This window comes from Barbatula barbatula (assembly GCF_947034865.1).
Source record: "Barbatula barbatula genome assembly, chromosome: 9".
Classification (NCBI taxonomy): domain Eukaryota; kingdom Metazoa; phylum Chordata; class Actinopteri; order Cypriniformes; family Nemacheilidae; genus Barbatula; species Barbatula barbatula.
The window spans coordinates 22157023-22301201 of NC_136772.1; the positions used below are offsets into that span (position 1 = coordinate 22157023).

The window sequence follows — 144179 nt, forward strand, 5'->3', positions numbered from 1 at the left end:
GATGCTTTTGACTTCCCTTTGTTATCGAATCATCCGATTTCCTTTCTGTCTGTACAGCTGGTGGGATTCCATAAAGTTCTTTTTCAACTTTTCTTAGCAGAGGTTTACAAACCTCTTCGTTGTCCACAACTTTTTCGTAATCTTCTGATCCAAAAGGTCTTAAAGTGACAGAGAATAGGTTGACATTCCCTGTGGCGTTTGAAACAGCTGCATTTCCCTCTGGCTCAAGTCTCAATTCATGAAGTTTGTTTTTTTCCCTGGACACCTCTGACATCACTTCCACCTTATTTTCATCTTCATCGCTATGAATGTCTGGGGATAGTGTAGTTACACTGAGACGAAGGGCTGGTTTATCCCCTGTGTTACAGATACTGGAGCTATAAAGGAGGGGCAAAGCTGAATCTATGCCGTCCTCTTTACTACTTATACTTTGCAAATCACTGTGTTTAATTATGCAACCCATGTAGGTCCAGTTGCCTTCCTCATCTTCCTCGTCATATTCTTCATCATCCTCTGTGTCTGCCTATTGAGATAAAATAACAATATTTACATTTTAATTCAATATTCAGGAACCTAGCAATCCCATTTTACTATTCAACAATTTGGATAGGTCTATATATCATGGACTATACTGTATATAGTTCACTACTAAAGACTCCCAGTTAACTTACGGTCTGTGTTTGGCTAGTGTTTAAAATAAAACTATTTATATATGGAGAGAATTTTAGCCAAGTAACGGATCTTCTTGGTTTCGTTTGATTGTTGGCCGAAACAATATACAGGCTCTCTACTGTTTGAGGATGTGTAACTGAAGTTCAATCGAGGTCACAAAAGTGCGCATGTGCAGTAACGTTTGTTTATGTTGTTAAGATGAAACCGTCTATACACACCAAATCACATAAGGAAAACAACACAGAACATGCTTTGCTTGCTAACCGGGGGGGGGGGGGGAAGGAGCAGGAAAGCAGTAAAAACTATGCAATGCAATGTGCAAAATTGACTGGACTATGCATTCGAAATTGATTCAGAACTACTTCACACACCAATCTGAAATAAAAATATTTTTATGACATTTTCAGCCTCTACGCCAGCTTCCTCACTTCAATGCATACTTTATTCTCTTATTTCACACATAGATATATAGAACTAGATGCCTCATCAAGAGCTACGGTGTGAAAGCTCCAGTATATAGGATAATGCAATGGTGGGCCCTTTAGTAGTTGATATGCCACTATGCCATCAAAACCCACTCATGCACAAAAAATGGCTGTTTGAAGAACTGTTCCCTACCTATTGACCGATATGCATGAAAACATTCAATCAACAACTTTCAATTTACTCTGGATTCAAGAACAATCCTTGCTGGGGAACCCATCCTCAGTGTTGTAAAATTCACATAATCAAATGTCAGAAAACTGAGAGGTGTTGAATTAGACAAACCTGGTCAAAGCTGTCTTCTTCATGTTGCTTTTTATGTGATTCTTGATCAATATTTTTAGATCTGGTCAGTTGAGCATCAGTCAGAAATACATTCTCGGTCACTGTCCGTTCAGGGTTCAAGTGGTACACTTCTTGAACTTTAAGACTCTGAATGAGACAAAAAAAAAAACAGAGAGAGAGTCCTCAACTGAACAAATATTACATGTAGAAAAAATCTGGTCACACTTCAGTATAGGGGCAATTCTCGCTATTAACTACGACTTTTTTTTCAGTAAATTCTTAATATGTTTTTTATTAATAGTTAGTAAGGTCGTTGTTAGGTTTAGGTATTGGGTAGGATTAGGGATGTAGAATATGGTCATGCAGAATATGTGCTTTATAATAACAGCCAATATCCCAATAATAGACATGCTAATAACAAGTAATAGTGAGAATTGCCCACTTTACTGAAGTGTTACCAAAAATCTGAATTCTGTTTATTAACAGCACTCGGAGAATTTAACTCAATAAGAATCAATAAACCTCAATAAACCTGGGCAGCCTTACAGAGTTAACATCTATTCTGTAAAATAATGTAGTTTCTAAAAAAGGAAATTTGATAAGGTTATGATGCATCTGAAACTTTCTGAAGAAAAAACCTGATGAATTAAACTAATAGCATATACGTGGGGGTCTTACCAGTGATTTAGGCAGAGGAGTCTTCATCCTACCTATGAACCCAGTATAAAACAGGCTGCTTGCCAGCAGCAGCAGAGTCAATCCAAACAAAACAGCTCCCGATGACCAAAGCACTGTGTTAAACACTGAAGAGAGATAATATACACATTCAATTTATATCATGTTTTTTTATAGACTGTTTTACCGGCAACAACATAAACAAACGTTACTGTGCATACATGCTTTTGTGGCCCAAAGTTAACTTCTGGTACACAACCACAAATAATAGCGTACCTGTATTTTTGACAAAAAGCAAAAGACATACGAAATTTGTCCTAGCTAGCAAGTTAAAATGAAGTCTTGCCAATAGTATTTTGGGTTACCAGTGGACGCTTACCAGTTCCTACTATGGTCACCAGTAGAAGTTACCATAGTAGGAAACATTTAAATGGTACTCAAATGTGCTCCAGAACTGTTTGCTACATTCTTTAAAATATAAATACAATATTTATTTTCTAATATGATAGTCGATGGTGCCCCAGAACCGAACATTCTTCCATATATCTTTCTTTGTGTTAGCCAAAACTCCCAGTTCTCCAGACATTGAAATTGCCCCTGGTTCTTCTGCTGGTAGCCCAAAACAGAACAAATAAAACTTTACAAACTATCCCTTAAACACAAAGCATTTTCCAATGTCCAACTCATTTGAAAGTCAAACTGGGGTGAGTGACACCATACAAAGTACACTGCAGAGGGGAGGCATACGTGGCTATAAATCGCAAATACTATTTTACATTTACCTATTTGGCAGACGCATTTATACAAAGCTACTTACAATTTTGTGAACACACAAAACAGTTCCATTAGTTGACAAGGCTATGCTACTAGTAGGATTACAGCTGGAGTGCGCAAGGGAGACTAGATTTGTATTTTATTATCCTTATTTTGTACACAAGACATAGGCAGTTATTGGTTAGTCAAATAAATGCGGAACAGGTATGTTTTCATCTGTTTTTGAAAGTTGTGAAGGATGCTCCAGTTCGGGTGGAGGCTGGCAGTTAATTCCACCACAGGGGAACCGAATGAGTTTTTGCCAGCGATTTGGTGCCTTGCTGTGATCGAACAACCACCCGTCGCAAATTTGCAGACCGAAGATGACGGGAGGAGATGTAGACCTGGAGCAGCAAGTTAGGGTAAAGGGGCAGTGTCAGCATTTAAACTTGATGTGGTCGGCAACTGGCAGTCAGTGAAGTGAAATCAGGAAGTGTGTTACATGGGTTATTTTAGGCTGGTTGCTAACTAGATGTGCAGCTGCATTATGGATCATTTGCAAGGGCTTGACTGCATTGGTTGGAAGGCCGGACAGAAGAGAATTAAAGTATTCTAGTCTTGATATGACCAGACCTTGGACTAGCAGCATGAGAGGCATGCTCCAACAAGAACAGCCTTATTTTCCTGATGTTGTAGAGCGCATACCTGCAAGTTTGATTAGTTGCTGCGATGTGAGAGTTGAATTTCAGCTGGTCATTGAACATCACCCCCCAGGTTTCTCGCGAAATACAAACATTAGTTATTACTTATTCATGTTTCACATTTGTATTTTTACGTGACGTCTAAAAGAAAGCAGGGAAACCACGGCTCGCTCCGCTATTAGCTTTGCTGGGCTTCATTTCGCTGTGGTTTAGACACGCCGGGAAGACAGAGAATGTCACAGTGCAAGTGGTTTGCATGATCGGAATTTAAACGAAAATGTTTAGGAGGGCATTTACACCTGGTCGTACGCGTCTGCATGCTTCGTCATGGGTTCGATCCCAAGGGATTGCACATAGTCAGAAACTACTGTAAAGTACAATGCAATGTAAGTAGCTTTGGATAAAAAATTGTCTGCCAAATGCATTAATGTAAACTCAGAACAAGCAATGTAACTCTGCACACTACCCTGTAGATATTAGAAAAACAAGAGTGTTCAAGTTTCCAATATTGCCCTTATGGATCCCTTCACAGACAGATGCAGGAAAAGAAAAAGTCAATGCAATTCTAATAAAAAACAATGCACACCAATATAAATGATGCCATTCGATGCCATATCAAGTCGATAGGATATGTCTTACCTTGTTCTGACTCTTCTATACTAGTGTATTCACACTGCCAGTCAGAAAGCCGGGCGTTGCGATTGGAACTGGTCTGGGCAAGTACTCTAACGCAGTACTTTTCACGAGGCTTTAGATTCTGTAGAACATACTCATACTCTCCACCTGGTATTATAACCTGGTTGGCCTGTGTATATATTCATGACAACAAGAAAAACAACAGCTGATGTGACAGTATGAATGAATGGAGGCATTTATATAGCCCTTTATTGTGTGCTATACACCCAAAGTGCTTCACAATCATATGAGGGGTGTACAACAAGACAAAACATTTCTACTCGAGCGAGGAATTCATGAGATCTCAATGACACCTACTGTTTGACACGTCTGGACACATGAAAAAATGCATCCTCTTTGCGTCTTGTTCTTCTCGTCACTCGTGTGAAAAAGAAACTAATCTCGCAAGTATTAAAGAGCAAGGAATGCAATGTTTCGCATTTGGTTTGAACTCAACATTTGTGTTCTATTAGAGGCATCTTGACCCTTTTTCCGTGAATAAAAGATTTGATTAAATTATGTTAGTAATAATAATTCATAGTTTAAAACTATGAATGCAAACTTTAATTTAGTAAATAATCATCCTAAAATTCATCACAAACAAAAGCATCATATTTTCATCAATCATTGTATGCTATAAACGGCCAAATACACCTGGGCCGAAGTTAACGGCCAGTCGGTGTTTGTTTATTGGTCTGGCTAGTGGCTAATAATATATTTAGATTTTATTTTGTATAATAAGATGTAATTATATTATTGTATAATAATTGTATTAAATAAACAATTTGTTAAATGGGTCATGTAATCTTGTCACATTTTAAAAAAATGTATGGAACATTGACATCTAGTGGCTGAACTTGCTTTCGCAGTCAAAATATTGTAGAGGCAAGTTTAGCCAAGTAACGGTTGTTATCAGAAATAATCTGCAGGAACTCTTTTCTTTGCAAATTTGTAGCGGAAGTTAACATACCGAAAAAGCGACCAGGGATCAGTTGAGTTCAGTCTAAAATTAACAGCTACAAAAAGAACGAATTATTCACGAACTGGACATCACCAGTCCAGCAAGTTCTCACTTTAGGATTGCATTCTAGCACGCAGATATTTGTTTTTTTGTTTTAAAAATCTATAAACATATATAAAAAACTTGCAATTATCCTGCAGTACAATACACTCCTTCTGCAGCGATTCTTACCTTCTCCTCTCCTGCTTTCTTCCAGCTTAAATTAAAGTACACAGAATTATAAAACCGGTCAAGGTCAATCTTTTTTCCCGATCCTCTGGGTAGTGACACACTGATTTTCAAACAGTCTCCACAACCAGACAGAAATACGGTAGGTGGACCGATAACAGCTGAAAAAAAGCAAAATAAAGATAGAAAAGGAAGTTAAGGATTAGTATAGTATTAATTTACTAAAATGTAAACTATTAAACGGTTCTATTTACTGTAATTAAATAAAATATTGGCCTAAATATGTTTTTCAACATTTTGAAAACTAAACAAAATATCAGGAATTGACTTCCATTGCAGAATAATAATAACAAAACCACCAGATACAGTAGAGAATGTAAACATACAAAAAAAGATTTTCAAGCATGACTTACTGTCTTCATATGGTGTAATACTTTTCTTAACTATGGATGATGTCATGTTGTCAAGTGATGCCCAAAGAAAGAAAGTACATTGTGTGTAGATGTCCTCTAATGATTTGGAGACATCTACTGTTGTATTTCTGATGTTAGGGTGAATAATTGGCTTTGCAGAACCGCACCTGTAGAAATAACAAGATGGAGGCTGGTTAAAGATGATCCAAATAGAAAAAGACAAATTGTGATGTTTGCATTGTGCCGAACTACAGTACATTATAAACCGCTTCAAAACAGTTTGATTATATTGCATAATGATAAATTGTAGTTATATTGTACAATAGACAAAAAGTATTATCTCCTTTGAGTAAAGACTATTGAAAAATGCTTTGTTCTGGACATTTTTGCTTCAACCCGGCCACAATTTGGCTCCTCCAGCAAAATAAAACAGCTTTTGTAAAAAAATAATAAGACCAAACATTAACATTGTCTGATCATTTATTGACTATTATATCATTCCAGCCATATAGCAAAGTAATTAATGATTATCTCATTATCTTTTCAAATATAGTGAATATGGAGCAGGTATAGGAATCTTGTTGCAAAAAGTTGACAGATGGACTGTTTTTACAGTGTTGAAATCCCTTACCTTTGCTTTAGATTGAAAACAGTCTCTTTTGAAGAATTTATTCCAGGGCTCCATTTTAAGATGTGTTTAAAGTTGTGAGACACTATTGTAAATTTAACCGGAGCAGGGATAGCAGTGAGCACTAAATGAAGACAACCGAAACACAAATACAGAATGTTTACATAGGGAAAAACAACAACAAAAGAAGAAGAAAGAGTAGGTCCTATGAAGTAGGAGTCACAAACAACTTCAATATTGTGACATACAGCCGTGGAAAATAATTCAAAGCACAATTTCAGTTCTCTCAGTTTACTATTTATTTGTTAAGGAAAAATTATCTTTTTAGTTTCGTTCTGTGAACCTGTTGTTTCTATTTGCATTTATTTGCATTTAAAAATGCTCTGTATTTATCAAACCACAAACACTGCAAAGAGAAACGGGTTTATATTTACTTTTATGCATTAGTCCAGTAATATTAGCAATTAGGAAAAGTTCAAAAATGATCATTATTTTTTTTATCACAGTTTTCATGTGTCTGGTCATTCTGTCAGTGTTTCGCATTGCTGTCGGATGACTTTGTCACTCCCGAGGTTTGATTTATTGTAATACAACAGACACTAGACTGAAATGCTGATTAAATAAAACATTTGGAATGGTCTCTTTTTCCGGCTGTGCAATATTATTTCCAATATTGAATAAGAAAAATAGATTGAATACTCGTTTTTTTTTGCAAATAGATTGGATCTAGAAAATTCAGAAATTATCTCCACTCCAGAGTAAAAGTACATTTTCAGGTTGTAATTAAGAATTATAAGAGCACATAAAATAAAACTGTGAACCACGTGGACGCCGCAATATTCTATTAAAATAAATAGGAACAATTTACAATAAGGTTGTATTTGTTTTACAATATTAGTGAACTAACAATGGACAATGCTTCCACAGCATTTATTATTAATCTCAGTTCATGTTAATTTCAGCATTTATGAATGAATAAAAAAACATGCTAATGAAATATGCCCCGATCAAGGAACATGAATGATTGTATTGACATTGATAAAAACTTTATTGCACATTTTAATTCATGTATATCCTAATGTTAACAAATACCTTTATAAAAAGCCTTATTGTAAAGTGTTACCAAATAAATAATTAATGTCAAAAATAGTCTGTTTTGATTTCGTGGTGACCTTAGACAAGAAATGTGTGTTTTACATACAGATTCTGTTTTTGACAAACGGTTTAAAAACATACCTGGAAAGCAAAGAAACATGAGCAAACCAAGCCCCAACGCTGTCTTCATATTGAAAGAGAATCATAATTCACGATGAGCAACAAACGTGTACTGAAATCAAAATCAAAAACATAAAAAATGATGAATGTGCACCACACAATGGAAATAAAAGAACAGCAACATAGAATTGACTGTTTGCATACCATTGATAATGTCTTGAGAATATTACACTTATGGTTAGAATGCACACAAAAGTAGGACAGACAAAACCAGATATGCATATTATCATGGTTTGAGAATGTTCCAAATAATGTTTAAGTACATGTGTACGAAGATGTTCAATGGAAGCAAGGAAACATTCTGTAAAGTTAACAAGATCGATGTCACAAATTAACTAAATATAATCTAAATTAATCTAAATATAGGCCTACGGTGAAGTTATAAATTACAAAGTGATTTACTTCTTTTACAAGCATATAACAAAGCTCTGGCTGTATAACTGTCTATCTTTGGTGAATCTAGACATTAGTTTTAAAGTTAAAGTTTACTCTGGCCCCTTTCCCACAAATGTTCATTTACAAGAGAAAAAACTAATTAAATTGAAAATACTACAAATATAATCACTGCAGGCTTGAGACTTAAAAGACTGCCAAAGATTTATTACTTCAGAAGAATACATAGATCAACACATTTCAAACAATACATCGATGACCTTTGGAATTAAATGTAGGCCTAATAATAATCATTTAATAACTGGCCTGTTTGTGAAAATTTCATTAAAATGCAAACCAAGCTAGTAAAATGATGATCCTTATATGATATACGTGTTGTTGTTTACTAACTCTATTCTTTACTGTTTATTTTGTGATTACGGATATCATTTGTATATAAGGCATAAAAGCACGCGCACGCGCACGCGCACATAACGTTACTTTATTTAACGCTGTTTCAAAGCTATGTACGTTGAAGGCTTTATAGATGTAAGTAGATTAAATAGGATCAACATTTCTTTTTTCCTTAAATGCTACGTTTCCGCTGGATACAAACACTGTAAGGCTAGTTAATCGTTTAACTTTAATAGGCTTTAATTTAATAAGTTAAACGTTAAAGTGGTCTTTTCAGTACCTGTAAATCCGTAACAGTCCTCGTATCTCCATTTGTGAGACGATTCACACCATTTAAGAAAAATAAATGTAGGCCTACAGTTAAAAACACGCTAAAGGGAACTTCCTGACTGTCCCAACGTCATTACTCAAAATCACGTGTTTGTTGTTTCGATTTGCCTTTGAGACGTCATCAGGCTCGATTCACTTCTTTGCACTATGGAAGGCCAAAAGTGCCAAAACGTATGGAAGACTATAGGGGCCAAAATGTGTGAATCTAACGCGTTAGACGTTTCAACAGGCATTGTACGTGTTAATATACATTTTCATTTGTCAACTCAATGCATTCATTTAGTAAGTGAGCCCCTTTGATAACACCCCTAAGGGAGCACTTCACTCCAGAAATTGACACCCTTCAGCTGTCCCAGGTGAATATAACCTTGTTATTTAGCGGAGCGGAGTCTGGGTTATGTTGAAGGATATCCTGTCTCTTCTCAGCTTCACAATGGCGGTGAATGATGGCCATTATTCAGCAATTACCAGGTCAAACCATTGATCTATATAAATGACTGGATTGAGCTTAGAATGCTAAACCGATGGCAGGAGGTTTAGCCAACGGAAGTGTTTGCGGTGCCATGTTAGTATGCCCAACCGATAGAGGGCATTGACTTGCGGTCAAAATGTATACATCTTTTATATTTTTGTTCTACTGACTACAAAGGAAGATATTTGGAAGAATGTCAGATCTGATCCACCACACATATCTGATCTTCAATTGACTCCAATAGTGTTTATTTTCCCTATGGCAGTAAATGGGGGACAAGATCTGTTAATCGGTTAATGACATTCTTCCAAATATCTCCCTTTGTATTCAGCAAAACAAAGACATTTATAAAGGTTTGGAACAACCTGAGGGTGAGTAAATGATGACAGAATATTTATTTTTGGGTAAACATATATATTCTGTATTTAGATTTTAGAGTGAGCCCATTTGTTATGTCCGTCTGCTGATCTGATATGTACGCTACTGCAATAAAAATAAATGTAATATCTAAGATAGGGAACTTCATGACTTTAAATAAATAACCATTTACATGCTTATGACAACTGTGTTATAAAAACTTACCGTGAGATTTTTGATATAAAACTAGGCACTGGTAAAGTACCCTTTTATCGTTAAGAGGTGACAGCTCCCAATGAATTTAATCGAATGTTTGGGCATACCAACATTGCGGAACGATGGCTTCAGTGTAATGACTTCATGAGCAATCCAGTCATTTATATAGATCAGTGGGTCAAACCCAACCAGGGCACAAAGGGAAATGCATGTGGTCATGTCTGACCATGGGTTTTTGAAAATCTGATTTAAGGAAAAGAACATAGACTTGTGGGTCTGTCAAATTATCCTACCAGGCATGCGCACATCAATGTTACGTCATTTTTTAATGGATAAAACCATCTGTTTATTTTATGCTGCTACAAATTTCATGCAAATTGTGCAAACTGTCTAGTAGGAGGTCTAAAAAGTATGTTTCCTTACTAAATAGTAAAATCATTTTGACTGTAAGTCAATGCCCTCTGTCGGTTGTTGGTTCGAACCCAGGGGATTGCACATGCCTATGTATAAAAGTATAAGATAATGCAATGTAAGATGCTTTGGATAAAAGTGTCTGCCAAATGTGTAAATGTCAAATGAGTTCTGTAACAGAAGCGTGTCACTGTTGCTTATGGGCAATGACAGTTTTGCCCATTGCGGATAAGATTAAAAGACAGTTATTGGCAAAATTATATTTCATGCCTTAAAGTATGTCCAATTCTTAAATCAGTAACTGGCTAATTTGGTACTTAAACCCGCCTCCTGTGGGCAATTTCTCGATTGCCCCAGATCTGAGTTTAGGACACAAAGACAAGCAGGACATGTAGTAGAAGCATTTATTTCGCACACATGATTTTCCATCAAATATCATTTCATATAAATATAAATTTCTATGAAGTATTTTATTGTTATTTTGTGTGTGTGTGAGACGCAGGAAGGTCGGCAATCGATCGCCCTCTATAGGCCAACCGCCACAGCTCCTATAATCTGTCATCTCAGACCTCATGTGGACTGAGGAGCAACAAACAGCATAATTTTTCACAATAGAACTACATAATACACAATGCATATATTTGTACACATCCATGACACAATAATGCCATCTAAGGCAAAAAAATGCAATACTAAGAAATTCCATTTCAAATCAATAGGTAGGCTAATATAAAAAATTCACAAGAAAACCAGTTCATATAACATATTTACACATTTGTCAAAACAAGGATCGATCAATTAATGCTTATATCTTATTTTTGTAACACTTTTAAACAGAATGATTAAAACACATATATCTCTCGTCTCAGAACTCATGCAGACTGTGGAGAGATCGCGCCAGCGCACTAAATAACATCACAACCGCGAAGCACAAAGGACTCAAAAGAAAATGACAAATACAAAAACACACACCCTTTTCTGTTGTTCCTCAATATATAATATCCTGACAGAATTGTCTAAAGACACTAAACAATGTCATAAGAAATATGTACCACAGGTCTGCAACCAAGTGCAAGGGTAAATGTATTAAGCACTATGAATATGATTAAGATACTTAAGGCCCCATCATAACAAAAATAGGCTAACCGTCTCTATACTGTATTTGTAGAAGGAGGCAATGTACACATACCTACATTTATGTCAAAGAGAGCGCAAATGTTTGGAGCACGAGATTTTCAGTACAGTAATCCCTCTTTCAGTTACAGGCAGCATCAATCAACTTTACATGGTGGCTCGTCTCTTGGTCAACTACTAAAATGGGCCTTTCGTTAAAGTCTGGCCAAGCTATTGCTAAAGCTGTTGAAGCAGAACTAGACAGGCAGAAATGGAATATATTGTCTAGAAATGCTTTTTAATACTGTATAATCACCTGAATCGATTCCCGTGATAAGAAACTCCTTTACTTTCCAATATTAAGGATGGCTTTCCTTTCATTTCTATGTGCCATGGTCAGCTCTGAGATACTTGCAGTCAATCTGGCTCACTGGATTTGGGGATTTTATTTGATTTGAAGCAAGCCAAATGATTAGATTCTCTAGCCGGCGTCTTTCATCCTGCCTGTACCTTGTTTATGCCCATTTTCTCGCTGCCTGCCCAGGTACTACTGTTTGACTTGGTCAACAACGCCTCTCTGATGTAAGATGGCTGCCCTGACGCATTGCCTTTGTTTGGCTGCGAGTTTAAATTGCCTCTATACATCTGTTCGCCCATTGTTGTGTTGTGCCTGTCACACACTGTACACTTAGACATTTCTGGGACATCATTGAGCGCCATAGTAGGTAAAATAAAAATGGTTGTCTAAGGTGCCATTGAACTGTTTGTTTTCCCGAATTCTTCTAAATATCTTATCTATTTCAACAGAACAAAAAAAAGATTTCTTCCTACTATGGTATGATGTCGGTTGATCAAGGGAACAAAGAAACGTATACAGGTTTGGAAAAACTTGAGGATGAGTAAACGATGACAGAATTTTCATTTTTGAGTGGAGTATCTCTTTAATTAATATTATTTATTCAAGCATAAACTTATGCATCTCCAAAATAAGACTTTTTTGTATCATTCAAACAGCCTTTGAATGTTTGCATTGTTTTTTATTTGTTATTGTATTCGTACAGAGATAAAAGGCTTGATTTTGAAGTTCAAAAGCCCCTCAGGACTGTTGATTTTCACCATGAGGAAATAATAAATGTTTTGTGTGTAAACGAACTAGTATTTAAACCTAAAAAATATTAAAACCTGAAACTGCTCAAAAAATAATTTATCCACATGAATGCTATGGTTATTCATTGATATTTCCAAAATCCATAATAAACAAATAAATATATGTTGACCATTCGGTGTACAAAAATAGCGTCCCATAAAAACAATGTCGCTATTACCAACAGCTTCTGATCTAAGAAAAGACTTCGCTGACCTCATAGTGCGTTAAAAAAGCAGTAGTATCAGCACAAAAACAACACGCTTCAACCATGCAACGATGGGAATCAGACATCGAATGCGAAACCTATATTTACCTTAATGTTTGGGGCCAGTAAAGAACAGATAAGGAGTTAATGCTAACAATGTAGATATTAGTTACCAGGGCTTTAAAAATATTTCTAACAGGCTTGACAGCCTTTTGCATCGGTTCTCTGAGAGTACAGTGCTGGGAGCAGTCATTTCGGGATCTCAGAAGAAAGCGGTGGTCTTGAAGTGTGCACCCACCAGCCAATACACATTTTTCCCTTTCCTGTAGCCCGACTAACACTTGACTCTTTGCGACTGGGAGACAGTGTCAGCCTTTTGTCAGCATCATAACTCTTTCATGATGGATGTCAATGTCAATGCAATTCTGAAGCTCTTTGAATAATGACTTAGCCGTCAGAATTGTTTTAATGGTGGGAGGACTGTCAGTGCTCGATTCATAGGAGAGAGTTGCTTTAACCAGTCTGAGTTACAGTGGCCAAATCCTCAAAGTTATTCTAATCTCTTGCTAAATATGCATGTCCACATCAATGCATTCTCTCCCGTAGCCTAATACAAGTTGGTTAAAGTGGTTTTGGGCAGGTTTGGTTACAGCATTAGGAAACAGAATGGTTTAATCCATCTCTAGGTCTATAAGCTTGTTGCGGGGTCTGGGTATGTGCAGTGGGTTTTTGGAGAAACAGCAGTGGGAAACAGCAAGACCCAGCAGCACTGAGATGAGACCAGCGATCACAGCTGCAGCTACACCATAACTCACAGGCATCTTCAAAGAATCCAACACTACAGAAAGAAGAAACACAACCAACAGTATATTAATTATAATGATTAAGTGCTCAAACAAACCAACTTATCTTAAGTTTTTAGTTATGAATTATTTAAAACCTATTCACAATGCTGCTGAGAGCAACTTCACTAAGGAACAGAGAAATCTTAAGCGAAGAGATATATTTTAGAAATATTATCCTGTATGAAACATCGATAATGGTGGTTTTAAAAATCACGATGATTGTGACATTGCTAGTCTGAACGTGGTACATGAAATGGTAAATAACCAAGTTTTTATGACGACTATGAAGTGGTATGTTCAAACTATTAGCATTCTCAGCTTTGGATATTCTTCAGAAGATTTGGAATATAGCACAAATAATATCATATAAACTTAAAGGGATAGTTCACCCAAATGACTCACTGTAGTTGTTCCAAATCTGTATAAAATTTGTTGTTTGATCGAACACAGAGAAAGATATTTGGACGATTGCTTGTAACCAAACAGTTCTTGGACCCTATTGACTATGACTAAAAGTGCCACAAAACTGTTAGCTGTCCTAAATTCTGCTAAATATCTTATATTTTGTTCAACGGAACAAAAAATGTATGAAGTAATTTTTCCTACTATGGTGGTCAAGAACTGTTTGGTTACAAGCATTCTTCCAAATATATTTCTCTACGTTAGTCAGAACAAAAAAATTAAACAGATTGGGAACACATTGAAGCAAGTTTCATTTTTGAGTAAACTGTCCCTTTAAGTTATGGCTCAGGTATATCAGTAATGAATGATTTTACTTTCACAGACAAGGCCCAGACTAGAATTCATGCTTGAGCTGTGTTGAAAGAAAATAACTTATCCTAACATGTCCTTATACATGTCAATGCCAGTGTTAAAAGTAATTTAAATATCCTAATCTAACCAATGCATAGTCCAGGCTTAAACCCAAACTATAGTTGTTTTTGCGCAAGACAGACTCGGACACGGAAAGTAAATTATACCCCGCCCTTTAAGCTAAGCCTTGTCGGTAAAAGCAAGCCTAGAATTTAACACAACATCAATCTACAACATGCTTACATTCTATTTTAATAGAGAGAAAAACAGGGGAAGACTTGAGGTCTTGGCCCTTGGTCCAGACTCCAGTTGCAGGAGACAGGAACCAGGGTGTGGCAGTACAATAGTATTCTCCCACATCCCTGACCTCGGCCTTATAAACATCAAGGACAAATGTCTGCCAGTCAGTACGTTCCAAACTGCACTGAGTTCTGTCACCACCGGTCTTCTTCACAACTCCCCAGCGATCCATGCTGATTAGAGGCGGCACACCTCCATTATCTACAGCTCTTTCTGAACTCTGGAACCAGTGTATTTCAAACGCCACATCACCTACAGGACAGAAAGAGTAAAAATGGACATTATCTTTTTGCTGCAGTGGTACACAGGAAACACATTTAGCTTTTAAAGCCACAATATGTTCATTTGGACCACTAGATGGTGCACAACAACAAGCGAAGCTAAATGATGTATGTAGGAGAGTGAAATTATGGGACATGTCGTTTTCACCATCCAGAGGCGTATGGAGATCGCCAATCATGTTCAAAGGATTTATCGTAGTGAATTAGCTTGCAAGAAATGTGGAATGTAATGCTACGTTAGCCTGTGAATGATAATGGACTTTGTCACTGATTTGATAGCGTAATGCTACACAGTTACATGTTTAAAACAGTCATACAGTCGTCGTTTGAAAAGTAAATTAAATTTATGCTTTTTAGGGGCTTCCTTTACTAAAATCATCTCATGAAATACTTATTTCACTGACTGAAGTGCAAATCAATTTATAACCTTTATATATTTTCCCCCTGATTCTGTCTCTCTCAGTTAACATAAACCGACCATAAAAATGTATTTGTTAGCAGGCACACTTACAAAATCAGTAGGGGATCAAATCATTATTTCCCCCACTGTATACTACATTGTTTGAGTCGGGTTCAGTGGTTTTGTGTGTACGAGGATATTTCTTGAGACGACACCGTGTTTACAGGATTAAAAGGCAAAAAAAGATCGGTAAGTTAAAGGTCTGGCTTCTTGTGGATGTGCTCTATATTTTTTAAGTGAAATGCAACCTTGGCATATTTTGGAGAGATTCGATTAGAAAGTCGTGTAGAAGGGATTTATAGCAGACATTACACAAACGTTACTCACCAGTGTTTGGAGAAGCACTCAATGTGGACATAATGCATTTCATTTTGACCGTGTCCCCAAGTAACACCTTGCTGGTATGTGATTGAACGGATATGTTAAATACTAGACCTGCAAAGGTGAAGAAAGCACTTGTCTGTTTAAACGTCACAGCACACTTTACGTCATAAAAGACTAAACATCATACGTAACAGGACATTTCAACAGTTTCAATTTTTAGGAATATGCTAGTATACGGATACTAGCGATACTACTTTAGAATCTGGTCAAAGGTACTGTATAATTGTGCTGCCCACAATGAAAAATCCCTTGGTTGGGTAACAACACCTCAGCATGCAGTATGCTCATTCTTAACTCAACAGTATGTTATGTCCATATTTTACCCAGCCATGGGTTGCAAACATCCCAGCATGTTTTAGAGCATAGCCAGTAGGTTTAATACAGAAAGAGCACCTTTGTGGGCAGCAAACTCATTGCAAGCCATAGATCTAGGCTAACAAATTAGCATGATTACCTGTGTCTGCAAAAGCAATCTCAATTTTGTTGGACTCATTGACAGCTTTCACTTCTCTCAATTCTTTCCCCTGATCACTTATCGAGGCAGTGACTCTGCAATAGTAGAACCCACGATCCGAGACTTGGGCTCCATACAAACGGAATCGGTACTCCAGCTGCCCGGTCTTCTCCAGAACCACGCTGTCGATCCTGTTTGGCTCACTCCATTCCTCCAACTGTAAGACTGACTCTGAACTAAGTGATAAGACTTTGCGTGACTTTCCACCCAGAGTCTCCTCAAAAAGGATAAGTACAGAGTAAGCCGGATTCTGCAGGTTCTGACCGGTCACATCACAGGTCATCTCAAAAGTGGATCCGCCAGTGGAGGCTTCTCTTACACGTTGTGCTACCACTCGCAAAACTGGCACTGCAAACACAGTATCAATATATTGCATTACACTGCAGAAAAACTACATTTAAATCAATGATTGTTAATTTGTGTGGACGGCCAAAAACTGATCAATAATAAAGAATTTTGACCACTGTTGATCAATGTTGACCCAAAACGCTTTATATATAGTTACAAACTTAAATATTCTCATTTGTGTTCAGCACAACAAAGAAATGTATACAGGTTTGTAACAACTGGAGGGTGAGCAGATGAAGACAAAATGTAAGTTTTTGGGTAAACAATTCCTTGAAGTTTAGTATCACACACACTTGAAGTTAACTCCGTCTCCTCTTGGAGCACTGTTGTCAAAGCAAATCAACGCTCTTCTAACTTAATTTTATCAAAACAAGATGAGCATGAAAAACTAGTAAGAGGCAAAGACTAATATCTGCTTACCCTTTGGTGACCACTGAACAACGACTGAAGTCGACTGGACATCCTTTGCTTTCTCCCATCCACCTTGCCGGCTGGAAGTCCATACAGTTACGGTGCACAAATAAGAGCCCATGTCAGTATCTCTAGTCTGCGGCACTCGCAGAATGAAGATGTTGGGATCCCTCCTGGTCACTGCTATGTCCCCTCTCTCCAGCCTCTCCTTGTACTGCTTGCCTGTTAGTAAATCTCCGTGCTGATTCAGGGAGGCTATCATGACTTCGTTCTGAGATACATCTTTAGTTGTGCTAGAGTAAGACCAGGTCACACCTAGGTGGCCATCTTGGAGATGGAGGAGGTTGGTCACCTGACAGCGCAATTCAGTGGGATCACTGGTGAACTGAGGGGTCAAAGGGGCTTCTAGGGTCACTTTAAACTGTGGCTCTGTGTGAAAAAGAAATCAATAACCAACATAGTCAATTACCCTTATGGTTCCTCTGCTTTAAATTCTCAAATTGAGCCATTTTGGAGCATTTATCAAATATAAATCCAATGTTACCAAAAACAGGAAAAATATCATGACGTGAGCAATACAGGGTCATTTCACATCAAATCAACCAAATTAAGTTACAGGCATGCATATTTTGTCAAAATAAAAGAGCATAAAAGTGCATTTAACTCATTTTTGCATGGTCAACATTGGTATATAATGCGACAAGTATTGCTAAAGTCAACAGATTTTACGAACAGATCTACCACTTTCTGTTAAAAAATAAAATGATGTCTTTTTTATGTCAAATACTTACACAAGTCTCTTTTTATACTGCAGTAGACACCAGGCCAGCTCACTCATGACCGCTGCAAATTACACTTCCCTAATCCTCTATATAACTATAACTAAAATACTGGTGTTCCATGTTTGGGAAGGTTACCTTTCCATCCTTCCCCTAACCTCAAACAGACCCGTATGACACTAGATCAGATCAACACACTTACCCTCTTTAGTCTTCATAACATAATGCTAATGCTTTTAAATGACACCTCTTTCAAAGACAACTTTTAGTATATAATTCCAAGCTTATTCAAATCTTTCTGGGTTTATTTATAAGACATAATACATTAATAGACAGAGCTTTGAATATATTCAGATATTGCTACTCAGAAATTCTCAAGCTGAATCCACAGTGCAGTTAAAATATGTAAAACACTGCACTACCCTATTAACATTTTGAGTCACAGGGGATGCCTTGAAAAATAAACCAAGTGTCCATGAAATCACACAGTAGTTGAAATGTTATAATGTACCCTAACGTAAAAAAATTTAAATAAACATTTTAGGAGAACTAACCCCAGTTCTCTGTTACTAATGTAACCCAGTATCTCATGACCTTTGGAGAAAGCACCAAAGTTACGGCAGACCAATCGCTGCAGTGAAAAAGGGATCTCGGCTGCCTGTATATAAACTGCAGCCACCTGCAGTATCCTCTTTCTCCGCGTATCTCTTCTTTTTTAACAATACAGCTTCAACGTAATGTCATTAATGGGTTCGATAGGGGCTTAAGAGAGTATTCAGGACCACGGACGGATCCCAATGGCTTTGAGTAAAGTATTTCTTTATTTACATATTAAATGGGATGTGCAACGGTGTTTCACGCATTTGACTTCTTTACAATATTAAACGTGCCATCTTCTCATGCTTGACATGGTCAACTTGTCAAAAAACTAGTTGGACGTATGACGTAGTATTTCAGTGCACGATACACTCCCCCAGCGTTCGTATAGGTTTCGGGGAAAAAAATGTGAACATGAAAATCTGTTTCATAACAACTTTTCCTACACTATTGTCCCGGAAAAGCACGCCGGCAGAGCGAGAAGAGCACGCCCGCGCGCCAACCCGCCATAACGGGAAGAAAGAGCACGCCCACGCGTCAACCAGGGAGATCGAGAGAAGGAGCATGTGCACACATCAACCAGCTGGAGCAAGAGAGAGAGAGCACTGCGTTTAGCTGTGTTTGTTTGTTAAATAAACCGTGGATATAAAGCTGGATTTGGAGATCGTTTAAAACTGATAGATGGAGTGGTCCCAGCGCTAAAAGATGCCGGACATGAACCACACGCGGTAACTGAAACAGAGTCATATGTCTGCATTTTGTTGGCAATGGGTGCGTGTTGCTTTAGCTCCGCCTCACTCCTTAAGCCCCCAGCTGGCTCGGTTTGGCCCAAGGTATAGGCCTGGAAGTAACTGTGCAAATGTGACTGGCCCTGGCATGCACTTGAACGCCCGCAGCTGACCCGATAGTTATTGCACCGCAGGCATTGTTGTGCCGAACTTGGCTTTTTGATCAGTTGGGGCATCCAAAAGCTCAAAGTTTTTTTGTCAGAGAGTCCTGATAAACTTAGCCACAGCAATCTCTTTCCCACCACCACTAAGCCTATGTCCTCTGTCTGTAATCTAGTGACACTGCAGTATATTGACACACCATTGTTAAAACTTTCCAGAATTTTCTAATGCAGTTTGAAGTCATTGAAACACAGGCTGCATAGGATAGCAATCAGATGAGAAAGCTTCACCCAATACCGTTGCCAGATAAAGGTTAGGATAAATCAAACAGCTAGACCAGGATAGTAAATGGAAACAAGCGTACAACAATAATAATAATAATAATAATGACAGTTAAAAAGTTACGAAATCAAAGTTTAAACAAGATTCAATCTTACCTAAAAGAGTCACTAGAACTTGCACTGCGTCAGATGTTTTCTCTGCTGCCGGGTACCATGTTCCCCTGCCCCGTTGAAGCCAGGCCTTGACAAGGCAGGAATATAATCCAGAATCAGAGCGGTCAACCTTATGGACAAGCAGTCTAAAGGTTCTTGCATTTACTCTGCTGAATCCCACGGCCTCAGACCCGTTCTGCAAGAGCCCATCACGCCCAATGTGGATAAGAACTCGAGGGCTGCCAGAGCCATCACTCGATCTGACTAGCCACATTAACTCCAGGCTCAGAGAGGGGAGGCCCTTAGCATCCACTGTGCAAGTCAGATTCAATGTGTCCCCCACGTTAAGGTCGGTTTGCTTCTCCACGGCAACCATCAAAGACTGGGCTGAAATGGAGCAAAGGTGCAGCCATTACAATAAGCGAAACCCACAAAAAAGCAGCCTATGGAAAAAGTTTTCAAAATAGAAAACCATCTTCACGGTTGTTTCAACAATACATTGTCAAGGGGTTAAACATAAACATTAAATTCTGCCACGAATTGCTCACCCTCAATTCCTTCGACAAGCCTAGGACATGCGTTCATCTTTGCAAACGCAAGATAAGATACAGTAGTTTTGATGAGGTCCGGGAGCTATGGGCGGGAGTCAGAAATCTCCCGGACCGCTTCAAAACTATCTTCATTTGCGTTGCGAAGATGAACGGATGTCCTAGGCTTAATGAACGATTTGAGGGTAATTCATGGCAGATTATTCATTTTTTGAAGGAGATGAACTCTGAAGATGTGACACAATATTTAACCTGTTTGTTTTTTACACACAAAAAGGTTTCAAAACCAAATTGTTTTGCACATGTGATCACTCTGTCTTAGCGGTACTATACTAGGTCTCTACTGCTAAAATCTATCTTCAGTAAAGCTGCTGTGCAACAATGCAAAATTGTGAAAAGCGTTATTCAAATAAATATGCACAACGGGTAGTTTGTGCATTAAAAGAAAAATTAACCCATTCCAATAAGCTTTTAAAAAGGAGATGCATTCGGGTAACCATTTAGACTGGTATCATTGCTTATAAGTGATTTTCTGAGATCCAAAATAAGGATCATATATATTATACATTATAATCTTTCTGATCTGTTTGTGGCTGCTGTTTATGAAGACTGCCACACTATATTATTTTGAAGGACTTACTGAGTCAGTCTACTTTTGTGACGGGGTCTGTTTTGTCATAATGCAAAAGTCATACAGCATTTGCTATGCTACACTGTCAAAACCATACCAGTGCACACAAACCTTTGTTGGCAAGAAATGACCTAAATGCAAATAAAAACAGCTGTGTGCATCTGTCTTCACGGCAAATGCTGTCATAATGCATTTCACTATATTTCATAAGTTCTCCTGCCTAATAAAGAATTCAAATGACATTTCATGCAGTATGTAATGTTGCTGTGTGAATGTAAGTAGTCGGCGAAGTTGAAAAGACAAAAGTGAATGAAAAATAAAGTGATTGACTTGGGGAAAAAGGAGTCGACTCTGAATCTGTCGTTCTAATTTCAGTTCCGTGTCAGATTTGCGTCACTCTGTGTAATGCCCGCCTACGTCCCATTTGCGACACTGCACGTGGTAGACCAATCACAGCAGACTAGACCACCTGACCAATCAGATCAGAGCGGGCTGACAGAAAGAAGGGGACTAGACAGATGAATCGCCAAACAAATCATTTGAGAGTCAATCGAGAAGTAAGGGAATGACAGCCTATTATTCGAAAATGGAAGTGTTTTTACACCTTGTATGTTTATACTGTAAACTTGTTGTTGGACACTCCATAAACCAAAGCAGGACCTTAAAAATCACAAAATGTGTTTACTCTTTTAAAACCCTGACAAAGATCCATGACAGGCAAAACAAATAAAAGAAAAATTATATTGGCCATTGCATAATAGAAAGCAATGTTAATCCCCCATCAGTGCCCCAATGTTATTGTAACACACAGATTTATGACTTAGGGAACAAAGTAGTAGAATGAAATGTAACTCACCTAAAGGCGTAACTACGACCTTTCCCACGTCTTCAGTCCTCTCCAGTATCTTTCTCCACTTTTCTCCTCCTCCAGCCTGTCTCACCCACTCTCGGGCTGTGCACACGTATACCCCCACTTCCGTGGGCTTTGGTTCTTTCAGGACCAATGCGTAAAAGCCACCACCACGAAGATCCAACTGAAATCCACCATCTGCATAAAGCTGAGTGTAGTTGCTCCCAACATTGATTTTATCATCTGGTCCAAATGTTAAGATGTCCTCTAATGGGTTATTCCCTCTCCTGACAGACCAAGTAACTGAGAGGAAAGTATGCTCTGTGAACCCTCGGGTGATGCTGCATTGAAGCTGCACGGATTCTCCTTCATCCACCACTGATTTTGAAAGGGTTGTCGCCACCTTCAGACTGTCCCCAATCACTGAACAAAATACATTTACAACGCGTTAGACCAGGCAGAAAAGCAGGCTGAAGGTTTAAAGGTGACGTGTGTAAGGCCCAGAAAGCCATATGACCGACATGTAAAGCAAAAAAACAAGGTCAGTATTCTTGTAAATAAAATAAAGTCTTATATCAGGCATGACCCACCTTTAAGCTCAACATCAGCATTGTAGTTCCCACTGACGACCGAATCCGTGCTAGGGGTGGTGCAGCGATACAAGCCACTATCTGTTGCTCTAACCTTCTTGAATCTTAGCTCCACAGAAGAATCCCCAAGCTTTTTAATACTGATTTCACCATTGTTGACCCGATCCTTCATCAAAGGGTCCGCGAATCCGCTGTCAATGGTGGAGATGATGTTGACCTGCCTGTCACCAGCAAGCACCATAGACCAATCAAAATCCTGATCGCTTGGCCCCTCGTAGGCAGACACATCACAGCGAATGGAGACAGCCTGTCCCTCTACATGCATCAGTGGTCCAGTTGGAACCTTAACCACACGGCCGTCACAGAGCACCACTGAGAGGAGAAAAACTTTGTCAGATATAAAGTATGTTCAAAGAAATTACAAGACTGTTCAATGATGTTCAAAGCATATTGAACCATTGATCGTGACGGTGGATATGTTAAAGGCACAATTTGTGACAATATTGCAGCTAAATATCCCAAAACCTCTAGTGTGATATATATGATTTTGTGTGTACTTACTTGTGAAAACAAGTTTCCAACAAAGTTTGAATCGAGAGAAAATCATAGTTACAATGTGTCACGTCACTGTTTATAGGGGGTCAAATGGGCTTTGTCCAGTGTATCCTCGGTTTCCGCTATAAGAATTCATGTGGGTTCGGCTTCATGTTGTTCTGTGCATGCCAAGGAGTACTGTCAAATCGTGTGACACCCCGATTAATCTTTGTAAGGTAAAACAAGTCAAATAAAAACGCAGTAGTAGTTGTTGTACCATGTACAGTACACCACTCTGCGATTATGTAAGCCTAACAATGTCTACATTTTGCTCTAAATGTGATTGTGAACGGATGGTGCCCTTCACAAGATACAACACAGCAAAGGACTCCTTCTTAAAGGAATATTTACCTTCAAAATGAAAATCCTGTCATCATTTACTTTTGCTGATGTCATTTTAAACCTTTTGATTTTTCGTGATTTTCTTTTCTGAAAAACCCAAAAGAAGATATTTCACAAAATGTAACCGATAACCCTCCCCATTTGACAAGGTCCCATTGACTTCTGTTGTATGGACACGAAAGCAATGCAAGTGAATGGGGGTTAATCAGGTCTTGCCTCATAAAAATTGTGACAGTGCCACCTAGTGGTCAAAAGTTATAAGTAATTTCATCCATTGTGCCGTTGAAGGGTTGACCCCGTAATTGCTGCTTGCAGCTATACATCTTGTTATTGTTTTCAGAACTTGAGTATTCCATGCTTTGCCTTTAATTTCCTCAGAGTATACACTACTTTTAAAAGGTTTAGACACACCTACTCGTTCTTTATTATGATGAGGTTTCACGCTTTAGAATAATAGTTAAGTCAAAAGACTAGGAAATAAGACAAATAGAAAAATGAGCAGTGACCAAAATGTACACTAACATAGCAGCCTATTTAATATATATTTAAAGCGATAGTAAATAAAAAGTCTGTCATCATTTACTCAACCTCTTGTCATTTCAAACCTGTATGACGTATCTTCCACTGAACACAAAAGATGATATTTTGAAGAAATATCGCCCATTCAAAAAAATCTAAACATTGAGGAAAAACACCTTTAAAGTTGTTAATCAGAGGGGCTGTAGCAGGACGTTGCTAAGAAGAAACAGTTTTTACGTTTTAACGCTCTTATTGGCTTACTGCTTTAATGATGTTGTGGAGAGTAGAGAAAGCCGAAAGCTGAAACTCTAATCTTTACATAGATACCGAACCTGAGTGTGTTATTCCCAAAGAGCGGTTAGCTGCGAGTGAAGTTTGTAGGCGTGTATCTGGCCATTTTTGTTCACGATTTTACTGCATCCACTCAAGTTTTGATATATATATATATATATATATATATATATATATATATATATATATATAGGAAATTTACTAAATATCTTCATTGAATGTGATCTTTACCAAAAGGTTTGGAGTGGGATTCATAGCGGCCACTAGCGTTGAGTTTGAGAATTGCATCCAATCTCTCAGTCCTCCGCCCACCCTTATATTACATTACATTAAATAAAGGGTCCGTGGATTTGAGTACCAAATCAAAATGTTCTCATGTTTTACTCACCCATCAAGGCATCCTAACTGAATATGTTTTTCTTCTGGAAAAATAATCCAGTCAGAGTTATAATACCACGTATCATTTTGCTTCCAAGCCGTAAAAAATTTTAAAGCTCCAAAAAGTGCTTCCATCCATCCATCCATCAAAGAACTGCTCGACACGGCTCCGTGGTCTCAAAGGTCTTCTGAAGCGAATCGATACGTTAGTTAAAGAGAAACATCCATACTGACAGCGCTATGTCTAGCTTCCATCATCTCTCGATTGTGCGATCACCAGAGGCTTGTCCTTCCGGCAGATGACGCAGGTGTGTCGTAGGTTCCGGTGATGAACGCTGCATTTTTCATTTTCAGCCAATAGGATAGCGTCTACTCAGGCGGGAGATTTCATCTCAGGCATGTCATTTTCAGTTAGGATGCCTCGAGGGTCAGTAAAACATGGGCAAATTTTTATTTGGTAGTGCAATATCCCTCATAAAAAGAAGGATATATGTCAGCATCCACGTTCATTTTATAAAGACTTTCAAGCAGAGACGCGTTAGGACCCGCGACACTAAGGTTTTTAGCTGAGATTATTTGGCTATAGACTGATAGTACTTAAACATATGACAGCAATGTAACAAAATGTAAATAAAATGAAGAGGGATGAATACTTTTTATAGGCACTGTATAATGAAAACGTTCATCTGGTTTTCATTTTCAGCTTTAATATTTTTTTTAATTTGGCAGGAAATCCCTTTTGGTTTGTTAAAAGTTGCAGTTAAAAATACAATAATACAATAAAGTTAACTATTTAAAAACATTTAAAAGGTAATTTGAGCGTTTGTTCTTCGGCCAAGTGCATCTTGAATTTTTAGAAAAGGTTTCAGTGCAGAATTTTTATTTCGTGCAACACCAATTGTCATTGGTTTCCAAAAAAATCGTAGGGGATTTGAAGGACACAGTGGTTGGTACATTTTTTGGGTTTAATGGGGCATGCGGATAACATTCACACAGACATGGGAAAAGACGATAACAAAAAAAAACGTTGTCACTATCCCTAGGTGTTGATTAAAATTCAGCTGAGATCAAACCTGTTATATCAACCAAAAGCAAAACATCTACCTTTTTATGTAAATTAAGTTTTGTGTTTTAAAACAAAGTGTATCAATAACAAGCCAAATAATCAAGGATTTGGAGAGCTATACATGGGGGAAAAAAGAGACTGAAACATAAAAAGCAGAAAGGAAAAGGCAGGACGACATTTTGTGACTTGTAAGAACTTGTCTTTACATGCAGTAATGGTTGTTCAAATGAGCTGGAAAGCTTAACTCAGTAACAAAACTAAGACTGTTGTAGGCTCATATAGTTTCAAACATCAAGATTAAAACAGGAAACAAACAAGCATGACTGAAGATTCGGTCTGATATGCTAATGGTAGTGAAATGATGTGCAAACACAGACAATACAGTTAGGAACTAAGAAAACGGATCATTACATTCCAACAGTCTACGAAGAGGCTTAAATAAACAACATCCTGAATATCCAACCCACATAACATTCACTTTGGTCATATTGCACAATGACTAAAAATGGAGACTTTTTGGCCTTCGTGTCTTATTCAAGGTGGTACTGTGAGTGGTTTTAAAAAAGTTGGGCCTGAGCAAAAAGCAATTCATCATATAACATTTTATATTAGAATGAATAGGTAAATCCAACAACAGGCTATAATAATGAGGACAAAGAAACTCTTGTTTTACTCAAATGGTATTTCGGCACAAATTTATCCGTGAAGTTTGCAAATAATCCAGGTCCTTTAGTTAAAAAGTTATGACCAATAATACATGTTTACTAGAAGTGGGGATTTTTTTATTTGTTCATTTTCGTATTCATACCTTGTGGGCCTATTCTATAGAGTTTATATAGAATTTGACATTGTGGTGTTTGGTTTTTGGGTTATGGCAAGAGCATAGTTGCTTTTTTTACTTTTATTTCCAAACTAGATGTTATGGGTGAGCGTGTTTCAGCAATTTAACCTATTGGCAGAACACGTTTTAAACCAGGGTTACCATTTAGGATAACTTCACATTATAATTAGCCCAAAACTCATGGTTGACAACTATTCTACCTCCTAAAGTCTCGAAAAACAGACAAAAGATTATGATCATTGGCAAGAGTTGCAAATTGTCAAAAATATTTGTATTTACGTTATTTATGACATCTAAAGAGTGTTTAAACGCAGTAATTGACACGTGAAGGACTTGCTATGTCACAATGGAGTAATTCAACTTGTATCATAGGATATTGGCTATAAAACAATCCGAAAACAACCCTCGCAAGTCGACAAGTGCGGAACACGAATTAAGCTTTTGTGTTAAAAATAATACTAATAAAGAAACAACTCACCAAGAGAAATAACAAGCATCAAAGCGGGAATAAGCCCCGTTTCTTTATCCATCTTGGTGGCGCGTGTTTCTACCACGAGATATCTTCTGTCGAGCAACCGGGCAAAGAGTGAAACGATCCTCCAGTGAGATCTGCCGACGCCGACGGTCTACTTACGTTTCACGCATCCAAAAGTTAAATGAAGTTTCGTGACACCCGCACATGTAATGTACTGTTATACATCCTGTTTGAGGTGAGAGGAATCATTAAAGATTCGGACATGATTCATCGTAAGTGTCGATACGTTCGTATCCGGAAGTGTGGCTATTTTCTCAAAGGGGGACGCGTCCACGCAGGTAAAATACCGCCACACCCATGCGAGCTGAATAAACGCGGAGAGCCGTGAATGACACTTATTGTAATATCTGTCGGTGCCGGAATAACTCAGAATGTCTGAAGAAGAGTATTTTTCCAGAATTAATAATGTATGGCAAGGTAAAGGTTCTCATCATCACCACACGTGTCCTTTATATAATAAATGGCGTGAAAAATATCTGCTCGTCTCATGCGTAGGCCTACAACAGGGTGCGATACTGTCCCAATATTACGTACTATGAATATGAACGTACATCAATAGCCACCTGTCGGCCCTCCCTGTAAGAGAACCGAGCGGCTGCTTTAGGGCATCGCCGCCACTAGGGGTCCCCCAAGATTCTGTGATGCATTCACGTCACCTCCGTTTTCTCACCTATGGAGGTGCCTGTCAGTACACGATCCGCTCCACCTACATTTAATGAGTACTTTTTTATTATTATTTGTGTAACTCCCTCTTCCGGTTTTTTTTTGTCTTGTCTGTTTCGAGCCTTGGTAATGTTTTATTTTCTCTCTTTTCATTAATCTAAGTGTTTCTTTATGTTAAGTTTCTGTTGTAACATTGTTTTGTTATAACAAAATGTTCAATAAACCATTTAAGAAAAACAAAAAACAAAAACGATCCGCATGCGCATTCCCCCAGACACCTTTTCTGTCCGTTGTCTACCTTTTTTCAGTATTTTGTTTTTATTGAAGTTATCAAGATGTACAAACAAACATGGCTGCATAACATCCGTTTCTTCATAATACAGAAAAGACATAGTCTGAGGGAGCAGCTGACGTTGTAGAAACCGCTCGTGCGCAAATTATGATTTTGTTTTACGACGATTTACGACACTGCACAATCTGTTCCACGCTTGCGCAGCTTTGTTTTACTTTGTTTATATTTTTTTAGGTGGAACGGATCGTGTACTGACAGTGGCCACTATGGTTTGTGTCGTGGGTCAAAATTTGTCAAATTACTAAACGCAACATGTGTCTTCTGGCTAAAATTCACCTACATAAAGCCAGAGCCACCCATTGCAAACCTAACTTTAGAATGTTTTCATCTGATATAAAGTCCCTTTTTAATTCCTTTAAGAATATGTCAAATCCGTTGAACTCAAAGGCTTCAAAAACTTTTAACATAATTGAGTCTAATGATTGAGTAAGTTATAAAAGATCCTTTCTTTCCCTTTTTTTGTGCATTTTTATTTATCTTTGTATATCTTGTAAATGTGTGTATCTTATTTAACTTCATGTGATGATGTCCGTTTGCCCCGTTACTTCAAGTCTATTGTTATTCTTTCAACTGCAATAAAAAAAACAAAGATGCTAAAGGCAAAAACTGCGAATATATGCTCATGGCGAACTATAAAACTAGCGAAAACCGCAATCGTAACTGTAATAACTTGAGAGAGACAGGACGGCAGATTTAAGATGGTTTAATCCAATCGTGCGGGAAACATACACAGGTTGACAACGACACACCAGAAGACTTCCTCAATGCCTTTTTAAGCATGCACATCTCATAACAATTTCCCCTCCCACTCTATAACAATAACCTTCATTCTTCATAACGAAATCCCACATGGCCACATAATTTATTTAATAACGGTCTCTATTCTGCACATTGACACCTACTTATCTGCCTTAACTGCGCATTAAAATAGTTTGTTAAAGTAACTAAAGTTTATCCTATAAATAAAACATTGCAATGTGAAAACAAATGAGGTGGCCAATCAAATAAAAGGAGGTGGGAGTTACTGGTTACACAGCCAGTACATGTTAACATGTTGAACATCTGACAGAATTCATTGATGCTAGCAACAAAATGCTGATTTAGATTAAAAATATGTAATTTACGTGATTCACATCATTTATAATTATTTGTTAATTCAGCATTTGATTTTGGATAAGGTTAATAATTGTGTGCATATTGTGAATTAATTTAATGCTTATCAATCAAGTAAATACACTAAATAAAAATAAATAAAAAAGATGAAATCATCATCAAGGGCGTTGTGGCTTTAAATGGTGTTTTATAGGTTGTGTTTAAAATAAAATGAAGATAACAATTATTTTAAAATAAAATCAAATTAAATGCATTGAACAATAAATTCCACAAGCTTTGTCTGCGCTCGAAATTTAAAGGGACAGTTCACCTAAAATTGGAAGTCATGAAATTAACAAATGTTTTGACAATAACAATACACTTGTAATGCAAGGTTTATGTGTTCATTCCTACATCCCTAAATCAGCTACAACTAATATAATTGGGTGGGTTAGGATTAAAGTGTGTTGTATTGGGGCACCGGGGACCCCCAAATAAAATTCTGCTTAGGGCCCGGCCACAGCATGCTACATGAAGTAAGGAACAAAAGCTAAGAGACCATATGAAATTTTCTTTGTTCCTTTTTTACTTTAATGAAAGCAATTAGGCTGACATAAACGCCACAATATTGTGTCAAGGCCACTGATCCATATTATCCCACCATGATTTCTTCTAAGGAGCACTTTCCTTACTTAAAAGGCAGCAACAAACTCTTACATTTTGCGTAAATAAATAGATGCAGCAGACTACAGTATATTTAAATCCAAAATACCACTTTAAGAATCTGGGAATTCTTTTATTTAAAAGTGAATAAACAGTTATTCCACGCATTAAGGAACTCTGAACGTTTTATTAACAATTGATAATAATTGAATAATATGTAACAATATCTATATATAGATAAAAATAGAATGCAAAGTGAACATTTTCATCTGTGTTCTTAGACTTGTACACTCAACAGTATACTTTATGCACAAACAAGCAAAGATCAGGTGTTGGATAAAATCACATTCCTTTTCACAACTTCTACAGATCTTCATTCTTCAGCTTTAAGAAACATGACGCACCTTTGAGACCCGCCTATATGACAAAAACCAGTCAGTTCCCAATGAGCAAAACCCAGATGATAATATGCAAACAAACAGTGACATTGGCACAATCATGTACTATAGGGCTACTCCCTATAAGCTACCACAATGACACTGGGCTGATGTGTGACATTCTTAAATAGTCGATTTGTCCATTTTTGCCACTAGGCAAAAGAATAAAATAGCGGAGTAGGCCTACATAATTTAAAGCCAAACATGTGTGCTTGCATAAGCTTGTTCACAAGCAAATATATTGTTGTTACTTGCTGTGATTTCCCAATACAAAACTAAACGACTAACCCGAACCTTAACCTTAGCCTAACGCTTTAACAGCCCTTTAAAGTGGTGTCAGAAAGTGAGGACCGGTCAAAATAAGATGTACGCTACAAGTACACATCACACACTTATAAGATGCCGTACAAAGACTTAACAACAGCTCCATCTAGTGGTTTTCTGCACATTCCTAGCTTGACTAGGTAGAACTTGATTGCAATGTTGATGTAATTGCTTTAGTACAGAAAAAATATTTTTGAATTCACTTGAGATTTCATCCACATACCTTGATTTTATTCTACATGGAACAAGACAGCTTTGAGACGCAGTCAATGTGCAAACATGGTTTACAGGGACACTTCCTGTGCACACGGACATCTGTAAAATCGCTTGTAGAAAATGCAGCCCTAAATGCATTTAGTGGACATGCCATTACTAAAAAGAAAAGAAAACTCGCAAAAATAAAGACGTCACTACTACATTAAATCAGAGAATGTAAAAGCATGTCAAATTTATACCACACAATTGATTTACAAGTTATAATACATACAAATAACTATTACAATACCGGTCGTGAGGTGATGCTTTAAATGTCAACATAACTTTTAAATAACACAAACACACTATGAACAGTATGTACAATATGGACGTTCATTCCAGTATTTTAAGACATTAGTCCAAGACGTTTCTTAATAAAATGGGCCACCAAGCACTGCGGCCTCTGTTGATAATCCAGCAGAACATCATGAGGAGTAGAAATCTGGTCACCCTCAAATCTGTTCAGTAGGGTCACACATACAACTGCAGCTGTAATAAAAAGATTTATTATTAGTGTTACATTTGATGAGTATGTAATTCATTACTTCAAAGTGTTTAATCCAGGGGTGCCCAATCCCGCAATGAGGTTTGCTCCAAAAACACACCTGAAGTAAAGCGATGTCGCTGTAAAGAAACACTACGTGCCTGCACACATACAAATATCCCGTTTTAAAGGGATAGTTCATCCAAAAATAAAAAATATGTCCTCATTTACTCCTATAACGTAATAACGTAAATGCCAATATTTTTGCCAACTTGCAACTCTAAGGTCTTTCGAGACCTTAGTGATAATAATGAGATATTTTGAAGAATTTAGGAAAACAAGAGTTCTCGGGCACTTTTGACTACCATTTAATTCTTCCTTACTCGTACTATGGTAGTGGATGATGTCCAAGAACTGAAAATGACCAACATTCTTCCAGATATCTTTCTCTGTGTTCATAGAACAAAGTAATTTATACAGGTATGAAATGACATGAGCGTTAGTAAATGATGACATAATTTTCATTTTTTTCAAAAGCTAAAAGTGCTTTTAATAGACTCTGTCTGCATGTATGCGTGTTTATAGTTTGTGTATCTATGTCTCCACTGAAAGTATACAGTACTTTCCTACAGTATGCCTACAGTATATGCTTAAATGTGTAAAGCACAGCTCTAATGCCTCTGACATTTTCAGCGCACTTATTTGCCCGGCTGAACAAATTCAGATCAGACTTCAGTCTCGCTCGTAATCTCCCACAGATGAGCATGAATAAAGACCAAGTCTAGCGCAGCCGTAGCCTATATATGATTTCAAGAACACATCCGGGGTTCTTTCATGTGTTCTCTGTTCTTGTGTTCTTTAGTATTGTGTTCTTTAGTAATGTAACTTTTAAGTATTGTAACTTTTAAGTTATGTAACTTTGAAGTATTGTAACTTTGAAGTAATGTAACTTTGAAATATTGTAACTTTGAAATATTGTAACTTTTAAGTAATGTAACTTTGAAGTAATGTAACTTTGAAGTAATGACACTTTGAAATATTGTAACTTTGAAATATTGTAACTTTGAAGTAATGTAACTTTGAAGTATTGTAACTTTGAAGTATTGTAACTTTGAAGTAATGTAACTTTGAAGTATTGTAACTTTGAAGTATTGTAACTTTGAAGTATTGGAATTAACAGTTATTGATGCCGTAGAGCGAAAACACGAAGAACGCATATTGAGAAACGGCCTAAGAGGACAGAGACCAACGCAGATGGCTCTGTAACTTGCTGTCCCACAAGCAGTAACAATACAGAGTAACGTCAAACGTGTGGTGTGGCACCAACTGTGCAGTCCACGATGCGCAGTAACATTTGTTTATGTTGTCTCTTTGAAAGCATCTATATAGCGGTGGGGGGCCCGCACCTTATCGCCATCTTGAACAGCGAGCTTTAGCATAGACATATGCACTAAATTTTCTTTCTGAAATGGGCCTCAGGAGTAGGCCTATATTGGGCAGCCCCTTTTTTTTTCCTGTGCTCTAAATAGCTTGAATATTATGGGTACATAATATATATAGCCCTGCCTGTACTAAATCACACCAGTTACATGTTTCACAGTTTTACAGTAGTAATGACAATGTAAACCTTTGTAATACCTTTAAGATTGCACACACGACACATGGCAGCAAAGACAGTGGATTCCATTTCAATATTCCTGACACCTGTGTCATATGCTTTTCTTAAATATTCAAACTTTTCCTCGGTAGAGAATGAGCACAGGGCACCGTCCAGTCGCCCTTGACCTAGAAAAGGAAGTGATAAAAAACATTTAAAATGGATAGCAATAGATTTTGTTTGCACTAAGTGAAAATGTTATATTTTCTTGGAAATATATGCTGTTTACACCGAGAGAAAATTGTGTACACCAGACGAGAGTGGTACGAAAAACGACAAACATGAGAGCATGACCACAAACTCATTGAGAACAATGCATTTAGTTAAAATGTATGGGCTACTAAATGTATGTTTAAAACAAGGCCCAATACCTTCGTAAAAGTCATGAGTGCACATTGTGTTTCCAATGACTGTTGGTACATCTGGCAGCTCTGTGGAACACTTCAGCAGCTCTTTGGCCACATCTTCATCCAGCTCTGTGCTCCTAACAATCATCTTTCCCAAAACCACCTGGTCAAACTGCGGCCGGAAAAATGAGTCCACAGCTTTTTCTGTAATCACTACAGTACCTGCCGGGAGTCCTGTGTTTTCAAACAACAGACAGAGTTATAGTTGTATTAAGCATTGGTGTAATTATGATCCTCCCCTTCTTGTCTTTCTAGCCTTGTGGACAGGATTGTGATAGTCCCATGTCTTTTGAGCTTGGCGTGTTCTTTGTGGGAGCACATGGCCATTCAACCACCCTTAGCAGCGTAAACGTGAACGTTGCTGTTCTGTTCATGGTTGATCAGACACTTTTTCAGCGGAAGAAAGTCTTTAAGCGATTTTAGTTTAGGAAAATTGCAGCGATACATTTTTTTGGCTTTACTATTTGGATTTTGTGGTAACCATTTTATGAAATCAATAAGGTACTCTGAGTATGTGTCATTCATATTTTTATTGAAAAAAGTCTCTAAAATAGTTATGTTAGCATAAGCTAAATTTGTTATACTGCAAGTCCACTCAAATAATATTTAATAAAGATTAAAGGACCATTGTGTAATTTTTAGTGCCGTCTTTCAAAGCACTACGGAGGCTGATAGAGGATTAAGATGTCGTCACCTTTTCACGACTTTCACTTCAAGAAATGGCAACAACATTCCTGTGCTGTATGTAGAGAGACATAGCTCATTCTAAAGTAATAAAAACATGTCGCTTCATTGAGACTATTCAAAAGTTATACAAATCTTTTGTAATAGCTAAAGGCAAATGGTCTCATTGTTTTGTTCAAAACTTTTATGTTTACCCATGTGTCCATCATATTACTGTATCGGGATCAATGTAAGATAAAGTAGGAATTGCTTACCAACTCCGCCTGAAGTGCCGATGCGGAAGATGATGACATCATGGCACTGTGCATGATACAGCAGTTTAATTAGTTCATTCAACATGATGGAGATCGAGGGCACGCCCATGCCATGCTGTTAGAAACATGTCAAAGAAAATATCAAACATGACGCCAGTCAAACCAAGTGTTCTATTACTTAACAATAAGTTAAAATAAGCTGTGTTTTATTGTGAATATAGTTATGAATAAAGATGGGCCCTGGGAAATTCGGTTTTATTATTCATCCTACAGATATTTTGGCTAGATTATAACTTATTTAAACGGACAGAGACTCACACTGATGGACATGACTGGTCCTACTTTATACATAGAGTATCGGTCCGTTCCCTCACAGATGTCTCTGACATCTGCAGTGTTGCCAGGCAGCTTAAGCTGCTCATATATAAACTGGGCAAAAGATCTCATTCGATTGGGACTTCCTCCAACACATACAAACTACAAAAAGAGACACAGGAAATACAATTATGGCAAAGGGATTTACAGTCAGCAAAAGGAACAAAGAAACATCTGTTTGATGGAGTCCTTGTTTATCGAACAAGTGCAGTAACGAAAGTTAACCGTTGTGTAAGATTGGTAGCTTAAATGTTTGAAAAATTAATGTAATGCTTAAACCAGGACAACTGTCTTCTTATATGCCAGTCTGTCTTTGTGCTGTTCTTTTTTTGACCCCTGCAAGTTACGGCAACTTTCTTACACTATTGTGTGGCCTCCTTAATAGCTTCCGACTTCTGTCTTCTCATTCCACACGTTTTTCCAAAGCAATTTACAAACGAGAGAGCATTCAAGATTTTGATAAGATCCAACAATAAGCACAAAGCTAGTAACCGGAGTCCTATCTGGCCAAGATTTACACACCTTCACATCACCAAACATCTGGGGCAGATTGTGTGTCTTGGTGCTCAGGTTGAAGTGGTACAAGATGTCCTCCTCCATGCTGTCCAAATGAGGGTTCTTCACATACTCCTGTCTAAAACACATTCCATTAATTATATATATATACACACATATGTCCTATAGTGTGACACAGCTAAATTAACAAAAAACAAACTGTTAATATCAAATTGTTAAAAGTTATATTAATCAAATAAAATAGCACTAGAGAGAAATGTTGGCATCATACCAGGACACATTTGCATGTTAATCTGTCAACTCTACATGTACATACACGCACACACACATATATATTCCTTACTTAATGTAATCATTATGTTCCTTCCCCATACTGTTTAGTAAGATAGGTGACATATGGTTGCAATTTTTATTTCGATCTGCAAAAGAAAGAGAAAAATATCCAGAAGCTGTACTGCACCTTTGTAATATAAACAGTATACATATATATATATATATATATATATATCTATATATATATATATATATATATATATATATATATGAAGAGTTTGTTTCCAAAATAGTTATTATGGCTTAAATCAAAACAAACCAACTGCTGTTTGATTGATATAAATTGGAATGCATAATAAAAAGTTATCCAAGTTATCTAATTTTAGAAATAAACTCTTCATATATGTATATAGTAAATATTATATTATCTTAGATACCGATTTAATTTTAATACATACCTTGTGGTATTAACCGTGTCTTTTTAAAGAGAACAGTCTTTTATCCCGTAAATTGGTCCGACTTTACCTTGTGGATTGTTGTGTTGTCTTTTGTTGATCTTTAGCGAGTAACAACATTTCTCTGTGACGCAGGCACTTATATAGACCTCATAGTGCATCTATTGGCTGTGGAGAGAGGTGTAGCACCTATCTCAACCTCCTCCCGAGGTCCCTTTGAACAATTCATGTTCGGCACAAAAATATTTATCATTGTAAAAGAAACACGGTTTGAATAATCAGATGAATATGTTTGCTTATATAAACGACATACAACATCAAGATCTAAAAAGAAACTTTAAATTTGAGCTTCTCGAGTTAGTAGGCTAAGGTTGTTTTCCTGGATTTTAAGATCAAGTTTTCTAAATACATAGTTAAAATGGACATATTTTGAAGAAATGCATGTGGACACAATTGTGTGTCTACAAAACTTCAATTTCTAAGAATTCCAGCATAAGCTAAATAAAAGGTTTAATAACATAATAGATTTGTCCAAGTCTGTACAAACGTTTATGACAATGTTAATGATTGAAAGTGACTACAAACCAATGATAATAGCACATTTCAAGCTATGGATTCTACGCCATTCTAGATGGTGTGTACCAGTGTTGGAACATTTATGTAACATAATCAATAGAGTTGGCAAAGCCCAATGCTATAATAAACATTCTTTAGCTGTGACTGTGTTAACAGACTTAAATAAATTATATTTCTGTTTTAGAAAATCTTTGTTTGCTGCTGTCATCATTTGTTTATTTAATAAAAAATATGCTATCCATCATAACATGAAGTCAAACACACAATATCATAATCCATGTTCAACCAAAACTCTTGATGTCAGTGTTATCTGTGTACAGTTATCTTGCTCTGTTTACAGTACAGGACATGTTCAGTGCTGCAAAAGTACAATGATGAAATCCTGCTTTTTAAAGCCACCCTGTATTCATTGATATAAAAAAACACTTTGTTTCACTTTACAAAATAAGTTAGATGATGTTTTATTTCGAAACGACTGCAAATTTTAAAAGGTGTCATGGGTCTCACAAAATGGATTTTCCATTGATTGCAGCATCATTTTACTGCACTTTATCAACATTTATGACTTAAAGCCTGATTATCATTTTGTCTTTATTGTCGTTTGTCTGCCTGTAAAACTGGAAGTTCAAAATAAACAAATATTATGTACCCTTGAGAATAATACTTTGCCCTGGTGTTGTCAAAACTTAAATCTTTAGAAATACTGTGCAAACAGTGATTTCCTTACAATAAAAGCACAACTTGCTGCAAATCACTGAGACATGGAAACTAGACATTTTGTTTGTGTGCAGTCAAATGTGTGCGTGCTCTCTAGTCCAAAAGTCCAAGTTCACTAACAGATGTTACAGTGACATTAGCAAAACACAAAAAGGCAGTGAAGGCATTCATTTATCTAATGACGCATGAGCAAACAAACAATACATAACTGAGGTAAAAGTTTGTCAATACATTTTCTTCGCATAATAGTGAAAGCATGAAAAATGTCAACATTTATATTTGTAACCAAAGCTACTGTAGTAAAAAAAAAATATTAGGGTATATATATATATATATATCACATTATTTACAATACACAATATGATTTTGAATGATTTTGGGGAAAACCCACAGAAGTTGTGTGTCCTGACCCTTGCGATTTCCGCCTATGGCTGTGTTATACTGTTACAGTCCAGTCTGTGTTTTCTCTTCTCTAGTGGCCTTTTGTTATGTTGTTGTGGACTTTGAGTTTGTAATTTACATCTAGTTCCTTTTTCCTTTCTTGTGCTGTAGTCCTTTATAAAGATGATACTTCTACAGAATATACTTTACATTATGTTGGTTGCAAACCATAGAACCCTGCCCAGAACATTTAATAGATTTAATGGTTATAATGGGAAATTAATAAAAAAACTACATTTATTGAAACTATAATGGTGTTTACTGAATTCTACTGGTGGGAGGGAAATCATTAGCAAACCACAAAATGATGTAGGAATATAAGGCCAAAACATTTTTTCTATTTTTAAATGGAAAGATGTATGGCATGCATAATTCATAGTGGTATTTTAATAGAAACCACTAGAATTTCTGTGATGGTTTAAATTTATTTGAGCAGGATGGGAAATAGTATAAATCACTTTAACTGGGTTTTCACAGACTGGATCACAAATGTGCCAGCTGCTAAAACGTATGCAATAGCTATTTGAGGGAAAAATCCAAAGGCCAATCCACAGGCAGAAAGCCCACAGAACTAAACACTCAAAATAGCAAAGGAGTGAATTCACTTACTAGTTCACTCATTCACTATTCACTATATAGCGAATGCTGAATAGTCCACTATAAGGGGAAGAAATGAATGAAAATTAATGAACGCTTTCGGACACTGAAAAAATATACCCTTCGTCTAAAAATACTGTCACAGACATTTGTATACAATTGTATAAAATACAATTATTTAATATATTTAAAATAAAGCAAGACTGTCTATAACAATCATGTTATATCTATTCCCAAAATGTAGATAACTGTCAAAAAGAACAAACACAAGTGTATAGATGTACATTTGTGGCATTAACAGTCACTCTCCTCCAGTTGATTCTAATCAGGCGGCTGATTTGCACTGTATCATGGGAAATAGTGGGTGAGCCAGTGTAATGCCGTATCTCAATGTGCGTTCTCCAGCGGTCTTGTGTCCTGGCTCTACGTCCTCAATAACTGTTGGAACCAGTGGCGGTTCTACATTGAATTGCACCCCGGGCGAGACCACCTTTGAGCGCCCCCCCCGAAAAATGTATAAATAAAAATAAAACACACACACAAAATTATGAAAAACCGTCGTATTTTATTATAACAACATAAGTGAAAGAGAAAACTATATTACTCAGTTGCACAAATCCGTTTTTTGTGTGCACCTTATGGCTTTGACCTTTTCCTGTCCATCCATCCATCCATCCATCCATTTTCTACCGCTTATCCGGGGCCGGGTCGCGGGGGCAGCAGTCTAAGCAGAGATGCCCAGACATCCCTCACCCTAGACACTTCCTCCAGCTCTTCCGGGGGGACACCGAGGCGTTCCCAGGCCAGCCGGGAGACATAGTCCCACCAGCGTGTCCTAGGTCTTCCCCGGGGTCTCCTCCCGGTCGGACGGGCCCGGAACACCTTCCGGGGAAGGCGTTCAGTAGGCATCCGTAACAGATGCCCAAGCCACCTCAGCTGACCCCTCTCGATGTGGAGGAGCAGCGGCTCTACTCCGAGCTCCTTCCGGGTGACCGAGCTTCTCACCCTATCTCTAAGGGATCGCCCAGCCACCCTGCGGAGGAAGCTCATTTCAGCCGCCTGTATCCGGGATCTTGTCCTTTCGGTCATGACCCAAAGCTCATGACCATAGGTGAGAGTAGGAACGTAGATTGACCGGTAAATTGAGAGCTTCGCCTTGCGGCTCAGCTCTTTCTTCACCATGACGGACCGGTACATCGACCGCATTACTGCAGAAGCTGCACCGATCCGTCTGTCAATCTCCCGTTCCATCCTTCCCTCACTCGTGAACAAGACCCCGAGATACTTAAACTCCTCTACTTGAGGAAGGAACTCTCCACCAACCTGAAGTAGGCAAGCCACCCTTTTCCGACTGAGGACCATGGCCTCGGATTTGGAGGTACTGATTTTCATTCCAGCCGCTTCACACTCTGTAAACCGTCCCAGTGCATGCTGAAGGTCCTGGTTTGAAGGGGCCAACACGACAACATCATCCGCAAATAGCAGAGACGAGATTGTGTCGTCCCCAAACCTGACACCCTCCGGCCCCTGGCTGCGCCTAGAAATTCTGTCCATAAAAATTACGAACAGAACCGGTGACAAAGGGCAGCCCTGCCGGAGTCCGACATGCACTGGGAACAAGTCCGACTTACTGCCGGCAATGCGAACCAAGCTCCTGCTTCGGCCGTACAGGGACCTGACACCCCTTTTCCTGTCCATCTCTGTTTATTTGGCACTCGACAATCAACAGGTTTCTCATCGCTCCCCCCCAACACTGTCACTCACGTCAAAAAACGAGTCACCGCCAGAAAGACTAAACCAATTCACCTTGGTGAGGTGACAGATAATGTTTTGTATTACTTATTTTTTATTAGCCATTTCGCACAATTCAGAAAAACTGGAGGAACTATATTTATTACATTATGAATAAAATGTGTGTTATTTACGGAAGCCGTAAAGTGCCAAACAAAACAACAAATCGCAAAACAAACAACAAATCTAAAAGCCAAAAAACGAATCCCAAATCACAATTACAAATCTGAAAACGCAACACCAAATCTGAAATCACATTAACAAACCATAAAGCGCAACAACAATTCTGGAAAAAAAAATAACAAATCCGAAAACACAACGACAAGTCAGAAAACACAACGACAAATCCGGAAACAAAATAACAAATCAGAAAACACAACGACAAATCCGGAAACAAAATAACAAATCAGAAAACACAACGACAAATCAGAAAACACAACGACAATTCGGTCAAAACGGAAAAGGTAGGTCTTTTGTGTGACCGGGGTAGTTACTGCTGATTGGACGGAACCACTAAGAAAAGGAACACATCAGATTTTTTATCAGAGTGCATTGTGGGTAAAGAGAAGTTAATGAATGTAGGGAATGAGCTATTCGGACAACACTACAAATGGTGTACACCCAATATAGTGCACTACAAAGCTAGAGCCTGAGGCCTACGTACACAGGTATTGTTATAAACTGAGCTTGTCCTTCTTCGCGTCCACACGAAGACGCGTTATGAAGTGCTATCAAGAGCAATCAAAAGCCTGGAATACCGGCGTGCATTCCAATATTATATACCCAAAACTCCGGTTTCATAGTCTATGCGACAACACTGAAATCTGAGTTTCTAAAAATCTTCACCCTGGCAGGAGTCTTATAAAAAGTTGCCTTTTAGTAACCGGGTACTGCGTTTGCATGTGGACGAATGGCCAAAGCTGTATTTTGATGTGTGACAGATACTGGCCACAATGTTGTCTAGCCAACGGCCACATTCACTTCCACTTCCTGTTAGTATTTCTCAGTGTGTGCAATCTATTTTGCCTTATTATTCCAACACAAAAACAGTACCTACTATAAGGGCATAGTATGAGTAAGTGAATTGGAACGCAGGGCATGAGAGCACCTTAATAGTTCACTAATGCAGTTCAGGTGCCAGAGCCAGGTATGTGGGAAATGTAGGAGTTTCAGTCAGCTCCTTTCTTCAGTTGTCAGGGCAGGGATCACAGAGACAGCCATTTTAAGGGCTGACTCATTCGCCAAATCCTTAGAGTGCACTGAAACGTAATTTGTTCCCAAAAAAGTTCCCTTACCGGAGATCCCGTGACCGTTTTTGAAGCCATTTAACTGAAAACGTTTGTGACAATGTTTGTACAGAGAATGTTGTTTACTGGCCCCCATTCACTTGAATTGGTTTTGTAACCAAGGTTCTTACCAGAGCACACGCTGATTCACGATCATGGGAGCTGATAGAGACTGAATTAGAATAAAATATACTGGGGAGAAGAAGCCCTCTGGTGGCTTGTGAGAGGATCTGCACGAGACTCGTTCGTGACAACCTTTTATATGATTATATTCTGGGTTGTTTACCCATGATTTGGAAACAACAACCAAGCATAGATCATAACCCAACAGTTGGTTCTGACTACCCTTTGCCAACCTAGTTTAAAACAGCCCAGCATTTTAAGAGTGCACATTTTGAGCCTCAATAATGATAATACATAAAAACTTACACTCGCAAATCAATCACACAAATTTTCTCAATGTATTTCGAATCCAGAATAAAAATGTCGTGAATCAAAGTCACACAGAATGTGTTGAGAACAGTCCTGTCACTTAAAGGCAGAATATATCATTCGGAATTTGGAATAAGCTAACGTTAACCTGCAAGCAGTGCAATTATATGACAATTATATCTCGCATCATCATCCAAAGCCACGCAGACCAGAAGCTGTTGGACCAGAAGCTGTTGGATCGTTTCCAGTGAAGTAATGTCACATTCACCATTGGGAAAACATTACCGTACAAAGTGAATTACATATTACACAATTTCAATAACTGACATCTCCAGGTACTTGCTCTATGTCCGCCATAGCCCCTTTTCACAATGACGTCAGCCTTTTTCGGAAAGCAGTGCAGTACAACTTCCGTTTTCCCCTCGCACTAGAATTAAACAACAGCGACTGAAAATACAAGTGGTCAAGACATCGGTGAGATTATATTTGTGTTTAGTATCCTGGATGTTAATATTTCGTAACGTTCTTGAGTACTTATACCTTCTCCAACGCAAAAATAAAACAAAACACTTACCTTCATAAGTAGACCTTCATGGAAGGATTTGTATCCTTTATCTAACTTTTGGTCTCGTCGTAAGCGACTTGTCATCTCGCCGTATTTGTGGCAGCTGTGTAAGGGACTTGGTAAACGTAGTAATGGAAGTAATGATACACCGCTTTGCGTCAGAACGGAAGATGCGTGACGTCATGTGAAAAGGGCCTATTGTCCTCCACGGTTATTGGCTTTCAAAGAGGAATTCAGAGTATATTTAGACAGTGAAAAGTCTAATTTGAAATTCGAATAACGTCCTACTTTATTTATTTTATCGTTTGTTTATTTTTTTACACTCTCTTCATTGTACTTACTGACGGGAAAGATATGAATATTGTGGTGTAGTATTTCTATGTAAACTATGAATGCCTTTTTTGTCATTGTTCTACAATATGTTAATAAAAAAATAAAATAAATACATCGCACATGAGCACGCTGATGACGCGTGGTATCTGCGTGAACAGGGTGCGCAGTGGGATGCAAAATGTACCGAGGGCAATAATTGGTCCAACATTGTTTGACCCCACGCATTCCACAGACGATATATAATTATAAAAATACCAATGTTTCGCTTTACTTATTGAATGCTACCAGGATGTTAACAGACTTCCAACCAGTGTCTGGACAGGATTGCCTACACTGCCTTTAAGCTAACATTTGTTTACCTGTTTTCCAGTGTCCGTCCACAACGCTGTACAAAAGCAGTAAAAACAAAATGTTTGCACCATTACAAATTGTTTGATGTAGATTATAAGTTTTGTGAATGAACATCTACATATATTTAGCATATCTTTATTAAATTAATTCAAAAATGTATTACTTTTTATTTGAGATCTCGTTACATATTTCGTTATTTGGAAACGTAACCCCTATAACCCCTTATTGTTCCGCACTAAAAGTTTATAATAGCAACGCACTAGTCTCGAAGTCGCTATGCTGCCGTGGGAACGCGCACAGAGGAGATGATGCGACAATGTGCGCGTTTGAGAGAAAGAGAGCGCTCCTCCTACTACAGGCCTGTCCCAAACACACGACTCTCGCAAAATGCAGGAAAACCGGAAGGACCCATTGCGAGTCTGGTTCAATGGTAAGCGCAATCCACGAGAAGTTGATGTAGTTTATGGATGTGAAAGGAGAATGTTTGCTGATCGGACCTGGACGGCAGTGAGGTCAGAGACTTATGCGTTAAATCTTCCAGCTGTCCGGAGCACGTTGTGAAGGTAAGAACTCGGCGTTGCGTTTAAGATATCGTGCGTAGGCTTTGGGTCAGATGCGGGGCTTTTGTTAAGATCTTGATTTACTTTCCGCGCTTTGTACATGTGGCTTTTCCATACGCGTATTTTAATGCTTGATGCCCACCAGGAGACGCGTCAAATCTGAAATAAACTGCTTTACCAAATGTTTAATTGTTGGTAAAAGAACAGGTTATGTCATTTCAGGATGCTTTCTTTGGGGGAAGGTTTACAGCGGTCGGGTCGGTGACTCGTTGGCGCAAAATTGCGCCCCGGTTGATGCATTGTTTTGTCTTTTGTGATGCAGAAGGACTTAAAGGTTTGACTCGCACCTCTGCTGGAGCCATCGGTTTACGAGCTCTCAGCATGACAAAGCGCAGACAGACAGCACATTAAAACCGCCAGACTGATCACTCTATGCCCATTACTTTCTCAGCGAAACAGCGCTACAGTAAAACTGTTAGGTACACAAATCAATGCACAGCGATCAAGGTGCTCAGTGCATTTCATCTATTAGGAATATATCAAACAATTCCGATGTTCATTTGATTATATTAGAAATTGATCATAAGACTTAATGTATTTTCGCACTGGTATTACTTTAAATTCATCTTGAACCTTATAGTCACGTCTTTGCAGCTGTTATAAGTTAGAATCCTGTAGTGGTTTATATTGTATCGTATATTTCTAAACAATTTAGTATTACCAACACATGTGTTGTGGATGGATGGAAGCTGGCACAACTCACCAAGCCCGGCGGGTTTGTCCAACATGTTTACTAATCACTCAAGTTTTTCTTCTTTAGTTTACTTACAGTTGCTTACAGACATAACATGTAGAGAGTAGGAATGTGACGTCACACTGCTTGTCGGGGCGCTACAGCAAGGAAGTTGCGATGGACACTGCATGGAATTAGATGTTACATTTGTATCATACAGCTAAAATCACATTAAAACGCGCTGCGTATTTAACAGCCATAACCACCATAAGATGCAAATCGGCAGGTAACCTACGAGTATTTGGAACAGAGCCAACGAGGCAATAGTTAAACGATGGATTTATTTCTAACTTGCTTTAAAGTGAAATCGTGGGAAAACACATGTGGGAAGAAGCAGTATGTGGTTTGCTGACATGACGCTGAATATATAATTATCGTTGTTATTATTTAAAATGCAGTGAATGGGTTGAGCGTTTCTTCAGATGAATAATGTTGTCTGGGAAATAGCTCAATTGAAAAACAGGATATGGTGTCACACCAGTTTTTCACTGACAAAAGCTCCTCTACTTTTAGAAATAAAGGGTCGACATTTTTTTTTCTGTGTACTCCATTAGATGCTTTATTAAATGTCATAGGTGAAAAGTTGTGATTTGGTTAACCGAACTTGAGACCGTCAACTTTGTGCCTCAAATATGTAAAAATCAAATGTAGGACAAAGAAATGTTTGACCATTTATTGCACTTTAAATGATGACGAGACTGATTATATTAATTTTAATCTGGTGTGCCATGTATTTTACATTAGCCTGTTAAGCTTTTCTTTATATGATATTTCTGCAGTCGGTCTGTGTGGTGCCGGATGGGGTCGAACAAGCCTTTTGTTTTCCCAGACCCTAGAATCTTTTAATGTAATTTCTTAATAATATAATGGCGAATCTAAACCATTGCACTGGTTAAAACGGATTACACATTTGTCTTTTGTAAACCTGCTTTGAATCAGTGGTTGTGCTATGTAAATAAAAACGCATATGTGTGTGGGGGATGTGTTCAGACGGGTATGGTGACTGGAATGCGGCTCTTTCATAGAGTTGTGTGGTGTGAATTGATGGGAGTGTTTGGAATCAACATACTGGGATCATTGCTGTCCACTGGAGATCGGTAATGCCAGCCCACAGCAGAGGTAACATTAAAGTACATTAAGCAGTTGCTTATTACAGCAGGCGCAAAATCGTTTTGCGTTTAGAATGTGGAAAGCTGTATTAACATGTGCGTTTTTAGCATGTACATATATATGCACAGTGTGCCTTTCTTGTGTCATTTTATGCAGGCCTGAACAATATAGTGTTTTTTACAAACTACTAGTTTTTGCTTTGGTTCGTCTGCTGGCTTTCAGGGACAAAAAGTTTCATCGTGGCCATTTTTGACTTGCCAGCTTAGCTTTTTTCGCATGATGTTTGCACATATTAAAGAAAACGTTCTACTGTATGTGTATGCCAGATGGGATTGTGGTTGTTGCTGGATGTGTTTGAGTTAGTTTGGAAACTGCCGTTATAACGAAGCCATTTTGGGTCACCGTTGACTCCCATAGTAGGACAAAACACTACTATGGCAGTCAACAGTTACTCAAAAACGGCTTAGTTACAAGCTTTCATTAAAATATAATTTGGTTCAACACAACAAAGAAATGTATACAGGTGACAATATCCATTTTTGGATGAGCTATTCCATTCATTTCAGCAGTCGGTAAAGCCAAGGTTCAGTGTTGTCATGAAGGATGGAATGGAGATCGATCACACATCAACTCTTGTTAGCTTACATTACCTAAGACCGAAGTATTTTATTTTGTACGTGATCACTTAGACTAGACCATGTGTAAAAACAACATTGCTTTGTTTTGTTGAAATACATTGGCTCTTACATTAGCTTCGCACAGATTCTACACAGAGAGAATGTGTATAAAATGTTGTATATTGTTTTGGTGAATTATTCCTTTTTTTAAGACAGCGTTCATCCACAGTGTCCACATCTAGCCTTTTTTCTGTCTGCAGCTGGTCTCTCACAGCAGGTTATAATGTGTCATTTGTCCACACAGGTCTGAAAGTAGAAAGGAGGGAGAAGCAATCATTTTCCATGCGTTGTAATTTAGCTGTCAGAAACAGCTGGCGGCGAATAACAATACGAGAGGAGGATAGTAGAAAGAAGAGCGGAATGGAGTTAGGAGAGAGAGAGAAAAAGCTGCTTGGCAGACCTCTGGGGGCAATCAGGTTTCAGAGCCATCATTAAGGGCAGAAAGGGTTCTGGAGAACACATCTGTCTGTCTGCCTCTCTCTCTCTCTCTTTGGCTTGCATGTTAACTGACTATCACTCTGTCACTTTATAAGAAGGGGAAGTTTGACAAGAGGAGATGTTTTAACGGTGTTGTGCGTGTTCTCTGAACGCAACTGGGGGCGGATCCTCAACTTTTCCTAAGATAAATTATAGGACGTTCGTACGAATGTATATTCTCTTAAAAACATATTCTTATTTTTCTCAAGAAGTTTTGTCAATGATCAGACTCACCTGCTTGTGAGGTAACAGTATGTTTATCGTGATGTGTAGCTAGCATGTAATATTAAATATTTTTGGGGGTGGTACCTCGTCATAATATTTGTGACCCTCTTGATGCTTGGTACATCATATATGCATTTTTTAGTTTACCCCACTGCTCCATCTTTCACCCCTCTTTTCTTTATGGGTGCTCCCTTGTGCTATAGAATGAGTTAAATGTTTTCTGTTGGGACTGTGGTGATCTCAATGGAGCTGTTACCAGTATAGATAATATTACCATCAAGGCATTTTATCTGCCCGTGAGTGTCTATTATTAGTATGTGCTTGATGGAAAGGGTCTGAGCAGGAAGAATACAATGGTTTGAGAAGATGTGTATAAGATGAGTGATCATATGATGTATTATGGTGGTAAAATAATATACTTTCTGATAGAAGACAATGATGTTGATTATGAAGTCTTTTCTGTTTTTCATCAGGTCTATAATGTTGAGTGGTGTGATGATTTTGCTGCTGGGGATGGCATTGTCTTCACCTGTTGACCGTATAAAAGGTAAGAGTTGTGTGCAGGTCTTCAAAATATATATTTATATATATATATACTGTATAAGTGGAGAGATGCTGTGCACGTCCTGAGACACCCCATCTTTGGAAGTCCAAACCGTTGCTACATTCAATAAAGAATTCAATACAAAAGAAAGCTAAAAAGTTTTTAGCTTTCTGTTTAGCCATGCCGAACTAAACTCTACTAAAATGCTTATTCTGATAAATTCCACTATTTGTTATGATTTGTAGACTTTTTAGCAGTTCTAAATTTATAATGCAAACATTATTTAAGTGTATGGTCAAGACCAAGGAGACCAATATGGCAGCACAGTGGCTTCAATGATATTACATCAGCAGTTAAAGCAATTCAATTCTTTATATTGTCGATATTTGGTTGTATCTGTTTTTGTTTTGGCCAGTCTCATGTATTTAAATATCAATGTCTCTTTGTTGTGCAGATAGAGGCACCATTGGGGATGTGGAATGTGTATGTGACGGGGTGTCATGTGGTAATGCGCAGCGCTGTTTTGGCCAGCAGTGTTTCTCTTCGTTTTCTGTCCGAAACGGAACTGCTTTTCAGGAGAAGGGGTGCATTGTGGGTAGTGAGGAACCGGCGATACGCTGTGGAACCTCCCTCTCTTTGCTTTCTACGGACACGGTGCAGTGTTGCCAGGGAACATTGTGTAATAAGAATGTTTCCATGGAGATGTCAAGCACAGGTGACTCACAGGCTATAATTGATGTCTCGCACCAAGATTTTTTGTATTTTGTGAAATGACAATAATTGTAATTATTAACGTTTTGCTTTGTGACATTTAATAATTGTAGGAAATTTTAAATAACAGATAATATATTTTTTTGGAGATCAAAATTTATATTCTACGGTTCTTCAGTCTTTGACTTTAATGTATGGCCTGCTAAAGCACATTGTGTGTGTATGTATATGAAGATTTTGGTGCCAAAATGAGATAACTCTAATTAAAATCATGTTTTTATTGTGTGTATTACAATTAATATCAATCAAATTGCAGTTGGTTTGTTTTGATCTACAGTAAAACATAATAACATAAAAAACCATGATATTTAATTTTATTCTGTCATTTACCCTTGAGTCGTTCCATAACCATAAGACCTTTGTTCATCTTTGGAACATTTATTTAGATAGTTTTGATGAAATCTAAGAGCTTTCTGACCCCCCCCCATAGATCCACGTGGTTCAACCTACAATTCTGTCAAAATGACCACGCTCGTATGTTATTATCACGCTGCTGTACGTTCAAGTGTTCGTTTTTCAAATAAGCTTGGTTTTAGTTAGTTATAAGATGTTATGAAAAAGTTCTTCGTTTAAGATCGAGTCATTGGGGATATGCGTGCATCGCTTGCTCTCGGACGCGCATGGACTATTGTAAGGAGTTATACACCTCATAAATGTTCATTTGTGTTCCAAACATGAACAAAGGTTTGACGGTTGTGTAATGACTGGAGGGTGAGTAATCCATGACAGAATTTTCAGTCTCTTGTGAACTATCCCTTTAACCCGTCTGCTATAATAAGCAGCTTCACGTTAAGACCAGAATCTGTGTTATATTTCGATGTAACCATATCATATCATGATTTGTTTTTCTTTAGACATGGCTGTAGTCTCCCGTCCATCTGTGCACCAGTGTGTGTGTGAGGGGTGTGTAAGCGGGACGTGTTGGGGTGAGCAGTGCTTCGCCTCTCTGAGGACGAGAGCGAGCGCTCTGAACTCTCAAAAGGGCTGTTTTAATAAGACCACCTGCGACGCACCTGCCGACAGTGTGATCAGCTGCTGTACGGGACACCTGTGTAATGCCAACATCACTGTAGAGGCCCTTGCTAAAGGTCAGACTTAAAAACGCCCCTGTCTTTGGGAACATTGTTCAGTCCTTTCCTTCTTTTAACTTTCAATATGTAAAAACAATACAATTCCAAAGACAAAATGGCATCATTTACCTTTTCGTGTCAATAAAACTAGGTTCGTTATTAAATGCTTTCGAAATCATGTAATCATACTTAACATAACTAGTACCAGATGGTAAAATGACCCAGACACATTTGTTTTTCTCTTTCCCAGATGAGGAGTTAAAGATGGTCCCTACGGAGTATGAGTGCGTGTGTGAGGGCCGCTCATGTGTCACAGGGGGTCGCTGTATGGGACAGCAGTGTTTTTCCTCTCTGACTCTAAGTGATGGGACACCTGTCTCTCAGAAGGGCTGTTTCAAGGTCTATGAGCAGGGCAGAATGACTTGCAAAACTCCACCATCACCTGACCAGATCGTGGAGTGCTGTCAGGCTCATCTGTGCAACATGAACCTTACTGTGGCACTTCCTGTACGAGGTAACACTGACATACAACACAAGCACAAACCACATGGCTGCTTACATTGAAACCAATCTCAAAGTGAATATTATTTTCCGCTTGTCAATTTGTTTGAAACAGAAAGAACTAAAAAGTAAAGCGTCAGTGTGGTATTTAACACATGTAACTACTATCATCATTTGACCCTTGTGACCCTTGTGGTACTGTCATGAATCTGAGTCCTTTTTGACATAATAATAATAATAATACAATATGCTGGAAATGACATGATCCATGAGTCAAATTGTCTGGTGCCATGCTCTCTCTTTGTTTCTCTCTCTAAGTGTTGGAGGGCCCCAAGTACAGTATGACAACTTTGGTGATTGTGGTTGTGGCTCCAGTTGTTGTTTTAATATTCCTGTCTGCCGTGGCCATCCTGGTCTTCCGTCATATCCACCATCACCAGATGGAGCGTCTGACAGCGCATGATGCAGAATATGGCACCATAGATGGTCTCATTGCGTCTAATGTGGGAGAGAACACACTTGCGGTAAGACAAACTTACACACTCCATTACTGTATAGTTGTACATAAAGGATTCAAGGTTTCTAACTACTATAGTTTATAAGTGTATACTAAAGTATGTTTTGTGTCGGCAAATATATTAGTACAGTATAGTTAAATACGGAAAACACGGAATGCCCAAAAATGAAAAAAATTATTTGGGAAAAAATGAAATGGAATTTTAGATCAAAGAAAACCGATTTCACGAGGTATTTGATCTTTTATCTCTTTCAGATAATAAGATTTGCATGTTGGCCTTTTTTCTGCGATCAGCTGTTCATCATATCAATAAGCTATTGTTGTTAACCATACAGAGTGTTTAATAAATATAAAAAATAATACGCCATGAAACCGTCTAAGCAATATTTCTAAAGAAATGAATACAACTTAATACAACTTACCTTTGAAACAACTTAAGGGTGAGTATAGGATGACATAATTCTTATTTTTAGGTAAGCTATAGCTTTAAGCTCTTAAAGTTGCGTGTTATGTTGTTCATAACGGATTAATAACACGATGTCTTGCTTTCTATTTTATGGATTTTAAAATGCACACAGTTTGTTTGGAATATCTCTGCACGCCTCTATACGATGACTTCACATTGCTACATCTGAAACACTTGAGTGTTCTAGTGAATCCATGAGCATTGTGGCATGTGTTTGCTGAGCTCACCCTTCATTTGATGTTTTTGGATCTTTGTCAAGCTGTTTGCAGAGTTCTTGGCAACCAAAGCAAATGTTAAGCGGTCAAATGTTTGCCCGAGAATAATTAAAACTCCGAGAGGGTGCAGAGAGAGACGCAGATTTTAAGAGCAAGTAAAACATGCTTAATGTGTTGATTTAGGTGTAAAGGGACACCTTGCTTTATATCCGGCCCAAGTTTTGGTTAGTGTGTAAGAACAGTGTCTAAAATTTCCTGTGTTTAGCGTTTCTGCTCCTGAAATCTGTCTCTCCATCAAGCCGACATATGGTTATTTAAGTCTTGTGGTTTGAGACTGTAAATTCCCCATCTTTTTTTGGGATGTTGTGGTAAGGGTTGAGGATGTGTCAGGCTGCTTAGTCCTGTCCTCTTCGGCATATTCGAGTATACTAAAGGGCTCTAGTCTCGTTTTCTTTTTTGTTTGTCTGCCAGGATCTATTGGACCATTCGTGTACATCCGGAAGTGGCTCCGGACTGCCGTTTCTGGTGCAGAGGACAGTAGCTAGACAGATTACCCTAAACGAGTGTGTGGGTATGTGTTGTAATATTTCCACTTTAAAGAGTTTGTTCTGTTGGCCAGTGGCTCCTGTTTTTTGTCTGTGCTCATCTAAAGTGCTCTTTTGTGTTAGGTAAGGGCCGGTATGGAGAGGTATGGAGGGGTCAGTGGCAGGGGGAGAGCGTGGCTGTAAAAATCTTCTCATCGCGAGATGAGAAATCCTGGTTTAGAGAGACAGAAATCTACAACACTGTGCTGCTGCGACATGAGAACATTCTCGGTAAATTAACAATTACACAAACAAAACACATCACAGTTCAATTTTAACCTTTTCATGTGGCAGTAACGTTAATGACTAAAATCAATCAGAATCCAGCAGAATTTTCTTTAAACAAAGTCACATTTTAATTACGAAAGGCAACTTTCAAGTCAGTTTTATTAATGTTGCATTATTTTAATCAGCTTCACAGAACAATATTGCAATACTTTTGTCCTCTAATGCACTGTAAAAACAAAGCAAACCCTCTAGTGGCTTATTGGGGGATCCTTAAGGGTCCCTATAAACGGCAATTTCCCTACACTTTACTCACCCTCAAGGCATCCTGATTGAATATGGTTTTCTTGAAGAATAATGCAAAGTCAAAGTTGACCATGTATCCTTTTACTTCCAAGCGGTAGAAGGGGAGTGAATGTGTTTCGACTTTTTGAAGCTCCAAAAAGTGCCTCCATCGATCAAAGAACTGCTCGACACGGCTGTGTGGTCTAAGAGAAATATCCGCATTGACAGCGCTATTAACGTTGATGCTTCCGTTATCCCACGGCTGCACGCGAACCTGAGGCTTTGTTTTAAGACTGTGACGAAAGCTCCCGCGCAGAGATGATGGTATCCTATTCTACCAAAACGAAAAACGTTCGGCATCGGAACTTATAACACGCCTCCGCCATTTGTTGGCAAAACAAGACTGAGGTTCTTTAATCGACGGATGCACTTTTAGGATCTTCAATAAGTGGATGCCCATTCACTCCCCTTCTACAGCTTGGATGCAAAATGATACGTGGTGGTATTAAAACTTCAACTGCTTTATCTATCATGAAGAAAACCATATTCAGTTGGGATGCCTTGAGGGTGAAACATTAAGAAATTGTTATTTGCCGGTGAAAAAGTCCTTTAAGCCCAGTTTGAAAACCCTTGCTCAAGTACGCTAGAACAAAAAATAACTGTTAGGTTTTCTTCCCTCAGGTTTCATTGCTTCAGATATGACATCACGTAATTCCAGCACACAGTTATGGCTGATCACACACTATCATGAGATGGGCTCGCTCTATGATTACCTGCAAATCAGCACGCTTGATGCTCCTGCTTGCCTGCGGATGGCACTGTCCATTGCCAGTGGCCTTTCCCATCTGCATGTGGAGATCTTTGGCACTCAGGGTAAACCAGCCATTGCCCACAGAGACCTGAAAAGCAAGAACATCTTGGTATACAAGAACGGGCAGTGTTGTATTGCTGACCTCGGTAAGATTGTACACACGACTGATTGATATGGCAGTCAAATTGAAACTTTTATTACCATAAGCCATATATGAAATATATTACTAAATTAATTAATTAAAAATAATGATGAGTAATGTTAATAATCTCCATTAGGGTAAAAATATTAATGAAATATAAATACATCTAATATATTTGAATATATTTTTATATATATATATATATATATACACATACATGTATGTTTTTTTTTATAAATGCAAAATAAACAGTACATATAATGTAGTTTAAAATAAAATAATAAAAGTTTATGTACACAAAATATTATTCTTTCTTGACAAGCCTTCTTTATACAATAACGTCATAGCATTTTCAATACAAATGGTCTGGTATCACAGTTAAAAACAATTTTGTTGTCATCCCTAAAAATTATGTTATTTGTTACAAGACTAATTACTTTACAAATTACAGTTGTTTATTTTAATCTTCTGAACTGAATTTATCTTTTTAAACTGTGAAAAGACTTTCTGAGACATGCAGTTACCTAAAATGAACATAATGTAAAATGTGTGAGAAACATTATAGGAACAAACCACATAACATCGCTGTCCTTCCGAAACGCTTGCATGTCCAAAGTATCTGAAAATCACTTTTTATTTGTTATATATTTACAAAACCCAGTGACAAACATAAACTGTGACTTATAAAAAAGATTTATGGCAAAAAAGAAAATATGGAAATATGGAGATACAAGGTTTCAGATAGACCGTAGTGTCAAGCATTTTTCTTTTCCACAAACATTATAAAGTTCACATTATTTTTGAACCTAAACATTTTCATTTTAAATTATCTATGCGAAGCTGTATTGTGGTTCCGCCTGAGAGGAAAATGAATAGATCGAGCCAAAATGTGTAAACATATTTTGTTCTTTTTTTTTAATAGCTAGTTGCCCCGGTCACTTGTTTTTCCCACAAAATATTTACCATTGGAACATGTTGCCACTTCCACTCAAATGCATGTTGTTTGCCCATGGAGGACAGACACTTTAATTTGTTTCTTTATTAAATCCACTCTGACTCACTCTAAAGCTCCTGGGCACATTTCCTCAACATTAAGCTCTTATTAGGAGAAATCGTCCCCTAAAACCTTAACCAAAAACCCATTAGCTAGCTTTTCGTCTAACACTTATCTGAGAACTCTTTTATAGACAGGAACATGAGAGGTGTTTTTTTATAGAGCACCATAAACCTAAATGGCGTCTCTTTTTACTTCCATTGCGAACATTTTAAGTGTAGTTTCTTTTCTTGATATGATGTCAAAAAGGTTTTTTAAACTACTGAGGTGACTGGTAGGTGGATTAATGTATTGTCTATAAGAGGGCAAGATACAGTAGAGGAGGAGCTCAGGAGCACTCTTAATTCATCTTTATGCCAAGCCTCTACCGATTCCATCAACTTGACCGTTTGTTCGCCATTACACCACCAAAGCGTTTGGCACAGACCATTAGTGGCTTTAAGCTTATAAACAACTTAACTAACTAAACTAAAAGCTACCTGCAGTTAAAAAAAGCGAGACCAGCCCTCGGATGGTTAATGCGTGTTGTGTGAAGGTGTTTTTTTAAGAGCTTCTGGTACATCCTGTTATACTGATAAATGCGCCAACATGTTTGTCTTCTTCAGGTCTGGCTGTGATGCATTTTCAAGATACAAATGAGCTGGACGTGGGCAACAACCCTAAAGTTGGGACCAAGCGCTACATGGCCCCTGAGGTTCTTGACGACTCCATTCAGATGGATTGCTTTGAGTCTTACAAACGAGTTGATATCTGGGCCTTTGGACTTGTGCTGTGGGAGATTTCTAGAAGAACAGTTAGCAATGGTACATTCAGGTTTTTAATGTCTTTGCACTTGATACACGTTGACACCCTTGTGTGCAATTCAACTTTAAGTTATCAGAAATAGCAATTGTTAATAGTAGAAATTTTACTGGTAAAAATGTAATTGTTGATATCCAAAATTCATATCCTGTATATGATTAAAAGCTAATTCAGCTTGCCATACAAGCCAGATGATTACCTCTTATATTGTAATAATCAATTTCTTTGTTCAGAAAGCATGCAACTTGATTGTGGCACTGACATGACCTCTAAGTGGCTTTTTGAGAATTTAACTATTACGTGTCGAGATGACCAGTGTCCAAATTCACAAAACATTTGTAAGAAGAAAATTCTTCTTAGCTGCCATTTATTATTTATAAACTAGAGTAGCTAGATTTGGCATTTTTCAGTGAATGTCATCTGCAAGAATGCAATTACTTGAACAATTTATTTGAACAAATGCAAGTACATTATTATGTATTGCAATTATAATTTAAGAAAAAAGTTAGGAATGTTATGTGTTCCCGAAAAAAAAAAGTTTTCGTGTTCTCAAGATTGATCTTTTAAGAAGCAAAGGTTTTGAAACAAAAGATGTCGTAAATATCATCTTAAAATTAAGATTTTTTTTTCTTAAATCTCAAAAGGTAAGATGTTTAATACATGTATTTTGTTATTTCACATGCAACATGTATTGTATTGAGCAAGAAGCATACTTTTGACGTTGACCATTGAGGAAAATTTACATTGATATTATAACGATGAGGTCTAGCTTCCTTACTTTAGCTTTCGTTATTGAAAACGGAGTACTTTTTACATTATTCTCAGACAAAAAGACTCGATATGGAGAGGGTCACCCTACACCTTTGCCGTACTCCCCCAAAAAAGATAAAAAGTATAACTTATTCACTCAAAGCCACGCAGAACAAGCAGAGGACCTATTTAAATAGTAGAATTGCGCTTTCGTTAATCCTTCTTTGTTTTCCCACAGTGCGCAGATCATAGGACTCGAAGCAGCCGGAAAACAAGTTTTAATTGCGAAAACAAAATGAAATAGTGGTGCGCCATTAGTTGACCCCACATACGGGCAAGCACAACGACAAACGCATTTCACACAAACAAGCGGCTCTGCCGCACGCATGCTACACTTTTCTATTTATTCTTAGCACAGATCAATTTGTGTCACACTGTACAGCCCTGGCAATAGTATAGCCATACCCTGGAATTGGGCAGTGAGCTTGTAAGGGTCAAGAATCGCTTGGAGTTTTCTCCTGTATGCGTGAGCTTAAAAGTAACAAGCAAAAAATATAAAATGCGTAGATAGTTGCATACTTTGTTAGTGTGAGTTTGTATATGTTTCACTTTGCCCCATTATTTAAAAGTGCTCATTACAGTCATGTAATGGGAGCTGGCTGATTCCCCCATATGTCTCATCTGAAATGGACCCCAATTGCTCCATGCAGTGTAAGAGGCACTTTATATAGACAGTGCTGCTAGCAGTCTGGATGAAGCTAACATTTCCTCTGATGACCTGTGTAATCCTCGTATTGATGATTACGGCTAATCACCTTTTCTGGGAATGTTTCTAAAAGTTGTTTTTTTGGCCTGCAGGTATTGTAGAAGAATATAAGCCACCATTCCATGACGTGGTGCCGAGCGACCCCAGCTTTGAAGATATGAAAAAGGTGATTTGCATAGACCAACAGAGACCCAACATCCCAAACAGATGGTTCTCAGATCCTGTAAGTATTAGTTCACACACTTGTCCAGAACTATTTAGCTATATTGACTATACCATATTACATGTAAAAGTATGCAACATTTTTAATGCATATATAGGGTTATGGGATGACCAGAGTGTCAGTGCAAATACATTTTAGGTAACACTTAGGTCCGATTCTCACTTTTTACTAGTTGCCTATTAGCATGTTTATTACTAAGGAATAGGCTCAGTATTAGTGCTTATAAAGCACATATTAAAGCCTTATTCTACATAACTTAATCCTTCCTGATACCTACACCTCACAACTCCCTTTTAAGCAGTTTATTAGTTTGAGGCAAGACTTGTAGTTAATAATGAGAATTTGACCCTAAACTAAAATCTAACATATTTTACATTTATCGATTTTTAACCGGCTCGCAGTGAATTGTTACATACATAATGAAGATTCCACTGGAATGAGTAAGACCGAAAACCATTTTAAAACTGCTTTGTGTTGTGTATCCCAAACATGCCTTTACAACAAGTTATTTTTCACCTTGACTTAGATATTTTGCTTTGAATTGCTCCAGATGTCTCTAGGGCACTTTTGTGTAAATAGCCTCAAAGCCCACGGAAATCTACTGTCTAGATATGTTATACTTAGGCCTACTGAAAAAACACTTTCTCTGTTGCAAAGTATGTACAGTATATCATCAGTGCAGTCAGCTCGGCTCCAATGTCTATTGGCTCATTCTTGACTGGTTGAGATTTCGTTTTTATCTTTCAGACCCTCACATCAATTTCTAAACTTATGAAGGAGTGTTGGTACCAGAGCCCATCAGCCAGACTCACAGCATTACGCATCAAAAAGACTCTGTCAAAAATGGAAAACTCCCTGGAAAAAATAAAAGCGGACATTTGAACGGGGAAGATACTAAAGGCCTTTACACCGCTCAGCCGACATCATTTTCGGAAAGACGGCTGGAAAAAAGGACCGTCTAAGCTTTGGGCTCTTATAGAGGCACAGTGTATTTATTTTGATATTGCAGTGGAGCATATTTTGGCATCCAAAGATGTTATAGTGGGCATTTAAAAGGCTTTAGTCTTTGATATGAGAGTCCTCTCTTGTAAGACATAAGAGCTTTCATCTAACAATGAATGTGCATTTGAACAATATGCATTTGTGTTACAGTTTACTTTTAAAACTGCTTGAGTGTTTTAGAGATATCAGTTTATTAGCAATATGCACTTTTTGTGCATTCCGTACTTGCATTCTTACAGATGACATTCACTGAATAAATGCCAAATCTAGCTACTCTAGTTTATAACATATCTATAACATATCTGAACTCCGAGACCGAAAGGATGAGGTTTGCAATGTCTGTTTCATTCACAGTTACAGTAAACCACTACTATAATGTAGACAGAGAAGTAAAGTATGTGAATTAATTACGAACACAGAAGGTTTTAAGTTTGTCCCTCGTGATGTCTAATGTATTCAGTCTCACACATTTTGTATATTACAGAGCATTTAGCATAATGCATTATGTATTTGTTTTTTGTTCATTTATATACTTCATTGAAAACATACACTAAAAGAGTATAAACAACTTAAATAAACGTCTGAAAGATTCTGAAAGAAGCATTCCTCTTATGTGTTGTGAGATCGTATTGCGTTTTGTTGTCAAAGTATGAGCCACACCTCTCTCTCTCTCACCTCTTAATCACTCTCCACAAACCTTTATTGAAGTTATTAAAGTTGTTAATAAAGGATAATGTATACAACAACACATGTAACTAATCATAATGCTTTTTATCAGCTTCATAGGGCACTTTCCTCGGATAAGGTGGAAACTTTTTAGCAAATGGTTTGGAGATGCTCTTTGTCACAAGGATAAACCAACTATGAATTGGTTAAGAGTTTGTAATAAACGTATATTTCCCATAAATTAAAGACCCACAGCATTTGACAATTATGAAATAAATATGTAAAAGTTTTGTTTCCTGTTACCATAATTTCTTCATGCCTTTAAATGATTTGAATGTGACTCTTAACCCTTACCTCATTGGTACAATACGCAGATTCATGAATTTGGGAATTGGTCCCTGCCTTCAATCATTCGCACTGGCTTTGACTATGGATATACGTACACCGAGACCGCATTCATTACATTTACATTTAGTTATTTAGCAGACGCTTTTATAGTTTAAAAAACGAGTTGGACGTATTACGTAGTATTCCTGTGCTCGATACACTCCCCCAGTGTTTGCACAGGGTTCGGAAAGTTTTTTTCTAACATGAAAAGTTGTTACATAACAACCTTTCTTAGTCCCTTATTGGACGATTCTCCGGAAAAGCACGCACGGAGAGCGGGAGAAGGAGCATGCGCACAAGTCACTTTCACTTGTCACTGCTCTTGTTTGCTGTGTTGCGACCACAAAAACACGAGAGAAAACACACAAAACTGTTCTGCGCATGTGCGCCCACTCTTGTCCTCGTTGCCACAACACATCAGGTTATGGTAAGATGAGTGCGATAAAGCAAAACATTTACGAGGGAAACTAATTACAGTTCCAAATGATGCAGGGAAAGCTCCACGCTTGGAAAGCTCCAATCTGCTCTTGTCGTTTCAACTAACAAAGACCCTAGCGGTTATGTATGTATCTGTAATGGCCGGGTCGGGTTAAACAATCTCGGGTACGGGCCGGGGTTCAGGCTTTCTTTTAAAGACCCCTCCTTGGCCACTCCAGAGTGTAAGTCTGTCCCATGTCTTAAAAATGCCAAAGTGCAGTGTCCTTAACGGACACTACACCCACACTATCTAGAATATTGCTTCGGAGCAGTATTCAGGGCTAAATGTATCCCATCATTAGACCTTTTGCCTGGGTCTCGCAAGATGTTGCGGAAAGCTTTCCAGTGTAAGTTATTCTACTACTTTTTATGGTTATATCTTTATTTATTGTTTTTTCTCTTTTTTGGGGTACAGCTGCATTAATGCAATACAAAAAAACGCTATAAGAAAAGCTCATTTGGGAAGTCCACACCCACTAGAACACTTGGGCCAAGTCTATTTTAAGCAAGACTTGACCACGGGTAAGTGGGGGTATTTGGACTCAGCCGTTGTCCCAAATGAGATAACGTAGTTACAGAAAGTTTAGGGCTAGAAACAACCTCTTGGATTTGGGGACCTGCAGTGTAGATAGAATAAGCTCATTCTAAGGTAATAAAAACAGAACGCTTCATTATGCAAGGTCTTTATTTACCTCACATAGTTATTTATATTTTATTGCATTTCTGTCAATAGATATAAGAAATAACACACTGGTCCTTCAAGAGGTTAGAGCTTATTTGGACAGCACAAAGTGAGAGGCCAAATGAAAAGCATGAAAGGCACAATTATTTTCTTATAGACATAAAACATAGAGCTTGACAGTTATTGGTTAGTCGTTGTAATAGAACATATATTCAGAATATATTATATTCTACATTCTAAAATATTATAAGCTTCTTTTCTATTAATACCATTTCAATACCAACCACATACTGTATCTGTTTCTTGACTGTCAGATGGAAAGACATTTATTCTCTCGTCTCTACGGATGTATCTGAATGTAAAGTATGTGCAACAGCCTTGAGGAGGTAAAAATATTTATTTTAATCGCTTCTGATAAAGCTTTTTATGAAAGGAATCTGTAAATGGAATAATTGAATATATAATAACATGATTTTGACCAACCCCTCTGATCTGGGCTTTTTATAATAGCTCCCCAATTTTTTTTTATTTTTTAATAGTCTTGTTGTCAGGATACTAATGCCGCGATGCAATAAACCTTAAAGTGATAGATGTTCAGTAAAAAAATAACATGTTCTCATTGTTTACCTACCCTCAACCTGTATAAATAACGTTGCTCTGCTGAACACAGAGAGAGATATTTGGAAGAGAGTTGGCAATTTTCAGTTCTGGGACATCATTGACCACCATAGCAGGAAATAATAAAATGGTCGTCAAAGGTGCCCCAGGACAGTTTGCTTCTCTAAATTCTTCAAAATACCCCATTTTGTGTTTAACAGAATAAAATATGCATTTTTTTAATGTGATATAGTCAATGATGTCCCAGAACTAAAACGTTCTAACATTCTTCCAAATATCGTCCTTTGTGTTCATCAGAACAAACACATTTATACAGGTTCGGAACAATTTGCGGGTGAGTAAATGATTACAAAATTGACATTTTTGGGTGAACTGTCCCTTTAAAAGTCTTAAAATAGACTTGATTTGTTTGTGCAATATCTCAGAGGTTCACCTATATACTGTTTCAACGGATGCACACTGTCATGAATCACAGGGAGAGAACCCAAGTGCAGGCAGACACGGGGATGACGGGGAGAACAGAGATTTTATTATACAATAAACACAAAACAAAAAACCCACAAAGGGGTAAAACAAGACAAGATAAGATAAGAAATAATCTGGACACGGACTAACTAAACTGAGAAAACAAACACTAAGGACAAGACTAGACTAACTCACCAAGACAAGAACTAGAGACAGGATGCATAGCTAATCAATACAAGGGTTACAGACGATGACCGCATACAAGGTACAATATACAGGTCCAAGTACAATGAACGAGCACAGGACAATGAACACAAGGATGTTTTATAGGGGAACAAACACAGGAGATAACAATGGGCAGGTGCGGGTACTAAAACACTCAGGGAAGGTTAACGAGACAAAAGGGCGGGAAACACTGACGGGACACGAGAAAGCACATGGCAAGTTAGAATCAAAACAAAGCCATGTCTTTCTCACGCAAAACCTAAGGCTATGCCATGACTCCGCTGCAAGACCAAGAATAAACATGACATGATAGCGGAATCATGACAGCACACGCCTGGCCGAAGTTAACTTCTGGTGGCTAGTAATGTAACTATTTAGATTTTATTTCATTATATTTAATAAACATGTTGGTTTTATTGTATACTCATTTTATAAGTAAACAATTTGTAGAATGGGTCGCGTAACTTTGGCGCATTTAAGTTTAGCCAAGTAACGTTTCTTCTACTGATAACCCAAAATAATACTGTCTAGACATACTTTTAACTTGCTAGCTGATTTAATTGACTTGCTATTTCATTTGCCTGTTTTCAGAAATAATCTACAGGGACTCTATTCTTCACAGATGGGTAGCGGAAGTTACATTTGGGCCACAAGCCTGCATGCATTGCGCTGTAACAGAATCAGAATCAGAATCAGAACAAGCTTTATTGCCAGGTGTGCTTACACACACGAGGAATTTGTCTTGGTTACAGAAGCTTCCAGTACACAAATAAGGTTACAAGACAAGTAACAATCAACAAAGGCAACGAAAGTACAGAATAAAAATAAAAGTTAAGCACACAAAGGTGAAAGTGCAGTGTGACATATTAAAATATACAAGTTATGAGTTTATATATGTGAAATGTCTGAGGGAAATTATTGCACACATTTATTGCACTGTAGGGTGTATGATATGTATATACAGATTATATGAGATATCTACAGGTGTTTAAAATATACACATTTTAAGGTGCTATATACGAAAAATCTGGCACAAAAATATTGCACTCATTTATTGCAAAAGGTGAACATTTAACTGTTCATGAGGTAGATGGCCTGAGGAAAGAAGCTCTTCCTGTGTCTGGATGTTTTAGTGTAACGTAATGTTGTTACTTTGGACTAAAGTCAATTTCATTTGTACAGCATTTTTCTCAAGGTGCATTGTAGCAGAGCAGCTTTACAGGAATAAAAGTAAAAAACTAAATATTTTAGAACCCAGATTATTTTTTTTATAAAATATTAATTATGAATATGACTTCAAAATGTGACAAAAAACATTAAATAGTTCAGCCTCAACCAGCGGACAGTTATCCCATTTTAATTTTTTTTTAGGGACAGTGTTTTCAGCAATAAAGCTAACTGCATCATTATTAACTTTCTTAATACTTTTTTTGTTTACTGGTGCTCTCTCTCTCTCTCTCTCTCTCTCTCTCTCTCTCTCTCTCTCTCTCTCAGTCTCTCTCTGTCTCTCTCTGTCTCTCTCTGTCTCTCTCTCTCTCTCTCTCTCTCTCTCTCTCTCTCTCTCTCTCTCTCTCTCTCTCTCTCAGTCTCTCTCTGTCTCTCTCTGTCTCTCTCTGTCTCTCTCTCTCTCTCTCTCTCTCTCAGTCTCTCTCTGTCTCTCTCTGTCTCTCTCTGTCTCTCTCTCTCTCTCTCTCTCTCTCTCTCTCTCTAATCCTCTTACATTGAGCCTCAGGAGGTGGGGCGAGTCTCTGTCTGCATATTTAGTAGCTCTGGGGTTTATTTAGAGTGAAGCCGTGCATTCAGTCCGCGTGAAAAGACAGCAGAACAACCGTGATGTTTTTGGGAATACAGGTGGATGTGTTGGTCTGTGGAGAGTGACAGATGTCATGTCTCATCTCAGGTACTCGGACCCTGTGATTCTACTCATCATCTTTGCGCAACTCTCTGCAGGTACAGTTCTTGTCTTCCTATATTTAAATATGTTTTCTAACCCAACTGTATTTTAACCGTGTTCTGTATGAGTAAAGTCGGGTGCGTTGTGATAAGTTATAGTGTTACATCTTACAAGTCTGCGAACATTTTGACCGCCTCATAACCACTTGTTATCCACCTTATTTTTGTAGTATACGGTGTGACATACTTCCTTTTTGTGTTAAGACTTCCGTATTATTGGCTGGCCGGTTCAAAACGCTTTTAAAAAAGCTCTGAAGAATATTTTTCACGCCCGCCATGAAGTGGCTTGATATACCATATGAGGATTTATTCCATTGCTTTATATTTTCTCTCGGAATTGACTGGTCTTCGATGCGCAACCATAAAAGCACAGACGTAAAATCAAATATGTACATGACAGACCACAAATTCGTGTTTTTAAAAGCAGATGTGAATACCAGTCAAAGAGGAGCAAACATTCCTGGATCCTTACAACTTATAACGGAAGAATGGAGACGGCTGGTTGCTCTTGTATCGCAGGTGTCCACAGAGTTGCTGCATCCATCACAAATTTCTAAAAACATCTCCAAACACCAATAACTGTGTGTTCTTATGTCTATTAAATAAAGATAATATTTCATGTTGTTCTCTCCCTTGCTTGCTTTGATCCTCCTAGTAACATGGCCTTGAAAAGACTAGCAGCAGCCTACGTGTTGACATAATGTTAAATGTGCTTTGGATAAAAGCATCTGCCAAATAAATTTTAATGTAATGTAATGACAGGGCAAGTCCTGTAACTGTAAGTCATGCAGCTGCGATCCACTGGCAGGTAGGTTTGCTTTAGCCTATTAAGTTTTTAACTGCTAAATATATATAAAAATGCTAACAGCTTTATTTTAACTGCTGCTAACATTATTATACCCCTATTGGCATGTTTTAGTTGTCCTTAAATGTTTTATATGTAATCTTATATTTAACATTTAGTGTCTCTCTCCCTGTAAACTCCTGCCTTTGAACGTTTGCTATTAAACGTTAGTAACAGCTCAAAGATGGCGGCACTCACATTTACGCCCAAATAAGGTGGATAGATGGATAATTGATGTAATGAAATGGATAGTCAAAAGGTCAGCAGAGATTGTTAAAGACAAATATGTCTTCACTTTAAAGCACATAATGTTTGCTTACAAAAATTGTCTCCAAGAAGTAATCTTTATACAAGAGTTGAACAGCTGATAAATAGCTTAAATATCTCAATGCAGTATTTAAAAACTTTTAATAGGAGAAGAAATCTATGCAATGATGCAGATCTCTTTTTTTATGAACATCAACATACAGTGAGTCAACTAGAGATAACAACTGTGTGTGTATTTCATTTTGAGTTCATTTGGCACAACATAACACATTGTCAAAAGCCCTGCAGTCACAGTACCTACATTTTCTTTAATGGAAGCATGTGACCTTAAAGGGGGTCATATGGACGTGTTAATACGTGTTTTTCTGTGTCTTTGCGGTGTTGTAAGTTGCCCATGCATGTATTAGACTTAAAATTGCAAAAATTAAAGTGTCAGATCTAAAGATGCATTCTATCTAAAAGCGAATGCTCACCAGACCTGCCTGAAACGCCTCGTGTAACCACACCCCCACAAATCTACGTCATTTCGTGGTATGATTCGACTAAGACCGCCCAAATCTATACGCAAGTAAGGTGGGCGTACCTGTCAGTACAATCAAAGAGGAACCTGATGTTCCAAATATGGTAAGAGGCATTAAATATCCGTCACGTGACTGCAGTATTCGACCAATCACTGCGTACTGGTTAACTGGCTAATCATAGCACACCTCGCTTTTCAGAGCGATGACCTTTGTCAAAAATCTGCACGTTTTAAAGAGGCAGAGCAAAGATGAAATACAATTTTTTTTATTCTAAAATCGTGTATACACATTGCATTACATATAAAACAAATTATTATATTTTATTATTGTCATATGACCCCTGTAAAGTCTTAAAGCCCATATACAATGTATACCTTGTATATTGTTCATTTTCCACAGTTTTTTCTTTATACATGCAAAGTGGTCTAATGTGTTCTAACTCTTGTGTTAGACAGTAAGGGGCTGCAGCACTGTCTGTGTTGATATGGCCAGCTTTAATTTCCAGGATAATAGTTCCAGGGCCTCGTCGGTTTCAGATTTTATAAAACCATGCGTATGCCAGAACCTAGGCAAGATTCTGTTTATTTATTCCAATGCAGCAGAAGACTTTGCGTACATGTATCTCCACCCCATCTCTTCTGAGAAATAACCTTATACGAAGGTTACAATGGCCAGTTTATATGCACGATATCTACAATACATACCATTTCCAATTGCATATTGTGCATACAAAAAAGACTTTTCTGTACAGTATCATAGAGTCAGATTATACAAGTCTTAGTTGCGTGACATGCTATATATTTGATATTTCTTTCTGTGATTTCTTCATTTCCCTGTGAAGTTGCTTAGGGCAGTCATGTCCCAATATTGAAAGAGTTGGACTTGTGACCCAAAGGTTGCATGTTTAATTTCTCGGAAATGAAGGACATGACTGAGGTGCTCTTGAGCAAGGGCAACTTTCTCCCAGTTACTCGCCGGGTGTTCAAGACTTGCAGTGCGTTTGTCCACTACTCACTGGATGGGCTAAATGCAGAAGACCCATTTCGAATACCGGTTGTCAAAATGATAGACAAATAGCTTCATTTCACGTTGAAACATTGTAAAAATGCATTTCATAAATGACTTTTAATTAAATTGAATAGTGTAGGCACGTGTGCGTGTGGGGTCCTGGAAAACTCTAGTGGTACTTTAATGCTATACATTACAGTGACATGGCGTTGGCAGTGGTTCAAGTTGGACAACATTTCTACCCAGCATGCACTGCTTCAAGTAAGCACACATTGCTGTTTACAACCTAAATCATAAAAAAATTACTCATTCAAAAAAGAAATACACATTCAGGGAAGGTAAATAAATGTCTTCAAAAGTGAAATGATAGCGTTGTATATTCCAAGGATGGAATGAGGGTAAGTCAATTATGAGTTGACAACTGTCCCTTCGAAAATATCCTTTTCATTTATTACAAATGATAAAATGTGTTCACTGCATGGGGATGTTAAACGGCATCATGCATAAAAGTAATTATCAGGGAACATGTTATTAATAAAGTTTGAACAAGTTGTCAGAGGCTTGGTGATAGTCACGTTGATGTCGAGCGCCCGCAGTGTAGTCTGTTTATAGCTTCATGCTTTTTACTTCTGTGGATTATATTTACGCTTAAGAAATAATAAATGTTGTGTTAATTTCTAAAGGTTATTTTCATAATTTGTAAGTATCATAAACCTCTAAGAGACTAAAATCTTTAGGCTTTTTGTCGAGGGGAACCAGTGTGGTGCTAACTTCCGGGATGGGCTACAAAAATACATCATCCACACAATTTATTCACTCCTTGTTTTTAGAATATCCTGACAGTAGTTTTTAACATCAACAGAGGCGTTTGCTCTGGTAAAAGCTGTTTTTGCAAATATTGCCTCTAGTTTTGAGTATATATACAGTAGGTGAACTTTGATTTTGGAATTTCTGAATTATAAACCAAATTAGACCATTTTGCCAGTTTGTTTGGCATGATTTAACCTTTATTTAAAATAACAGACTTGGAATTATTTGCTCGTTTTCATGGTTCAGATTAAATTTAAAACATGATATTACTGAAATATTGTCAAAAATATTAGATGGTGAAAATATTTGGGAAAAGTCTTGTGAAACCTCACCTCTTGCTCTGACAGCATATTTTAGATAGCATCATCAAATTTACGAGCTTGTTTTTTAGAGTGTGTGTGAGTTTTTTGGAGAAAGAATAGTTTAAGCCATATGTAGAGTTTTCCTTTTAAAAAATACCAAGTTTTTCCTACAGTTACTCTAGATAAACTGTTAAAATATTTAAAGCAAAAGCACCATTACCAGTAAATACGAATCAATGGGCCGAACACATGGTAGATACAAATGGATTTTCATACCATGGTCATTTTTCAATAACGTGTATATAATAGGTTTATATAGCTCTTATACGTTCATCTACAGTATATAGCCTCGTTTCTTGCCACCACAGTAAACAGTTTATATGGTTTGTAAACTTTTATGGTGTCATGTACTTTTTATTATGTGCACATTTAGCACTTCCTAAACTTTCTCTTTATGAAGAAAAACATTTTTAGCAAAATATTAGAAGAATACAGTCAAGTCATTGTTATGTTGGGAATAATGTACAGGCAGCCGGTCATTATCGTAGAAATTAGTGTGATCAGGACCCGACGAGAAGCGGAGTGTACGATCTTGTCTCCGATTTATTTTGTCCGGCCTCAAAAACTGGGCTTAGGGCAGATGGGGTATGTGGATGACCACGGACACCTCTGATGACGAAAAGTGCATCATGTGTGTGCGAACACAGATGGATGAACTATAAACTGTAAAAAACTTGAACCCCCACATTTTACTGTATGGGTTAAATGCAGAGGTCACATTTCGCGTATGGGTCACCATATCTGACAAATCGGTCACTTTCACAGTCAAATGACAATCTGTGAATTTAATCAAATGAGTTTTTTTGCTTGCAACAAACTTTAATTTTACAGTATATCTCCCCAACCAGAATATGTAATCCCCCCAGCCGAATCCCCCTAGTCGGGCCTGAACCCTCACTTGCAATGAGTGGAGGCTTGGACCCTGAAACAATATTCCTTAGGTCACAACTTAACAAGCGGACGAAATTAAATGATCTTCTGAGAGGTCTACTGGTTCCAGTGAAAATTGGAAGTTTAGATCCAAGGACACTCAAACGATTTATATATCCCAAAAATAGAGATTAAAAACATAAAAAAGAGATGCCTGCTGAATTGATGAATATAAGTATTCAGTACATAAATCATTGTAGCTAATAACAAGTGGGGAAAAGAAAATGCATACTGTTATTATTTCGTCATATCCCATGCAAAAGATTTGAACATATGTTAAGAAAAATCTGACGAGCCCATATATAAAAAATGGTCCGGTCCCTGGGCATTTGCCAAGATGGCAGCCCATGATAGTAAATAAACTACACATTTTTATGACAAAATGAGATAAAGATTTGCACCCAAACATAGTCAATACCTTTGTTTAACATATTTTTTTGTCTTTATTAAAAGAAATGACTTAACAATCGAATGTCTTTGTCTTCTCTCAGGCTTAAAGTGTGTGTGTCAGCTGTGTGTAAACCATATCTGTGAGACGGATGCAGATGGCGCATGCTGGAACTCTGTGATGCTCATTAATGGTAAAGAGGAAGCTGTCAAGTCCTGTCTGTCTCCATCACAGCTGAAGGGTCAGGTGTTCTGTCGTAGCTCCAAAAACGTCTCCAAACGCAACTGCTGCTTTACAGACTTCTGCAACAATGAGACTCTGCACCTCAAACCAGGTATGGCAGTCTAAAGATCAGCTCCAATTGAGTTCTTACAACATCTGTCGATAAAGGTTTTCGTCCTAATATACAAGGAGTATATAAATGTTTGATAAGTTACCATGGCAATACTATTTAAGAAAAGTAAGAAGAATCCTTTCTACCATTTCATGACAACATTCTGAACAAGTTTATGTAATATCCATGAGCGACACTTCCAGTAGGGGGCACTAGGACTGTGACTCACAGTAGGCACATCCATTTGTTCACCCATTAACACAATATACAGCTGAAGTTGACCAAGTTTGGTGATTTATTGCTGGCCTATAGGAGTAACAAGAGCAAAAGGGAGATTAAATCTTTCAGTGCTTGGTCTCTAAATAATAAAGAATTAGCTATGATAATATGATGATAAGGTAGCAGTCTCCCAGTGAGTAAGCCAGTGGCATCGGTGAAGGAACCAAAACTCTACTATTGATGTGTGTACATGTATGTGTTTAAAGGCTGTAATACACTACAAGACTTTCAAATTTTGCCTAGATTTTCAGTCTGGACGTGTTGCGGAAAGTCTGTGCTAGTCTGCAGATTTCATCGCGAAGTGTGTGATGCCCTAGTTTTTTCTGCAAACCTTCAAAAAGTCTGCAAGTGTCTGATGTCTAGTTCTTTAAAATTCTGTTCAGATTTTAAAGTCGTGTAGTGTTTTCCAGCCTTAAGAGGGGAGAAAAAAAACTTGTGAGGGACCAGACTCAACCGCGAAAGCCAGTTCTCCTCTTGCATATCAAAATAGCACTGCTGCAACTGCAGAGAGAATTATTATTGTAAACGCTAAGTTTCGACAGAAATAATTAGCCAGGTCATGCGATAACTGGACTTATCCACGAGTTTCCTATGCCCCATGATGCTTTGCGTGAAAGATGGGTGAAACCTATGGTTTGATCTAAACGGCTCATTTCTGCCGTATTTCAAGTCATTGGTTCATAGCAGAATGTGAACTTATAAACCAAATCAGCATTCTGTCCACTGCTTTATAGAGGAATGGCATGATGATGCTTTTAATGCTTGATGGCGGATATTACGCAAACTTCCTTGATAAAGTTGTTGTGACAGTAAACCAATGAGAAATGTGAAAACGATTGGTTTTCGTTTTCTTTACATTATGTCGATTGTGTGCTACTTAAATTCAGATGTCGTAAATAATAATAATCATATTCTTTGGTATTTAAAAGCGAACTGCAAGCATAAACGGCCATGTGAACATTTCGTAAAGATGCTGTATCGTCAGCTGGCCATTAATCTGATAAACACTATACTAAAGATCACGTGCAAAGGTTGCCTTTTAACATTTTGTTTATAAGACGATCAGTTAAAGAAATACCCACTTTTTATCAAGCATATCAGAATATGTAGTCCACATGATGTGATATATTCCAACAAATTTTGACCATCCTTGTAAATCCAGTTTACGGTCTCGTGTTTTTATTGAAGACCGTACAGTGTGTAGATGATTACATTCATCTCTTTGAACTCCATTTTAAAACGGCTAACTCTTATTAAACTATGAGCACATTCAGTCTAAGTGATGTTTAATGATGGTTATCTATTTGCTTGAGATAAGCGGTCGATATTTTGAAGTTAGAAAACTGTAAAGTCCTTCACATGAGCAGTCCGTCTAAACTTCAGATCTGTGAGTTAAGCGCTCTATTTTATTACGTGAAATAATGTTCGCCAGGTTGTAATGCTACGTTCGAGACAACTTTTCGGTATTGACGACCTGTGTCTTGTTCCGTAAGGCTGCGTCCTTGTGTCCTCCAGAGCCTCTAAAGCAGGGATATTCAATTACAGTTCCAAGATGTCCGGTCTTTATATTTTCTTCCAAACTGAGTTCTGGACGATATGTTTTTTTTAAATAAATAAATATTTAATCAATTAAACCCAGTTGGATACTGTATAAAAGATATGACCTTTTATCAGGCTATTTATTATAGATTTTGATTTCCACAGTATGTATGTATGTATAGTAGGCTCTGTGGCTTTAGGTGAAGTCTGATTATTAATATTTGTGAATTAAATAAAACATGCAAAAAGCAAATGTAATGTAACAATTAAAATGCTCATAATAAACAGAAACAAAGTTACTTACTAATTTAGTCTTTTCCGTGCCATTCATACCAGAACTACTTCTATCTAAATAATCTTCCAAATTAAAACGTTGTTCATTACAAAATGTGACCCTGCTTAACAATATCAATATCTATGATTGCATGCAACCAATTTGACATTAAGGCGATTTACAAATTGCCCCCATTGTAATCCGTCAAAATTATAGATTTTTTTATTGGATTATGGATGCCCTCACGCATTCTGGACGTCATCAAAGTGGTGACATCATCAAATTGCGATCGGTTCGTGGGATCGGCCAAGTTAGTGAGTACCGATCGAGTCATAAAATGTGATAATCGGCCGACACCGATCTGTGGCCGATCGATCAGAGCTTTACTATTTTTCAGTGTTTTTACAACATGTAGACTATGTTGACATGCTGTTTTTACTGTGTTCTATAACACGATACAGTTGTTAAATACACGTTTTTCAACACATAAAGGTCCTTATCTGTTTGTGCATTGCATCTAAGGTTCCTTATGAAGATATTCAAGCACAGGCTGCAATGTGATTTCCAGCTAGATATTCTAGCTTTAGATATTCTAGTGTTGGCTAATGGACAGCATGTCTTACACATCACTTGTTATGCACCAATTTCCACAGTTGTCCCGGCTGGAGTTCATTAGTCCGTAGGTCAAACATTGTGAAACTTATGGCCCAGCTGTGAAAATGATCGCACAGCATGTGAGTATAGCATTACCGTGCGTGGAACTATAATTACAGTTACCATAGTTACAGTAGCCACTGTATGTTTATTTAAACTGCGCAAGCCTTCATGAAACCTGAAAGCTTTGAGATCAATATCTATGAGACTTAATTCCATTTATTCAATGTTAATTCCATGCTAGAAAATTTGAAATAAAAAAATAAGCAGTGTTCTTTCGAATGCGTGTTGATGTCTTATATTTTTTCAATTCAATTAAAAGTTATTTCTATAGCATATGTTTACAATTGTGTGTTGTTGCAAAGATCAGAAAGTACATTATGAATATATTAAATTATGAAATATATAGAATATACAGTATCCTTGCAATGATTTTCAAGTAATATCTACAGTACGTTGATGAAACTAACATTCTAAAAAATGTAGTTCTAAGATTGTTATATTTAGGGTGCTAATAAGCAATTGTGCACATATACATTAGAATAGATATACATGTATATTAGCATTACTGTTAAAATAATTATCTATATGATTGTGATCAGTTTTGAAATAGAAACACTTGAATTGATGACAAAAACAAGAAATGGGCGCACATTAGGAAAACCATCAGAAATGTCAAAACATCAGAAATCTGTTTCATGTAATGACAATGTATCAAAATGTTATACTGAAACTATGAGATATTTAGTCTATTAGCATGATGGTCATGCCATGATAGCGTACATTGTAATGGAGTAAAAAGGAGGAAATAACATAACAATGGGAAAAAATGTAAATATGATGGATCTGAAATAATCTCTCACCCTTCTGAAGTATGTTATTACTCTCACTATTTCTGTAGATACTTTATAAAACACTCTTCATTGGCCATTTGCCCTCTTGTTTCCTAAGTGGACTTATTTGCAGTCTGTTTTAGTGGGAGAGAAAAGGGAAAACGTGTTTTGAAATACTTGACTATGGATGTTGTTGCTGGTGACCCTGTACAGATGTTAGTAATGGCCCATTGGCTGATCAAAATCAGCCTTTTTATAAACCTGTTGCACTGTACACTTGCGGACGGGGTGTAAGACTAATCCCAGAATAACTGAAATGTTAGAGATGTATTAATCGAAAACAACTTGTTTTTTCTCAAGATGAACAATATTAAATTGCTCTTTAGAATTTGAATTTTAAAGTTTTACTTAATTAATATTGCATATAGGAATTTATAGTCTGTTTAATATTTGACCTGTGTTTCTCTCTCCTTTATCTTGAATGTGTGATTCTCAGTGATGACCCCTGTGTTTGTGTGTGTCTGCACATCTGTCTGTGTGCACATTTGTGTGTGTGTCTATGTGTGTTAGTACGTGTGCATATTGTGTGTGTGGAATGTTTTGTATGTGGGTGTGTTTGAAACTCTGTGTGTGTGTCGGTGTTTTTACCTGTTTTGTTTTTACTTGTATAACCTTTAATGTTTTGCTTATAGTCAATATGTTTCTTGTAAAGCTGCTTTGTAACAATGAAAATTGTAAAGATCGCTATATAAATAAAGTTGACTTGACTTAATTCAAATTTCTTCTCTTCTCATATATTTAGTTACATTGATAGCAAGCAATTAAGTAATGTGCAAAACTTATTTTATTGGGCCATATTTACTAAAGCCATGAAACATTTTTTACATTTTTTACAGTGTGAGCACAGAGGTTCATGATGGAAGCCTCCACTGTAGATGCAAAGCCCTATTGTTTTTACTCTGATTATAATGATGTTTCCAATGTCCCTGGGCATTTTGGAGCCCTTAACATGTTATTTCAGGTCATTACGAAAACTCGGTTAACAGTTCTCATCGACTTGAACAATTTTCGCTCTGACACCCACTTCCTCCCCCCAAAAGGAAGTATTTTGGATTTTGCGAAAGTACTTGTGATGAACTTTTAAATACTCCACCTATGTGATTTATGTGATTGGCACCAAACTTGGTGAACATGATGCCAAACATTGAAGATGCTAAATTGTGAATGGATTTTCTGATACCTTGAACAGTGTTGCCGTGGCGAGGCAATACAGTTATGGTGAAATCTGGGAAAGAGGAAGTGTCTCATATCTGCAGTGTACAGTACATTGTGGGATTTTGATCAAACTTGAGGCACATGTTTGATCACATTGATGTGGTACTGTAAGTCCTGGATAGCCTATAGCGCCACCAAAATGAACTCAAAACTGACTTTAAAATCATCTGTATTGTACTAAGCTGCTTCAGTCTTCAGTGAGAATAATGTAAAGACATCACTGATGTGAAATTGTAAAAATCTATAATCGTGTTGCCATGGTAAGGTGTCAAATGTTAGTATTATACTTAGGTGTTTTGAAACTCTTAACCTGTTTAAAATGTCATACAATTTGAAACACGACCCTGCAGGTGTCCTTTAGTCACGTGCAAAAGCTCAGAAATAGGAGTGGCGGCCGGGGGAGGGGGGTCTCTTTTATCTACTGCATACGTACATGGCACGATATTGATCACATTTGAGACATATGTTTCATCACGGGGTCTGATCACATTAATGTAGTTATTGTGACGGTGTTATTAAATGTTTTGAGGCTCTTAGTATTCTTAATATGTCAAAGAAATGTGGCACACACAATTATGGCATAGGCAAAAGCTCAGACATGAACATAGATGGCAAGATGCTAAATGTGACCCTGGACCAAATGCTCACCATGCATTGTTTTCTGAGAGCCACTATGTAGCAGTGTGCAGTGGTGTGGGGGCCCATCAACGCTGCTTGCATATATTTAATATATTTTGAAGTTGTGAATAAATGTGTTGACATGAGAAACGTCTTGTGTGATGGTTCAGAGCCGTTGCCTGAAGGCTTAGGCTGGAGTCAGCTGGAACTGGCCGCAGTTATTCTTGTGCCGTCGTGCTTGGTGTGTGTTGGTGTCGTTCTGGGAGTGTGTGCCATACAGAGCCTGCGCTGCGCACACATTAAAGCCCGCAAACAGGACCCAGAAGAACCCCTAGACGACCAGACTCTTGCGTCATCTGACAAATGCTTGAAAGAACTCATTTTTGACATGAGCACCTCCGGCTCTGGGTCAGGTGAGAGCAGACAATTTTTTTATGGCCGCTTAAGATTTTATCATATGTTGTGTGCTATATTTAAAGAAACCCCTTCACAATCGATACTACTTGGAATGTGTAAAAAATTTTTTTTGTTTGCCGAACCCCCCTGTTTAAAATTTTATTTAGCGAATTTTGATGTTTTGAGTGCAATCAACGTAAAGTATTTCCGATAAGCACACCGATTAAACCAAATTTGATTGATTGGAGTTAAACCTTTCTCTAAAGTTTTAAGAAAATCTTAGTATTCAGTTTAGGTATTTGTTCTATATAAATGTCATATACAGGTATATAGAACAATATGTGTGTGAAATAAAAATCTGATTTAATGGCTAATAATGTATTTTGAATGACCAAGCAGTAATACCTAATTTATTATCACCGAGTTGTTACTTTTAGCTGACATTGTGGTTTAATTTTAGGATTGCCCCTCTTGGTTCAAAGAACAATTGCGCGGACTATCGTGCTCCAGGAGAGTATTGGGAAGGGCCGTTTCGGGGAGGTGTGGAGGGGCAAGTGGAGGGGAGAGGATGTTGCTGTGAAGATCTTTTCCTCAAGAGATGAGCGCTCCTGGTTCCGTGAGGCTGAGATTTATCAGACCACCTTGTTACGACATGAGAATATTTTGGGTTTTATCGCTGCTGATAACAAAGGTATTACATGACAGGATTTAGGTGACTTCTTCTTTGCTTTGCTCGTCTTAATAAACTGAACAAACAAAGTAATTCCATAAACTTCTGTAAACAAAGTATTTTGTAATACACTATCGTAATTAAAGTAATTCCCGTAACGATTGAAAAGAAAATTAAAAAACTAAATTAAGTTATTATTATCCTTTTAATGCTGTTATGTTTAGAGTTTCTAGACCAATACAAGCCAATACGATGTAATTTTAGTAGCTTGCCATAATAATTTTAATGTTATTAAATAAAAACAATTTGACTTAAAGTGTAAGATTGTATTTTGAAGTTTACTAATATTGTGTAGGAGTACTCAACAACAGGTTTAAATGCATCCAAGGTCAAACAACGCTGTAGTTTTCTCAAAATATGCATTTTATATCACCTCCTTTCTCAAAGATCCCTAAACGATTCAATTGGTCAGCCAACCCAGTCTGTTGTGATTGGTCTTTCCACGTAGACTTCATTTTGGAAATAATCTTCTGTATGTTTGAAATCCGGGGGCTTATAAGTACACGGAAGTTCTGGAAGGTTACAAAAATGCCATCGATTTGTGCTATTAAGATAATGACACTAATGTATGCAGACGGGCTCACAGCTAAACAGTAAACACAGTAGCGTAAAATGATTAAATGTCCGAGCCAAGTGCACGGTGACTGATGAAACATTACAGCTTTTAAACGATATCTATCCACATCCTTCACGAATCCAAGTAATTCATTCGTCGACAGTCACTTTTTAGACAAAAGGACTCCCTGTGTTCCGTGTCAACGCGATGTCAAAATCAATAAAGAAAAATGACAGAGAAAATTCAAAGTGATCTACCAAATTGCCCACAACAACTACAGGTCAAGACATCCTTATAGCTGTCGATTTCTTACTTAACAACTGCCCTACGATACTCTTGATACTTGCTGCCCATCATGATGGGAAACAATAAGGGATTTAATAGCCATCTGAAGAAAAAGGCTCCAGAACATGAATGAAAAAATGATGTAAACATCCATGGAGTTGCAGTTATGTTTACTCAGCATAATTTAATTATGTTCAACTTGCCAAATGTATGTTTGTCACACAACAAACATAATAACTTTGAATCAAAAGTTACTGAGTGCAGCCGTAACGCGTCAGAGGAAAGCTGGCCCTCCTTGCTGAGTCTGGTTTCTCCCAAGGTTTTTTTCTCCATTTATTCAACATTGGAGTTTCGGTTCCTTGCCACTGTTGCTGTGCTGGCTTTCTCACCTGGTGGTATTAAATTAACTTAAGATTGATTTAAATTCACTTATCATTAGTTTATTAGAAGCAATGAGTATCTTAATTTTCCTATAATAACATGTACAGTACTGTATTCCACCTCTTTCTGTGTTTTTTTACCCTGTAAAGCTGCTTTGAGGTAATGCAACATTATAAAAAGCTGGATAAATGGAATTGAATTGAATAAATCCATCTCTGTCTGTCTTTAGATAATGGCTCATGGACACAGCTGTGGTTGGTGTCAGAGTACCATGAGCATGGGTCTCTCTTTGATTACCTGAACAGGTACACAGTATCAGTGGAGGGGATGATGGTTCTGGCACTGTCCATTGCCAGCGGCATCGCCCACCTACACATGGAAATCATCGGCACTCAAGGTGAGGATCATTTTGGTCTTTTAATAGACGACATGACATTCCTTGAGTCTTCCAGTTATAGCTGAGAAAAAAATGTGTTTTTAAAAGTACAGAAATGAACTGGGTAACGCTTTAGATTACGGACCGCAATGTACCACATAATTAAACAGAATTTACAGAAAAATTATGTACCTCTACAGTATATATCTGTATATATGTACAATATGCAACGTTTGGGGAATAAAGAATAAAAATATACAGATACATGTTTATTTGATTGATTTAAGGATTGTTGGTCACAAATCATTTATTTTTATTATGAGTTTTTATGAGTTACAAATTATAAAATGCGCAAAATCAATGTTGATCTTTTGAGAATATAATCAAGTATTTGAAAAGCAGTTGGATCTGGATATTTATATATGGCATATGCAGTTCCACTTATAAATATTTTTTAAAACCTTTACACCTTTATTCCCCAAACTTTACCTATAGTTCCCCTTTACCTTCAGATGTTCTGTAGAGGTTTATTATTCTTACAAGTTACGCAATAAATCCTGTTTAATTATGCGGTACATTGCTGTCCGTAATCTAAAGCGTTACCATGAATTGAATGTATGTGGCTCCTAAAACCAAATGGCCAAATTACTTTAAAATGTATATTAAAGGGATTGAATAGACAGAGGCAGTAGCAATCTGTTTTCACCTTGACATAAAAAAAAATATTAAGTAAGTACATTCCAACCCAATGTTTCAAGGGGGTGAATACTATTACCTCTCTGAATTCACACACAACAGCATTTACAAAGAGTGAAAACTCGTTTTACATGGTTGACTGCAGTAAATCCTCTTACAGGCAAAAGCTGGTCATCTCTTAAAATAGATGTTGAGCTTTAGATCCCAACACCCAATCAGATTAGCCACCATTTATCCATTCTGCTTTATTACTTTCATTCTCTGTTCTGACCAGATGTATATTTACATATTCACTCTCTTTACCAAGAGAAGAAATGCTGTAAATGAACATCATCCATCTTCAGCAGTGGTGCTCAAACTGAGCCAAATTTATTTTTTTAGCAAAGTGTTAAATCTCATTTTTATTTAGTGAGATTACTGCACTGTAGTATGTAATGTCATGCAACCTCAAAACCCCTACACCCTCATCAGTGTTCGAATCATGGGAAAGCTCTTGGGGGGGTTCCCAAACCAGCCCTCCGAAAAATAGATGGGTCACATCTGGTTTGAAAGTGTGAGATAATGTCGTAGATAAAGAAAGACTTGCATATCAAAATGATAGTATCCGTTGAGTCTGTACATGTCTTCATTGAACAATGTGTGGCGTGCTTGAGCATGCATGGATTTTTCCGATAAAAATGCAATTTTAATTTGCGTCTTCTGAAATTTGGACCGATAACGAACAGTAGTTTTAGCGTGACAATTTAACAAAAAATGAGTTGACATTTTTAGTAATCTAGTTTTAATGAAAAACTAGGGGACCCCCATGTTAGGGGACCTTGCCTATGGGAGGTCAAATTGGAACACTGCTTCTGATTCTCTAATCAAAATGAAAAAGTTATCGATTTGGAATTTCTGGAATGTACTGGCTTAATCTATGTTTGTAGTTCTTACATTGGTATTGTTAATAATATTTAAAGTTTTATAGATATAACTACAACTGGGTATCAAAAATACAAAAGATAAGACCATCCAATATGTCCATCATAGCTTTTCAAATATGTTTTGTCAGATCTATACTATGTTATGTGATATTAAGTTGTTGTATTTCTTATGGGGCAGGGAAGCCTGCCATTGCTCACAGAGACATAAAATCAAAAAACATCCTGTTAAAGAAGAATGGAATGGCTGTGATTGCTGATCTTGGCCTGGCTGTAAAACATGACTCCAGCACCAACACCATTGACATTCCCATCAACCACAGGGTGGGCACCAAGAGGTTAGCTTGTCTTTCTCTTCTGAAAGGTCATTGAGATTCAAATGGAACCTCGGATAGAGAGACAGATGTAGGCCTATGGCTCAATATATCAACAATGGCATTGAGTTTACAGTTGTGAAATAAAAAAACAATATAAATGTCACAGTATTCTTAAACTTTGAAAAAATAGTTTTACTCTGAGGCCGCAATTTTCTTTTGCATCAAAATACTTGACGTCAAGTATGGTTACAAAAACCCAAACCCGTACTCTTAACACTACAGCAAGGTACGTATGTTTTCCATACATATAAGTTAAATTAGTCGTCAAACATAAGATCAAATATATGTAAATACACAGGGACAGTAGGTGGCGGTATCTTCACACAAGCATGCCTGCCATAAAAGAACAACTCCTTCAGTAAGCATCTTTTCAAGCCAAGGTAAACATATGCACGACCAAATGGGTACACACGCTGAAGAAGGCATTACCTGAATGATGAAATTGTCCCCATGATGAAATACGATTGAATACGTTTGCATCTCTTGAGTGCGAACCATTTTGTATGAAGAAGAATAACGCACCACAACAATAAAAGGAAAAACAAGAGCGCAGTGCAAGCGAAACATATGCATGAAATCACAGCTACTGGTCTAAACTACTAGACATAGACTATTTAAGACATTATCATTCATGAGAATATACTGATAAACACACTAAAAAGACACTTGAGGTTTGGTTATTTATTCTGTATTAGAGAATAAGAGAAGATCAGGTATAAACAGCCCCCGTCAGAAAGAGAGAGACAGAGAGAGAGACAGTATCAACAAAATTTATTTCTATAAAAGCTAAAAATATCTTTGTTTGTATTGTTTCTGACCAACAAGATGTATGAAAATACACCAAATATTATTGTAGCCTTATTTGTTTAACATCATTTTATCTTACAGTACATTATATCTACATAAGAACTGATTAGTGTGTCTGCATTCATGTTTCAGTTTTCCATTTCAAGTCATCGAAAAAGAAAATGTTAAAATGAGTATTACATATAGGTTATTTTAAAGAAATAAACATTGAATGCTATAGTGAAAGGTTATTACACTGTATTAAGGCATACACGTCTTCATAGGGCATCCCTTTAAGACATTTCTACAGTATTATATTAGTAAGTCCTTTTGAGGTCAGTTTACTCAGGAGTCAACTGACTGTAAGCAAACAACGTTTTCAGAACTTCTGCAATATAAGCCAGCAAGAAAACTTCCCCCGAACTTTCACTCATTGGTGGGGGCTATCTTCAATTCTGTAGTGTAGAATCTATAGTGTCATACTTTACAGTGTTAAACGTATTTACAGACGAACTGTGTTCATGTTTACACACAAACAGTCAGTAACGGTGACAAGTTTTTGGACACCATGTTTTGTATTCATTCATTGACAAGTCACCCATTGTTTGGTGAATTGATACTGTATGTTGCTTCTCCATACCGCTCACTGTACAGAATAGATGCTGAGAGAGACGATCCCTGAGCCAGGAAAGCAAGACCTTGCGTGAGGCAGTAGTGGTGACATACTGTTGAACACCAATAAAGTTATTTAAAATTATTTCAGTGTAGCCAAAAATGGTAGTCAAAGGTTCCCAGAAATGTCTGTTTTTCAGATTTCTTCAAAATATCTTCTTTCGTGTTTAAGAGAACAATATATATATATATATACATATATTCAATCTCTTTTGCCAAATATCTTTCTTTGTGTACATCAAATAAATGTATACAGGTTTTAAACAAACGGAGGATGAGTAATTCATTGTATCCAATCGTTTTGTCAATTTGTTTTCTTTCATTTTAGAGTTTTGAGTGAAAAAAAACCCCATTATTTGTGCATAATTTTGCTAATATTAAATAGATAAAAAATCCGACAAGGTTACTCTTGTGGTGTTCTCTGTCAAAAATGCAACAAGGTATGTGAAGCACAAAGGTATGCAATGCAGGTCTCATGCCCATCAAAAACTCAAGGATGAAACACCTCGAGAGCACAGCGGCAAGAGATGTTTGAACACGTTTTCCCCAAAACGCCCAGGGGAGCGTCCCACCTGAAGAGGGGACGAATCCGCAGGAATAAACTCAAACATAGCGAAGTCGCATGGCATAAAAATACGCCTCGTTCCGAAGAACAAAAGCTGAATAAATGGGCATGCCATCTTCCTTTATACCCGTGTGTAAGGGGCGGAAACTGGAATGCGAATGTCCTTCGCCAAGTTCCTCTGCCTTTTGAAAAGTTTAAACCCCATTCTGTCTCGACACAACGTCGAGATGCAGACAGAAAGCGAACCAAGGTGCATAAGCTACGATTCAATCAGACTTTATCAGTTTAGAAAAAGAATACAAAACCAGTTCTAATTGAAAGAAACAAGTGGAGAAATCCAATGTGCCTTGGTGCTTGGGCCCTAATAAATGCTAGCTAACCAACACAGCTCTTCACATACCTTTGTCCTTTGGCCCTTAAAAATCGCAAAGAAAACAATAACGCTTCGCCCGAGAGTAATTGACCTTAATAAGAACTAATAAGGTCATTAACGTATAACACATAATGAGCAAGCACAGCGGTGCTGAAGAGTGTGTAGCACATGCGAGATATGTTTGGTGAAGCATTTATTTGCGTTTATGTATTTTAAAGCGTTGTTTTGTGAAATTGGGGATTGTTACATCACACTTCAACAGTAAAGCTTAATATCCCTTCATCAAAAAGAAGCTAGAAATATATTTACTGTATATATTGTCTAAAAAACTCTAGGGATGTTTACAGTACTTAAGATTTGTCTTAATGTGATTCATTTTGACAGAGGTTAATTCGTTCAGGTGTGATGCGGATACTTTACTGCAGTGTGTGTTTGTGTCTGCAGATACATGGCCCCTGAGATCCTTGATGACTCTATAAACATGAGCAGCTTTGAGTCATTTAAGCGAGCTGACATGTACTCAATGGGACTGGTGTTCTGGGAACTTGCCCGCAGATGTTCTGTCCAAGGTGACTTATTGTCATGTTAAATGGAGAGTAATTAGAAGTAGTCTGATTGATATTTATTCACAAACCTAGTATGCTGCCTTATTAGTTACTAATTCGATAGTTACTAGCAGCCTTGCGTCTGCCTTAGAGTTTGCTTTTGGCATGCTAAACTAAAGATCAGCCTGTCAGACACATAGAATTACAATTCATTCAATTCAGTTTGTTTATTTGTAACATGCTGTGATATACACAAGTTCAGGTCTAGTCAGCTTTTCTGTGCAAATAATAAATGAAATAGGAGAGAGACGATTTTAAAGTATAGAATAACAATGATCACGATAAAACGGTATGATGAAATTAACAATAGGAATGGAAATAAAAATTGAAATCTGGAAAATATAAAATGGCAATATTTTTATGACATCAATGTTTGTAGAACTAAAGATTTGAATGAAATCAAGACTTTCGATGGATGTTTTATCAATATTTATTGAGGCTTTGCACCCTGCAGGAATTCATGAAGATTTCCAGTTGCCTTATTACGATCAGGTGTCTTCAGACCCATCGGTGGAGGATATGAGAAAAGTTTTATGTGAACAGAAACTTCGACCCAACATTCCTAACCAGTGGCAAAGCTGTGAGGTGGGTGCGATAAATCATGAGTGTGGCATTTGACAAATTCAATGAGTAAATCTCAAACAAATAGACATCAAAGTATACAGATTTACAAAGTAGACAGCAAACAGTATACGTAAGGAGAACGAATCATTCTTAACAGAATAAGAGACCAGACTTTGAATTTAAATTGTGCCTTATTGTCTAATAAACAAATTGGGATAAAATGTGAATACTGGAGATTGTGGCCTGCCATCATGAAAATAGGATTTTATCAAATCAAAGCTCATTGACACCTATAACTTAACATAATTTAACCCTACACTGTAAATCATTTCTGTAGAAATTACAGTATTACTGGCAGCAGTTTGCCAGTGACTTACTTTAGCTTTATATTGATCTTATTTATACAGTTTGTTCAAAGATAAAAGAATATTAAACACAGAAAACAACGACAAATAACAGCCTCACGCAAAGCATTCTGGGAACCAAAATTGGAATAAAAAACAGAAAAAGGTTGACGTGAACTCTCGCATGGTTCCCAGAATGCTTTGCACAGGCTGTTGTTTTATAGTTTTTTTTCTGTAAGTATAATTGTTGAATATCCATTTCTCTTTGAACAAACTGTATAAATTAGATAAATATAAATCTACAGTAAGTCACTGGCAAAACGTTTTCAGTGTCCAAAACATATCCTACGTTTTTTATCCAGAGACTGAGAAATGTTCAGAATTCCCTTGAAGGTTGATTTAAGGCCATATTTAGAGAATTTGATAAATGTTTTAACCGAGCACAGATGTTTCACCAGTAAACAATTTCAAGCAGTAATGTGTCTCTAGAATAACCCATGTATGTTGGTTTTAAGGCACTGAGGGTTGTGGGTAAGATCATGCGGGAGAGCTGGTACATCAATCCAGCTGCTCGCCTGACTGCACTGCGTGTCAAGAAAACGTTATCTCAGGTGACTGTGGTCAAGGATGTTAAAGAGTAAAGGAGTGACACATTTCAAACAGTGGGTCTGACAAGCCAAAGAGTTCTGTTTTAGTACAGCTACGGAAAAACTGTCTTCTGCTGTCACGGGAGCATCGAAAGGTTCAATGAATGAGTGTGTTCTTGTTTTGTAGCATGTAGATTGCATATTAATTACATATGTACAGATACAGTATATTGCTACCTCAACTGATCCTGTAAGTGCCAAACATTTTGAGTTGCTTTGTGCCATATGTCTCTTTTGCTTGGTGTCATATATGAATATACATTGACCCCAACATATTTTAAGATATTTGTGGACACTTACGTCCCATTTTAAAATGCCTGAAGTGGCATCTTCAAACAGATTAGGTTTTCTCAGAACTAAGGTCACTTTTCTAAATCATATTGCAATGAGGTCTATACAGCCGGTGTCAAGGTGATTGATTAGATGTTTGAAGTCAGTTTTACAAAAGTGTCCTTGTGTAACAAGTCCGGAGAAGCCATGGTTCACAGTAGCCATGGTTGACATGAATACAGTAGTTCACTTTTATCAATGTCTGCGTTTGCCCCATTGGTTTTCCTCCCCTTTTCCTATAGTTTTATCATTTATCACTTTAATGTATAAATATTTTGCTGGAAAACCTGTTGTGCTATCTTATTTAAAAAGAAATTATTTTATTTTTAAGTGTTGGGTTAATGTCCAAACACTTTTTTTTAGAGCCACTGAATGTGTGTAAGGATTATGGGTATGTATTTGTTCCTCCAAGAACAAAGTAGATGGTCATGAGTACTGATGATGTATATACTGTACAGACCTTAACTTCTAGAGAGGAACAAAAATGAAAAGAATTATTGTATTCCAAGAACCATGTGTTGCTTTTTAAGTTTGACGTCAAACATGTATTGTGGTCTGCAAATCGTGGTTTCCTTATTAGAGGAAATGTTTATAATGTTTTTGATTGTACTGAAGGATGATTTCCTGCAAGCACTTTTATTTCTAAATGTAAATAAAGGTAATACATGTTTTGCTTACAGTATACTATATGCAGGTCTGTGACAAACTCTGTCAATGTCTATTTTACGATTGCAAAATGAATAAATATTGGACCGGCGGATAATCCAAAGCATTTGAACTAGATGCTCCATCTAGAGAAATTCAGAATGTGAAATGTACCTGCTGGAGGAATGTATATTTTGTACAATATTTATACAATATTTTTCTTTCAAATTGATATCGTACTCTATTGCACTAAACAAAGGTTCTGAGCCGCTTACAATAAAGGAAGGGTAGACAGATTTGTTGGAGCTAGCAGCAGCTTTGAAAGCAAAAGAAAAGATCCCACCCGCCATTCAAAGCTCTCTCCCAAAGCCACATCTCCTGAAGTCAATAACCTCATGTCTCAATTACCAGCCAGGCAATATTTCAGTAAAAATGTAAAGATCCTCTAGGTTCCTCACATTGCCACACCAATGGAAGCACCAGGAGAACCTCGATGAGGTACATTTTTAAGAATGGCAGTTCTATGAGGAACCTCAAAGTTTTCTTGAGGAACCATTCTATTAGGAATGGTTTGGAATCACCAAATTTCCAATTTGAATTATTTACTTTTTTATTTCCCCCTTTGTTATTGTTCCTGCTATTGAAATTATTATTGTCATTATTTAAAAGATGTATTTTAGCCGATTTTGCCTTTATTTTGAGGAAGTGAAGCGAGAGAAGGGGGCGGGATCAGGAAAGGACCACCAGTCAGAACTTGGGCTATCAGCTCTGACTATTGACATTATTTTGATAAACCAACTGAAAAGCAAAAACCAAATATAAAGCAGACATTAGTACTGGACATTCATTTTCAAATTCATAAAATATCCTTTGTGTTCTGCAGAAGAAAGAAAGTCATAAAGGGGGGAATAAATGATGAACTATCACTCAACTATAATGAATTGAGAGTTTACATCCTTAAGACAGAACAACCTACGCTATATGTAGCTCCATGCTCTCTCAACATAAAAGTGGTCACCACTTTGAGTAATGTCGTCATTGTGTGTCAGCAAGCGAATACTCGCTATCAAGAAAGAAAGCATTGCTGCCTTCAGCAAGCGTATCTCCTGCTTGACAGGTAATGTGAGGCACTGTGTAGGTTGTTGGTTTTAAAAAGGACTTTAAATAACATCTCATCCCAACACATTTACAATTATTAATTGGTTACAATGAGTCTAAACAGGTAAAAGAGTCTGTAATAAAATCCACCGCCAAGGGTTTGAGTTTTCCTTGTGGGAGTTGGTGAGGAACTTTGGCTGAGCATCCTTTTACATACCGGGAGACATTCTGGGCCGCCGCACACCAATCCAACAGAGTCATCGAAGATAGCCATTTACATGTGAATGTCAGGATTTAATCCCCGACGCTTGACGGTGAGCAAAGTTACCTCATTCCATCCACTATTCACTGCTAGGGAACGAAAGCTTTTTTTCGGAGATGATATAGTTGGTCATGCAAGGAGAGAACAAAAGAGGTTTAGCTGAAAATGTCTTTCAAATGTTTTAAGAAGGAAATAAAGGGGGAAACTTTAATACATATCATTTTAAAATCTTAGATTGAATCATATGCCAGTCAAATTAAAGGCATGAAGGATTTATTTACATTTGGTGTCATTCGTGCATTGCATTGTGCATTTTTTATATGTTTTTAATAAAAGGGTCTGCTTGCTCTTCGAGCTTTGTTTCCGAGGTGCTCACGTTAACCTGATGTTACCTTGTGTTGTTAACCCTAAAACATTCTGACTGATGACTCAACTAAGTAGTTTCACAGCAACCTGCCGATATAACAGTTATAGGCAGATCTGTCCGTTAAAGCTCTGTTATCAATCTGACTGTTGAATGAGTCAGACAGCTTTCTGATGTGCATCTTGGCGGGTAGTGTGTGTGTGTGTGTGTGTGTGTTTGTGCAAGTGCCGTTTATCTGCCTCTTGGCCTTATTTAGAGTGTATTGGGAAATACGTTATATGTGGTTTAGTCCAACCTTTCCCCAAATCTAACCAGCAAAAAAGTGCAAATATATTTTTCATGAGGGTTCTTGAGATGACTGTGGCTTTCTCATTCATGCTTGCACCCTGACAGCAGTAACCTGATGAGTAGATAAAAGGGTAAAATCTTGTGGGCAATTCCATTGTCATGTACGTGACACAAACTCGCAGAAAATGTATTTGTTACCAATATGCTTACATTTATATGAATATGAACCGTCTGTTTATATTTTACCGAAGCCTAGTTAGTAGTGTCCAAACATTCATAGGTCTTTTCATAGGTTTTCTATTTTAAAAAAGGGAAATAAACATGTCTAACAGATAGAAAGAAAGATACGTTTTACAAATCAGAAGCAATAATACCAAACAAACGGAGATGGGTTAGTATTTATGCTATACATGTAAATAGTTACTATTTTAATTTTCAAGTGCCCATTTATGAAGAATACTGTAAGTAACACTATGAAAGTTTATGCTTTAAAAAATGCTCACATGGGCATTTAAACCACAAAATGTTGACATCCGCGCTATCAGTACGGTCAAACACCATTTGTTAAAAACTAAAATTTTATAGTAAGATTGACATTTGCACGGAAATGCCCATTTGGGTAAGGCTGCAGAACCTCTCTGCATCAATGAGAATCAGTTTACATTGATTCCTAAGACTCTTAAGAGTTCCGAACAAGGATTAGCTTTAGCCAGGACCAGGCCTTAGTTAAATTAGGATATTTAAGTTGTGTTAAAAAACATACTTTAGTTGTTTTCGTTTGGAACTGCCTTAACAATTCAGTTAGTCTGGGACTAGTTTTAAGCCTTGTCCTTTAAATGCACTTCTTAACGTTTTGGAAAAATTAACTAATGTCTAGTTTGACAATTATATACTTGAAATAATATTCGCATTATATCAATAAATAATAATGTTAATAAGGTGTCTCTGTGATGTCATTTAATGGTGATACGAAAATTAAATCCAAGAACATTATGAAGAAAACTGCACATTATACCTTTTGTCTTACAAAGATGTATGTGAGTGATTCCTGCGGGTACAAAACGACCAACACACAGCTCAAACACAAAAGCGACAACAACCTATGTTTTATAGTTTCATAAATAGAAACTGTACATGTCACCGATGGTCTCAGCTCCCTATGCCAGCAATCACAAAGCTTTTCGGTGGAAACCACAAAACAGAAGTGATTACCCATACAGAGAACTGAAAGTGCTGTGAAAACAGGTGAGAGATGTTTGAACTCATAAGAATTTTGGCTCCTCATGCAAGTGTTGTGTTCACAGACCTCTGCAAGCAGAGGAAATTGTCACCAACAGACACCATCATCACATACACACACATCGAAAAACTGAACTGATGAAAGAAAGAAAGAAAGAGCCCATGTAGGTCAACACACTCCCACACAGTCATCGTTGCTGTCTCCGGTTCCTGGTGCTCACGTGACGTGTTTATATCCGCTGTGTGTTCTACAGATGGGTCAGACTGAAGCCTGCAGTAGTTGTGGCTCACTCAATGAAGCATCATGACATCCAATAAGAACTTTAAACCACCACTGAAACAGCAGCTCAGCGTGGAGAGCTACATGCTAGATGGCACGCAGAAGAAGAAAAGCCATCTGTGGCGACGACGTTCACTCAACAATTCAGTAAAAGATTCAAACAATGGTGAGACCAAAGGACGGACATTATCAAGGACGTGCAGTCAGGTGGGACGATGCAGAAAGTCTACTTTGAGAATCCTATGTTAGGATAGAAAGACATGTTCCTTGGCAACATGAAGGCTTACAGCTAATTATTGTTAAACTGTCAAATTTCTTTTATAACCCAATCATTCAATAAAATATGTGTATTTTTATTATTGGTATGAGGTTTAAGATGTATCAAATGTTTCCTTGCAGCTGAGTAGAACACGCTTAACATCTTTAGTGGATTACACGGATCCTCAGAGGTAAGACTGAATCGCTGTGATATCACATCAGCTGCAAAACTTTATTTATGTTATGTTCGTGCAGATTTTTGTTAAAATCTCCTGTGTTTTGCACAGAACAGTGATTGTATTGGAGAAACAGGACAATGAAGCCTTTGGATTTGAAGTTCAGGTATGTTGGGTAACCTATGTTTTTATGGAATCAAATGCATGCAAAGGTCTCATTGAATTATGACTAAGCTACACACTTGACATGGGCACACTTAATATAAATGCAATTGTTAAATGTTATTTGAAAGCAAAAAGTGGCATTAAGATGTCTACTTCACTTCCATGTTTAACAGACGTATAGAATCAAGCATGGTTCCACTAATGGTTAATAACCTTTGCTCTACACTCAGTTTTCAACAAAATATTGTTAGTTATTTTTAACAGAACTTGTTTGAACAGCATATTATTTTCTTTCAAATAAATGCAACTAGTATGATGTTTGTCATTTTAAAGTGACTCTCGTCATTTCAAATCTATTTGACTTTCTTCCGCAGAACACAAAAGAAGATATTTTGAAGAATGTTTTTAACCGGTGCCCATTCACTTGCATTGGTTTTGTGTTCATACAATAGACGTGACTGGGGGCTACCAAGTCCTGTTCAGTTACCAACTTTATTCAAAATACAGTATCTTCTTTTGTGTTCTGCGGAAAAAAATCATAAAGGTTCGAAAGTAAATGATGACAAAATGTTCACGTGTGTTTTAAGTGTATGTGCACTCCCACGGGCAATTCAGCAGATTGTAAACGTATGTTAACGGTTTCTGATGACGTATTAGTAATAATCCTTTGGGATGTGTTTCTCCGGCAGACTTACGGTCTGAAGGGGAAGAACAGCAGTATGGTGGAGATGTGCACATTTGTATGCAGCGTGCAGGAAGGCAGTGCAGCAGAAGCTGCAGGTCTGACCGCTGGTGAGACGGTTTTCCACATCCTTTATTCAGTGTTAACCCTCCCATCTGACCTTGTTTACACTGCACCATCCCACCCACACCACGACTGCATTTACCAGTAGCTGATGCATCGATTTTGGTCTCTGGTTGGTTTGACCCTCAAAATGTTTTATGATTTTTCATCAGTTAATTTGCTGTCTGAAATCAACACAATCTTGTCAAAAACAGATTGAATGTTTTACCAAAGGGAGCTAAATGACATATGAAAAAATCCAGCTGTTGCGTGTGTGTGTGCTCGTGTTCATTGTCAGATTTGTGTAGACAATTATTTTAGTGTTGCTTATTGTTATAGTGTCATCTCTCTTTCGCTGTAGGTGATATTATTTTGTCAGTAAATGGAGTCAGTATTGAAGGCGCCACCCATCAGCACACTATTGAGTTGATCAGAGAATCCACCAATGAGCTCAAGTGAGTTTATACATCAGACACACAAAATATCTAGCCTACATGGCATCTCCTGCACATGTCCCTCACTTCTTGGAAGAATTCATAATCCTGAGAATGATCTCAAAAAGTATTGAACTGCCCCACTGCCTGGTGCTTACCCACACCAATGGGCATTTCTGAAATTGTGAGTTTTGTTAAGGAGTGGAGTGCAAATCCCGTAGGCTTGAGTTTTTAAAATGTAGAATTTTAAGACTTTATCCTCTAACTTTTCAATCTGCTGTGCGAAGGTTGGAGACCGTCAGTGGGAGCGTTGTGAAGAGAATTGAATTAGAGAAAAAGATGCATTACCTTAAGGTCTGTATCTGTAAATGTGCCGTCATTGTGTTACTGTGTATAGCTGAATATGTTTTGATGGAAAATTAGTCCAGTACGTTTTACACAAGAGTCAGTTTAATGATGTGCCGATTAACATACTGAGAAATGTATCAGAATGACTCACAGATACATCTCGCTTTGGTGTTTTCGCTCTGCGCAGCAAACTCTTCGTGAGAAATGGGTGGAACTGCAATATATCACACGTCAGGAAAAACGACTAACACGAGGTGAGATTAAAAAAAACTCTGACCACTGTATATGACAGAAGCAGGTTTACAATAGTGATGATATAAGTGTCAAGTGCATAATTCTCCACTTGGTATACACGTGGGCATTAAATATAAAGGTCAGTTTTTCAATAGTGTTTAGTGTGATTTTAGTGCAACCTTTTAATTTCTTAAAAGATAAAAAGGCTGTGGTTCTGTACAGACACAAGTATGAACTTATGTAAACTGATCTATTGTCTGTACTGTATGTTTAAAAAGGTCTCCACATTTCAGACAATCTGAATGAGACTGCGCAGCATCCATCTGTGGACTCTCTGATGTCTCTTTTGTCTCCCACGGGCCGCTCTGACCAGCGCTTCTCCAGCGACAGCAGCTGCCGTAGCATAGTGACAGATTATGCCATCAGTATTTGATGACTCAAGCCCTTTCAGCCCCACAGTGTCAAATGAGGGCTTTTTCCATCTAGATGGGGGTCCTTTGCGCCCACTGAGCCGAACACGCAGCATTAGCCTGACAAGCAGTAATAGTTCACTCTCTCCAGGCTGGGAAAATTCATCATCTGTGTTTGGGACCATGCCACGGAGAGGCAGAAAAGGCAGCGTCCGTAAGCACCTCATGAAGTTCATACCTGGTCTAAATCACTCCCTGGAGGAAGAGGGGAGCAGTTAAAATGTTTACAACCAGTGGCTGCTGGTCTGACTGAATCTAAAGTGACCCGATGTCCAGATGTCATGATAATCATGGATCTTCTTAGGTTGAGTAAAAGGAGCGGAGTAGCACATAAGCATTACAAACTGCAGGGGGGAAGATCTCTATCTTTTATTTCAATTCTACCGGGGAACCAAATGCATTAACCATCGATTCTCAAGAAGTCTGCACGGTCATCAATAGCCCACATTAATATGTATAGCACAAACAAACTGTACTGAGCGAATATTATGGACACACTTTTTGAAACACAAGCAATTTGTCGAACAAACTGGACAGTAGATAGTTAAACTGTGCATTAAAATATTCATCTATAAAACAGGGGCACTATGTGGTATACATCTTTTGAATTCTTTTTAAGAAGTAACGACTCTGTAAATGTTTTTTCTTAAAGGGATGGTTCACAGAAAAAGATTTTAAATCATTTGATCATTTACTCATCCATAAGTCATACACGTTTGAAATGGCACGAGTAAATTTTACTTTGGCGAACTATCCCTTTAACTTGAGATTAGTTCAAGCCTTTAAATCTTTGACTATATGAAAAAGAACGAATGTAAAAGCAGCAGTCGGTATGTGAAGTTCTATTAACCTCCTTTCCTAATTTGATCACAATTGTTTTCAATCAAAATATATTTTAGTTAAAATATGTCATGCAATACATTCATAAAATTTGAATGAACGTTTCTTAAAACGTTGAGCCAAACAGTTATCACTAATCCAAACAACTCCTGTAGGTTAATAAATGCCTTCTGAAATAAAATGATATGTGAGTTGTAAAAGATTGCTTGTGAAATGGTAAAGGTTTGTATCAAAATCAAAGCTACTGTAAGGCGTCACTACTCAAATGATATTGCATGATATTGATCAATTAAATATGTTTTGTTGTATGATTAAATATGTTTCAAACGTAGTTGTTATATGGCTGTAACATCAACTTCCATTATATGAACATAGAAAGATGGCACATTTGAAAGAAATTCTTTGTGTTCAGCCTTATACATCTTATACATCTGGAATGGCATAAAGAATAAAATTTTGGGTGAACTACTCCTTTAAACTGATGTTGTAAAATGCTGAGACTGTGTGATCAGTCTGAGTGTGTCAAAACTTCAAACCACAGAAATATAGAAAAGATCTTCATAACAGGATGTGGTCTGATACAGGTGCTACCTTTAAAACTATTTTCACTTACTTGTGTGATCTATATAACGGAAAGTTTCATTTTAAACTGAATGTATAGACATTTTAATGTGTAAAAAACATTTTGTGGAGGGCATTCATTTTTTGTTTGTGCAAGGTAGAAATAAAAAAAAGCTATGGGGAGATTTTCTCAGAAAACAGTTGTAAAGTTATTTGTGTTTCTGTAGTCACATCACATACAGGATGTGTATACAGTATATTTCAGACCCATTTGAAAATGAATTTGAATATGTTAATATGAGGTTAATCCAATATTTATAATAGTGTAATGGCATTTGAATGTGCTCTAGTTGGAACTAAACCATTTTTGAAAGCATACAATATATCACATAGAAAGTTGCAGGGTTGAGTTTTACAAATTGCATAACTCTGAGAAACATATAAGATAAATAAAGGTAAGTGTATGTCTATATGTATATTCACTATGCTTTAAAGTACTGGGCAGTTGCTAAGGTGCTCAAGACAGCCCACCCCATGTCTCTACAATGTTCCAATGCAGAGATATAGGTCTTGCCTAAATAGTTGCTAAGGTACTCTGTTTGGTTTCTAGGGAGTGGCTCGGCAGCTGCACACTATTAATACTCCAAGCCACGAGTAAAACTAACCAGCCTCCATATCTTTGCGATGTTCTGATGCAGAGATAAAGGTCTTGCTAAAAAGTGCCCGGGTGCCCTGCTGCTCAACCCTCTATTGCTTGTCTTCAACCCCTCTGCCACTCCATGGACCTGAGCCCCCTTCCCTCTCTGTCCCGCCACTTTATTTAGGTGTCAATGAGCTCTTCATGCAAATTTCTTGCACGTGATTGACACGAGAGTCAATAAAATATATCCCTTCAGACATCTTGACCATGACCAGCGTGTCTATAATTACAGCGATTATTAATTAGCCAGTGATTAGCATAGGTTAGTTCCAACCCAAATTCAACTCACCTAGGAGCCGACTTGACTAGACCTGAATTACAGGCTATCAAGAGCTAGCTGTGTTGTCAAGAATGCATTTGGCGACAGATGGTGAGTTTCTAACCACAATTAGCCTGGACCAGGATTCCCCAACCCTTTGAGGACCACCTCAAAAAGTTAAGTAACAGAGCCTACTTTTTTGTATAACAAGCAGGTGATGAGAGGTGCTTGTGAACCTATACTTTTTACGCACAATGCATTCAGATTTTGAGTGTACAGCCGATGTTTGTCTAGTGTCAGTCTTTGTTTTGTGTTAAACGGTGGTTCAACTCATTGTTTTTGTCTTGGTTCCTTGTTTTACTGTTTGCTGTATGGATTATTATTAAACTTCACACTGCATGTCTCTCCTCCCTGCCTGGCTTCCAAGTCATTTTTCACAAATACAGAAGTACTGTCCACCTCTGCTGTGAAGTTAATGTGCCTTTGTGTTCCACAGGAAAATGTCATATGGTTTTGGAACCACACGAGAGATTAAATTTGTCATGATTCTGCCTAATCTTGTCTTGGTTTTCTGGTCTAGGGGCAGAATCATGACAGACTCACGTGTTTTATGTGGAGAGAAACATATTATTGTCAATCAGGACATAATATGTGTTCTCTCCAGTCTCGTCATTGGCCCCGCCCCTCTCGTTCCTAGTATTGCTTTCCTCCCGTGTCTCATTACCCACACCTGCCCATTGTTATCTCCTTTGTTAGTTTTCCTATAAGATGCCCTCATGTCTATTGTCTTGTGCTCGTTCGTTGTACTTGTTACCCTGTAATAGAAGCCTTGTCTGTTGCCTTATAAGGCTGGTCCTGAAAGCTATGTTAAGTTTATGCTAGTCTTGTGAGTTTTTGTTTCGGTCTTAGTGTTTTGAAGTCCTCCTTCAGTTCTTGTATGTTCTTTTACCCCATTATGGGCTTTTGTTTTGTATTTATTAAAATCTGTTAACCCCTTCACCGCTGCCTGCACTTGGGTTCTTCCTTACCAAACCCTGACATGAATTATTACAGAACTGTCATTTTATTTATTTATTAAAAATATAAGTTAATCAAATGAACTCATTAACACTGTCGTATAGAATAAACAGAACCTTGTTCAAACCACATTAAAACGCACTTCATTATAAAACACATCTTACCCAAACACCAAAATACTAAAAACAAATTAACCAAGAGAGACCTGAAGCTCTTCTGTTCTAAACCCCAAGTATATATAATTACACAAACATCCTAAACTTTACAAAGAAAAAAAGAACGTCACATAACCCCCAAAAAACAGTTGTCTGTGACAGGGAGTGGCGATGGTGCTGAAGCTGTGATATTTTATGTACGTCACTGAGTGTAGTAGTGTGTGAACTGCCATTTTTGTAGAGTGTTGATGGGATCACAGCCTTTCAGGAGTATGCCATCACTATTAACTTCAGCCTCCAGACACATGGGTTGGGAATGTCCTTCCATCATCAGATGTTCCACCTAGACAGATTCATACAGAGGTCTTAGGTTAATCATTGCTTGGAATCTGATGAAAAGTCCAGAAGAACTTCCCGTTTCAGTTTTTTTAACACTGCACAAATGTTTGAACAGAATACAACCAAGAGAACATTTGAATGTGTGTTATTTTACATATGTAATTACATGCCATTAGCTCTGTGTATATACATACAGAAGGTGTGCCTGTTTACCTCTAATTTGGCCTCATTTATCAAAACAACAATCATTTATGTAACATTCTTATTCCATTGTTTAAATTATCGTACGTTGATAAATGTGGCGGATGAAAACAATCGGCATGTAAAAATCATACCCCTATAAATTCAGCCTCACAACTAGAGTTTACAACACGGTAAATGTAAACTGGTCAAGAACACGTCCATGGAAATTTAACCTTGGAAGTTCAAATCAACCATCGTGTGTGTTTTAATAGGATTTATTTTAAATATAGAGAGAAAGACACATTTAAAATCTGTTCAAAGCATGTGAACAACCTTGAACTATTGAAATACAAAGAATGAGGATGTAACAACTCGTAATGTAATAACCACACAAAATATAATAACTGCATGTAACATAATGAATACTACATATGTCATAAAGTGTTCTTAAATTTAGCAAATAATGTAATAAGTTGAATATGACAAATTATATCATGATCACGACTGGAAGAAACCAGTCTCGGATACAACTACAACCAATGTTCCTGAGGGAGGGAAAGAGACATTTTGTCGAGGGTTGAGCTTCAGAACTTTCAAAAGTAATTTCGAAAGGCCAACGAAAATTGCCAACTGGAATTTGCATGCCATTATTAGCTTGCACATACGAGTGTAAGAGAATGATGGCAGGCACCATCCATTAAGTTTTTTGCTGAGGAATATGAGAAGTGATAATGAAATCTGTCAATTTATGGTAACCCATCCATGGTGAATACTGAACACATAGACTGCATACATCCGGAGCAGTGGGTAGCTATCACTGCAGCTCCCGGGGAGCCACTGGGGGTAAGGTGCCATGACTGCTTAATGGTTATTGTGTCCTTCAGACAACGGAACCGCATTGTGGCATGACTAGCACACTGGTTACAGTCAGAACTGAGACGTACCCTTTCTGTTGTTCACCAAAGATGGAACCCAAGGGGAGCATCTAGTAATATTGTATTTGTCGGTTCAAATCGGAGTAGTAAAAATGAATCCCCCTCAAAAAACACAATAGACAATGTGAAGCTGACGTGATGCCCTAGCTTACATGTTGCAACTGCGGCGCCATCTTGGAAGGATCATACTCCACTGCTATTATTGTTTTGATATGTACCGTTACTTGTTTTGTTTTGGTATATGGAGAAATCGAAAGAAAAAGAACCAGGGGCTTTTCCTAAACGACTCTGCGTAATGCCATAGTTATATTTCCTAATCAAACAAGAGAAACAAAACACTGCATTGAAGGCCCCAGCAGCGATCCTCCCAAGATGGCGCAAAACATTCAACAGGGCGTGACGTAGCTTCACATGCTCTAAAATAGTTAGCTTTCCTAGGAGAGAAAACTTTGCCCATTTCCTACCAAAACTCCACCAGACTTGTGCACCCAGTGTTGGTGTGGTTTGATGTTGTCACATGGTTCCATGATCACATGCATTTCCCGGGAAGCCACACAGGAAGTGTTGTGTCGAAGCAGCATTAACCAGGTGTAACTAAAGTGCTGACTCTAGAGGGAGAATACAAAAATATAATGATACCGAGCATTCATGATGCAAGGTTACACTATTTTAAACTAGAAGATTATCTGATCATTTGAATTCACCTTATTTGATAGATCACATTTATCAAAAGACAGACTGCCATTTTGAAAGATCAAACATTTTCTGGTCCCAACGTTAAATATCTAAAGAAGACAGGAAAAAGGTCAGAATGTAAACGAGTGATTTAGAACATTCTTACTCAAAGTGTCCGAATGCAATGATTTAATTTAAACAATTTAGCATACAGTGGTATGTTTTTTCCACCTACCAGCCCATCAGCCTTGACCAAAGGGGCATTCAGATCTGGGTAGACATTGTCCAGGTACCATTTAAAGCTCTTGCATTTGAGTTTTTCTCTTAGTTGAATCTGTTCGGTCAAATTCCCTATATCAGTTATGCTCTTGTCCAGCAGGTGATGGTAGCCATGACTGTAGAAGATCTCTTTATAGTCATCCAACCACACCTCTGCTACCCTGGCCAAGTTCCTTTCAACTGTCTTCACACGGTCTTTAGGGAATTTATAAGGATTATCACCGCGGAAAATGTGGCCCACACGAGAGCAGGGGATAATCTCAATCTCACCACCACACATCCAGATCTACAGCACAAATGTATTATTTTTAAAATACTATTTTATATAAAACAGCAAATGACCTTGGTAGTATATTTATATACCTTGAAAGAGATTTCCATGTTTTCACCTCCCCACACGTCCAGGCCTGGGTCATATGACCCCAGCTCATAAAAATATTTCTTATCTATAGAGAAAAGACCACCTGCCATGACAGGACACCTGTGAAAATATAAAAAAAACATACAAATAAAGGTGCACTCAGAACACGCTAGAGCTTCTATCACACATACTATTACTCGGGACTGTTGTATTGACATGGTTTCCACCATTGTTTTGAAGGTGAACATTTTTTTTAAATGTTAAATTACTTTTTCTAGGAACACTCACATCTAATCATTATCAAAAGCAAATACAAAAATAATGATTTTGAAACAGATTATTGGTGGTTGTGCCAAAATTCATGTTAGGATCTATCTTTACAATAATTTGCTGTTGAAAATGAACTAGTGAATGATGGTAAGGCCTGTTTGACATTGTTACCACAGATCAACATGATTTCCAAACGTTTTCTTGTGTGTGTCTCTAGATGCTGCACAGAACATGTGGTGGAAACCTAACGGATACCATAAGTACCAAGGCGCTGGAACTACATATATTTGCTGACAGCGCTATCTGGTGGCCAAAAGTTATGAATGGCTGCATTACAAACATTTTATATTTTAGTTATAAAACTATATATATTTATGTCATTTTTATGATCTTTTTGTTGATCCTGATTTGTTGAGCCAGTCTTTATAAACTTTACACATGTGTTGTGTGTCATTGTTTTGAAAATCCTACTAAAATAATTTATAATAATAATAAATAATCTTCTAAAAGCTGAGCTTTTGTTTATACTCAATAGTATGGAGTATCTTTAACATTGTCAGCTGGACATCACTGCAAATATATTATCATTAATATTAGCAGTACTTATGCTAGTTATGCGAAAACTAAAAAATAATTGAATACTCAATTGTTTGAGAAACAGTAGCCAATATCGAAGCAGCCAACTTAAAATCACTATCTACCCAATATGCTACAAAAGTCTGATGTTACCTGATGGGGTCTGAATCTGTCATCTGATTCTTTTTTATATATTCTTCTGTCAGAGCGCTCCAGCCAAACACCAATGGCCATCTGAAAATCCCTCTTTGGAAATTATCAACCAGCATATAACTGCGTGGACCAAAACAGTAAAAATGATGATTTTATTGAATACATTTTGTCAGCTCAGTGCACAAACGCTTTCTTTTTATTACCATTATAATAATATGGTAATCAAACAGTATCATGGAACCGCCACAGTACTTCATTACCTCATGTCCTTATCGTTGATGACCTCAATAACAGGACAGACCACTTTTCTGTGGTCCAGACGAACTCTTTCTAACAGCGGCTCCAGCCACCCTATGTTACACTCAACATGAGAGTCCAGAAATGTCAAGACTTCACCTGCACAAAGAACATTAAAGGCTTACAGTGATGATAAGCGATGTGTACCTCAGAATGATAAAAAAGCACAAATTTTAAACCTGTGACTGTATGACAGTGACAGCAGAATGACATATTTACATGAGAAATGGAATTAAATGTTTACATTTACGGATTATGGCAGTAGTACTGCGTTTGAGCCCAATAACCGAGGGTGAGTAGGGCACAGACTAACATGTGTTAGTGACATGGACCGTTTACATAGTTACATAGGGTTGAGCAATTTGTGCTCTTGGTATTTTTCACTCACAGTCAAAAGATAGTTTCCTGTGAAGTTGTGGAAAGTTTTAATGTGTTTTCATGGAGATACTGGAGATGTTTTGGCGACATGAAAGGACATTTCATCACCATGTGTTTTTTTTAAACAAATACTCAACCTAGTTTTTGTTTTAAATCAAAAACTAGGTTGTAGAAACAAGCTTTAAGCGTTTATTTGTAGCAGAGACGTGTATGTTGTAAAAATCGGATTGATCAATTTATTTATCAAAAAGCGTTAAGTTGTGCTCCGCTGTCCCCCTAAATCCAGTTAAACCAGCCTAAGCTGGTTTTGATTGGGCATCCCCAGCAGATTAAACTGTTGATGTTGGCTGGTTTTAGAGGGGTTTTGACCACTTTTCTTTGGTCAGGCTGGAATTTTACAATGCATTTACAGGAAAATGTCAACCCCTTTGCATCCCTATCCCTAGACTTTTATCCAAAGTGTCCTTAACATTTTGTCTTGTGTGTTCCTTTGGAATAAGGTAATAAACTACAGGAAGACTCATTTCATTGTTCTTGTTTAAAAAGAAGCTTTGCCTTTTTATAATGAAGCAGACTGAATGATATTGACCTGTAGCGGCATCGGCTCCAGCAATCCTGGCTCGGATGAGGCCTTGTCTCTCTTTTAGACGGATGATTCGAACTTTAGAAAACTGGGACATATACACATCCAGCTGCTCCTTCAGGTAGTCTTCAACACAGACAGAAAAATAAGATATGTAGGATTAACACTAGCACCGCTACGGTGTAAAATTTCCCCGTTGATGTTTTTAAAATACATTTTCAATAAGTCAAAGTCTCACAGTCATTAAATTGTGTTATTTACAACTCCCTGTTGTTAAGAAAGTATTTGGATATAGCCAGATTAAAAATAGGGCATTTATACCTATTAGTGCCATCGGGACAATTTACCCATATAATGACTTTATTGTTTGCGCTGTCTTTGAGCAACGTGTTGGCTTACTGCAAACAGACACACATTGCACATTCAAATGAAGTTGTATTATCCTAGTCGGCTTTAAGGCATCCACCTGTCAGATACTTCCTGACCTGCCCTGTTTTACACGTATGCTACTTCTGTGACTACGTGTCATTATTCACAGCAATATTTTGGTTTATTTTATATTACGGTCAATTATATGTTTTTCTTACACAGCTTACACAACAACTATAGTCAAAATGATGAAATAGACGACACACTTCATTACATTCTTATGCACAGAGGATTACCAAGAGTAAGCTATTTCATGGTTGCATCATTCGAACATTTGGACAAGAACACTGATAACTATATTCATATTACAAAAAGTATTTTTAAATATTGGCCAAAGTTGCTGTATTTTTCTATTATTACCAAGGTTAAAAATAGATAAATTTATATGCCAACACCCAATTAATAATCTACAGCATACTATTATGTTATTGCATGGAGTTTATACTTTGAACTTTTTTTGCACGTGCTTTTCATCTTCTGTAAAACACTTTTTTCCCAAAATCTCCTCGTGTAAATAACTGTAATGGCATCCTTCTATTTATGGTGTAAGACAAAACATGCAAAATGATTTCTGATTTCCAATAGGATATGTATATTGTTTAATAATGTCGTAACATGTAATAAGACCATATTAGTTCAGTTTCATGAATTGTGTTTGGAATCGAGAAAAACTATAAGATGACGAGCCAAAACTATTTAGTTGATCTCAGAATTAGTGAAATGAATCATGGCTAACTGCATATATAGATTTTTTATAATAAAAGCATTGGTAACTGAACAACTGTATTCTATAAAGTACAGATTTACCATCATGCAGGCCTGTGATATGTAAACTAAATCGACTAAGTGCACATTTATTTATAATAACAACAGATTCATTTAATCCTACCTTTGGTGCTGCAGTCATCCACCAAAATGACCTCCTTCAGCAGGTGTGGAGGAGACCTGTTGAGTACACTGTGCACGGAACGCAGCAAAGTGGACCAAACCTCATCCACAAAGCAGAAGATCACACTGGTAGTGGGTAGGTCATCATGAACAAGGCTCTCCGAGCATCTACAAAACATAACCAAGAGGTGTTGCATCAATTGCCATATTTTTCATTTAAAAAATCTGCCAAAATCCGCAGCACTGGACCAGTTTTAGGTGAAAGTTAACACTCACAAATGGGGTCTGGTGTCCGGGATGGCCCTGTCTACTGGTATCTGATCACTCAGGAACACATTAAAATGTCCTTCACCCCAGCGTCTTCGGCTCTCAACTTCTTTGTCTCTGGGGACCTTTGCAGGCTGTCCAAACTGACCGATAGCCTTTGGGTCTCTGGGTCGGTCAGTCACATCAAGGGCCATGATCTTATGAAGCCTTCCTGATCTTCTCATCCTTACATCGGTGGAGTTAAAAAGCATCGCTGCTTCCTCCGATGGTCCGCGAAGGATTAGTTCAGTTGGTTTTTGGATGAAATGTGTTTTGTTGGAAGAATGTATTTCCGTACTGTCAATATTAATGTCCGATTCGTCATTCCCAGGTTTGAGCAACTTATTGACTAGGTTCTCATGTTTCCCAACATCCTTATGTGACTTTACTACCGTGTTATTACGATGATGTTCTTCATCATCATCTAAATGTGTTCCAATCATTTTGGCCTTCATAGTTTTCGTTTCATTGTTTTTTTCAGGGATGATGATGATTTCTTTCACGACCGATTTCATGGTTATAAGCACATTGCTTCGATTACTGTCCTCCTTATAAGCTTTCCCACCATTCAAATGGTTTCGTGCAAGATCATTGGTTTCTTGTCTCGCCTTTGCCCCCCTTCTGTACACATCCTTGACCTTTCTATCAAACCTATTGCCCTTTTTAATGAAAGTCCCTTTGTCTACGTTTACTGGTTGCAGTGGATGTTTAAAGCCCATATCCTCTATATCGTCTTTCCGTCTTCCCTGTTTCTGAGCAAACTCTCTCTCTTTGAGATCCTGACTTACATCGTTAAAGGACATCCTCAGTGCTGCGATGTCAAAAAGCAACCAGATGACAGAGGCGACGAACACGAACGCCAGGACCCTCCGACTGCCCCTCAAATACTTCCGAAACTTCATTTTATGTCAAACTCGCAAAGCGTCACATTCAGCAAACTTGCACGATAGAAAAATATGAGTGTCAACCTTGTTTAAGTGTTTACAGTCTGTTTACAGAGACACTCTGTACCTAATGTACAAACCAGTGGCTGCATTAAAGCACTTGTGCCAATGAGGAACTAGGCTCAAAGGAAATCATTACAAAAGTACAACCAGCACGTCTTAAGGTTAGACGTCGTCACTATCGCGAAAATGGGAACGGGGTTCGGTTTTACCTGTCAATACAAACAGTGTTAACTTTGTTTATATGTCTACAAAAGTGAAACTTGGCGAGTCATGCGTTAACTCGCAATGTGCGTGCGTGGCCAGAGAGGGGCGCCGTCCTCCATTAAACTCCCTCCATTCAAACATGACTGCGTGGCAACATTTCTGCGGTCCGATCATCTGAGGCAAACTGTTCCCCTTGCCCCCTTAAGCGATTCGGGTCTGTATATCCATACTCGATCAATATAGCCACGTTAAATCCAAGAAGCGCAAACGCGGAGCGACGCGCAACGTGCGAAACTTCCTCACGGGGTCCGCGTCGAAAAGTTAGTATTCGCACACGTGCTGCTTGTCTTGTCGGGTCTTTATATGCTCGCCACTTGTGTCGATAATCCACTCAATTCTTATGAGCGTCCTCCAGCGGTTTTGAGGCAGCCTCCTGTCAGACAGACACTCACTTTCCTGCTGGAGCGAGTCCCGACCAGACCTGCCCTGTTTTACACGTAGGTCGCCTACTTCTGTGACTACGTGTCATTGTTTTGCAGACATATTTTTGACAAATGCATTCTGATCAGGGAGTGGCCATACAATTCCAATTCAGAAAGCATTGCATATGATGTAAAACATGAACAAATGCGTCACATGGTAGGCTGCACAGTACTTGGAATGGTTTGACGTGTAGGTTACCATGTGTAGATCCATTGGGACCTTTTGGGGGTACTTCATTGATATTAGTAGTATGTGTCCAAACCCTTGACAAGTGGGTTAAATACGATTGTAGATTAAAGTTTTGTACCATGGCATCGCCACCTGATGTAAAAGAGTCGTCGGCTATTATACACCATATAGGCTAGATGCTCTGGTTCACTTTAAATGCGGATATTCAGATCAGGTTTGTCTGGTTAAACCTGCTGTTATTGGAACGGTCACTAGTTTAGAATACTTCGTTATTGATAGAATATTGCTGTATGGATCACACTTTTTAATTGAAGCGCCCTTGTGGTCTTCCATCAAAGTCTGAAAATGAATATTCTCCTCTGGAGTGGCAATCCTTTAGCATATCTTATGACTTATTATGGTATTACTGAATTCAAACCCTTAGGGAGAGATGCAGACATTTGCTGTCAGATGGGATGCTGGTTCCCTGGCCATGTGGCTTGAAAGTCCCATATTGGAGCTTTTAATTTGCCTCAGGTCAGCCCTCCAGCACCAAGACGGCACCCACAGTTTACCATACTGTTTCTTCATTGGCCAATCACACTACATTCACTCACTCACATTGACTGTTCACTGCATATTTGATATATTCTGAAACTGAGAAATAAAAAGCTTGAATAATCTCAAAATTACCGGCAAGTTTGGCGATTTAAAGAGCGATAAATCAGGATCAGAATTGTTACCGCCATATCATCTTGTGAGATGCCATTCCGGTGAACATTTTTTCTTGTAATGAGCCTGTCGACTGTATCACAGACAGCTGGTAATTGAGATATTTTCAGTCCCTGCAAAAGTGACTCGGGCATGTCCTGAGTCGAGCTGAACGATTCCGCGTCGTGTTTTTGTAACATACTAATTAGGCCTTGGAATTAGAATTACAACAGTTGGTCTTTCATTTGCATAGAGGTCATGTTTAGCTAACGTGTCTCTTGTTGAAACGGACAGCCAGCATGGCTACGGTTAATTCTGACCCAATGACATTTCACCGCTTCAAATTATGCACAACGTGTGAATTCAATTAATGAGAGAATTCATTAAGAAATATGGCTGGTGGAAATGACTGTAATATTTAGTTATGTGAAGTCATTTTCTTTCATTGTGGGAGCTAATTTGTTTCATAATATTTCCCGCGGTACTATCCGCTCATGTAAACTATGATATATGCCATTTGTTAAGGCTTTAATTAATTATGATTGCGTTTTTTACTAAACGTACAGCTTGTTTGGACAGATGGCACTCATCAGGAAGACCTTTCAAACAATTAATTTGAAATCAATTACTTCCTTTTTGCACTCACTCCGACTGCTATGGCACTGGGTGGGAAATCTGTATGCTATTTCCTTCCGCTGTAATTGGCTGTAAATAGCTGTAATGAGCGATCATGTCCCCCTCTGCTTCTGCGGCAGTCAAATAAATAAATTGGCCTGTTGTAATGGTTGTTGTTAGTCTTCCACCATCCCCGCATCTCTAGATACTCCTTAATTAGTCCTGGATTGCAACGTTTGGGCCTGTAGATGCGGCATCTATTATGTCCTTCGCTGTAGTATTTAAACAGGACCCAGACTCAATTATGTAAATCATTCTTTTGTGAACAGGGACAAACCTAGCCCATCGGAGTCCTTGTCAGTCAGTGTGAGTGAAAGACAGAGTGTGGGTGGAGGTGCAAAAATGTCAAGCCAATGCATCCTATAGGATCACATTTTATGTGAAATTTGTTAAAGTTATATACTGCCATAACAAATAAATACCAGCTGATGTGTTTAAAATATACATGGGTCAAAGACGAAGAACGGTTTAAGCATAAACACAATCAATGTAATACTGCTTTAAATTGTTGTTGTTAAAACAATCTTTTCAACAAAAATCGATTTATGACATATTAAAAGACTTATTACTTCCACCCCAAATGCTAAATAGTTGTAATTTGACTATCCTAGGTTTGTCGACTAGAGTTTTGTACTCATTTGACGCACAATAAAATGTAATACGCTACCTTATTCAGGGAGAATAAACGTGTTGTTTGAATTGGTAAATAAATATTGTGTTCCACTGAAGGACAATGTAACATTATTTCAACCAAATGTTGACATTTTAGTCTCTAAAAACTTAGTTGAAACCATAAAGTAGACATTTTACTTACATTGAATGTGCTTTCGATGGACATGAAATCACTTTTGTGATTTTGTTTTGGTGGAGCATCTTTTTATAACAGCATAAAGCTGATTTTTTATTAAATGTATGCAATTATTTCCCCCCTAAACATTATTTCACATTGTCAGTAATACTGTACATTTCCTTAGATTTTTTAGCCGCTAAACACCATTTTGACACTAGATGGCGCGTTAGTTCAGTGTATCTACAAAACCTAATGAATGCAGTGCATGGAAGCCGTAACCTTTAAACGTCGCTGTGGTATACAACTACACGTTGTTTGTTTTAAAATCGAACGATAGCTTTCCTTTTAACTCTTTGCTTAACTTGAATGACTACAATGAGAGGTTATGGCTCAGAAATATAATGCAATACAGAATCCCGTAGGCTATGCAGTGTTGCAGCTGCCTGTAAATGAAATGTTAAGTTTATCAGTTATTTTTATTGTTTAGTTAACAATATAATGAAGTTATAAATTACAATAAAAACGCCAATTTACCCTGGGTGAAGCAAATATAATATTGCAGTGAATGTGAAATCGTAAAAGGTTTAAGTTGGATGAGCAGCTGTGCAACTGACTGTACCTTTCTGTAGTTTTCACAACAAATATTGGTATATAAGGTACACTACTTTGTATCATTAAAAAAATGATCAATAAGATGTTTATTCGTGGTTAAAGATTTGCTTAGCTTTGTCCATTGTGTCATACACATGATAAACTTGTGTTTTCAGTGAGCTACCGTCTCTCTCCTCGTTTTTGACATGGTTATTAGATTTCTCATGTTTTGACTGTGTTTGCATTTGCTTTAACAAATAATGAGTTATCCAATATTATTATGTAAAATGAATCATTAATATACCATTTTATAAATTACTTTTGACCGATGATTAACGGTACGGTTAACCAGCTGTACCGGCTTATCTTTAAAAATACATAAAATATCATTTTACTCGTAAAAAAGGTGCTGCTAAAAGGTTCCTTACGGCGATGACATTGAAGAACAATTTTTGGTTCCCCGGCTATTTATTTCTTCATTTTCTATAGTCTAAAGAACCTTTATCCACTTCAAAGAACCGTTGTGAATCAAACGTGTATTTATGGTTATATTTATGGAACAATTCAGTAAAACATGGTTCTTCTTTGGCATCATGAAGCACCTCTTTTATGAGTACCACATGAAGAACAAAACATGTTCACAGTGAAGCAGAATGGCACCTTTAAGGGAAACTTATAAACATAATCGCAGGTGTTATGATTATTAGTAAATTCCAATACTTAAATGCTTTGACTTCATACTGTAAGTGCATCACTCATCAGAAATATCGATTGCCAGCGATGCTTTAGTGAAGGGTGGTCTGGCTACGTGTGGGTTGTTCTGTCAGCAGAGGCAGCAGTGTTAAATGTCAGTCTGTAATGCACGCGGAACAGCACCTCAGAGTTTGGACAGTAGCTGTATTGGCAACAAACATGCCCTGTGGCCAGCCTGGAGCATGACAGACGAACTGAATCCTGCTTTAGTGCAGAATCAGAAATACTTTAAATAAAAGACCGGACAAATATCCTTGTATGAAAATATTTTCGAATCAGTCGTTTAAAGATGTGTTTAAGAATGATTGAAAACCGACAAAATTCAAGGATGAAATAATAGTGAAATCAAGTCAGATGAGCCTCCATTGTTTAAAAAGGAATGATGTCAATAAACTGGACTGAATTGCTCATCGAAGGAATTAAAACAAATAATGTTGTGCTTGTCTTATGTACAGGATTTGCCCAAAAAAAGCTGATCCATTACTATAGTGTTTTTTAGAAGCCAAACAATCCGTTTTTATCTTTACTCATGACAGGTTTGACTACTTTTTCAATAGATTCAATAGGTTTCAGAACAACTTGACTCAATTTGTATGAAGCCTATTGCCAAACATGACTTTTTATTATCACACAGCGGAGGAGATGAGAACACAACGTGTCCAAATTAACTTCCCCTTTCGGCAGTAAATGAAATCAATTCTCTTCTTTATGTTACTTTTTCATCTGGCTTTTGTCTTGTTGTGGAATCTTTTCTTCCTCTGCCTCATTCATCTGTTGTGCCCTTTCTCTGATCTGATAGCATTAAACATATAATTAAGCCATAAAGGAAAGGCTGATGAGCATTGCAGATGGTAATTGCGTCCTACGTTTGAATGAAATGATATGCATTGCCACAATTTACAGCCTGTTCCTCATATTTTATTCAGAAACCTTTTATCTCTTTTCCCTCAGAATTATTCCGCAATAAATTTAGACATCTTATGAATAGCAGCTGTGATTGAGGCAGAAGCTAGAAGACACGAGGGAGAGGAGAAAAGAATAGAATGGCAAAAAGGAAAATTGCCAATATTTTTGATGCTTGAAATTATCTGTAATAGAAAGCTTATGTGAATTCCACCCATGCTTCGGTTTTTCTGGGTTTGGAAACAACCGTGTTAAAGTTACGTGCTCTGTAATAAGAGAATACATCATCTGATCCTTATACAAAACAGTAAAGCAGTGAAGGCCGAGGACTTTCTTTTTTCCCAGCCTGCCCTTGAGTAGTAAACAAAGACATAACCAAATGCATTTAATGTCAGACTAATTACCGTTTACGCCGTTCGCAAGGGAAGCATCATTATTTGGTAAATATTGGTCTTTCTTAAGAATCTGCTTAATTCAAATCCGGGTAGATAAGTACATCAGCAACACATGTTAAGGACAGACATTCAACGCACAACATACAGTATGTTGGTGACCAAGATAATAGTTAATAAAGTTATACTGAAGGAATGGGTCTGTAAATGAGACAAAGATGCAAAATTAGAAAAGTCTGACTGTCGCCTAAAGCTTGCTTATTTATTTTCTCTCACAGAGCAACTCTGGTAAGATTCTGTGGCTAATTTGCAGTTGTTCATTGAATCTATCCTTCCCATTTTACAAAGAAGCGCGACTCTTCTCTATTTTACTCACATTCGGCAAAAGTGCTTTAACACTGTTGCTTTTTCAATGCGACAAAACAAGAGTGGGACATTCATTGATTATACGTCAATGGATTTTTTAAAAACGAGTTTTTTACGTCAATAAGACGATTTGCATTGTTTTGACCTCTGTATTGCCAACCCGATCTCACGGGAATTCGTAACTATTTTACAAGGAGACTTATTCGTATGAACTTGTACTTTGGGATCAAAAACGTAAAATTGCTCAAAAAAACTGCAATATTGATGCCCATCCCCTAAGCCCGCACATAAAACTAGCATAACTGGCTCGACAGCAATCGTATAAAAAATTTACGAATGAGCCAAAATTAGCAAAATCATAAACTAGTTACGTAATATTGTGTAGGTATTGCTACCGTACGTCAATTTTCTGGAGTTTACCACTTTTCATCACCTTTTCAGTATCAGTATTACTTCAATTTCTAGTATCAGCTTGTGTTTTTGTGAATATGTCTGAGCTCCGAACAGACCCACTAGTATGTATTGCCACGGTTGTCGTTCTTTCTCACATTTTTAAGTGGATTATTTTCGCAGTGTCTCTAGGGCTGATATTGTGCTAAAATCACATTTTCTTAACCGTGGGACACATTTAATAATTTAAGATTTGGACCTTGGCCTGTCTAAACCAATTATTCCATATATGTTCTTTTAAAAAAACTTTCCTTCCCTTTTCCAGCTGATCATGTCTGCGGGACGAGAGCCAAAAGGAACTGATTGTACTGAAGTGTCCCTGGTGGAATCCTGCTCTCTGCTGATACTTGAGGATGGGTAACACAACCCATATAGGTTTAACTCTGGTGTCTTTTTGACCTGCCAAGTACCAAGGTATGCCAGCTGGCGGGCTTATGGCATGGGGAGTTGAGGGTTAGAGAACGGAAAGCATCAGTTTGTAGACACGTTAGAACTGAGCTCTACCCCAGGCTCCCGCTGTTTAGCCATAGTGTAACTCCATTACCTTTAAGTACTGATGCTTATGTCCGCGACTGACTTTAATAACCCCGTGGCCACTCTGCCAGAAATCCACTTCACTTAGAGGCTTCCACGGCTGTGATGCCTCAGGAAATGCCCGTGTAACTGGAAATAGACTGCATGGAAAGGCAATAGACCGCATGAGAAAGAGAACAAGAAGGAGATAATGCGTTCGATTGATCAGTGCGAACAAATTTAATTTGTAAAATCAATACGAGTTTACAGTTGACAGAGCCAAACAATACATTTATTTCCTGCCTTTGAAAGAAGTTTTCTGGCAGTGAAGAGGAGATGTGCTCTGATTTTGTGTTTGTACTACAGGAACAGAGCCTTCTGCTGCTTTATTGCTTGCAATCTGTATTTAAAACTAATATCAGCCTGCCGTGCATGGCTCAGGGCTACATGCACGTAACCAATCTGATGTATATATACGGAGCCCTCGTGTTCCAATTTTATTAGAATGTGAAAAATACCTTTTCCTCTGCGTTTTTTCATTGGATATCCATTTCTTTGTGTTTGGTGGCTGGAAAGATTGGGTTCTGTGCGCACAACACCAGTGATTTGTAATACCGCTGTGTATGATTTAGCCAAGGCATATTACAAAAGCTGATTCCGGGGAATGGCGAGGCAGGGAATGGAGCGTGGTCTTTGGGTGGGGGTGCATGGGGGTTGGGAGAAAAAAGGCGGTGCCAAGGTTACGCTCAACCTTTCTTTGGTTTTTCTCATCTGCGTGTTTCAGGGGTTAATCCATAGATCCCCTCCAGACACAAAAGCCTTTACAGTGGTTCGCACATACCGTAGGCTTGTGTACAGCCGCACATGGAAAGCTCGTCCACATAGATAAACATTTAGTTAAGGTTAAGTAGCTTCAGGCAAGTTCATCAGAAATATACACAGAACTGACTCGTATCTTATGGTTGAGATGATCTACCACAAAAAAAATGCAACTTATCCTTATACGGTATTGTGGGGTCGTGGGGAGTCCTGAAAGCCTATCCCCGGATATCTCCGTCCGCATAGCGTATAGCGCATAGCGTTCACTCCCAGCACTTTAAAACGGCGGCAAAGAGTTTTGCACGAGCATCATTCAAACTTTCTTCAGAAAGCGGACAAAAAGTTACATTTAGCTTCGCCTATATTCATACAGGCATCTACATGCATACAATGCATCACCGAGGGTTCAAGAGCCGGTGCGACAATGTCCTTTTTTCCTAGTGCATTTATATTTGGCCCAGGTTGGGCAAAGGCCTGAGACGCATATTGTTTGTGTTCATTTGAATAAGGAGAAATGTCAAATTTCCATGGCTGCAGGCTGCTTGCATGTTAGATGATCCAGTCACCGGTGCCTGTGGTTGTGGGGTCGTGGCTGGTCCTTCCAGGTCAGTGTCAGCCATGTGGCGCTTTCGGGCCATAATTGACCTTTTGACAGAGCACAGGGAGACAGCTCTTCTCCCAGGGCCGGAATAATCACTCCCCATCTTTTGATGCGTAAAACTAACCTCAAGTAATTAAAAATGTACGGTTTTGATAAAAACGTGAATATAACGCCTCCCTTGAGCAGCCACACAAAATACGTTCAATCCAAGACTTTCATTTTCGTCTGAAATGTGTCACTAAGTCCTTTTACTGTCATACATTTTGTTTGGAGCTAAAATGTTTTCTTTATGCGACCCTAAGATATTAACAATTTATGTTAATAAAAAATAAATGTCTCGTTGCTAATTCATTATTTCTACTTTACAATGTCACTGAACACTAGCATGCAAACTACATTACCACTAAAATATATTTACAGGCCTGTTTTCAACCACAATCTGCATTATAATCTAGTATAATAAGTGAAGTGAACTAATATCCAGCATTCAACAAAGCAAATACAACTGTAATATTTCTGATGGAACGAGAAAAGGCTTCAAGCTTTTTTCTTTTGTGTTAAAAGTGTTTACAAGACATAAAAAATAAAGACACAGCTCAAACGCCACAGGCTTTGCTGTTGAGAATAGAGTATTATGATATTAATTAAAACACAAGTCGGCTTTCCCCCTCTCTGCGTATAGCCCATGGGGATACAATGTTGCACACTTGATTGAATCAGGTACAAACAGTCAGCTAGGCATTTCGTATTTTGCGCTTGAAGGGGCTGAAAAACAGTGCCATTACTCTGAGTGTGATAGGGAAGTGCTTTCTAAGAGCCGTTGGAATCTGACAGCTCATGAGGCAAGAGCATTGTTTAAAACTTACTGAATTTGAAGATAAATATAGAAGAGACGAGATGAGTAACCATATTAACTAACAGCTTGCCGTATCAAAAAACTACAACATTAGCGCTTAAAATGCATGGACAAAGCTGTCTTTGCGAATTACCTTATTTTATATGTATTTGTAAGTGTTTCATTTTTCAATTCATCCCAAAGGTGATTTTAGGGGTTCAGGGCAGTGCAGTCTAGTCGAGTTTTATTTCTTTAGGAAACTTGCCAGGCTTGGGCTTTTACTTGGGAACAAAATACTTCACTAAATTAAAAGCATACTTTTAATCCTCTACATTTCATAAATAATACATTTGTATATAGTTAAATATATAAGTTATATAGCTATATATAAACAGTATTTAAAGTACATTAGAAAATGTAGTACTTTCCCACTTTTGAAAGTCAAAATACCAGAGAAAAAGGAAGTAAGAGATCTGCGATTGAATAAAAACATTTATATATATATTTACACTCAGGTATAAGGTGCAGATATTTAAACATGTACGTGCGTACAAAGTTTAGGGATGCACTAAATATTATCGGCCATATTGGTGTCAGCCGATAAATGGCCATTTTGAATGTCATCGAGCGAATAATAAAATCTGACCGATATATAAATAATAATTTAATTATAAATAATTCAACCACTTCAGCTGCACGCTGCTCACCACTGAAGTCCAGTACAGTACTGTCTTTATCATGACCATTCACTTATTGCTATTAGCAAAATGTTGTTGATGTACAGTAGATATTTATGAATGTGTAAATTATAGAAGTAGCATATTGTTTGTATCAGACTGCTGTCTGACTGCTTTCTGTCTTGAGACCTGTTGGACTTACTGGACCTATTGAGAACACTTTCTGGGTTAAATAATCCACATCTAGTGTAAAGTATAGGCTTGGTTTACACGGTTTTCAGAGAAAAGACAAGTAACGGTTACTTTGTTTTCTGCAGTAAATGTTTTCAAATAGAAGCAGTCGACAAAATTTGTCGTGGTCCTTTTGTTTGAGTCTCAGAAAATAATATAATAATATTTCGAGACGATATATCGGCCAATAAATCGGTTATCAGCCTCCATAGTGTTAAAGACTTGTTGGTTATCGTTATCGTTAAATTTACAGATTGGTGCATCCCTACTTCAGTTTTATAGACATGTAGTATAAAACGTGCGTACGCACAAATTTGATCGTAGGACAAAAATCGATGGTAGCGTTCATATTTATAAAAACGGTCTTTAAAGGTGTCTGGGTCAGGGTCTGGGCGGACGTACCCTCTTTTGCTTGTTCAAGTGCTGAATGTTTTTGTAAATATAAGGCATTCTTGCCATTCGTAAAGGATTCATATGTTGACAGGTGTTCTTTCCTATTTCAATTATATTAATTAGACATCGTTTATACGGCGGAGATCTAAAACTGTTCAGCTGCACGCAATTTCAAGTTCCTTATCATTTGATAGATTTCACATATGAAAGAGAGTGGTCTCATTTTAGTATGCACTTTGAGAAATGATGGTCAAATCAAATTTAGGACGTATTAAAGGCAGCATTTTATAAATGAGGCCTCAGATCTGAGGTGGTATCATGGCTTTAAATCGACCGTTTTAGAATGATACTGATGTCCAGAGCATAATTGGCTTATACAAATGAACAACAGAGTTATTAATGTAATCGATACTTTATGGTTTTCAGTTCAACTCCCCCCTTCTGTCCACTTGATTTATTGACTGGCGCAGTATAGAAATCACTAGCTGTTTCCCTCTGTTAGAACCTGCCTCATTATTGCGCTTGGTTTGTGCGATGGACACGGACAGGAGAAACTCCATTAGTGAGTCGTCTGCTCATTAAGGATGTGTCCTGCCGAGCTGTGAATATGTAAAGTTTTTAATAAGCTCACTGACAGGATAAAAGTACTATGACTCGGTTTTAATTTGGATGAAAAGAAAGGTAATATACACAATGCAGCAGAGAGATGGCTGTAATTAGATATAGATGCTCCACGTTGTCCTCTGCTTCCTGAAGACGGTCTCTACTTTGGTATCTCACTCCCTGGCTGTGTCACAGTTCACCACTGTCTGTACTACGCAGTGTGTGAGTGAGTTCATAATCTTAGGTGCACTATATGGTGTCATTTTTAGATGCTTTGCGAACTTAAATTGCCGATAAGCCTTGCACGGTGAACACTTTTGTTAAAATATGCTGTCTAGACCACAAGGCACATGTAGTCAATTGTCAAACGAGAACGTTATTTTATGTGTGTGCTTCATAAACTTTATTTTCAAGTGTGCTTGATAAAAGCTATACATGAAAACATTTTGCAGCCAGGCTCTCTCTCTCTCTTTCCTGTATTCTCCTCATTTACCCATCCTCTGTCGTTGACCCCCAAGACTGACTTAAGATGCAGTCCAGGTCATAGCGGACGAATGCTTGAAATATCACAGGACGCCCCAGGCTTACACATTTCGTTTTATGCTGCAGGTACATAGAGAGTGCAGGAGGCAGAGAGCAACTCCTCCTTCTGGCTGACATGCTCTGCCGCAGGACCGCAGTGTGCCTTTATTTCTGCTGCCACATGCAGATCACAGGGTTAATTAGGTCCTAACTATGTAGAGCTCCCAATATATAAAACACCATACACGCTAATGGCACATAATGATTTTTCAGACCCAGCCAGAGTCAATAATGAGTGAAATAATACAGGTAAGAAGTCTGTGATGTGCAAACACAGAGCATTTGAGTGTGTAGGACTTGACAAACATACACACACACACACACACACGTGTGAAAGGGCCCATGTGTTTTGATTAAACATCAAACGGACACATATTAGTCAAAATCCGTCTAGAAGTAAGGTGTGCTGTGTTGTCAGTCACAGCAGACTGCTCGTAGAGAGGCTGTATGTTATTGATAACAAGCCTTGTGTTTTTAAACCCAGCCTAAACAATAGATTCTTGCCCTGTTGTGCCCCACTGCACAACAATATCTGCTCTCAGCACACATCGCAAACAATCGCACCGCAACAAAAGGGCTGCTGTATCTGTTGTATGGCAGCACTGTGCAGCTCTATACTGCCAACAATTTTTTATACGAACATTTCCTCAACTTATTTTGTTAAAGCACAGGAATTTAGACACAAGATTTGCCTAGATTTTAACGTTTTAAGAGAAAACACGCGTGATATGGTTTTCATTATGAATGCACGATACATTAATCGGCCATAAATGAAGATTTATCGGCCGATATCCATATTATCGTACATCGCTTATGAAAACCATATCACAGTTAACATGATTTCTTCTAAAACGTCGAAATCTAGTCAAATCAATCTCTTGTGTCTAGATATTAAATTTAGGCCGATATATTATGGCCGATAAATCATAAATAATTTCCTCCGGTTCAACTTCTTCAGTTGCACGCTGCTCACAGTTAAAATCCATAACAGTACTTTCTTTCTGTCGTGATCATTCACTTACTGATGTAGGTACAGTATTTACGAATGTGTAATTTATTGGAATAAAAGCATATTGTTTGAATCAGACTGCCGTCTGAAGGCTTTCTATCTTGAGACCTGTTAAACATGTGGCTATTAAGAATTTTTCTGGGATGCTCTGTCTGGAAGATCACTCCAATGCTCTGTGTTCATTCGCTTATTAAAGAGAAAGGTAGCATTTTACAATACGGTCCTTTTAGTTGAGTAAATGCCTTTGACATTAGCTAACAATGGACAATTTAGTGTGTCAGCATTTATTAAACCTTGTCAATGTTAGTTCATGTCAATACAGTTATTCATGTTAGTTCATGGTGCATTAACTAATGTGAACAGTGACATCGTTTGATTTCAATAATGTATTAGTTAATGCTGCAATTAACATGAATTAATATAAATAAGGCTAGAAGTATTCGTCATTGTTAGTTTATGTTAGCTGATGCATAAACGAATTACTAACAAATAGCACCTTATTGTAAAGTGTAAGCAATAAAGTTTGAAGGTTAAAGAACCGTTTACTAGTGTAAAGTAGGGTTGGTAGTTGGTACATGATTTTCAGGGGGGGAAAGAGAACTAATGGTTACCTTGTTTTCCTTAAGTGAATGTTATCAAATAAATGCAGCTCTCCACTTTCTGCCTTTTGTTTCAGTCTAAGAGAATTTGATATTCATATTTATATACTGTATATCGGCCAATATATCGGTTATCGGCGTCCAATGTTAAAAAAGTATCGGTTATCGTTATCGGTTACAATTGTCTCTCAAATATACATGTATTTTTTCTGCTAAACACAAAGGAAGATATTTGGAGTAATGTCAGTCATCAAACCTATCTCATCCCCCATCGACTCCCATAGCGTTTATTTTCCCCACTGTGGCAGAAAATGGGGGATGAGATCTGTTTGGTTACTGACATTCTTCCAAATATCTTCCTTTGTGTTTAGCAGTACAACAAAGTTCATACATGATGACATCATTTTAAGTGTTGTGAACTGTCCCATTACATTTTAAATGAAAATAACACAAATTCATATTTTGTAATGTCTATGTCATGTTTTAAATCATTGATTTAGCTGTTCCACTTCAAAACGTTTTAGTGTTAAACATTAAAGTTTTTTGTTACTTTTTTGTCTCTGTAAAAGCCATGTGACAACCTGGGCTCTATGATCTATTATGTTCAGCTGCTGCATGTGGTAAAGCCAAATCGATGATGTCACTCCCTCAAGTATGATGTCAGAATTGTTTTATATTTTAAAAGGGGGAAATGTCACAGCATGATAGGGCTGAGCTGAAAATGCTTGTACAAACGTTGTATTTTCTCATCATTTCATCAAAACTGCACAGACAGTGTGGACTGTGGAGTCAGGGCTGGGCAGAGATGTCAGTGTGTGTGTCTCTTCGCTGGAGGTCTGAGGGCATTCATCAGCGGCACACATTTATTCCAGGGGCAGGCCAGTCCGTGAAGCTAAATGGCATCGTTACAGCACACTTCCCTGATGTGTTGACAGGTCCATATGCTAATTTTAATGGATACGAAAAGGCTGCAATGTGTACGAAGACTCCCAACAAGGAGCTGAGTCTATGTAAGTGCGGCAAATTGAAATTCGCTCATTATAGACTGGATGTGCGGTTTCCGGTGGTTAAACTGAATTATTTTCCTCAAGGACTCAATTAGGGACACTAATTTGTGACCACAATTGGAATTTTATTTTCCAGGTTGACACATTTTTAATAGTGAAAGAATTTGCATCCCTAATTTAAAATCACACTGACCAGAAATGACAAAGCCTAATAAAGATGAGTCATGTTTGATATAATACATATAAACTATGATTGTATAATATGTATTATAGAAAAGGAGGCTAAGAAGGAAAATGTCTAAATTACGTGTTCAGATGCAAAACCTTCAAAAAGCCACCTTTATTGTATATATCTCAGATGGTTTGTATCTTTAGCACAGTTTTCTATTTTTTTTAAAACGAGCATACGCATGGACGATTTCCATGGTTTGTGCTGTCAAGGAGCAACAATTAATAACAAGATTTTAAGCTTGTGATTTCACAAGCCTTTCTTTATTTCTACCGTCACAATATGTGTCTTCACAAAAATTCCCTGTGTTTGTCCAAGCGTATGACCATGTCTGAAGACGGCACCTCAAACATGTTCTGACCAGCCCATCCTCCCCTGTGAAAAAAGCCCGTGGACAAGCTGGTAGGGCCAGAATGACTGGGCCCAGACCCAAAGTGTGCTGAGCATGCCGACTGCACTGAAGTGTAAATGCCAGGTGCTGCTGGTGGCATACTAGACCCGTAAGTCTGTGGAAGCCATCAGCACATCACCGAAAAACTGGAACACTTCTTTAATGTCTTGAGTGTAGATGTTTGTTAATCATGCTGTTAAAAGAGCACAGAGCTATATAACTTTCTCAAGCACTGTTTATATATAAACGGAAGCTAAAGATTCTATGATGAAGTTCTTCTTGGCGTAGGCCCGTCCATAGCTCGAATCCACAGAGCTGTAGATTCTTCCCCGTCCTGCCTAAAGATGAAGGCCTACCCCCAGGATGTAATAGACAGGGACCTGGTGGTGGTGGGGAGGATGGGGGTGAATGCCGACTTCAGTATCTGCGAAAGCAAACTTGAGTGAATACACATCTATATGTGATCGGTTAGATCTATAGGTAATAATAAGTGACGTACTGTAGCATTAGAGTCTTCCAAGCAGAATTTACACTAAGCTTTTACTTCTCATCAAGGCTGATATGCCGAATTGATGGTCCCGAGCACCACAACGCCACTAAAACGGTGGCTCTTAGAAAACCGTGCACAGTGTACACATACATTTATGTGGGTAAATATAGGGCACTATTTTAAGTTGGTGAAATTCTGACCAGGGCTCAACTTGTAACCAAACATAAAATCAAGTTTGAGGAAATCAGTGTGAAAGTATGAACACATTCCGTTTATTCCTCTTTTTACGTAATGTATTTCCTCGCCATGGTAACAGATCCGTGCCCTATCTAAGCTTTTGCTCATGCCTAATAGACTGTACGTTAAATGTACTGAAATTTGGCACACGGATCATACTAAGTGCATAAAAATACTGAATATAGTATTAATGTTTGATGTGTTACCATGGCAAAACTTTTTAAGATATCGCAAATCCTTTCACAATTTTACATCTGTATTGCCTCTACATTAGTCTGACCAGGTTTGAAGTAATCCATGAAATCCCAGAGGAGAAGAATAAAAACATTCACTACATGCAGTTTTCGCTAAATTCTAAACGCCCAACTTCCTCTTTGGCGGAGCTAAAATTTGTCAGTGAGAACGATGAAAATTATATACGTACCAAGTTTTGTACATGTGTGTACACGTATCTGTGGCCTATGCACCAAGAGTTTTTGCATAACAGATGGTGCTAAAGAGCCCCCTCTGCTATGCCCATGTGCAAATCTTTGCCTAGGTCTTTGATAGTTGTGAGTTTTTGAGCAGGTTAAGGGCCCTAAAATGCCCCTGAAACATTGAACAAATTATTCTAAGGAAGATTTTATGTAGGCTGGAGCCCTTAATATAGCTGCATGCAGCGATGACTAGCCCAAGCACCACTGCAGCACCACTACATGGGGCCTCTCAAAAAACAATGCGTGGTGGACACGTGCATGTAATGCTTAAGTTTGATGGAAATTTCTCAATGTATGCTGTATATTCTGCATGAGACTTTTCCCTTTCTGACATAAATTTAGTGCATCACAATGTCCACAGATTTAAAAAAATACCACATTTACAAATTTACATGGCAACTCTGTTTAAGGCAGAATTATTCAATTAAAGTTCAAAGAGATCCTAGTCTCTATATTATTTTCAATGCGAAGGTCCGGACACTGAGTTTTATATATATTTTGGGGCACAGCAGATTTGTACTGTGGCACGACGAAGAGCTGCTCCACACCAGAAGAGCCACACACTGGCATAGAGTGAGTCTTCAGCCTTTGTGCCGGGACTCAGCCCCGGATGGCCCGGCCCAATTTAAACCCGGCATACAAATGATATATTCATTCCTTAATCTATAGTTTCTTGAGGTAAAATGTGTAATAAATAGTGATTATGTGTTCCCCATACTAAAAAGCCCATACCTTTATGCCATTTACATTATACAGTACAAATGAATATTAATAATACTAAATAACATATTATTGCCCGTATTTTTTCAAAGGTTTTGCCGTCCCAGCAAAAAAGTACACGTGTACGGTTTATTTGTCACTTGCCCAAATACGTCATCTAGCAATTTCTGCCTCTATTATTTAATATAAATATTACAAAATATAATGTGAATCTTTGTGATTTCCAGCACTGGTTTTGATACAGATTGGCAGTTAACTCCATTCTCCATGGTTTTAGAATTACCCATGCATGTTATAGAAAGAAACTTTCAAAGGGCGAAATCTGTATGAATCACCCACAGTTCGCAAGCAACCTCCTCTGATATGAATTATCACGGTCACCTTTGAGTTCAGGCAGACATCTAGTGCCTCACTGTATCACGCACAATGACATTCAGTCCTGCCGCAGATCACATTTAAGATAGCATGTTTGATACAGCTGTAAACTATCGCACTACCTAAAGCCTCACTACCTAAGAGGGTATACGGCCGATTCCTCTCTAAACGCACCTGTTTCTCAGTAAATATCTGTCAGTCCAGTGCTAATGTCACCGTTCTAGTTAAAAAAAATAAAAAAACATAATAGAGTGAGCGTATGTGTGTGAAACAGAATGAACGGTGAGGGAAGTCAAGATTATCATTGCGTCTTTTCCTGGCTCCGCTGCCAGACACAGAGTGACAGGTCTTTCGGTTGAATGACAGGTGTCCTTTGAAATACCAGCGAGGTGGCGTCTGTTCCAGCTGTTGAAATGCATATTTGCTGCTCTTATCATAACGGCGCGGATGGCTCCGATAGGTGCTGTTAACATTGCAAATGGCTCTGGAATTATTCATTGTCAGCTGGGCTGAGGTGAAGTTAAATTATTCTGCTCACACAATAGCGGCCCGTTTAATGATTTTCCTCCACCTTGGCAGCGGCAGCGTGCCGGCTTCAGGTGCTAGCATGAACGTGGGTGACATGGGTCTGGCCAAGTGTTAGAGCAAGATCATAATGTCTCAGCCCCATTTTAATTTCTAATACATTAATCTTTCCTTCCCAGATCCTCCATGAATATTCTGTGGACTCTGTTTGTCAAGAAGGCTGTCTCTGTTTCATCCATTCAGGTGCTTTCATTCTTTGTGAAAGCCTGTTAAATGGGCCCGATCAGTCAATGACAACAGAAGCACAATAGCCCCGGCTAAGACGCTTCCCTTTTCCTTTCAAGTCTCTGATAGACAACTCTGACACTTGGTCCCTTGGGACATTCAGGAGCAGAGTCAGCTCTCCGGGTTCGTGAGATACTTTTTTTCATAACCATAAAGGATTGTCACAGGTGAATGCATTGGCAGTTCTAAGAGCACCAACCCCTCTGACCCGTTCCAGCTCTAGCCTGAATGTGTAGTGCACCTCCGTGCGGCACGGTTAATGGATAGCCGCGTCTGAGCTTGTGTTGTATGAGCATGTGCCCTGTGTATCAGGGGTTTTAAGCGTCTTTTGTTCTTAGACAGTAATTAGCATTGTTTTGAGTTCATTAGAGTGATGCTCTTAATGAGTGGAGGTGGACCTCCTACAAGATTCCCGGCATTGTGCTGGATGACCCTACAACAGGTTCCAGCTTTCAGGCCACAGTGGAAATGAGAGGACACGCATGTTAGTTCACTCATTCAATCTTTCTCTCAAAATGGTTTTAAAAAATGCTATTTGTTATACGAATGCCCATGAGTTGGATGTGGTATCGGATCAAAGTTTTTCACTCGGGCCTTGAAAATTCCAGGCGACTTGAACTGAAAAAATCATCTTAATCATCCGTCTACCATGTAGCCATTTCTTGTGCTGGGAGTTGAATATTACAGTGATCTTTATATGGTGATATATCCATAATTATGATATCTGATTTGGAACAGAGTGGTGCTGTGCTCTACAGGGGTAACACAGGGGAAAACAGTGATATTTTAATGTGCCAAAGACAGACTTCTCCCCGAAGGTACATCTAACACGACACCAGCTGCTGCCGAATTGGGATTTATACTTCCTGCTTCGATTAATATGGAGATGAATACAGGTGTTCTGTGTCGTAAAATTAGCTTATCTCCCACAAATTGCAATTATGGCTTGAGAGGACAGAAAAAGAGGTCTGTGTGGAAAAACGAGATGAAAACTGCAGTTTTTAACTAGGGAATGATGGCATGCCATTGTGGCTGTCTAGTCCCAGAGTGCCGCTTGGCATGGGCACCTGTTTGTAGAGGCAGGCTGGCATAAGAACTGCCACGCTAGTTGGGCACAAAGAAAAAGCACAACAAATGGGCTTTGAAACATTGCCTTTTCAAGGGTGAGCAGTTGGGAAGGGCTTCAAGACCCAAGAAGTCATCCAAAAGTCCCCTGTGACACTTTTGGGCATCAGGTTGAAGTGCGGGTGTGTGTTTCGGGGTCCCATTTGTGAACGTGCCGGTGTCACGATATGGCTTGGACAGAACCCAGATGCAGGCAGACGAGGAGTTAGATAAAACAAATTTTATTTAAATGTGAACAAAACTAGAAAAACAAACACTTCCCTCTCTGGGGACAAAACGTGGTCTACAGGAAAAACTATATAAATCCACAAACTTAGAAACAGGTAATCCAAAACACGAAGTCCACAGAACAGCAAGACATCCAGTGATCACAAACATTAGACAATAGATAAAGACAATGCACCAACACTGAACAGAGAGAAACTGAGACCATATAAAGGGAGACACTAACGAGGAGTGATTACATGGGGAGAGTGGTGACAGCTGATGGGAATGAAACCCTAACGAGGTGAATTACAAAACAGACGATGGGAATGAAACCCTAATAAACTTACAGGAGATAGGAGGGTGGGGCTGAGAGACATAACAGGAAGACACGTGGCATCACGTAACAACATAAAGCCACATGTCTCCACACATAACACAACAAAAACCCGAAAGACGTAGCAATGTCATGACTCTGCCCAGGGAGCTTGAAAGCTCGAGACAGGAAGGACAGAGTCCTAACATTACCCCCGCCCCCAGAAACGCCCCATGGCGTCTCAAGGGAGAAACCTCAGCGGGCCAAAACACAAAAGCACAAAGACAAACACCACAAGCACAACACAGAACAAACTAAAGGGAACATAAGGGAGGCTATGAAGGGGTTCGGGTGGGTCAACAAAAACAACAAACATGGGAGGGGGGGTGGGGGAATGGGAGACCAAACCTTGGGGACACCAGAAAAGGGTGGGACAGGTTGAGGAGACTTGAAACAACCGGACGAGACCGGCGGGGATTTGAAACAACCGGACGAGACCGGCGGGGATTTGAAACAACCGGACGAGACCGGCGGGGGCTTGAAACAACCGGACGAGACCGGCGGGGGCTTGAAACAACCGGACGAGACCGGCGGGGGCTTGAAACAACCGGACGAGACCGGCGGGGGCTTGAAACAACCGGACGAGACCGGCGGGGGCTTGAAACAACCGGACGAGACCGGCGGGGGCTTGAAACAACCGGACGAGACCGGCGGGGGCTTGAAACAACCGGACGAGACCGGCGGGGACTTGAAAAGGCTAGGGAGAGGTGTGTGTCCAAGGGGGAAAAAAGTTTGAGGTGATGCCGGCCGGGGAACTGGCTGAGGCACCGGCTGGAAGTCCGGCTGAGGCACCGGCTGAAAGTCCGCCTGCGGAAGGGCAGGCCTGGACGCCTGCGGATGGGCAGGTCTGGACGCCTGCTGATGGGCAGGTCTGGACGCCTGCTGATGGGCAGGCCTGGACGCCTGCTGATGGGCAGGCCTGGACGCCTGCTGATGGGCAGGCCTGGACGCCTGCTGATGGGCAGGTCCTGAAGCCTGCGGAAGGGCAGGTCCTGATGCCTGCGGAAAGGCAGGTCCTGAAGCCTGCGGAAAGGCAGGTCCTGAAGCCTGTGGAAAGGCAGGTCCTGAAGCCTGCGGAAAGGCAGGTCCTGAAGCCTGCGGAAGGGCAGGTCTGGCCGCCTGCGGAAGGGCCGGTCCTGACGCCTGCGGAAGGGCAGGTCCTGACGCCTGCGGAGAGGCAGGTCCTGACGCCTGCGGAAGGGCAGGTCCTGACGCCTGCGGAAGGGCAGGTCCTGACGCCTGCGGAAGGGCAGGTCCTGACGCCTGCGGAAGGGCAGGTCCTGACGCCTGCGGAAGGGCAGGTCCTGACGCCTGCGGAAGGGCAGGTCCTGACGCCTGCGGAAGGGCAGGTCCTGACGCCTGCGGAAGGGCAGGTCCTGATGCCCGCGGAAGGGCAGGTCCTGATGCCCGCGGAAGGGCAGGTCCTGATGCCCGCGGAAAGGCAGGTCCTGATGCCTGCGGAAAGGCAGGTCCTGATGCCTGCTGAAGGACAGGTCCGGCCGCCTGCGGATGGGCAGGTCCGGATGCCTGCTGAAGGGCAGGACTGGATGCCTGCTGAAGGGCAGGACTGGATGCCTGCTGAAGGGCAGGACTGGATGCCTGCTGGATCGCCCACTGGAAGGCCGGCTGTGAAACCGGGTGAAGAACCGGCAGGAGAACCGGCTGGGCTGGTTTACGTGCCCCCCTCCGTTGCCTCTTCCTCTTCTGCCGAGCCAATCTCCTGGTAGTCGGCTGGAGGAATGAGGTGAAGGACGGGGCTGGCTCCGCGTTGGAGGCCTCCGAAGAGGACCCCCAGGACTCTCTCCTTCCACGCTTGCCCTGAAGACTGGTAGGTGGTGAAGAGGTTGCAGGGTCCGAGGCTGATGGTGCGGTGGTGGTCACCACCCCAAGCTCCAGGGTGTGATCCTCGGGGATGGGGCCCAACGGAGAAGACAACCTCGGACAGATGGAGACACTGGGCTCCGGTCGGCTCATGGCGAACTGGAGCACACCCTCGAAGCCAAGCGGTCTCAGCCTCCTCATCTCCGCAGGCGATAGGGGGACCCTCAGTCCGCTGTTGAACGCCGCCGTCACCTCTTCCTCCCCGAAGAGCTCCTCCACTGCGGCTTCCAGGAACCTGTCCAGGTACTCGTCCCGGTCCAAGTTCCCCTGGCGAATGCTGGAGAGGGGACCAGGCTGGCGAGGCCTTGCAGGGAAAATCGCCGCCTGCTGGGTTCTTATGGGTCGGTGCATTCTGTCACGATATGGCTTGGACAGAACCCAGATGCAGGCAGACGAGGAGTTAGATAAAACAAATTTTATTTAAATGTGAACAAAACTAGAAAAACAAACACTTCCCTCTCTGGGGACAAAACGTGGTCTACAGGAAAAACTATATAAATCCACAAACTTAGAAACAGGTAATCCAAAACACGAAGTCCACAGAACAGCAAGACATCCAGTGATCACAAACATTAGACAATAGATAAAGACAATGCACCAACACTGAACAGAGAGAAACTGAGACCATATAAAGGGAGACACTAACGAGGAGTGATTACATGGGGAGAGTGGTGACAGCTGATGGGAATGAAACCCTAACGAGGTGAATTACAAAACAGACGATGGGAATGAAACCCTAATAAACTTACAGGAGATAGGAGGGTGGGGCTGAGAGACATAACAGGAAGACACGTGGCATTAAGTAACAACATAAAGCCACATGTCTCCACACATAACACAACAGAAACCCGAAAGACGTGGCAATGTCATGACTCTGCCCAGGGAGCTAGAAAGCTCGAGACAGGAAGGACAGAGTCCTAACAGCCGGAGCTGAAGTTCAGGAAGAAGAATCCTCAATCATTTTAAGCTCCCCAAACACTTCTGAAATAAAAAATTATTTTAATCATTCTTATATGTCTTTAATTTACAACACCTATTTAAGAATTATAAAATTACTTGTAAGTCGCTTTGGATAAAAGCGTCTGCCAAATGAATAAAAATGTAAAAAAAAGAACCTATTGAGTAGTGCTCTTCCTATTTCACCCTTTTATTCCACGAAAGGGATCGAACTCACAGCAGCACATTCTTTATTATTCAGTTCTTTTTCAGTTATTGTAATTGATATTTGTTTAACACCAGAAAGGATCAGGAGCTAAACAATATCACTGTGCTGTTTCTTCTAGAACAATAAGAAATGATTATTTACTAATAACAATCTGGTGGTCATTATAGTTTTCCTGTTTAGGATGTACACATCAGGTCGCGTTAGATTTAGACATTTGTAAGTCACATGTCGATTTGGTTCTTCATCTATCAAAACAGATCTATTCATATTAGAAACAATTGGGGAGTAAAGGCAGCGACCACTGTTGCCATGAAGGATTTATGCATGTTGCCACTCTGAACAGGAAAGTAATGTAATCTCCATTCATAAAAACACATCCAACTCCATTTAGCAAAGCGCTGGGTGGCTCTGGCTAAAGATGGTAATGGAAAGGCAGAGGTATTAAGGCGAGACATTAATTCACTGTGTCAAGCTGTCCCAGCGGAAAATTTATGATACTAAATACATTTAATTACTAGCCCCGTCGCTGATACTGGAAAATGCGTTGTCAGTAAAAGGAAGGATTTGGAAGTCGACCATTGTTTTGAGGCCTGATTTATTTAGTCGGGCATCAGAGGAATTCAAAGAAACATTTTTCTAAAGCAAACACCTCAGATGTTGGCATTTAATTTAGCAAAAGTTTGAAACGACGATAGTGAGCAAGAGATGTGCACGTGTCCTTTGGTGGCTTTAGAACGGAGACGCAAAATAAAGACCTAATGAATACATTTACTGATTTCAGACTGATTTAAGTACTTTGATTTAAACGCACATTTACTCCCAAATTGTCCATCTTAAAAACACAACTTGAGAACGTTTCGATAAAAACATCTGTCAAAACGAAATCGTCGCCTAGGAATGATAAGGTTATATCTGCGATTCTTGTCAAAATTGAGTTATTCACATATTCTTGTTCTGTAACAACTTATTTACATTATGTGATGCGTTATTTCTTTGGTACTACTGTGGAACCTTTTAAGTTTTTTTTATAAAGTCCCAAAATGTACACAGAGTCAAATGGAACGAGAAAAAACGTTGCAGCATACAGAACCTTATGATTCGAAGGTCAATTATAAAAAGGTAGCTAAGGCTATTTAAATAATACTGTGACATAACGCCATGAAGGTGGTCTAAAACCCTCCTTTAAAGAAATACGCTGGATCTGTTTCGTCATTTACTGAATAGGCAGGCATATTTTAGAACAGCTTCAATCTTGTATTGACAAAATGTAGCGTTTTTTTTATTTAGACTAAATCTTAAATCAATTAAGACCTATAGGAAAGCATTATTTGACCATTTAATACATTCTTAAATACATATGAAGAATAATCTTTACCCATATAATCACAGGACTTGTGCTTTCTCTATTGCAGAGTAAGACATCATGTCTGTCTGTGATATGCGCAGAGTGTCTGTCTGCCAAGTGCTGTGTGCTGTGACATCTGTCAGAGTGTGTCACACAAACTGGGAAATGACCAGTTCCACTATCTCCGGCCGGACCGTGCAGACCCACGCTCTAACAACACACTGAATGATGCTAAATAGCTGATCATATCTGGACCATGTTGACTGACATAACACCAGATCGAACGTTGCTAAAGAAGTGCGTGATGCTTGTGCGTGTGTGTGTGAGTGACACACAGATTAAGTGCTCTGACAGGACACACAATAAAGCCATCAGGTGGAGTGACACGCTGGATGGATGGAGAGGTGGATGAATTGTCAGTCGGTGTCAGTCTGGATGCGGTCTTCATCCCTGACGTCCCATACACACACACCCACACAGCAGCAGCATCGTGGGAACAGCAAACAGCAGTCGTGTGTGTTTTTAAAAGATGGATGATATTTCTCAGATATGTCACTTTTGCTTTGAACATTCGCTGAATACAGTTTCATTTCTGATGGATGCATGACTCAAGATTCAGACCTACAACAACTGATTATAGATACTGAGTGAAGCTTTGACAAAGAAAATAATGTTTATAATATATCAGAATAAGATGTACATGCATTGTCCCTCACAAAACAAATTATATGGGAATATACATATGAAATATAATGTAATATAACAAATAATACATCTCCATATGTTTTCAATATGAAAAGTAACAATTTTTTATTACAATGTTATTCTATATATTGTTATATAACAGTATTTTAAAATAGAAATGTAATGATTTAATATATTGACAGTTAATATAAAAGAAAATGTATTTTGTTTATGTTAAGGGTGCATCATGCAATTAAACAAGCATCTAAAAAAATTACATCTAACCGATTTACACAACTATATATGTCTGTATATAGTGATGATATAATGCAGGGATGTGCTATATCTAATTTAGAACACAACATCATTCTTTACGGGAAATACAAATCTCACCAGCAGAATGTCTTCGTAGTTTGTGCTTTTTATTCATATAATTTAAAAGAATAGCTGCAGCAAAATAGAAAAACACAACGTTTTGCAGTCTTATGTCATATTGAAGTAAAACGTAAACTTTCCCCCAATTCCTCAGAAAATTTTACAACATTCATAAACTTCTACCATGATCCCAAGAACAAGTGTCACAAAAATAACCTTCCCAGAGAAAATATAGAAAGGGGTCCTGGGAACCATGCAAAAGGTGTATATACTGAAAAGTACAAAGACTAAACAGCAAAAACATAAAACAAAGTATTTTAAATTCAAGAATATATACATGTATTGAAAGGTGTGTTCATCTGTACATGTGATGTGAACTGTGCAGTATTCTGCCAAAAGATGGCAATGTTGCTGCGCTAAATAAAAAATGAGCTCCTGGTTTTCTCCATCTGTATCTCTTTCTTTCTTTTTTCGTCTTAGGGGCCATTTACATAGAATGAGTTGTGGTGATGGTGAAATCTGTGCATGTTTGGTTGACAACTCTAATGTGTTCACCAGAGATTACAAAAACTCTGCTCAACACAAAAGTTATGGTCAGTGAGCCATCTCTTCCGTCAGCACCTGACCGATTAGTTCTGACTTCTATTTTTTATTTAACTGTTTCTATCTTTAAACCCCCGACTTAGCTTTGTATACTGTTGTAGGCTATATGAGACCAGCTGCACTTTTTGTTGTCCTTACGTAGTTTCAATGTCTTCTATTGTTAACCTCATTTGTAAGCTCCTTTGGATAAACGCGTCTAATAAATGTACATTTGAGATTTTCTATATCTAATGCAACTACTTGTGTGCTCTAACACAGTTACACCGACTAAGAGAAAGTTAAACTATTATCCCACAATGTGTGAAATGTGGTTACTTCATTTTTATACAGTAATTTGTTGCCGTGAAAAAATATCTGCCTGCATTTATTTTAACAGTTGTCAATATTATTTTTACTTTCACCGTATACCACTTTTGAAAATATATTAAAACATCTTGGTAAACTCACTACTGTTAATGTATAAAAGAGATAAGTCACCTACAGATTCCGTCATCATTTACTATCCATCAACCTGTATGCATTTCTTTGTTTTGTTGTTCACAAAAGAAGATATTTTAAAGAATATAGAAACAATGTTCTGGTGAACAATTACTAGCATCCGTTTCATAAACTAATAAAGAACAGACACACATTATGCACGTATATTAATGCAAATAAATGCATAATACATGTGCAGGTTTAGCAGAAATCTCTCATTTAAAATCCAACGAATAACACAACTTACATTTTTATAATCACGTTATTCCTTTCCTCTCCTCGTGTGTAATTATGTAGCGTAAGGGTGCATTACGTTTCAGAGCAGCCAAATGGACCCACAGCAGGCTAGCAATTCAGCCACTATTACCACACTGAACTACTCCAAAATGTGTCTCTCTTAATGGCTTATGAGGCAGCATCCTGCAGGGGAAGGGTTAACAGAGCAGTGTCCATCCAGGAAAAATTGCCACTCTCGACTAAATTACATCCTTCTTAGAATCTTGCCGAGGTACGTGTGAGGTAAAAAAAGCACTGACAAGTGTGAAGATGTCACGTTTTCACAATTTTATTAATTGTTACAAAAAAACTACATTTCAGTTTTTCTGAATTGCCAGAACACTAAACATTTAAATTTACATTTAGTCATTTAGCAGACGCTTTTATCCAAAGGGACTTACAAAGAATTCGGGGAGCAATAAGCGATATGTCATACAGGAGCAATAATACAATAGGCAAAGTTACTAGTTTCAACAAAAGCCAGACCAATACCTGTTGAGAGAAAGAGAGAGGGTTGCTGTACATTAATTTTGTCTTTCATTTGTCTGTCAAGTATTCACAGAAGAGGTGTGTTTTAAGTGGTTTTTTTAAGCTTGTGAGAGATGTGGTTGACCGGACCGAGTTAGGAAGAATGTTCCACCAGGAAGGAGTACGGGAAGGTGATTTACTTCCTCATGTGAAGGCAATACAAGACGCCACTTCTTTGCTGAACGCAGGGTTCTTGATGGGGTGTAGGAGGGTGTGAAAGTAAGCCGGTGCAGATCCAGTGATAGTCCTGTAGACCAGCAAGTATCCGTGACTTGAATCTGATACGGGCTTCAACCGGTAGCCAGTGGAGAGAGATGAAAAGGGGAGTCAAATGAGCCCTTTTGGGGTGTTGGAAGCGTCCAGCTGAAGTGGTTTGATAGCCTTTGCAGGAAGACCAGCATGGAGAACATTGCAGGAGTCCTACCTTGAGATCACCAGGGTCTGGACAAGGAGTTGTGCCGCATGCTCAGTGAGGAAGGGTCTAACCTTTCGAATGTTGAATAAGACATTGGTCGCATTGTCTTTGCAATGGACAGCTGTTGATCAAATATGACTCCTGAACCCCAATTTTCTAAACCAAATGTCCCGAGGCCTAAACCATGTGTCAAATCAATCACTCTTTTGACAAAACTAAACAGGTTTAGTAGTTTTCCCTTTTCATGCTCTGTGCAAAATTCTAGAAACAGGCGGCAAAAGTTGAACACAATAACCACACAGCTGCCATCATTTACACATAACTGTTCACACTTGTATATAATAATGTTTTTATCGTGCACAATATGAACCAGTTCAGAGTGTACCGGTGGTACAGCGGTGTTGTATATCTATCCCAACAATGGATAGAAATAACAAGAAAGGCAGAGGAGAACAAGTATGTGTACGAGGATTGAGAGGGAATACTATGAGGTAGAACAAAACTCCTTTAGTGAACTAGAATTGGCCAGTACTGACAAAGGTGTTGAGTTATGTCAATTCTGGATGGCACGCCAGAGGGTTTTTCCTCTGTTGCCTGGCAAAGAACAGCTTTGCCTGATGTGGATTAAGTCTTCTGTCCGAATCAGCATGATGTACAGTATGTGTTTAAATTTCTTTACTTTCTCTGTTTTATCTCACTTGAACGGTTAAATCAATCTTTGTTCAACATTCTTTTTTCTTCTTGTATAGCTGCTTTGATACAACGCAAACTGTAAAAATCGCTATGAAATAAACGTGACTCTGAAAGTTTTAAAAGCACTGTAGCATGCATTTCATTTAGTTTTTTCTTTTTTATGGGCTTTTGCAGCTGTACTGCATATACTGCACTGTGCAGACATTCTAAGGGCAGTTTCACACCAACGCCTTTGGTGCATACCCGGGTTCGATTGTCGGCCCAGATTGGTTCGATTGGATGATGTGAACGCTGTTTTCCGAACTCGAATCCATACGCTGAACCATACCAGAGTCCGCTTATAAAAAGAGTGGTCGGATAATGTGAACTTGAGTGTGGTTTGGTTCTGATATGAACACAATCGTATCAATCGTGGAAGTGAACAGCTATTGAGGCTGCAATCCGGAAATCAATTATTGAGCAAATAAATGGACAAATCAATGTTTAAAATGACTGCCTTATAATAATGATTTATAATTTGCACTGTTGGGTCGGTTTTCTCAGGAAGTTTGGGTGTGCAGGAAATCCTTTTTGCGTCATTACCACCTACAAATATGGCCGCGACACCCAGCATTTTACACAGCGTGACGTCAGCGCCACATTCTCTATATATGGCTTGTAGGACATAAGGTAGGCGATCTATTCCATCTTTTTGTTTGCACCAGGGGCGGCGCGATAACAACGAGCTACAATTCATTCTATATTAGTAATATTTTTTACGTTTAGCGTTGCATCTGGTATTGACAAGGGCTGGGTCAGAAATCACCCCCAAACGCTCATTCGCTATTCCCTGCATTAGTTAACTAATTTGTCCACTTTAAGGAGCGGGGTTAAAATGAGTGAGTAAATTCGGACACAATAGATGGCTAGCAGCTAGCCATGAGTGTATATTGGCAGTACACTCCTTATTACGATGCATCATGGGATTGAATGAGTACACTCAATAATGTACACTATGACTTCGGACACCCCTAAAATGAGTTTCCCCTCAAATAGGGCACTATATTAGGGTATAGGGGACTATTTCAGACACATATGTTAGGGTCACGTCGATGTACAGATTCGCTCTGATGATGTGAGCAAAGAGCCTGAATTCATCCGCGCATGGCAGCAATGTCAAAGCACATCCGATGTAATGAAAATAACTCTGCATGTAACTGCAATTTTATGTTTCAAACTGAGATGGCAACAAAGAGGCCAATGTTCCGGACTGCAGCTTTAATGATGTATTATTTGATAAAAATGTGTGTGTGTGTGTGTTTCGCTCACTTTCCTGACGAGCGTGACTGATGCGCTTCAAGCAGAGAGCTGTAACGTTATATCTCATTTCTATTCGCCGTCAGCTTTCTTTACAAGCGTTTGCAGTACATTCGTAAGACAGGCGTAAGTGCCGTTATGTACTGACGCTTTGAAAACAAAACCAATGGTTTTAAAACAAATATATACATGTGAAGAGGTCCTGATAAAACCGTTTGGCACCTAAAAAGAATAATAACATGAAGGTGGAATAGGATGGAAAATGAAATAGGGTTTGGACCAGGCAATTGATCCAAGTGTGAAACCACCCTAAAATGTGTTATTTTCAATACTTCAAGAACCGGTTTATAGCAAATAACAAGAACTTGTTTGCAGGGTCAAATTTGGCAAATGGAATGAAACTATTAATGCACAAATAAATGAAGGGAATTAGACAATGACTGTCTAAATATAGACTGCAAGTTAAACAACACTACCACAAAATTCGATTAAAATAAAAAAAATATTTTTTATTTTTGTAAGGAGCAGGTATGGTAAAACACAAAACCTCATGAGACACTGTGATGGAAAAACACTCATCATGGCTTAGTGTCCTCCCAGCCTCAGGCTTATGCTGTTTATTCGATAAAATGAAAAAAATCCTTGTACAACCCAATGTGAATATTATTGAAATACGGAGAACAGATGCTTTCCGAGATTTGAAAATTTCACTGTTATTGTATACAGCCATCTGATGTTCTATTGATCCAAATATTTGGAATGATAACTTTATACCAGCTTCTTATTCTTATAAAATCGTTATAAAATTAGTACACTCATCCATTAAAAACTTCAGTCTATGTTTTGCATTGTGTTGGTCTTCTATCCCATTATTCAAATTGCTGTGCAGCTGTGTGCTGGCTGTGTAATATTGGTGATTTATACACTCAGCTTGTAGAAATCCAGCGGTATTACATTGAGACTTTGCTGCTCCCTCTATATCTCTAATCCCAGTTCCTATTCCTCCTCTGAGTCCTCTCCCTTATGCCAGTCACATTTTCTAATTAGCTCTCCCCGTGGAAGAAGAAGATGGATTATATTTTAATATCTTGGGCCTAAAATTAGTTTAGATTTTAGCAAGTTAGCACTTCAGAGCAGCTGATTTACTCTTGAAGCTGGAAAACCTGTAAGCTCGCAATTAATCATGCTTAGGCCACTCTCTTAACGGAAGAAAAAAAGAGAAACCATGAAGGGAAAATAATATTTTTATATTTGTATATCCATGATGTTAATCATTACATGCGATTGATCTCATTATTCCGTTTTGTGATGCAGTTGTCTGTTATTACTTTCCATTGTCTGTTATTGACTACAATCGGCAGTCTAAAAGATTTTAAATGAAGCGGCTTAAGCGTGTCTAGACCGGACCAGCACGGCGTGACCAAACAAAAAATTGGGCTTGACGTGTTGCGTCACGCCATCCTGTGTGGTCATTAAGACATTATAATATCATTATAATTTTTTTTGATAAAAATGTATATTATAATAAATTATAATGGGTTCTTTTGTTGTATTGTGTCATGTCATGACAAAATGTGATGTAGACATGGTGTTATTTGGCAGACAACATTGCAAAGAAGCTTATCAAAGTTGTGTAAACGTAACACTGTTGAGTCAAATGTAACGCAAGCGACTCCGGCTCATCGCCCAAGCTCGCGGGGTGGTGAATCAGTATATCATGTACGCGGGTTCGGACACTGGTAAGGACCCTGGCTCACTTCACATTGGGACAGTGATGACTGGTTTTCCTGTGAGGTGACTGCTTAACCACATTTCGATACTTCACATCCGGTATTTATCAACAACATGCAAAACCGACATCTCTCTGACTTTATTTCTTAAATACTGGTTATAGCACATATGAGCACTTTTATTATTCTGTTACAAATATGGTCGATTATTAAATTCAACTGTAGATTGTGTTCCCTGCCTAGCAATGTGTGTTCATATAAAACAAATTAAACGTTTCATGAAGTTCATTGAGTTGGCTCGTGCAAAGCTTCCAAAAATGTCATGTGATTTCCGGAAAGGCAACATACGGAGAGTCGTTGCTCCCGGGTTTTTGCGTTGCATTGGAATGTTTAGGGAGAGCACGTTTCATTGCACTGGTAGGATTTTGCAAACGAGACAGCCCTTAAAATGGTTGACTCCCTGATCAGTGCCCTGACTACTGAACAAGGGAGCTGATCGAGCCACATCCTCTGTCGCTGTGTGTCGCCAATCTGTTGCTATGATGTTGTTCCTAGCTCTGGTGGCTCTAGTAACCTCTAAGTATTTATTCATTCATTGTTTCAAATGTAATGTTATCTCGAATAAATTAATTAATTTAGTGACGCGTCAGTTATTTAATTTTATTAATGCAGTGGAGTGCTACTAAACTCCGCCTACTCGAGCTGAGTTGTGGGTAATATTAGCCGTTATAGTGTGCATCATTCTGCACTTCGGAATTTCACTCCGGGAATCTTTGGAATACTATTTTCAACATACTACGATTCGGGGCATACTAATTCTATTTTCGAAAACGACTTAGGACGGATAGTATGCGAATTGGGAAGCAGCAACTGATGACGTGAGCTCCACTGCTTTATCACGTTGTCAAACTTGACTTTCAGCATGCAAAATTTCGAAACATTGCCCAGCGTGTATGGGAAGCAATCATAGCAACCAGAAAAACGTCGATTAAAACCATTAGATATTTTGTATTTATTCTTTATTTATCATGGATTCCGATTTATTTTTGTTTTTGTTGTTTTGAAGCTGTACAAAACTGGATTGCACCTGTATAATATTAGCATTTCCTCCAACTGAAAAGGTCAAGCCGTGGTGTATCAATCTACTATTTGTCATCGTGAAATGCAGTGAAATGCTAAACTTTTCCGCAGAAGCTTGCGTTTGCGGTCTGCGGCATTCGCATGCGTATAATTGTAGATCAAAAGAGCAAACAGTCTAGTGTGACCACGCATTTACTCTTATTGGTAGTCGCACCCAAAAGTCGCTAATCATTGGCATAAAGTTGAGCTATTCTTAACTTTGTCGTGTCGCCCACTTCCTGTTGCCGGATGTCGCTAAGCTGGCAGTGAAATGAATGTGATCATGTCGTTCTGTCGCTGCCAGTCGCTGGTGGTGTGAACGGGGCGTTAGCATAAATTGAGCAATTCACAAGAACATTGTCAGTTTCACCTCATCAGTTCAACACACGAATAGAATAAATGGTAAACTGTGAGAACCCTGCCTTACTTTCTCTCTTTCAACATCACAGCAGATGAACAGCAGATAATATGTTTAGAGTTCCTGCAACATTTTGTACAGAATTGACAAAATTCTGTCATCACAATGTCTGTCCTTCTAAAAGTTCCAGATCCAAAGGATCTATTTTGCTGCTTGAACTAAACTCTGATCAGATTTTGCCTGATCAACAAAATAAATGTAATGTGCATCAGACGGCCTTGACGGTTTTAACTAATTTTGGCTTATTTCCCTTTTGTCTGGATCTCTCTACATTCCGCTGACTGTTTGTCACCCATCCTCTCTCTTTCTCTCTTCTGCTCTCATATGTGTGTTAGCCCTTGGGTCTGGGTGGAGGTGTGTCGGGTCTGTGAGTTGCTCCAGCTTCATTAATCATCAGCACTGGGCTTAGCATCAAACCCCCTCCTCGTCTCCTCCTGCACAACCCCTCGGATTACCCGGTGCTGTTGCTGAAATGTCAGCCCGAATCTGAGTCTCTATGCAGATAATAATTTCAATAATATTTCTCCATTTGTGGCCTCCTTGCCAGGGGAATAGAGCTCCGCTCTCCGTCAGGTAGCGTAAGTCTCCCGTTGGTGGAAATGCTTGACTCTGAGCCAAGCAGCTTAGCTGCTCTCGCAGCATATGTTCAACAAGCTCTCTCTTTCACACACACATGCCCGAACACACACATTTTACAGTAAAAAAAATCATTCATAAAAGGAACAGAATAACAACATTTATTTAATATCATTTTATTTGAATGTGCTTACTAACTTGTCACAGTTCCAATGCAGTAAAACATGAAGTAAACATTTTGTCATAAAACTGTATTTTTTCACTAACCCTGCTTATTGATAAAAGATATGATTAATATATATTATTATTATCATGTTTTATAGACCTCTTCGCAAAACGTAACGCCGCTGGTCCAGAACAACGTACCGTTTCGTTTTTTTAACACGGCACAAATGTTTCAACAGAACATTTATAACCAAAATAAAATGTAAAACAATCACCCGTTTGTTTATTTTGATTATTTACTTTTAATAAAAGCATTTGAGACAATGCACCTTCATTAAGTCTGCTGAGCAATGAAAAATAATCAGCTACATAATATTCCCCTGGGATCATGCAAGTGGATGCGCAAACCATGCTGTAAATGGAGTTGCCATATGAACGCAAGGACAAGACACATCATTTGACAACACAATTTGCATTCTTGAGCAAAGTATCAAGTGTGCATGGCCACTGCTGTACAAGTAGAAATCTTCCCTTCATTCTCTTTCGCTCATGAGTTATGGTGTTCTAGTGAAGAAGGGCTGTAGGAGCACACTAAAATGTCAATAGAAATATCGAGTCAGAAAGGGAAGGCTTGGCTAATTAGCACCCATTTAGATTTTATGATAGCTCAGTGATAGCTCCACCTGACAAAGACTGCTATAGTTACATATTGTTCTAGCCTGAGGGAACCATTGGAAAATCTAGATTTATTGATTCTATCATACTGGCATATTTCACTTGCCATTATGCCGTGCCAGAGCTCGGTGATGGCAGATTATTTATTGCAGATAAAAATGGAAGAGCTGGCTGGTGGAAGGAGGGCTTGGTGCCTGCGTTCATTATTAATTAACACTGGAATTATACGTCAAGATTTATCTGATGGCCAGTTTATCTGATGCAACATTGTTTTGTAATATTCCAGACTTTAATGTTCCAACTGAATTTAATGTGTCTCTTGTTTCTCTGACCTTAAACTTCTAAAGTTAAAAAACGTCATAGCATATATTGCTAATAAATTCATATTAAATTACATTACATTATATTATATTATATTATATTATATTATATTATATTATATTATATTATATTATATTATATTATATTATATTATATTATATTATATTATATTATATTATATTATATATTAAATGACAGCCCCATATCTGTTTCTTAGATGCAGACATGAATTTACCTTTGTATCGCTCAAACACTTCTTCTCTGTCTCAGACAGACCCTTGCAGTGTGTATGCCTGTCGTATATTAGTTAATGTTTATTTACTACGTCTCTTAAACCCTTGGATGTTGGTATTTATCCTATTTACACATCAATATTACCTCTCCATGTGGGCCATAAGAGTGGCATTTAGGTGCTTGTATGTGCGGGTATTAAAATACTCTTTGAGGCGGGTGGGGAGTGCGTTAGGGAATAGACTAGGCTCTCGTCTCCTATTACCCAGAATAAAAGTGTCAGCCGCCTTAATTACATCCCTGCCTGCCTCTGTCGTTTTAACAGTGTCCCCACTGCAGTGTCTGTACAGAAAAACTCTACATTACTGCCGGACAGAATAGAGGACTCTAGAAGTTCAGATAAAAAGAATTTTGGTACGGCAGTATTTGGAATTAAGTTCCTTTTTTATTTGTCTATCCACTTCTAAGACAAATACTGAGATTTTAGTCTAATTCTTAGATTATGTTTATTAAAAAACACTTAAACAGATTTTCAAAGACCCAATGGAATTGCAAATGCAAAACATATTTAAAGGAGAAACTGAGGCAGAGGGTTAGAAAAAGGGTGACCCTTTAAAAAATAGCTTTTTCACCGCAGTAAAGCACGATTTGCTAACTGTTAATGGAAGTCACTGATACTTGCAGGAATTTATTTATTTATATAGAGTGAAAGAATATTCTGCAAATCTGTACTGCCTGTTTTAAGACTGCTGGTATCTTTACATTGAAACATAAACGTTGCATAAAACATGAAGTTCTGATTCGCTGTAATTGTTTTATGCAATTTATATTAAATCCGTGAACACTGACGGTCCTTCAAAAAAAAAAAATTAATGGTCTTGCTGTTTGGTTGGAGTTGATTCACGCTCAGTGATTTGTATGTTTTTGTCTGTCATCCATGACTTCTAATGTGATAATAAATGTTCTCTCGGCGTCCTGGTACACTTTGCACACTCTGTCACCGAATATCAGTGCTGTCAGAAGAGCTGAGCATTAATGGTGGGACACCTTCATAGCGGGTTACACCACAGGTCTACAGGAGTCAGAGTCTACCAGCCAACCTTTTAAAATTCTCCTACTGGGCTGATTTGGAGGGCTGCAGTTCAGCTGCTGTTTATTCTGGGCTATGGATCAGTGAATGGAATATGTCTACATCCACTCAGACAGCGTGGAGGAGTATGTGGGCGAACGACAGTAGTCATTCTTCAAACACACACTGATCACAGATCAGCAACCCAGAGAGGCTGCGGCTCGCTGACAGACACTGGGAGGGTCAGAGGGGATACGCTTGGGAAGGCTGGATGGCGATTTAGAGAGAATAGAAATCATCACTGTAGTGCAGCGTGAGATCTCATCTTCTTTTCAAGAATAATTACAATTCTATACTGTATTCTAGTATGTTATATGTGTGGCGGAAGTGCTTCTTTTGGAAAATCCACCTCAATAATCTACTCATAAAAATGCAGGGTTATTTCTAACCCAGTGTTGGACCAATACAGTACAAACCCAGCCGTTTGGCTAAATTAACCTAGACCATTTTTAGATTTAACCTACCAATAGGTTAAAACAGCTAAACATTTTGTGTTGAAACAACCCAGCACTGTTGAATTTACAACCCAGCAGTTGGGTTTGTGCCTTTCTGACCCAATGCATTTTGTAGAGTACGACCTTCAGAGATATCAGAGAACACACATTTCTTAATCAATTGAATGAACTGCTGAAATGAATTTAATTTAGGCCTAAAAGTTTGCTTTTAATAACTTTACAGTTGTAAAAACAGTCGCAACCTTTCCTCACGGAAATTCACAAAATCTATAGTTGCATCCCTGAAGATAACCGCCTTGGGGTGTTGTGAAGATGCCCACCAGGTGAACTGACTTTCCGGCACTTTTGAGGCCCTCTATTTTTTACCATCGCACCCCAAAACCCTCTTTAGGATAATGGATTCTCGCAGAGAAGAGGCCTAGTGCACTCAGGTGAATTGTCTGGATTCTCATTCATTAGTTTTAATGGTTTGATGGTGACAGCCATGTTAGCCATAAACACTATTTATGACACACATTATGTGTGATCCTCACATGCGCTTGAAATTCCTTTAGATAAATAAAGCAAAGCTGCGGACCTCTAATTAGAAAGAATACGATTCTAATTAGGAGAGTGAGGAGGGACACAACGCTGCCCCTGACAGTCCAAACGCGCAATCAAACTCCACTTAACTCGACTCGCACTTTAAATGGAAGCTGCAGCCTACACCAAATAAACCTTCTCTCTTCATGGCCAATTGATCAAATTACACCACGTTAAAGCTCTCCTTTTCAATTTCTTTCTCTGGTTTTTCTTTCTCACCTCGTATTACTCTGTTGGTCCTTTGTGTTGCAGTCTGACATCACAGTACATTTAATTAACACTCGCAATATTGAATTAAAATGCATTCTTTTCTTCTTAGAAAAATCTCTTATTGTTGTGACGTTGTATTCTTTTTCCATGAATCGGTCACAATTTTTCTCGGGCCAGAGGCCATTAAAGCATCACTCGGCTCTAGGATGCAATCAGGCGCACTTGCTAGCCAATTACAGGGTGTAAATTTGGATTCTAGAGTGACCTTATCACGGTGCTCCTAGCTGCGACCCCACTATAAAGGCTCAGCGTGTCCTGCGCCTCCCCTCCATGTTTCCTCCTGTTTTTCATTTGAGGGATCTTTATAAGGGTGGATATGAAAGGAAGCAGGTCGTGTGCATGGCATCTTTTCTTCTGTGAAGGTGCAGAGCTGAACAAGTCTTTGTTTGCTTTGATTCTGTTCGGGCTACTCCAGCAGAGCCAGGGTCGGATATTGCACAACATCCTTCTTTGTTTGTAATCGTCCCTCAGATCTGAACGACTATACCAACATACCGACCTGCTGTCTTTCTCTCTCTGTTTTTCCATCAGTCTTTGACCGTAGAGAGAACTTTAAAGCTGGATTTCATGAGAACATGATCAGATGATCGGTTGTAGTATTTAACACAAGAGTTCACTGACCCCTGTTTATCAGAGGTGCATCATGGTATGTATGTGTGAGTTCTACGATTTCTCAGCATCGTGTTTACCTTTCTAATATGGTCCCATCTCAGTTGAATTACTTTATTTACTTTAAATTAGTCTTCAAATATTGATGTTTGGGCAGCGCCCCTCGCCATTGCATTTAACGCGCGGGTATCCCTTTGGTGTCAAATTTGACGTGCGGGGTAATCCGTTGCTTTCCATGAAAAGCCATTGGTGTCAACACGCAGACACACATTTGACCGTTGTTATGGAATGATACTTTGGGGTATCATTTTGCAATGACGACATGTGTTGGGGTTTGGTTTTCAGTTGAACAGTCAAGATAATTGCGTTTACATGATGCTATTCAGGGAGATTAAGCAAATATCGTGACAGTTTTTTTATCATCTTATATAAAACACAAGATGCAAGCAGTTACGATGTCATAAAAAAAATCAAAGTGTAATTTTTTCGACATCTCGGATCCAGTGAACAGACATTCAAAAAACGCCGTTTTTTCATTTGCGCAATAGCATTGGCTCTCCTGTGTCTTGTGACCGATCGCATCATTATTTCTGATTGAACGTGAAAAGTATAAAGTTATCGTATGGCTGTGGTTCCAAAAATCTTTTATTCGCATGTTGTGTTTTATATGGTTGAGAAGTGGTTAGATTTAGGGTTGTGGTTAGGTGCTCCAAAATATATTTTAAACCATAAAAATGTAAAGAACAAACTCTATTTTTAGAAATGCAATGAATGACACACAAAAAGAAGAAAAAAATACAGCTTAATATGACCTACAGTTCCATTTTAAGAAAAATAATTCTCTAGCAATGCTATTCCACTGATTTAGGTTGTGTATATTATGCGCAAGATCAAAACCCATTTAATTCTAGTAGAAAAAGTAGAAATGATCATCACAAACTGTTATGATTTCAAATATATTTTGACCTTGACATTTTAACCTAACCAAACCCCAACTCTAAACCAAACATTATATAAAACGCAACAGCCTTAGACTGAGAGCACTCAACAAAATTTATGGCAAACCTCACCATCTAGCCTTACAGTGTATTGCTCATCTGATGGACGCACCAAACATTCACAGGGGAGATGTGAAAGCCTTTTGTCTGTTTGCGCTTCATATACACTCACTGGTCAGTATGCTGGACCAGTTAGACCAAAAAGCAAAGGGCTGAGCTGGAGTGCGGATCACATCCAGTTTCCAGACTTATGAGTAAACTGCCTCATGATCTCAGGTCCTGTCAGGAAACTGGTAAGGGAAGAACCCAGGTGCAGGCAGACACGGGGATGAAGGGGTTAACAAAAGACTTTAATAAATAATAAAACAGAAAACAAACACCCACGAGGGGGTAAAAGACAGTACACAATCAGGAACACTACAAACTGAAGACTAACACTCGACAGGACTAGCAAATACAAACACTAAGACTTGAGACGGCTTCGGGTATACGGAAACAAGACTGGCATATGAGTATAACCCAGGAAACACATACCACATACAATGAACGAGCAAAAGACAATGAACACGAGGATGTTTTATAGGGAGACAGACAAAGGATAATTAACAATGGGCAGGTGTGGGTCATGAGACACAGGAGGAAAGCAATACTAGGAACGAGAGGGGCGGGGCCAATGACGAGACTGGAGAGAACACATATCATGTCCTGATTGAACATAATATGTTTCTCTCCACATAAAACACGTGGGTCTGTCATGATTCTGCCCCTAGACCAGAAAACCAAGACAAGATTAGGCAGAATCATGACAGGTCCGGGTTTAAGAGGTATACACATCCTCTTGGGGTTACTATTCCTACATTATTGGACTTTGAACAATGGCTTGAGTACAAGTTCAGGAGGACCACACTGATCACATAGCTTAATCCAAACAAGCTTCCTCAGTGCAGAGAAAGGAAATAAGAAGAGATTCTAAGCAAACCCGCACACTCGCCACCATTTTCATTGGCACAGAGAAATCAGTATTTCCAGCTGATCGACAGAGACCAGCCATTGCTAACAGGGAACACATGAGTGCTTAGTACCAACAGACATTCTCTGAACAGCTTTGAGAACTTTAAGCTACTCCCCAAAGAACGATTTTTGAAGCTTTATTTTTCATAGTTATAGTTATTGTTATAATGTGATCGGCCCTTAACTCTTTGTCAGACAGTCCAGTTATAAACATAAAACATTTAGAATTCATCAGTATTTTATGGTCTTTATTTGACATTTTGTATTCGTATTTTACATATTCATGCACTAAGTAGTGTTAAAGATCCAGTCAATGAAATCTAGCGGTAAGGTTGCGAATAACAACCAATCGCGCACTCCACCTCTCCACTTCGAAACACTACGACGGATCTTTGTAGATAGAAATAGCTCATTCTAAGGTAATGAAAACATAAAGCGTCATTGAGTCAATAGATCATCCCAAAAATTACAATCTGGACCTTTAAATGTAATGGGTCAGATAACTGAGCTCACGTGAAGCTCACATGAAACCATGAAAGAAGTTCATCTTTTGTGTATTTGCCAGGATGTTGACTTTTCACACAGACATAAATGGAATAATGTTAATATTAATATATAGAAGGTTTTTAAATCACTTTGTACAGTATTGTGTGAATTATTTGAATGTGCATAACCTTAATTTATATCGACAGTAAATTTATTTTTAAATCATTTTTTTGAAGCATCGACATGCCCCCATCACTCACATGTTCACATACACACACTGTTTAGTGGCTAGAATCGAAGCACAAACCTTCTGCCACTGCCTCCAGCATTGGTGCCCACGGCAACCTGCTGCTGAGCATCTCTGTGCCAGTTGCTATTCTTTAATTGGCCATTTGGGGAAAACCGAATAGAGAGGTGGGACATTCATCAGGAAATTAACCCAGCAATAATCCAGCCCTCCCACAGGGCAGCCGCCAGCTGTGGGCACACTAGAGAAGACTATGGAAGTGGATGGCAGTGGCAGTCATGGTGGGTTCAACGAAACATGCCCTGTGATAGGCTTATCATGGCAGTGTCACTCTCAGAAATCACACAGAAACAATTTACTTTATGGAATTTTTTTTCCTAGAAATAATTTGTGTGATATATCTGGCAGGTTATGAATAGTGATCTTTTTGTGCTAAACTGCACTGTAAAAATGAGTTTAGTTTTTTTTAGTTGACAAGAATGGCTGTTTCTGCCTAAGTTTATTCAACTTGCCATGTCTTTACTGTCTCATCTAGACTTGTTAAGTTGAATTAAAAAGAGTAGAGCTTGAAATGCAAAGTTCATTTAACACACATAAGGACAAAAGACATGTAAGCCTCTTTGGATAAAAGCAATTCATAAATGTAAAATCAAAATATGCAGCAAGCACCAATGAATTCCATATTATACAACGTTTATAAGTTTCAATTCATTAAGTTCAATTCATATACATAAAAAATGTGTGACCAATAGAAGATCCATATGCCAAGATGTGACCATTTCAGTTGGATGAAATGCTAATGCTAATAATAGTAATAATAATAATAATAATACACAATTCAATTTTGTGCAAAACAGCTTTTACATAACAGAAACAACAACAGTGCATATACAGCAGAATCCATGATGTGTAGCCTTACAGGGGTCCTTTTTATATTTATATTTTCACTTTTTCATCTTAGTCTGTAATAGGCTGTAAAGATGTCTCTTTTAGCAAAAAAGATGAGCAAAATGATGGCACTCAAAGTTCACTGTAAAGGGATATATTATTTTTAACATAAATATATACACAGTATATATAGGCCTATATACAGTATGTATTTAAAGATGACGAAAAACCCCACGTAAGAACTACAACAAGCTTCTTCCTGGGTTAATGACATCACAAACTCAATTTCATTATCTCTGCCCCCAGGAACATGATGGGCGAGACCGTTGAGCTGCCACGGTGAAGACAATAAGCCACTGTTTAGTGTTTTGTTGCCATGCCCACTTTCACTTTTGCAAGCCTCTGTTTACTGCTTTTCACTCTGGTGATAAAAATTCAACTACACAGATTATGAGATATTTCTAAGATTTTTAGTAATGTGCTTCTGTTCAATCCATTTGCTTCATCGTTGCACTCTGGCTTATAAGGCAGAATTGACAATACTATTATTACTGTTTATGTAACGCAAAACCGTTTAACTTGATGCATTTATGACATGCGTCACCTTATTCTATAAAACCTTTTTAGTTTTAAAATTTTTTCAGTTTAAATAAAAAATATTAACGTAATTTATTTCAAACTTGTAAAATGTTATGTGGTGCAACTGTACGTACAAGTGAACAGATTAAGACCACTATTAAAATAGGGCCCTTACTCTAACGATCTTTGTGCTGGCGCAGATGTACTTAGTCCATGTCCGCATCCACTTTTGCAAGCTTAACGATGGAAAAAACGCCAGGCTGCATGGTCCAAAAGGGTTGTACCTATTCTCTTAATGTGTCATTGGTGTGTTTTGGGCAAAACGTGCCATAAACCAATCAGAGTCTCATCTCCCAATCCCTTTAAAAGCACCAAGGCGGATTTGCGAGAGGAATTTGCA

The 144179-nt window shown here is 38.3% G+C and overlaps 7 protein-coding genes across 11 annotated transcripts in view; 3 read left to right on the forward strand and 4 right to left on the reverse strand.

Moving 5' to 3' along the window:
* Window positions 1-8966, reverse strand: part of crfb1 (cytokine receptor family member b1) — a 9981-nt gene extending 1015 nt beyond the window's left edge. Inside the window, exons 1-9 of the mRNA XM_079464019.1 lie at window positions 8816-8966; window positions 7711-7801; window positions 6478-6598; window positions 5847-6013; window positions 5437-5594; window positions 4209-4374; window positions 2119-2243; window positions 1441-1587; window positions 1-523 (exon numbers count right to left, since the gene is read on the reverse strand). The exon at window positions 1-523 is cut by the window's left edge and continues 1015 nt beyond it. Coding sequence (XP_079320145.1) covers window positions 1-523; window positions 1441-1587; window positions 2119-2243; window positions 4209-4374; window positions 5437-5594; window positions 5847-6013; window positions 6478-6598; window positions 7711-7759 — 1456 coding nt within the window. The 5' untranslated portion in view covers window positions 7760-7801; window positions 8816-8966. The remainder of the gene's footprint in view (window positions 524-1440; window positions 1588-2118; window positions 2244-4208; window positions 4375-5436; window positions 5595-5846; window positions 6014-6477; window positions 6599-7710; window positions 7802-8815) is intronic.
* Window positions 8967-10709: 1743 nt separating this feature from the next.
* ptgfrna (prostaglandin F2 receptor inhibitor a) lies at window positions 10710-27603 on the reverse strand. Its single transcript, XM_079464930.1, has 9 exons — window positions 26971-27603; window positions 22462-22833; window positions 21878-22294; window positions 19846-20229; window positions 17152-17571; window positions 16324-16731; window positions 15813-15920; window positions 14688-14996; window positions 10710-13624 (listed from the first exon to the last, which is right to left on the reverse strand). Exons 1-9 carry the CDS (start codon window positions 27020-27022, stop codon window positions 13458-13460), a joined length of 2637 nt encoding a protein of 878 aa, XP_079321056.1. The 5' UTR covers window positions 27023-27603; the 3' UTR covers window positions 10710-13457.
* Window positions 27604-29970: 2367 nt separating this feature from the next.
* Window positions 29971-36459, reverse strand: upp2 (uridine phosphorylase 2). Its single transcript, XM_079463576.1, has 8 exons — window positions 35922-36459; window positions 35534-35609; window positions 35197-35308; window positions 34618-34776; window positions 34300-34414; window positions 33326-33535; window positions 32936-33082; window positions 29971-31302 (listed from the first exon to the last, which is right to left on the reverse strand). The coding sequence occupies exons 2-8, from the start codon at window positions 35584-35586 to the stop codon at window positions 31160-31162; spliced, it is 939 nt and encodes a 312-aa protein (XP_079319702.1). The 5' UTR covers window positions 35587-35609; window positions 35922-36459; the 3' UTR covers window positions 29971-31159.
* A 6793-nt stretch (window positions 36460-43252) lies between these two features.
* On the forward strand, window positions 43253-58532 carry LOC306898254 (activin receptor type-1-like). Of its 3 annotated transcripts, none has more exons than XM_079463577.1 (12): window positions 43253-43437; window positions 47323-47396; window positions 47848-48108; window positions 49019-49252; window positions 49485-49748; window positions 50054-50259; window positions 51405-51504; window positions 51602-51748; window positions 52709-52984; window positions 54640-54837; window positions 56444-56574; window positions 57322-58532. In XM_079463577.1, exons 1-12 carry the CDS (start codon window positions 43313-43315, stop codon window positions 57454-57456), a joined length of 2151 nt encoding a protein of 716 aa, XP_079319703.1. In that variant the 5' UTR covers window positions 43253-43312; the 3' UTR covers window positions 57457-58532. The 3 variants fall into 3 exon arrangements, with proteins under 3 accessions (XP_079319703.1, XP_079319704.1, XP_079319705.1); XM_079463578.1 differs by having other exon boundaries at window positions 43306-43570; XM_079463579.1 differs by lacking the exon at window positions 43253-43437 and adding an exon at window positions 45406-45479.
* A 4326-nt stretch (window positions 58533-62858) lies between these two features.
* acvr1c (activin A receptor type 1C) lies at window positions 62859-84354 on the forward strand. 2 transcript variants are annotated; one of them, XM_079463643.1, is made up of 9 exons: window positions 62859-63046; window positions 68283-68513; window positions 74156-74398; window positions 74842-75072; window positions 76563-76730; window positions 78507-78663; window positions 81543-81667; window positions 82158-82288; window positions 83127-84354. In XM_079463643.1, the coding sequence occupies exons 1-9, from the start codon at window positions 62983-62985 to the stop codon at window positions 83250-83252; spliced, it is 1476 nt and encodes a 491-aa protein (XP_079319769.1). In that variant the 5' UTR covers window positions 62859-62982; the 3' UTR covers window positions 83253-84354. The 2 variants fall into 2 exon arrangements, with proteins under 2 accessions (XP_079319769.1, XP_079319770.1); XM_079463644.1 differs by lacking the exons at window positions 74156-74398; window positions 74842-75072.
* Window positions 84355-87618: 3264 nt separating this feature from the next.
* cytip (cytohesin 1 interacting protein) lies at window positions 87619-91001 on the forward strand. The gene is given in 9 exon segments (XM_079464941.1): window positions 87619-87971; window positions 88164-88213; window positions 88310-88364; window positions 89053-89155; window positions 89509-89602; window positions 89869-89935; window positions 90117-90183; window positions 90457-90583; window positions 90585-91001. Coding segments are annotated over 9 exon segments (1014 nt in total). The 5' UTR covers window positions 87619-87788; the 3' UTR covers window positions 90853-91001.
* Window positions 91002-94038: 3037 nt separating this feature from the next.
* Window positions 94039-102495, reverse strand: galnt5 (polypeptide N-acetylgalactosaminyltransferase 5). 2 transcript variants are annotated; one of them, XM_079464107.1, is made up of 10 exons: window positions 100788-102495; window positions 100513-100679; window positions 99201-99320; window positions 98197-98332; window positions 97937-98056; window positions 96940-97057; window positions 96533-96862; window positions 96327-96407; window positions 96087-96230; window positions 94039-94508 (listed from the first exon to the last, which is right to left on the reverse strand). In XM_079464107.1, the coding sequence occupies exons 1-10, from the start codon at window positions 101717-101719 to the stop codon at window positions 94368-94370; spliced, it is 2289 nt and encodes a 762-aa protein (XP_079320233.1). In that variant the 5' UTR covers window positions 101720-102495; the 3' UTR covers window positions 94039-94367. The 2 variants fall into 2 exon arrangements, with proteins under 2 accessions (XP_079320233.1, XP_079320234.1); XM_079464108.1 differs by lacking the exon at window positions 96533-96862 and having other exon boundaries at window positions 94043-94508; window positions 100788-102481.
* Window positions 102496-144179: the final 41684 nt, after the last annotated feature.

Coding starts and splice junctions, on each gene's coding strand:
- ptgfrna (XM_079464930.1), bottom strand. CDS start 27,022: ATGGATAAAGAAACGGGGCTTATTCCCGCTTTGATGCTTGTTATTTCT. Junction 20,230..21,877: donor GGTCGTAGTTACGCCTTTAG/GTGAGTTACATT, acceptor GCTCCATTTCAG/CCCAGTCTTTGATGGTTGCC. Junction 13,625..14,687: donor TCTCTCTATTAAAATAGAAT/GTAAGCATGTTG, acceptor TTCTTTCTGTAG/TGTTGGATTCTTTGAAGATG.
- upp2 (XM_079463576.1), bottom strand. CDS start 35,586: ATGTCACCTATCTTACTAAACAGTATGGGGAAGGAACATAATGATTAC. Junction 35,309..35,533: donor GAACATAATGATTACATTAA/GTAAGGAATATA, acceptor AATGTGTTTTAG/ACAGGAGTATGTGAAGAACC. Junction 33,536..34,299: donor CGGCACTTCAGGCGGAGTTG/GTAAGCAATTCC, acceptor TTGAAAACACAG/GACTCCCGGCAGGTACTGTA.
- LOC306898254 (XM_079463577.1), top strand. CDS start 43,313: ATGATGCGACAATGTGCGCGTTTGAGAGAAAGAGAGCGCTCCTCCTAC. Junction 48,109..49,018: donor CATGGAGATGTCAAGCACAG/GTGACTCACAGG, acceptor GTTTTTCTTTAG/ACATGGCTGTAGTCTCCCGT. Junction 52,985..54,639: donor GTGTTGTATTGCTGACCTCG/GTAAGATTGTAC, acceptor TGTCTTCTTCAG/GTCTGGCTGTGATGCATTTT.
- acvr1c (XM_079463643.1), top strand. CDS start 62,983: ATGTCTCATCTCAGGTACTCGGACCCTGTGATTCTACTCATCATCTTT. Junction 63,047..68,282: donor CTTTGCGCAACTCTCTGCAG/GTACAGTTCTTG, acceptor GTCTTCTCTCAG/GCTTAAAGTGTGTGTGTCAG. Junction 81,668..82,157: donor CCGCAGATGTTCTGTCCAAG/GTGACTTATTGT, acceptor TGCACCCTGCAG/GAATTCATGAAGATTTCCAG.
- galnt5 (XM_079464107.1), bottom strand. CDS start 101,719: ATGAAGTTTCGGAAGTATTTGAGGGGCAGTCGGAGGGTCCTGGCGTTC. Junction 100,680..100,787: donor CCGGACACCAGACCCCATTT/GTGAGTGTTAAC, acceptor TATGTTTTGTAG/ATGCTCGGAGAGCCTTGTTC. Junction 96,863..96,939: donor ACATGGAAATCTCTTTCAAG/GTATATAAATAT, acceptor TTTGTGCTGTAG/ATCTGGATGTGTGGTGGTGA.